The sequence below is a fragment of the Ixodes scapularis genome, unplaced genomic scaffold (genome assembly GCF_016920785.2).
Source record: "Ixodes scapularis isolate PalLabHiFi unplaced genomic scaffold, ASM1692078v2 PGA_scaffold11__112_contigs__length_91849675, whole genome shotgun sequence".
In the NCBI taxonomy this organism is placed as follows: domain Eukaryota; kingdom Metazoa; phylum Arthropoda; class Arachnida; order Ixodida; family Ixodidae; genus Ixodes; species Ixodes scapularis.
Window position 1 is genome coordinate 71,877,584 of NW_024609837.1, and position 144,179 is coordinate 72,021,762.

At 45.4% G+C, this 144,179-nt stretch overlaps 2 pseudogenes; one reads left to right on the forward strand and one right to left on the reverse strand.

The window, feature by feature from the left end:
- The first annotated feature begins 14,710 nt into the window (after positions 1–14,710).
- Positions 14,711–105,994, forward strand: LOC120838923 (annotated as a pseudogene).
- Positions 105,995–106,805: 811 nt separating this feature from the next.
- Positions 106,806–107,558, reverse strand: LOC115328735 (annotated as a pseudogene).
- Between the last annotated feature and the right edge of the window lie 36,621 nt (positions 107,559–144,179).

Sequence of the window (144,179 nt, forward strand, 5' to 3'; positions counted from 1 at the left end):
ACTGTACAAGCAGCAGGTTTGTTTCTTGTACGTTTTTCCAATAGGGTATAGCTCTGCAGTTAATGGGATTGCAGCATTAGTCAATAAGAACGCAGAACAACCAATCATGGTGCAGGGAGAGTTAATTAGCATAAGCCAAGCCCGCACACCCCCTAGCGTTTCGTAAGTTGTCAGTGACTACATATATAGAAGACAAGGCCTTCCCTCCTCTAACGTCGTTGCAAGTGGAATAAAAGAAAGCCGTTTACAACTCCCTGTAACACCGAATTAGAGCGCAGCTCTTGGGGAGGAGGAGGGAAGGGTACCGAGGTTCACGTGGTCTCGGGTGGGGGGTCAAGTGACCTCGGGGGGGGGGGGGTGGTCACGTGGCCTTGGTGGGTTCACATGACCCCCTCCCCAAGGTCACGTGGGGGTCACGTGACCTTGGTGGGTTCACATGACCCCCTCCCCAAGGTCACGTGGGGGTCACGTGACCTCGGGGGGTCACGTGACCCCAAGAGAAATGTTTCCACTAGATTTAGCGGAGACATTTTTTCCGCTAGATTTAGCGGGGAAATTTTTCCGCTAGATTTGGCGGGGGAATTTTTCCGCTAAACTTAGCGGGAAAATTTTTCCGCCAAATTTAGTGGGGAAATTTTTCCGCTAGATTTAGCGGGGAAATTTCTGCGCTAGATTTAGCGGGGGAATTTTTCCGCCAAATTTAGCGGAGAAATTATTCCGCGAGATTTAGCGGGGAAATTTTTCCGCTAGATTTAGCGGGGAAATTTTTTCGCTAGATTTAGCGGGGAAATTTTCCCGTCAGATTTAGCGGGAAACGTTTTCCGCTAGATTTAGCGGGGAAATTTATCCATAATGCACCGCGCAGTTACGCCGACGGCGACGCCGACGCCGCTCAAGCCGGAAGCGGCCGCCTAAGAGCTGCGCTCTAAAAAATCTTCATTATAGGTTAAAGACCCCCGCAAATGGAGTATTGCAGCAGTCCGTGTGTTTCAGATGGTATTGCTTCGTCTCGCTTCAAGCAACCAGCGTTGTACGTTGTCCAAACTGAATCTGCTTTGGACTACCCGACCATACACTCTAAAAATGCCCGTGCGTCTGCTTTCCCGCACAACACTTGGAGAGCCACTCACCGCAACTTACGGAGACAGCTCAGCGAATGACGATTCCGAAACATATGTTTAGACCAAAAAAACGCAGTCTGAGTTGTTACATTAAGCAATGCAAGTGTGACGTTTTGCATTGCTTAATGTCACAACTCAGATTGCGTTTTTTGGTCTAAACATATGTTTCGGCATCTTCATTCGCTGAGCTACCTCCGTAAGTTGCGGTGATTGGCTCTCCAAGTGTTGTGCGGGAAAGCTGACGCAAGGGCATTTTTTAGAGTGTACGTTTTGCGGTAAGCATGATTGGAGACATGTGCTTTTTGTAGTGACTTGGTGACTTTTAAGCGCAGAAAAACAAAGGTTGGTAACAAAGACAAATACGGAGACAAGTGTTATACAACATCGAATGACTAACTCTTCAATAATTCGAAAACATTATTTGTGATTGTTTTGTTGTTTGATTCATTCGAGTTTGATGTTCATTATGATTGCTGATAAGCTGCACCTGATCCACGCCAGATATTGAAGGTATGCCCTAAACAGGCGGATTCGGAAAACGGGCTTCAACATCTGCAGGCATCACAAGTGCAGGCAAGGCCCCAGTCCCCTTTTCACAACAGTGTCACAAGTATCGAGGATAAATATCTATCAAACCTTCCTCAATTTTATTGAGTCCAAGGGCATCTCCTTGAGGATTGAAGCTCTGTCATATTGAGGAAACATGGTGGCGATAGCCATAAAACAGGTTCAACAGTCAGGCAACTTTTTGGGCGTTCGTTTTGTTTCCGATGACCGCGTCACATTGCTGGAACAGCGGCGCAACATTAAAGAAAGCGACAGTGCTAGATTTATGAAAGGTTTCGGTAACCAAAACAAGCCACAAATGGTGTTGGGCAAAAAGAGTTGCCGGGTTCACTAGCTGGGCGAATTGTGTTCTAGAACACGACAACAATGCGGGATCGCTACTGTGCCCCTCAAGAACGTACCCAAATAGACGTCCGACAAATGTCGTTTAAGGACCTGTTTATACAGACACCACAGCCCTATCTCAGCGCTATTAGGAAGTGCGGGATGTAACGTTGCTGGTAAAGCTAACGAGCTAACATGGCGGCAGCCCCATTCAGCTGCGCCATGTTGTGCAATTTTGACCTCTAGACAACGGACCGTACGAAATCCTGAGGCCTTTACGCAAAACTAAGCCATTAGAGAGTTTTAGGGAACCGTTTTTGCACATCCGATACGGTACGATGGGCTCTCCGGTACGAACTGCGCATGCGCTTGTCTTCTGCGATCTTACGGTATTGCGCTGGTGGAACCGTAAGGCACGACCGGCACGACCAATGGCCGACCAATGGCCGACATTGGGCCGACATGGACAGCCTCGCTTGGTTACCAAAACGGCTATTTCGCTGGCGGAGAGAGCGTGCCGTGGCTCCAACCATGAATAAAATAAATCGTGGCAGTGCCTGGCAGGAGCGCCATGTGTGACAGCAAGTCCATAAAGTCTGAGTCAGCAACTAAGAAAAAGAATAATAAAGAAAACGCAATAGGACTTTTTCAATAGAAATAAATTGGTATTTAGCGTAACTAAAAGTTATCTGCTCGGTAGCTCAGTGGAATGGAGCGCCGATTTCTTGAGCTCGTAGAGTAGCGGTACTGAAGAGTTCGAGTCCTGCTTGCCCACACACTTCTTTTCTTTTTTTTGCATATTATAGGTGTTTTTGTTTTTTTATATACAAACATTGAATGTGCATTTCGATCACTTATCACCCGTTTTTTACAGCTGCTGCTATGACTGAGGATTATCTGTAGTTTCAACACAGTGAGCAACAGCCTTCTGCATCAAGGCCCTGGATACTTTTTAGTTTAAAAATGTTGCATGAATTAAAATTTCTGTACAAATGCTATTCACATATATCCTATAAAACTAGCCCTTTGAATATTGGGTGATAGTTTTAATAAGTGCACAGCAGTAAAGTTACAGGTTTTCCTTTATATTTTCTTCGTGGTCGTACCGTACACGGCGCAACGATCGGTACGCGGGCGTACGACCGTGATCGTCTGCTCTTTGTACCGTAAGAGAGCAACATGAGCGCCGCATCTACCTCCGTCCCTCCGTCTCCTCCTCGCAAGCTGTTTACAGCAGAAGACATCTTTCTACTTCGGGAGGTGCTAGGCGCTACTCCTTTTTCACTCCAGCCCTTGGGAATGACGCAGCGTTGAATAAGAACTCGTTGCGAGGAGCGAAGGAGCGGATTGACCTCTTCGTAAATAGAGATTTGAGACGTACTGAAAGATACGTAATTCCAAAAATATACACACTGAATGAAAAAAAAAAACAAAAAAAAAAAACAGAAGTCATTACATTCCTTTCTTATTTAACGAACTCCCAGAGTTCCTTATGAATATAGAATCCACTAGGGTACTAAAAATGAAACTAAGGAATTGGTGTCATGCATCTGAGCTGTAGATATCGTAGCCTAACCGTTGGAGATATTTCGAACTTTTATTTCATGGTTGCGTGAGTAGATTTGGCTATAAACACCTATATTTCATTCTCTAAAGTGTTCCTTTTTGTATTTATTTGTGCTTCTAATTTTGTGTTCCTTTCATTTTTTTTTGTGTGCTGCAAAGTGTTTTTTTTTTTTTTTTGTAACAACATGTATTCTAGTTGGTCGCCTGGCCCCACATACAAGCAGAATGCTGCTTTTGTGGGCCAGCTCTTTATTTTGTATAACTTGATCTGAAAATAAAAATTGAATTAAATTGAAAATTGAATTGAAAATGAAATTGAATTAACTTTGTACAAGAAAAATGACCGCATCAACTTGAGAAAGTGTGTATATTTTGGGTATTTTTGTATTTTCTTCGAGATTTAATATTTCTAGCTTTATTTGTCCATAGCTTTCTTAATACTCGATCTTGCTTTGGGCCTCGAGGGAAAGAGACAGGATCACTAGCAGACGACTTCGAATGTTGATGATAAGCGCGCGAAAGCGTGTTGTTGTGCTAAATCGAGTTTCCTTTCGGCAGCGTTTCAGCATATCAGGACGTGGTTGGTGTAAACATCATATTTAGTTGTTGTAATACACCAAAGCTTGCCCGCTGAGAACGCATGATTTATTAGAAAACAAGCTACCATGTACGGTCGAGGCATTATTTTATTCCCCAAGTATATAAATCTGGTAAACTGAAAAAAAAAATACGCTGGCACATCATTTGTGGTATCCGCACATCATTCCTGGTATCACAACCTTCTTGTTTACTCAAAAGCTACGCCAAGTTGAACGTCCTATGCCTTGCCGCCAACAAGCGCCTTCTCTTAGTGTATCGGTGCTCGGTGGCACCCAAAAGAAATGCGACTGACTCCGTGTCACGGCAAACCAAAAAGAATGTTTATTCCCTCGTGCCCTGCACAAGTCACGGGCCCCACGGCACGCGCGTGCGTGCCTCGCTTATAGGAAGCGGGAAGTTCAGAAAAGGCTCACGCCACACCTAGTGCGCAGACAGTCGTACAAAATCACTTTTTCTAAATTGTTTTCGCTGAATATAGCCAACTCCAAATCATGGTCAAAAAGATAGAGCACCATTGTTGTCGGAAAGCTCGTCTGCTTCTTTGGCAGACGAACATTCTAGAACTTAGCTGTGCTAGGGGCGACACGCCGTGGTTCGCCAGGATTTATATTACGGAACCGCATTCATTCCAGTAAAAAAACGAAAAGAACTATAAGTAGGTATACTATATTTTTGGTTCTCTATATATTTAGGGTGCGATTTTTATTTACTTGAGTTTCTGCGATTTGTACAAACACACGCAAATTTGTCTTTTCTCGATGAGGCGGATGCAGGTTTCCGTTGCCAGGGGGCGCGACCTGTACCGATCGTCTGCTATCGTCTGCAAATATGGTTCCCCCAAAGCCGTTTCAGGGCACATGATCGGTCCACACGCCCGATCCAAGGTATCGATCGTTTTTGTTTATCGATCGTATTTTGTTCCGGTTCCCTAAAACTCTCTAATATTTGTATTGCGATCACTGTAAAAAAAACTCGATAAACTGTTTTTTAATACTGTAACCCACAGAGAGCAGTGTCTCGCTGCGATCAAAACTTAAAATACAGCACCGCGGCTGACGGCATCTAGCGGAGGCATTGCGAAGCTGCCCAAGGTTTTGTCGTGTATATTTTGGTCTTAAAACAAACGAGACATAACTTCTATCGTTGGTACTGTTATTAAAGATCAATAATCATTATTTGTGCGCAGTACGTTGTTAAAATCTAGACGTAAAACGATAAGATCACGCGTCTAGTGGTCAAAAATGTACAATATGGCGGCGGCCAGTTGGGGTCACTTTCAGCTGCTAGTCTATCGCTCTAAGGCCCTCTACGTCGTTGGGTAAAGCGCTTATTTTACGCAGTGAGTGCTGGATCAGTGTGAAGTTACGTTCAAGTCAGCGCTGCATTCGTTCCGTTTTGATTCAGTGCTGCTATGTATGTTTGAACAAGCCTTAAATGGGTCGTAAAACATTTTTCGGAAATTGTGAGCTACATGTATTCTTGGAATCCTTGTCCTTCATTACATAATCCACGTTAATATTTATCGTCCGGATTAATTTACTAGCAAAATAAAGATAATTTAAGTTTTTCGTGGAGCTTACCTCCGAGTTCTACAAACACGTAGCGATAAGTAACCAGTGAAGAATTTTTGTTGTCTGCGCAAGATGGCGACGTAGACCGCACTCAAAGCGTTAGCTTTGAGTGCGGTCTACTAGAGCTAGAGCGTTAGATACCGCTACAATGGCGGCGCCATAATGACGTCACGCACACAAGTTAAGGGGTTTGTTTTCCAAATCTTACCCAAATAAATCCAAGGAACTCCGGTGGGTCGTGTCACGTGACAACACAGATTGAAAAACGCTGGACGCGGGTAAGTGTTATAAACACCAAGGTATAAAAACCTGTACCCTGTAGTAAGATCGAGTACATTTTGGAACACGGCTCTATGACATCTGACGTCTAGTATTTTGCTCAAATAACTGTTAGATGGCCGAACTCCCTGAGCTGCGCCGTCGCCTCTTACAACGCAGTCGGTATCTGGGTTTCGAGCCGCACGCCGACAGCCCGTTACGTCAAACGAGAGACCGTTCGTTGTCCGAAAACGAGAGGAGTGGCGACGACATCGACGGCGAAGGAGCAGCTTGTGAGGGCTCTCGACTTCGTTGCGCAAGCTCAACAGCGAAAGAAGAGGAAGCAAGCGGACCAGTGGAACACAGAATGTCTTGGATAGACAGGGCGCTCAGGCTGCTCGGTTGCAATCTCGACCGGAATCTGGGAGACTTCAGGGCCCGTTTTCGCGAAAACCGCCACCCGGCCAACAGTGGCACCAACCCCTGGAGCCCCACCATAGTGATGCTGGGGGACAGCTGGGCTCCCTGCGACACCAGAAGTATGGCCGGCTTGTCTGCAAGCCGGGCAAGCAGGGACCCTCGCCAGGCGATCAAGACCGACCTGCCAGAAGTCAGCAGCCCATGGCGGCCTCATGAAGACCACCGTCACGAAGACCGGTTCTAAGCCCAAGACCTTTTCAACCGCAAAATCCACCCCTCCCCTTCGTCCATTAGCTGAATTTGAACCATCATTGCAATTTTTTTTTTTAAATTCATCTGTTTAAATTCATTTTTTTTAAATTCATCTGTTTAAATTCATCATTTCATCATCGTTGGACGCGGGGCCGCTGACCTTCACGGTATGGGCTAGTTGACTTTCTGCGGCTCCGTGGCTCTCGTTAGCCGAAATAAATAAATAAATAAATAAATGTCTCCCTGACTACTTGTCTGTCTGTCTGATTGTCTGTCTGTCTGTGTGTCTATCTGTCTGACTGGCTTTGATTGGAAGGGTAGTGGGTAGACCTTAATTAGGTCTACCCACTATCCCTTGAGGTCTTGAGGTCCACCCATTATTTTTTTCAATCAGCCAATAAGAGCCTGGCGTTCTGACGTCATCGCAACCCTGGGCAAGAAGCAGACAAACTTGCGCTCCGCACAGCGTTGCTAACTCGGTTGTTTGTGAACGCGTCCGACATCAGCTCTGACAGGTTTGTTGCTCTAATTTTTTTACAAAAGACAACAACAACAACTTCGCATTGAAATGTAACAGAGTATATTTGAACTGCTCAGTGCACATTCGGTGAAAGGTTGAGCTTTTTATGTGCAGGCACCGATTTTTCCGGCTCGTTTTACAGCGTCAGATTCGTTTGTGCCAGCCTATATAGTGTTTCATTTTTATTATAACCTATAAAAAGTGGGTGACAGTTCGGCGAGTTCTGTCTTCACAATGTATTTATCAGGCTCAGGAGCCATTATATGAGGGGAGAATCGTCATACTGTTGACAATGACAACTAACTAAAATCTTTAATTCACTTTTTCATTACTGGTTTCAGTGGTCACGTTCAAATTGGAATATTGACGGCAATTGCGTTTAGAGGTCAAACCAATTTAAAGATTTTGCGAAAAGGTAATGGCTTTTGAGATACTAATGAACCAAATGTCGCGTTTGTTTGCCAGATTTGAAAATTGGGACCAAAAAGAGCGCATCGAGTCCTGTCTACAATGACGCGTGAGAGAGTGACATAGTTGTTTAAATCTCGTCGTCACTCGTGTCATCGGTGCGCCCACATAGGACGAGTTGCCAAGATATTAAAGACATGGTTAATACGACTACGTCACTCTTTGAAGCTTCAATGAGTGCAGGGCTTGCGACGTTCTTGAACGCAATTTTTTCAATCAAGCAAAAAAAAAGAAAAGAAAATTACAGAAATTATTTGGTTATTATAAAAATAACCTCTTGGAAACTGTTTCAATTGGTCTGCTTCTGATTGTAATTGCCAGCAATCTGAAACTGCAACATGACCCCTAAAACCAATATATTAAAAGCGAATAAAGAAAGCTTCGTTAGGTAGTCAACTGACGATGACAATTATTCTCTGATCACATTTCCAATGACTCTGATAAATACGAGTACTTGGTTAAGACAGAGCTCGTCCAACTACTAACGCTCCTAAGAAGAGAAAATACTGTTCAAATTAAAATTAAGCCCCCAGTATGAAGAGTATAATCAAAACGTTTTCACCCTCCGTCGCATTGGCGCTGCCATCTTGAAATTACGTGACACGGCCGTTATAAGGTGGCCTAAACTCGTCACTTCGCTCTCCTCTCCGTGGCATGGCGAAGCCGCTGTATTCGTTTTTCTCATCGCGTTTTTTTGCTTACCCTGCAAAGCGTAGTTTTTTGCTTATATTTTTGTACCCAACTGCATTCCACTATTATGTGCATAACTTCTGCAGTGAATTTTTAACTCCGTTCTATTATTATGTGCATAACCTCTGCAGTTAATTTTACGACATGTTTTCACTATGCTCACCATCGGCGGGCCGGATACATGTGAGGAGGTTAGGAGGGGCACACAATGAATCAGTCCTGAGCAGATTGAGTATGAAGGTGACTAGGAGAGCACATAGGGGATCAAAGGTCAGTTACTTATGACAAGTGAGGTTTGCTCAGAAATAATCGTCAGATGAAGGCACTATATGTGCTCTCTGAAAGCATCGTGCTTTGCCTTTATTAAAAAAAAAAAAAAAAAAAAAAAAACAGGACATATGAGGTAGGCGACGAGTGTCTAACTTCTATTTTTTTATCTGATGCTCGAAATAATGGTAACCTTAACATCGCGTGATGAGTTTGTTTATATTAGTACACCCAGATGGCGTTAGACGTTCTTCGTGTTGTGCGACAGAAATGTTCGCTGGATGGATATAATTGTAAATTCGAAGAAACTGCAATTACTGTTTGGTCACATGTCTACAATTATTCAGGTGCTTGAAATAATTTCCTCGGATATCAAAATTTAATTAAAGTAATTATTTGAGCACGCAAGTTGGGGCTTGCCGGGCCAAAAAGACTGTCGCACACGAATTGAAAGCACCTGGGGCCTGACTTAACGCCAAGAAAAAAAGTTTGTATTAAAATCACCGGAGTGCAGCGTTGTTGTCGATGCCGAATAAACATCTACTTTCAGTGCATGGTTGGTGATGCCAAAATGTACAAAGCGCACCAGTCCAAGTAAATAACAAGTTGTCAACACAAGTCCGTGAAGTGATGCCTAGCATTCGTTGGAGATTACTTCTCTTGCGCCATTTTACTTCATTCGAAAATTTTCACAGAAGATAAATGTCGGACTTCATTTGACGGGCCTGCCACTTATCTTCTCGACCACGCAGCAAGCAAAAGGGGCGTATAACAAATAATTTACTTCCTACTTGGCGAGCATTGTGAAATTATGTTAATGAGTACTTTACAAGGGCCGAGAGGATGGCCGATTTCCTCCTCGTCATAGGATGGACATTGACATATTTATTGAGTACTTTATTTCTTTAAAAAAATCAAGGCGACATCATATCACTTCTTTTTTAGATTATCAGTGTCATTATGGAAGTTTCGAGCCTGCTAAATTTTTAAAAATTTGGTGTCCGCGAAAATGAAACATTGAGCAGCAGTAAACTTGCGAGTTCATCTGCTTTTAGCAATTCAGCACATTGTTTATACAGGTTGTAGACCTGCTTTTCCACTATGACCGAAATTAACGACGAACATGACCAGATCCATCATGGGGTGTTTGTAAAAGGTTCTGAATTTTCACTGGAAAACACCACGTAGTCCTCGGAGTAGCTTAGTAGCATTGTTCCTTTGGTTGTGTGGTGCAACTGACATATTTGTATCAGACAATTAAGAAAAAAAAAAAAAAAAGACGCAACGAAATAACAAAGGGGAGACGAAAAACGTAAAAAAATCAGAGATAGAAGAAATCTACAGAGACATATACTGCTGGACTACCAACTATGGCCCTTAAGCCTCTTTCTCTTCTTGGACCTATCTGCTTCTTCATTTCTTCTTATCCGGAGAGCTCCATTCAATCCTATACAAACCAAGTCTGAAATTAAATTAAATGAAATCTCTTGTCTCCCAAGTTGGAAAGCTGGCCTTATCCTATCCACAAATTAGCTCTACTCAAGCCCGTAACACCAACACAGCCGCGAGCGCGCTGAAACCGAAAGCAACAAAATTGAAGCCATCCAATGGCGGCTGGTAGGTCAGCGCCTCCTACCCAGAGGTCAGGTAACTACCGAGATAAAAAAAAAGTCTACACACAGAGTGAGAAAAAAAGCATTCTGGGAATATTGAGTTTTTACGTAGGATAGAGGAGTCTGGAACTTTTATATTCTCATCCATTTTTTGTTTTTTTTTAAGAAAATAAACTGGAACACATTTCGACATCTCGGATACCTCAGTGGTTCGTACAAATCAAAATAACCGTTTACCCTAAAAAAAAACAACAACAAAAAAAAAAAAAAAAAAAAGAAACAACCAGGTATTGCCAAAATTGCGAAATTTCAAGGGCTCTGGGAGGCCTTGCCAAAGCTGGGAGGATATAGAAGAATGACGTCAAAGCTTTTGCGAGGTCGCCGACTTAACTTTTATCTAGGGTGGAAGAATATACCGAGACGGCTTTCTTGTCGATGGCAGAACCTACCACGGGAATTGCGGTTGTCTATGTGTTCATGTTACTCAACTTTTACGGGGTAGTAAATTCTGACAGGAAGACCATCGTAAATTATGTCGGCTGTTGTTTCGGTGCTGCCGGCCATTTGTAGCGCAAATGGCCGGCAGAGTTGGTTTTGAACCTTTGAGCGTTATGCTTGTCACAAAAATGCACGAACATCAAAATTTAGCGGTAAAGTGTTTCCGCTAAATTTTGCGGCAACATATTGTGTGTTGCTCCGCCCTTACGTACATATGCTTATGTGTTCGTGTCCGAAAGTGCAAACAACTAAAAACAAAACTGAAAAACAGAAGAAAAAACACGTCTTCCACAATTATGACTTTATCCGTAGATTTAAAGGGGTACTCCGCTGATTTTTTGAGCTACCAAGTCTGGCTATATTTTTGAAATCACCGGCCTTTACTCCTTCCGGTATGATACCTAGTATCGCGAAATTCAGAAGAGTGATTGTGAAATCGGCAAATAAAAATAATGCCAAAACCAACATTTAAATGTTCCCGCGCTTTTCAGTGCCATGACGTTAGGGGAAGGCAGGCTTGTAGGTCGAGCGTGCAGTCTTAAAATTAACTATGCCGAGCATTTGTTTCTTGCTGCTGCGCGGGTGCTCGAGCGAGCTTTCAAGGGTTTCCTCTGCCACCATGAAACTGCTTGTAATCGATTGAGAACAAAGTCTACAGTTCGAAGAGTGAACCCTTGCCTTGCGGTGATGCCACTTTTTTATTGTTGCGAGTGCAGACTCAGTTTGAAGAACACGGTGAATGCAAAAATTCTAAATTTAGTAATTTCGCGTAATATTTTATCTTTGCCCAAAATTTGGATTTTTATTTTAGTGACATTTCTTGGTGTGTTTTGCAAATCTTGAGGTAAGTGGGGGACTATAAAGAAAACGTCGGAATAACCAGCGCTGGGAATAGACCTTACCTCGCTGATGCAGCTCTGACTTTGTGCTGTAGCAGTGATACAACTCTGATAAAGCGCGGTGCCAGTGCTAAGTTACGTTCAAGTCAATGCTGCGTGACGCATCAGCGTTGTTTTATGACTCGACGTTGCGTTGTATATGTGTAAACCGACCTTTAAGGTGTTCACATTTTTTCCTGTTCTTGCGGTGTGTAAACAAGGACTTTCCGATCGAATTTACTAGCCTCTCGAGTCTTAAAACACAAGAAAAAATATATTCGACAGTTCGAATAACGCCGAATAAGGTTTCTGCTCTAAACGACACCATCACATTTTCGATTCTTCAGCATCGCGTCGAGTTGCGGGCCGCCTAGATAGCAACCGTCGCTGAAGCTAGGACGTACGCGCGAAGTTGAGGCTTCAGAGGGTCAGCGGTGGTTGCTATGACTACGCTGCTTGCCGACGAGACGCGTCACCGTTTTTTTCAGAAATCGGTTGTTTTACGTGACAGATTTTTTAGCCAATATGGGCAACGCGAATTTTACATTATTAACGAATATTAATTTGCATTTTTTTAGCCAATGTTGGCTATCCCCACTTCCTCAATATTCTACGGATTGGTAAACTTACTCTAGTCAATATTGGCTACACCACCTTTCCTAGTATTGTCCTATATTTCTTCCCCACTTCTAGCCTATATTAGCAGCATAAACCTCCGCAATATTTTCCTCTATTAATCACATTCTCCTAGTCAATATTGGGCATTCATCACTGCCTTATAGACACCAATATTAGGTAATTGTTTTTATCATCCTGCCAACAATATCAGTTAGTTTCATAGCTTCATGACTGACATCAATTGTTGGCTACACTCTTTTTTGTACTACAATAGTTAACTACCAATTTACATTGCTTTCTTTGAGTATATTTTGTTGCTAATGTTATTCCTATTTAAAGCTGAGCAGAGGTACCCCAAAAGTATTCGAGAATGCAAATTCTGAGATACATGTGTTTTAAGGTCTAAATACACATACCAAGATACTTTTGTCTTTTATGCAACGGGATATCCTTGAGATACTTCTGCGAAAACGGCGAAAAAGTATTCCCGAATACAGATACAGATATTTACAAAAATACTTTTTTTCCAAATGGTGCTACGTGGGGAGGATGTAGTTCGTGGCGAATGTGAATGGCCATTTTGTTTTTGTGTAGTCACATATTTTCATTTATTCATGAAAATAGGCCACTAGAACAAAGAAAGAAAAAAAAAAGCTGTGCTCCTAATTTCACTACACTTCAATCTTTAAAATGCATTTATGCACTTCCCCTTACGTCGAACTCTTCATCTATCATTAATGTCGCTAAAAACACACGTCAGCCAAGTTGAACCACCGAGCTACTGAACGGAAAAAAACTGCGTGCCATGTTTGACAAGAGGCGTCTGCACAAAATGAACCCTGTTTTGCCGTGAGGGCGGATCTCAAATTATAATCTTCTGTGTCACCCATTGTGCGGGAAGATTGGACAACAGAATCGTACCTTTTCCCCACTCAACACCTTTACAGCGTTCGCTCTGCTAAACTGGAAAGAATGGAGGGCTTTGAAGTGGAGCTTATTTTGTCATTCTTGCAAGTAACCTTTTTAAAATCACAGTTTTTTTTTAATGCTGGCGACTGTGATGAATCATGTTAAAGGGCGGGTTTATATTATAAATTCTGAAGCACCTTGCACCAAATAAATGATTTTATCTTTTATATTTATCGTAAAAACTGCAACAAATATTACGAGATACTTAAGTCTGGCAAAGTAGCGCGAGACAAACGATACATTATAAATGTATTTCACTACTAAGGTACAAATAAATTGTTCAAATGTATCTTGATACAATGAGACATATACTCAAAAGTGTCTCTAATTCACACGGTCAGCATATAGGTACCTTTTGCATATGCTATGCGTTGAGGATCGTGAACTCATTCGCCGCCAACCATAAAGGTCCCTTAGCTGAAGGAACCTTTACGATCGTGTGAATATTTTAATATTAATAATAATATTAATAACTTTATTTTTCAAATGAATTAGAGGCACAGAAGGGAAGAAGCCTCCAGTGGAGGCTTGACGAGCCCGAATTCCCATACGGTAACAGGCGCAGCAGCACAAAAAAAAAAGAAGAAAAAAAAAAAAAAAAAAAAAAGGAGCGCACACACCATATACATAAGAAAGACAAGAACTTCATCAGAATCATTAAAACGCTACACAGTAGACACCGGTTGTAGCCCTAAAAATAACCCTATACAGTTCAAAGCAAACAAGTAGATAATAGGTAACATACTATACGATACTATCGCGATACATTTGTATTGCGAGAGTTCCCCGCCCTGTTCCTATTTTGCTGCACTTTATATATATATATATATATATATGTATATTTCCCACTTCCTCCTGTAATGTCTCCGAGCATTCAGGATAAAATAAATAAATAAATATATTGTAACGAATGACAATTGATGAGGCGATGGTAACTGAAGGAACTAAACGCTTAATGGGACGAACTTGTGCCCAAAACAAAGAAGGAAACAGAAAGATAACAATACGCCTCGCAAGTCGGCTCATTTTCGTCTTCTGTGCATCAGAAAGGAAGCAGCGGTGACGTCAGAACGCTGAGCCCTGAGTGGCTGATCGCGACCCCCTAACTGAGCGTTGTCTGCTCAGATCTGGTTCAAGATGCAATTCGATTCTTCACTGCTAAGCGCAAATGTTCTCGCCCTTGCGACGAAGGGTGCTAAACGTACTGAACCGTACATGGCGCGAGAGAAATCAAAGCATTCTTCAGTTGTTTCACCTGTTTTATTAGCCCCGAGAAGTTTAGGTGGCGCCCTCTTACGTCCAGCCGGCGAACTAACTAACTGACGTCACCAAAGAAACGGTTGTTGAGTCTGCCGCGTCTACCGTGTTGTTGTTGTTTGGTGTGCACTTGGTCTCTTTTCTTCATGCGTTTCTAGAACGAAGTTCAAATATTTGTTTCTTGTTTTATGCGTTGAACAATCTTCGCTACCTGTACGAACGGAAATTGAGTCGAGGTGTTCCGGTTTCACTCATGGACGACGACGGACGCAGCAGTGATCGCGTGTCGGGTAAGCAAGCTCGCTCTTCGTTCTCCGCTTCGCGCGGTACGCAGTCTGAAAATGCTTGGTGTAGTGCAGTTTTGTAGCGGCTGTAAGCCACGCGAGTAACCGGCGCTTTTTCGATTGTTCTTTTGCAGTCGCGCTGCCGGTGAGCAGTATTGATCGATACATTGACAAGGCGTGCGAGACCAGTCGCTGCCTCAACGAGGCCGAAGATGTGTACTACGCAGGCCACGTTGTCGAGTGCGCGGTATCAACGATCCTCGGGAGCCGTGATACATTCCTGGCGTTCGTCCTGCAGACCACTGCAATCGCTGGTGCCCCGCACGAAGTAAAAATCACCATCTGCAGGTCGGAGGTGGACCAAGCCAGCTGTTCGTGCAAGGCGGGGTATGCTCCGTTTAGAGCCGTGCCGTAGTGATGCAAAACTATCGATAAATTGAGTATTGATACTATCGATAGTTTTTCTAAAACTATCAATAGTGTCTCAGAACTATCGATAGTCGACTATCGATAGTACTATCGATAGTTTTTCGATAGTCGACTATTGATAGCACTATCGATAGTTTTTAGATAGTCGACTATCGATAGTACTATCGATAGTTTTTCGATAGTCGACTATCGATAGTACAATCGATAGTTTTTCGAGAGTTGACTATCAATAGTACAATCGATAGTTTTTCGATAGTCGACTATCGATAGTACTATCGATAGTTTTTCGATAGTCGACTATCGATAGTACTATCGATAATTTTTCGATAGTCGACTATCGATAGTACTATCGATAATTTTTCGATAGTCGACTATCGATAGTTTTTCGATAGTCGACTATCGATAGTTTTTCAATAGTCGACCATCGATAGTTTTTCGATAGTCGACTATCGATAGTTTTTACTATACTGGCGGCTAACGATACTATCGATGGTGCTATCAATAGTCTTGCACCACTATAGTCCGTTACAACTCAAGAAGGTAGAGCGAAGGTAAGACGGGCCAGGGAGGAGGAAGCAGACGGAACGCTAAAGAGAGAAGGAGGTTTCCCCATCTCTTCTCCAGCGTTCCGTCTGCTTCGTCCTCCCCGGCACGCCTTACCCTCGCCCCACCGCTCGCCTCCCCCTTCTCCCCTCCTCGCCCAAACTCCCGTCTTCGTCATCACTGAAAGCTGAACGAAAGTTGCGAAGGTAAGTGCCTGGCCTAATTGGTGTCCTATTTGAAAAAAAATAAATAAATGAAGCGATAAAAAGAGAAGAAGGAGCGTCGCAAACTACTAGTGTCGCAAAACTATCGATAGTAAATAGTCGACAGTACCATCAATAGGTTTACGATAGTCGACTATCGATAGTTTTCTAATATTTGATTAACGATAGTTTTCCGATAGTCGACTATCGATAGTTTTTCAATAGTCGACCATCGATAGTTTTTCGATAGTCGACTATCGATAGTTTTTACTATACTGGCGGCTAACGATACTATCGATGGTGCTATCAATAGTCTTGCACCACTATAGTCCGTTACAACTCAAGAAGGTAGAGCGAAGGTAAGACGGGCCAGGGAGGAGGAAGCAGACGGAACGCTAAAGAGAGAAGGAGGTTTCCCCATCTCTTCTCCAGCGTTCCGTCTGCTTCGTCCTCCCCGGCCCGCCTTACCCTCGCCCCACCGCTCGCCTCCCCCTTCTCCCCTCCTCGCCCAAACTCCCGTCTTCGTCATCACTGAGAGCTGAACGAAAGTTGCGAAGGTAAGTGCCTGGCCTAATTGGTGTCCTATTTGAAAAAAACAAATAAATGAAGCGATAAAAAGAGAAGAAGGAGCGTCGCAAACTACTAGTGTCGCAAAACTATCGATAGTAAATAGTCGACAGTACCATCAATAGGTTTACGATAGTCGACTATCGATAGTTTTCTAATATTTGATTAACGATAGTTTTCCGATAGTCGACTATCGATAGTTTTTCAATAGTCGACCATCGATAGTTTTTCGATAGTCGACTATCGATAGTTTTTACTATACTGGCGGCTAACGATACTATCGATGGTGCTATCAATAGTCTTGCACCACTATAGTCCGTTACAACTCAAGAAGGTAGAGCGAAGGTAAGACGGGCCAGGGAGGAGGAAGCAGACGGAACGCTAAAGAGAGAAGGAGGTTTCCCCATCTCTTCTCCAGCGTTCCGTCTGCTTCGTCCTCCCCGGCACGCCTTACCCTCGCCCTACCGCTCGCCTCCCCCTTCTCCCCTCCTCGCCCAAACTCCCGTCTTCGTCATCACTGAGAGCTGAACGAAAGTTGGGATGGTAAGTGCCTGGCCTAATTGGTGTCCTATTTGAAAAAAAATAAATAAATGAAGCGATAAAAAGAGAAGAAGGAGCGTCGCAAACTACTAGTGTCGCAAAACTATCGATAGTAAATAGTCGACAGTACCATCAATAGGTTTACGATAGTCGACTATCGATAGTTTTCTAATATTTGATTAACGATAGTTTTCCGATAGTCGACTATCGATAGTTTTTCAATAGTCGACCATCGATAGTTTTCTAATATTTGATTAACGATAGTTTTCCGATAGTCGACTATCGATAGTTTTCTAATATTTGATTAACGATAGTTTTCCGATAGTCGACTATAGATAGTTTTTCAATAGTCGACCATCGATAGTTTTTCGATAGTCGACTATCGATAGTTTTTACTATACTGGCGGCTAACGATACTATCGATGGTGCTATCAATAGTCTTGCACCACTATAGTCCGTTACAACTCAAGAAGGTAGAGCGAAGGTAAGACGGGCCAGGGAGGAGGAAGCAGACGGAACGCTAAAGAGAGAAGGAGGTTTCGCCATCTCTTCTCCAGCGTTCCGTCTGCTTCGTCCTCCCCGGCACGCCTTACCCTCGCCCTACCGCTCGCCTCCCCCTTCTCCCCTCCTCGCCCAAACTCCCGTCTTCGTCATCACTGAAAGCTGAACGAAAGTTGGGAAGGTAAGTGCCTGGCCTAATTGGTGTCCTATTTGAAAAAAAAAAAAATAAATGAAGCGATAAAAAGAGAAGAAGGAGCGTCGCAAACTACTAATGTCGCAAAACTATCGATAGTAAATAGTCGACAGTACCATCAATAGGTTTACGATAGTCGACTATCGATAGTTTTCTAATATTTGATTAACGATAGTTTTCCGATAGTCGACTATCGATAGTTTTTCAATAGTCGACCATCGATAGTTTTTCGATAGTCGACTATCGATAGTTTTTACTATACTGGCGGCTAACGATACTATCGATGGTGCTATCAATAGTCTTGCACCACTATAGTCCGTTACAACTCAAGAAGGTAGAGTGAAGGTAAGACGGGCCAGGGAGGAGGAAGCAGACGGAACGCTAAAGAGAGAAGGAGGTTTCCCCATCTCTTCTCCAGCGTTCCGTCTGCTTCGTCCTCCCCGGCACGCCTTACCCTCGCCCTACCGCTCGCCTCCCCCTTCTCCCCTCCTCGCCCAAACTCCCGTCTTCGTCATCACTGAGAGCTGAACGAAAGTTGGGAAGGTAAGTGCCTGGCCTAATTGGTGTCCTATTTGAAAAAAAAAATAAATAAATGAAGCGATAAAAAGAGAAGAAGGAGCGTCGCAAACTACTAGTGTCGCAAAACTATCGATAGTAAATAGTCGACAGTACCATCAATAGGTTTACGATAGTCGACTATCGATAGTTTTCTAATATTTGATTAACGATAGTTTTCCGATAGTCGACTATCGATAGTTTTTCAATAGTCGACCATCGATAGTTTTTCGATAGTCGACTATCGATAGTTTTTACTATACTGGCGGCTAACGATACTATCGATGGTGCTATCAATAGTCTTGCACCACTATAGTCCGTTACAACTCAAGAAGGTAGAGTGAAGGTAAGACGGGCCAGGGAGGAGGAAGCAGACGGAACGCTAAAGAGAGAAGGAGGTTTCCCCATCTCTTCTCCAGCGTTCCGTCTGCTTCGTCCTCCCCGGCCCGCCTTACCCTCGCCCTACCGCTCGCCTCCCCCTTCTCCCCTCCTCGCCCAAACTCCCGTCTTCGTCATCACTGAAAGCTGAACGAAAGTTGGGAAGGTAAGTGCCTGGCCTAATTGGTGTCCTATTTGAAAAAAAAAAAAATAAATGAAGCGATAAAAAGAGAAGAAGGAGCGTCGCAAACTACTAATGTCGCAAAACTATCGATAGTAAATAGTCGACAGTACCATCAATAGGTTTACGATAGTCGACTATCGATAGTTTTCTAATATTTGATTAACGATAGTTTTCCGATAGTCGACTATCGATAGTTTTTCAATAGTCGACCATCGATAGTTTTTCGATAGTCGACTATCGATAGTTTTTACTATACTGGCGGCTAACGATACTATCGATGGTGCTATCAATAGTCTTGCACCACTATAGTCCGTTACAACTCAAGAAGGTAGAGTGAAGGTAAGACGGGCCAGGGAGGAGGAAGCAGACGGAACGCTAAAGAGAGAAGGAGGTTTCCCCATCTCTTCTCCAGCGTTCCGTCTGCTTCGTCCTCCCCGGCACGCCTTACCCTCGCCCTACCGCTCGCCTCTCCCTTCTCCCCTCCTCGCCCAAACTCCCGTCTTCGTCATCACTGAGAGCTGAACGAAAGTTGGGAAGGTAAGTGCCTGGCCTAATTGGTGTCCTATTTGAAAAAAAAAATAAATAAATGAAGCGATAAAAAGAGAAGAAGGAGCGTCGCAAACTACTAGTGTCGCAAAACAATCGATAGTAAATAGTCGACAGTACCATCAATAGGTTTACGATAGTCGACTATCGATAGTTTTCTAATATTTGATTAACGATAGTTTTCCGATAGTCGACTATCGATAGTTTTTCAATAGTCGACCATCGATAGTTTTTCGATAGTCGACTATCGATAGTTTTTACTATACTGGCGGCTAACGATACTATCGATGGTGCTATCAATAGTCTTGCACCACTATAGTCCGTTACAACTCAAGAAGGTAGAGCGAAGGTAAGACGGGCCAGGGAGGAGGAAGCAGACGGAACGCTAAAGAGAGAAGGAGGTTTCCCCATCTCTTCTCCAGCGTTCCGTCTGCTTCGTCCTCCCCGGCCCGCCTTACCCTCGCCCTACCGCTCGCCTCCCCCTTCTCCCCTCCTCGCCCAAACTCCCGTCTTCGTCATCACTGAGAGCTGAACGAAAGTTGGGAAGGTAAGTGCCTGGCCTAATTGGTGTCCTATTTGAAAAAAAAAATAAATAAATGAAGCGATAAAAAGAGAAGAAGGAGCGTCGCAAACTACTAGTGTCGCAAAACTATCGATAGTAAATAGTCGACAGTACCATCAATAGGTTTACGATAGTCGACTATCGATAGTTTTCTAATATTTGATTAACGATAGTTTTCCGATAGTCGACTATCGATAGTTTTTCAATAGTCGACCATCGATAGTTTTTCGATAGTCGACTATCGATAGTTTTTACTTAACTGGCGGCTAACGATACTATCGATGGTGCTATCAATAGTCTTGCACCACTATAGTCCGTTACAACTCAAGAAGGTAGAGCGAAGGTAAGACGGGCCAGGGAGGAGGAAGCAGACGGAACGCTAAAGAGAGAAGGAGGTTTCGCCATCTCTTCTCCAGCGTTCCGTCTGCTTCGTCCTCCCCGGCCCGCCTTACCCTCGCCCTACCGCTCGCCTCCCCCTTCTCCCCTCCTCGCCCAAACTCCCGTCTTCGTCATCACTGAGAGCTGAACGAAAGTTGCGAAGGTAAGTGCCTGGCCTAATTGGTGTCCTATTTGAAAAAAAAAAAAAATAAATGAAGCGATAAAAAGAGAAGAAGGAGCGTCGCAAACTACTAGTGTCGCAAAACTATCGATAGTAAATAGTCGACAGTACCATCAATAGGTTTACGATAGTCGACTATCGATAGTTTTCTAATATTTGATTAACGATAGTTTTCCGATAGTCGACTATCGATAGTTTTTACTATACTGGCGGCTAACGATACTATCGATGGTGCTATCAATAGTCTTGCACCACTATAGTCCGTTACAACTCAAGAAGGTAGAGCGAAGGTAAGACGGGCCAGGGAGGAGGAAGCAGACGGAACGCTAAAGAGAGAAGGAGGTTTCCCCATCTCTTCTCCAGCGTTCCGTCTGCTTCGTCCTCCCCGGCACGCCTTACCCTCGCCCTACCGCTCGCCTCCCCCTTCTCCCCTCCTCGCCCAAACTCCCGTCTTCGTCATCACTGAGAGCTGAACGAAAGTTGGGAAGGTAAGTGCCTGGCCTAATTGGTGTCCTATTTGAAAAAAAAAAATAAATGAAGCGATAAAAAGAGAAGAAGGAGCGTCGCAAACTACTAGTGTCGCAAAACTATCGATAGTAAATAGTCGACAGTACCATCAATAGGTTTACGATAGTCGACTATCGATAGTTTTCTAATATTTGATTAACGATAGTTTTCCGATAGTCGACTATCGATAGTTTTTACTATACTGGCGGCTAACGATACTATCGATGGTGCTATCAATAGTCTTGCACCACTATAGTCCGTTACAACTCAAGAAGGTAGAGCGAAGGTAAGACGGGCCAGGGAGGAGGAAGCAGACGGAACGCTAAAGAGAGAAGGAGGTTTCCCCATCTCTTCTCCAGCGTTCCGTCTGCTTCGTCCTCCCCGGCACGCCTTACCCTCGCCCTACCGCTCGCCTGCCCCTTCTCCCCTCCTCGCCCAAACTCCCGTCTTCGTCATCACTGAGAGCTGAACGAAAGTTGCGAAGGTAAGTGCCTGGCCTAATTGGTGTCCTATTTGAAAAAAAAAAAAAAATAAATGAAGCGATAAAAAGAGAAGAAGGAGCGTCGCAAACTACTAGTGTCACAAAACTATCGATAGTAAATAGTCCACAGTACCATCAATAGGTTTACGATAGTCGACTATCGATAGTTTTCTAATATTTGATTAACGATAGTTTTCCGATAGTCGACTATCGATAGCTTTTACTATACTGGCGGCTAACGATACTATCGATGGTGCTATCAATAGTCTTGCACCACTATACTCCGTTACAACTCAAGAAGGTAGAGCGAAGGTAAGACGGGCCAGGGAGGAGGAAGCAGACGGAACGCTAAAGAGAGAAGGAGGTTTCCCCATCTCTTCTCCAGCGTTCCGTCTGCTTCGTCCTCCCCGGCACGCCTTACCCTCGCCCTACCGCTCGCCTCCCCCTTCTCCCCTCCTCGCCCAAACTCCCGTCTTCGTCATCACTGAGAGCTGAACGAAAGTTGCGAAGGTAAGTGCCTGGCCTAATTGGTGTCCTATTTGAAAAAAAAAAAAATAAATGAAGCGATAAAAAGAGAAGAAGGAGCGTCGCAAACTACTAGTGTCGCAAAACTATCGATAGTAAATAGTCGACAGTACCATCAATAGGTTTACGATAGTCGACTATCGATAGTTTTTCAATAGTCGACCATCGATAGTTTTTCGATAGTCGACTATCGATAGTTTTTACTATACTGGCGGCTAACGATACTATCGATGGTGCTATCAATAGTCTTGCACCACTATAGTCCGTTACAACTCAAGAAGGTAGTGCGAAGGTAAGACGGGCCAGGGAGGAGGAAGCAGACGGAACGCTAAAGAGAGAAGGAGGTTTCCCCATCTCTTCTCCAGCGTTCCGTCTGCTTCGTCCTCCCCGGCACGCCTTACCCTCGCCCTACCGCTCGCCTCCCCCTTCTCCCCTCCTCGCCCAAACTCCCGTCTTCGTCATCACTGAGAGCTGAACGAAAGTTGCGAAGGTAAGTGCCTGGCCTAATTGGTGTCCTATTTGAAAAAAAAAAAAAAATAAATGAAGCGATAAAAAGAGAAGAAGGAGCGTCGCAAACTACTAGTGTCGCAAAACTATCGATAGTAAATAGTCCACAGTACCATCAATAGGTTTACGATAGTCGACTATCGATAGTTTTCTAATATTTGATTAACGATAGTTTTCCGATAGTCGACTATCGATAGTTTTTACTATACTGGCGGCTAACGATACTATCGATGGTGCTATCAATAGTCTTGCACCACTATAGTCCGTTACAACTCAAGAAGGTAGAGCGAAGGTAAGACGGGCCAGGGAGGAGGAAGCAGACGGAACGCTAAAGAGAGAAGGAGGTTTCCCCATCTCTTCTCCAGCGTTCCGTCTGCTTCGTCCTCCCCGGCACGCCTTACCCTCGCCCTACCGCTCGCCTCCCCCTTCTCCCCTCCTCGCCCAAACTCCCGTCTTCGTCATCACTGAGAGCTGAACGAAAGTTGCGAAGGTAAGTGCCTGGCCTAATTGGTGTCCTATTTGAAAAAAAAAAAATAAATGAAGCGATAAAAAGAGAAGAAGGAGCGTCGCAAACTACTAGTGTCGCAAAACTATCGATAGTAAATAGTCGACAGTACCATCAATAGGTTTACGATAGTCGACTATCGATAGTTTTTCAATAGTCGACCATCGATAGTTTTTCGATAGTCGACTATCGATAGTTTTTACTATACTGGCGGCTAACGATACTATCGATGGTGCTATCAATAGTCTTGCACCACTATAGTCCGTTACAACTCAAGAAGGTAGTGCGAAGGTAAGACGGGCCAGGGAGGAGGAAGCAGACGGAACGCTAAAGAGAGAAGGAGGTTTCCCCATCTCTTCTCCAGCGTTCCGTCTGCTTCGTCCTCCCCGGCACGCCTTACCCTCGCCCTACCGCTCGCCTCCCCCTTCTCCCCTCCTCGCCCAAACTCCCGTCTTCGTCATCACTGAGAGCTGAACGAAAGTTGCGAAGGTAAGTGCCTGGCCTAATTGGTGTCCTATTTGAAAAAAAAAAAAAATAAATGAAGCGATAAAAAGAGAAGAAGGAGCGTCGCAAACTACTAGTGTCGCAAAACTATCGATAGTAAATAGTCGACAGTACCATCAATAGGTTTACGATAGTCGACTATCGATAGTTTTTCAATAGTCGACCATCGATAGTTTTTCGATAGTCGACTATCGATAGTTTTTACTATACTGGCGGCTAACGATACTATCGATGGTGCTATCAATAGTCTTGCACCACTATAGTCCGTTACAACTCAAGAAGGTAGAGCGAAGGTAAGACGGGCCAGGGAGGAGGAAGCAGACGGAACGCTAAAGAGAGAAGGAGGTTTCCCCATCTCTTCTCCAGCGTTCCGTCTGCTTCGTCCTCCCCGGCACGCCTTACCCTCGCCCTACCGCTCGCCTCCCCCTTCTCCCCTCCTCGCCCAAACTCCCGTCTTCGTCATCACTGAGAGCTGAACGAAAGTTGGGATGGTAAGTGCCTGGCCTAATTGGTGTCCTATTTGAAAAAAAAAAATAAATAAATGAAGCGATAAAAAGAGAAGAAGGAGCGTCGCAAACTACTAGTGTCGCAAAACTATCGATAGTAAATAGTCGACAGTACCATCAATAGGTTTACGATAGTCGACTATCGATAGTTTTTCAATAGTCGACCATCGATAGTTTTTCGATAGTCGACTATCGATAGTTTTTACTATACTGGCGGCTAACGATACTATCGATGGTGCTATCAATAGTCTTGCACCACTATAGTCCGTTACAACTCAAGAAGGTAGAGCGAAGGTAAGACGGGCCAGGGAGGAGGAAGCAGACGGAACGCTAAAGAGAGAAGGAGGTTTCCCCATCTCTTCTCCAGCGTTCCGTCTGCTTCGTCCTCCCCGGCACGCCTTACCCTCGCCCCACCGCTCGCCTCCCCCTTCTCCCCTCCTCGCCCAAACTCCCGTCTTCGTCATCACTGAGAGCTGAACGAAAGTTGGGATGGTAAGTGCCTGGCCTAATTGGTGTCCTATTTGAAAAAAAAAAAAATAAATAAATGAAGCGATAAAAAGAGAAGAAGGAGCGTCGCAAACTACTAGTGTCGCAAAACTATCGATAGTAAATAGTCGACAGTACCATCAATAGGTTTACGATAGTCGACTATCGATAGTTTTTCAATAGTCGACCATCGATAGTTTTTCGATAGTCGACTATCGATAGTTTTTACTATACTGGCGGCTAACGATACTATCGATGGTGCTATCAATAGTCTTGCACCACTATAGTCCGTTACAACTCAAGAAGGTAGAGCGAAGGTAAGACGGGCCAGGGAGGAGGAAGCAGACGGAACGCTAAAGAGAGAAGGAGGTTTCCCCATCTCTTCTCCAGCGTTCCGTCTGCTTCGTCCTCCCCGGCACGCCTTACCCTCGCCCCACCGCTCGCCTCCCCCTTCTCCCCTCCTCGCCCAAACTCCCGTCTTCGTCATCACTGAAAGCTGAACGAAAGTTGGGATGGTAAGTGCCTGGCCTAATTGGTGTCCTATTTGAAAAAAAAAAAATAAATAAATGAAGCGATAAAAAGAGAAGAAGGAGCGTCGCAAACTACTAGTGTCGCAAAACTATCGATAGTAAATAGTCGACAGTACCATCAATAGGTTTACGATAGTCGACTATCGATAGTTTTTCAATAGTCGACCATCGATAGTTTTTCGATAGTCGACTATCGATAGTTTTTACTATACTGGCGGCTAACGATACTATCGATGGTGCTATCAATAGTCTTGCACCACTATAGTCCGTTACAACTCAAGAAGGTAGAGCGAAGGTAAGACGGGCCAGGGAGGAGGAAGCAGACGGAACGCTAAAGAGAGAAGGAGGTTTCCCCATCTCTTCTCCAGCGTTCCGTCTGCTTCGTCCTCCCCGGCACGCCTTACCCTCGCCCTACCGCTCGCCTCCCCCTTCTCCCCTCCTCGCCCAAACTCCCGTCTTCGTCATCACTGAAAGCTGAACGAAAGTTGGGATGGTAAGTGCCTGGCCTAATTGGTGTCCTATTAAAAAAAAAAAAATAAATAAATGAAGCGATAAAAAGAGAAGAAGGAGCGTCGCAAACTACTAGTGTCGCAAAACTATCGATAGTAAATAGTCGACAGTACCATCAATAGGTTTACGATAGTCGACTATCGATAGTTTTTCAATAGTCGACCATCGATAGTTTTTCGATAGTCGACTATCGATAGTTTTTACTATACTGGCGGCTAACGATACTATCGATGGTGCTATCAATAGTCTTGCACCACTATAGTCCGTTACAACTCAAGAAGGTAGAGCGAAGGTAAGACGGGCCAGGGAGGAGGAAGCAGACGGAACGCTAAAGAGAGAAGGAGGTTTCCCCATCTCTTCTCCAGCGTTCCGTCTGCTTCGTCCTCCCCGGCACGCCTTACCCTCGCCCCACCGCTCGCCTCCCCCTTCTCCCCTCCTCGCCCAAACTCCCGTCTTCGTCATCACTGAGAGCTGAACGAAAGTTGGGATGGTAAGTGCCTGGCCTAATTGGTGTCCTATTTAAAAAAAAAAATAAATAAATGAAGCGATAAAAAGAGAAGAAGGAGCGTCGCAAACTACTAGTGTCGCAAAACTATCGATAGTAAATAGTCGACAGTACCATCAATAGGTTTACGATAGTCGACTATCGATAGTTTTTCAATAGTCGACCATCGATAGTTTTTCGATAGTCGACTATCGATAGTTTTTACTATACTGGCGGCTAACGATACTATCGATGGTGCTATCAATAGTCTTGCACCACTATAGTCCGTTACAACTCAAGAAGGTAGTGCGAAGGTAAGACGGGCCAGGGAGGAGGAAGCAGACGGAACGCTAAAGAGAGAAGGAGGTTTCCCCATCTCTTCTCCAGCGTTCCGTCTGCTTCGTCCTCCCCGGCACGCCTTACCCTCGCCCTACCGCTCGCCTCCCCCTTCTCCCCTCCTCGCCCAAACTCCCGTCTTCGTCATCACTGAGAGCTGAACGAAAGTTGCGAAGGTAAGTGCCTGGCCTAATTGGTGTCCTATTTGAAAAAAAAAAAAAAATAAATGAAGCGATAAAAAGAGAAGAAGGAGCGTCGCAAACTACTAGTGTCGCAAAACTATCGATAGTAAATAGTCCACAGTACCATCAATAGGTTTACGATAGTCGACTATCGATAGTTTTCTAATATTTGATTAACGATAGTTTTCCGATAGTCGACTATCGATAGTTTTTACTATACTGGCGGCTAACGATACTATCGATGGTGCTATCAATAGTCTTGCACCACTATAGTCCGTTACAACTCAAGAAGGTAGAGCGAAGGTAAGACGGGCCAGGGAGGAGGAAGCAGACGGAACGCTAAAGAGAGAAGGAGGTTTCCCCATCTCTTCTCCAGCGTTCCGTCTGCTTCGTCCTCCCCGGCACGCCTTACCCTCGCCCTACCGCTCGCCTCCCCCTTCTCCCCTCCTCGCCCAAACTCCCGTCTTCGTCATCACTGAGAGCTGAACGAAAGTTGCGAAGGTAAGTGCCTGGCCTAATTGGTGTCCTATTTGAAAAAAAAAAAAATAAATGAAGCGATAAAAAGAGAAGAAGGAGCGTCGCAAACTACTAGTGTCGCAAAACTATCGATAGTAAATAGTCGACAGTACCATCAATAGGTTTACGATAGTCGACTATCGATAGTTTTTCAATAGTCGACCATCGATAGTTTTTCGATAGTCGACTATCGATAGTTTTTACTATACTGGCGGCTAACGATACTATCGATGGTGCTATCAATAGTCTTGCACCACTATAGTCCGTTACAACTCAAGAAGGTAGAGCGAAGGTAAGACGGGCCAGGGAGGAGGAAGCAGACGGAACGCTAAAGAGAGAAGGAGGTTTCCCCATCTCTTCTCCAGCGTTCCGTCTGCTTCGTCCTCCCCGGCACGCCTTACCCTCGCCCCACCGCTCGCCTCCCCCTTCTCCCCTCCTCGCCCAAACTCCCGTCTTCGTCATCACTGAGAGCTGAACGAAAGTTGGGATGGTAAGTGCCTGGCCTAATTGGTGTCCTATTTGAAAAAAAAAAAAAATAAATGAAGCGATAAAAAGAGAAGAAGGAGCGTCGCAAACTACTAGTGTCGCAAAACTATCGATAGTAAATAGTCGACAGTACCATCAATAGGTTTACGATAGTCGACTATCGATAGTTTTTCAATAGTCGACCATCGATAGTTTTTCGATAGTCGACTATCGATAGTTTTTACTATACTGGCGGCTAACGATACTATCGATGGTGCTATCAATAGTCTTGCACCACTATAGTCCGTTACAACTCAAGAAGGTAGAGCGAAGGTAAGACGGGCCAGGGAGGAGGAAGCAGACGGAACGCTAAAGAGAGAAGGAGGTTTCCCCATCTCTTCTCCAGCGTTCCGTCTGCTTCGTCCTCCCCGGCACGCCTTACCCTCGCCCCACCGCTCGCCTCCCCCTTCTCCCCTCCTCGCCCAAACTCCCGTCTTCGTCATCACTGAGAGCTGAACGAAAGTTGCGAAGGTAAGTGCCTGGCCTAATTGGTGTCCTATTTGAAAAAAAAAAAAAATAAATGAAGCGATAAAAAGAGAAGAAGGAGCGTCGCAAACTACTAGTGTCGCAAAACTATCGATAGTAAATAGTCGACAGTACCATCAATAGGTTTACGATAGTCGACTATCGATAGTTTTTCAATAGTCGACCATCGATAGTTTTTCGATAGTCGACTATCGATAGTTTTTACTATACTGGCGGCTAACGATACTATCGATGGTGCTATCAATAGTCTTGCACCACTATAGTCCGTTACAACTCAAGAAGGTAGAGCGAAGGTAAGACGGGCCAGGGAGGAGGAAGCAGACGGAACGCTAAAGAGAGAAGGAGGTTTCCCCATCTCTTCTCCAGCGTTCCGTCTGCTTCGTCCTCCCCGGCACGCCTTACCCTCGCCCCACCGCTCGCCTCCCCCTTCTCCCCTCCTCGCCCAAACTCCCGTCTTCGTCATCACTGAAAGCTGAACGAAAGTTGGGATGGTAAGTGCCTGGCCTAATTGGTGTCCTATTTGAAAAAAAAAAATAAATAAATGAAGCGATAAAAAGAGAAGAAGGAGCGTCGCAAACTACTAGTGTCGCAAAACTATCGATAGTAAATAGTCGACAGTACCATCAATAGGTTTACGATAGTCGACTATCGATAGTTTTTCAATAGTCGACCATCGATAGTTTTTCGATAGTCGACTATCGATAGTTTTTACTATACTGGCGGCTAACGATACTATCGATGGTGCTATCAATAGTCTTGCACCACTATAGTCCGTTACAACTCAAGAAGGTAGAGCGAAGGTAAGACGGGCCAGGGAGGAGGAAGCAGACGGAACGCTAAAGAGAGAAGGAGGTTTCCCCATCTCTTCTCCAGCGTTCCGTCTGCTTCGTCCTCCCCGGCACGCCTTACCCTCGCCCCACCGCTCGCCTCCCCCTTCTCCCCTCCTCGCCCAAACTCCCGTCTTCGTCATCACTGAGAGCTGAACGAAAGTTGGGATGGTAAGTGCCTGGCCTAATTGGTGTCCTATTTAAAAAAAAAAAATAAATAAATGAAGCGATAAAAAGAGAAGAAGGAGCGTCGCAAACTACTAGTGTCGCAAAACTATCGATAGTAAATAGTCGACAGTACCATCAATAGGTTTACGATAGTCGACTATCGATAGTTTTTCAATAGTCGACCATCGATAGTTTTTCGATAGTCGACTATCGATAGTTTTTACTATACTGGCGGCTAACGATACTATCGATGGTGCTATCAATAGTCTTGCACCACTATACTCCGTTACAACTCAAGAAGGTAGAGCGAAGGTAAGACGGGCCAGGGAGGAGGAAGCAGACGGAACGCTAAAGAGAGAAGGAGGTTTCCCCATCTCTTCTCCAGCGTTCCGTCTGCTTCGTCCTCCCCGGCACGCCTTACCCTCGCCCTACCGCTCGCCTCCCCCTTCTCCCCTCCTCGCCCAAACTCCCGTCTTCGTCATCACTGAGAGCTGAACGAAAGTTGCGAAGGTAAGTGCCTGGCCTAATTGGTGTCCTATTTGAAAAAAAAAAATAAATGAAGCGATAAAAAGAGAAGAAGGAGCGTCGCAAACTACTAGTGTCGCAAAACTATCGATAGTAAATAGTCGACAGTACCATCAATAGGTTTACGATAGTCGACTATCGATAGTTTTTCAATAGTCGACCATCGATAGTTTTTCGATAGTCGACTATCGATAGTTTTTACTATACTGGCGGCTAACGATACTATCGATGGTGCTATCAATAGTCTTGCACCACTATACTCCGTTACAACTCAAGAAGGTAGAGCGAAGGTAAGACGGGCCAGGGAGGAGGAAGCAGACGGAACGCTAAAGAGAGAAGGAGGTTTCCCCATCTCTTCTCCAGCGTTCCGTCTGCTTCGTCCTCCCCGGCACGCCTTACCCTCGCCCTACCGCTCGCCTCCCCCTTCTCCCCTCCTCGCCCAAACTCCCGTCTTCGTCATCACTGAAAGCTGAACGAAAGTTGGGATGGTAAGTGCCTGGCCTAATTGGTGTCCTATTTGAAAAAAAAAAAAAAAATAAATGAAGCGATAAAAAGAGAAGAAGGAGCGTCGCAAACTACTAGTGTCGCAAAACTATCGATAGTAAATAGTCGACAGTACCATCAATAGGTTTACGATAGTCGACTATCGATAGTTTTTCAATAGTCGACCATCGATAGTTTTTCGATAGTCGACTATCGATAGTTTTTACTATACTGGCGGCTAACGATACTATCGATGGTGCTATCAATAGTCTTGCACCACTATACTCCGTTACAACTCAAGAAGGTAGAGCGAAGGTAAGACGGGCCAGGGAGGAGGAAGCAGACGGAACGCTAAAGAGAGAAGGAGGTTTCCCCATCTCTTCTCCAGCGTTCCGTCTGCTTCGTCCTCCCCGGCACGCCTTACCCTCGCCCTACCGCTCGCCTCCCCCTTCTCCCCTCCTCGCCCAAACTCCCGTCTTCGTCATCACTGAAAGCTGAACGAAAGTTGGGAAGGTAAGTGCCTGGCCTAATTGGTGTCCTATTTGAAAAAAAAAAAAAAATAAATGAAGCGATAAAAAGAGAAGAAGGAGCGTCGCAAACTACTAGTGTCGCAAAACTATCGATAGTAAATAGTCGACAGTACCATCAATAGGTTTACGATAGTCGACTATCGATAGTTTTCTAATATTTGATTAACGATAGTTTTCCGATAGTCGACTATCGATAGTTTTTACTATACTGGCGGCTAACGATACTATCGATGGTGCTATCAATAGTCTTGCACCACTATACTCCGTTACAACTCAAGAAGGTAGAGCGAAGGTAAGACGGGCCAGGGAGGAGGAAGCAGACGGAACGCTAAAGAGAGAAGGAGGTTTCCCCATCTCTTCTCCAGCGTTCCGTCTGCTTCGTCCTCCCCGGCACGCCTTACCCTCGCCCTACCGCTCGCCTCCCCCTTCTCCCCTCCTCGCCCAAACTCCCATCTTCGTCATCACTGAAAGCTGAACGAAAGTTGGGAAGGTAAGTGCCTGGCCTAATTGGTGTCCTATTTGAAAAAAAAAAAAATAAATGAAGCGATAAAAAGAGAAGAAGGAGCGTCGCAAACTACTAGTGTCGCAAAACTATCGATAGTAAATAGTCGACAGTACCATCAATAGGTTTACGATAGTCGACTATCGATAGTTTTCTAATATTTGATTAACGATAGTTTTCCGATAGTCGACTATCGATAGTTTTTACTATACTGGCGGCTAACGATACTATCGATGGTGCTATCAATAGTCTTGCACCACTATACTCCGTTACAACTCAAGAAGGTAGAGCGAAGGTAAGACGGGCCAGGGAGGAGGAAGCAGACGGAACGCTAAAGAGAGAAGGAGGTTTCCCCATCTCTTCTCCAGCGTTCCGTCTGCTTCGTCCTCCCCGGCACGCCTTACCCTCGCCCTACCGCTCGCCTCCCCCTTCTCCCCTCCTCGCCCAAACTCCCGTCTTCGTCATCACTGAGAGCTGAACGAAAGTTGCGAAGGTAAGTGCCTGGCCTAATTGGTGTCCTATTTGAAAAAAAATAAATAAATGAAGCGATAAAAAGAGAAGAAGGAGCGTCGCAAACTACTAGTGTCGCAAAACTATCGATAGTAAATAGTCGACAGTACCATCAATAGGTTTACGATAGTCGACTATCGATAGTTTTTCAATAGTCGACCATCGATAGTTTTTCGATAGTCGACTATCGATAGTTTTTACTATACTGGCGGATAACGATACTATCGATGGTGCTATCAATAGTCTTGCACCACTATACTCCGTTACAACTCAAGAAGGTAGAGCGAAGGTAAGACGGGCCAGGGAGGAGGAAGCAGACGGAACGCTAAAGAGAGAAGGAGGTTTCCCCATCTCTTCTCCAGCGTTCCGTCTGCTTCGTCCTCCCCGGCACGCCTTACCCTCGCCCTACCGCTCGCCTCCCCCTTCTCCCCTCCTCGCCCAAACTCCCGTCTTCGTCATCACTGAAAGCTGAACGAAAGTTGGGATGGTAAGTGCCTGGCCTAATTGGTGTCCTATTTGAAAAAAAAAAAAAAAAAATAAATGAAGCGATAAAAAGAGAAGAAGGAGCGTCGCAAACTACTAGTGTCGCAAAACTATCGATAGTAAATAGTCGACAGTACCATCAATAGGTTTACGATAGTCGACTATCGATAGTTTTTCAATAGTCGACCATCGATAGTTTTTCGATAGTCGACTATCGATAGTTTTTACTATACTGGCGGCTAACGATACTATCGATGGTGCTATCAATAGTCTTGCACCACTATACTCCGTTACAACTCAAGAAGGTAGAGCGAAGGTAAGACGGGCCAGGGAGGAGGAAGCAGACGGAACGCTAAAGAGAGAAGGAGGTTTCCCCATCTCTTCTCCAGCGTTCCGTCTGCTTCGTCCTCCCCGGCACGCCTTACCCTCGCCCTACCGCTCGCCTCCCCCTTCTCCCCTCCTCGCCCAAACTCCCGTCTTCGTCATCACTGAAAGCTGAACGAAAGTTGGGAAGGTAAGTGCCTGGCCTAATTGGTGTCCTATTTGAAAAAAAAAAAAAAATAAATGAAGCGATAAAAAGAGAAGAAGGAGCGTCGCAAACTACTAGTGTCGCAAAACTATCGATAGTAAATAGTCGACAGTACCATCAATAGGTTTACGATAGTCGACTATCGATAGTTTTCTAATATTTGATTAACGATAGTTTTCCGATAGTCGACTATCGATAGTTTTTACTATACTGGCGGCTAACGATACTATCGATGGTGCTATCAATAGTCTTGCACCACTATACTCCGTTACAACTCAAGAAGGTAGAGCGAAGGTAAGACGGGCCAGGGAGGAGGAAGCAGACGGAACGCTAAAGAGAGAAGGAGGTTTCCCCATCTCTTCTCCAGCGTTCCGTCTGCTTCGTCCTCCCCGGCTCGCCTTACCCTCGCCCTACCGCTCGCCTCCCCCTTCTCCCCTCCTCGCCCAAACTCCCATCTTCGTCATCACTGAAAGCTGAACGAAAGTTGGGAAGGTAAGTGCCTGGCCTAATTGGTGTCCTATTTGAAAAAAAAAATAAATAAATGAAGCGATAAAAAGAGAAGAAGGAGCGTCGCAAACTACTAGTGTCGCAAAACTATCGATAGTAAATAGTCGACAGTACCATCAATAGGTTTACGATAGTCGACTATCGATAGTTTTTCAATAGTCGACCATCGATAGTTTTTCGATAGTCGACTATCGATAGTTTTTACTATACTGGCGGCTAACGATACTATCGATGGTGCTATCAATAGTCTTGCACCACTATACTCCGTTACAACTCAAGAAGGTAGAGCGAAGGTAAGACGGGCCAGGGAGGAGGAAGCAGACGGAACGCTAAAGAGAGAAGGAGGTTTCCCCATCTCTTCTCCAGCGTTCCGTCTGCTTCGTCCTCCCCGGCACGCCTTACCCTCGCCCTACCGCTCGCCTCCCCCTTCTCCCCTCCTCGCCCAAACTCCCGTCTTCGTCATCACTGAGAGCTGAACGAAAGTTGCGAAGGTAAGTGCCTGGCCTAATTGGTGTCCTATTTGAAAAAAAAAAAAATAAATGAAGCGATAAAAAGAGAAGAAGGAGCGTCGCAAACTACTAGTGTCGCAAAACTATCGATAGTAAATAGTCGACAGTACCATCAATAGGTTTACGATAGTCGACTATCGATAGTTTTTCAATAGTCGACCATCGATAGTTTTTCGATAGTCGACTATCGATAGTTTTTACTATACTGGCGGCTAACGATACTATCGATGGTGCTATCAATAGTCTTGCACCACTATACTCCGTTACAACTCAAGAAGGTAGAGCGAAGGTAAGACGGGCCAGGGAGGAGGAAGCAGACGGAACGCTAAAGAGAGAAGGAGGTTTCCCCATCTCTTCTCCAGCGTTCCGTCTGCTTCGTCCTCCCCGGCACGCCTTACCCTCGCCCTACCGCTCGCCTCCCCCTTCTCCCCTCCTCGCCCAAACTCCCGTCTTCGTCATCACTGAAAGCTGAACGAAAGTTGGGATGGTAAGTGCCTGGCCTAATTGGTGTCCTACTTGAAAAAAAAAAATAAATAAATAAATGAAGCGATAAAAAGAGAAGAAGGAGCGTCGCAAACTACTAGTGTCGCAAAACTATCGATAGTAAATAGTCGACAGTACCATCAATAGGTTTACGATAGTCGACTATCGATAGTTTTTCAATAGTCGACCATCGATAGTTTTTCGATAGTCGACTATCGATAGTTTTTACTATACTGGCGGCTAACGATACTATCGATGGTGCTATCAATAGTCTTGCACCACTATACTCCGTTACAACTCAAGAAGGTAGAGCGAAGGTAAGACGGGCCAGGGAGGAGGAAGCAGACGGAACGCTAAAGAGAGAAGGAGGTTTCCCCATCTCTTCTCCAGCGTTCCGTCTGCTTCGTCCTCCCCGGCACGCCTTACCCTCGCCCTACCGCTCGCCTCCCCCTTCTCCCCTCCTCGCCCAAACTCCCGTCTTCGTCATCACTGAAAGCTGAACGAAAGTTGGGAAGGTAAGTGCCTGGCCTAATTGGTGTCCTATTTGAAAAAAAAAAAAAAAAATAAATGAAGCGATAAAAAGAGAAGAAGGAGCGTCGCAAACTACTAGTGTCGCAAAACTATCGATAGTAAATTGTCGACAGTACCATCAATAGGTTTACGATAGTCGACTATCGATAGTTTTCTAATATTTGATTAACGATAGTTTTCCGATAGTCGACTATCGATAGTTTTTACTATACTGGCGGCTAACGATACTATCGATGGTGCTATCAATAGTCTTGCACCACTATACTCCGTTACAACTCAAGAAGGTAGAGCGAAGGTAAGACGGGCCAGGGAGGAGGAAGCAGACGGAACGCTAAAGAGAGAAGGAGGTTTCCCCATCTCTTCTCCAGCGTTCCGTCTGCTTCGTCCTCCCCGGCACGCCTTACCCTCGCCCTACCGCTCGCCTCCCCCTTCTCCCCGTCTCGCCCAAACTCCCATCTTCGTCATCACTGAAAGCTGAACGAAAGTTGGGAAGGTAAGTGCCTGACCTAATTGGTGTCCTATTTGAAAAAAAAAATAAATAAATGAAGCGATAAAAAGAGAAGAAGGAGCGTCGCAAACTACTAGTGTCGCAAAACTATCGATAGTAAATAGTCGACAGTACCATCAATAGGTTTACGATAGTCGACTATCGATAGTTTTCTAATATTTGATTAACGATAGTTTTCCGATAGTCGACTATCGATAGTTTTTACTATACTGGCGGCTAACGATACTATCGATGGTGCTATCAATAGTCTTGCACCACTATACTCCGTTACAACTCAAGAAGGTAGAGCGAAGGTAAGACGGGCCAGGGAGGAGGAAGCAGACGGGACGCTAAAGAGAGAAGGAGGTTTCCCCATCTCTTCTCCAGCGTTCCGTCTGCTTCGTCCTCCCCGGCACGCCTTACCCTCGCCCTACCGCTCGCCTCCCCCTTCTCCCCTCCTCGCCCAAACTCCCATCTTCGTCATCACTGAAAGCTGAACGAAAGTTGGGAAGGTAAGTGCCTGGCCTAATTGGTGTCCTATTTGAAAAAAAAAAAAAAAAATAAATGAAGCGATAAAAAGAGAAGAAGGAGCGTCGCAAACTACTAGTGTCGCAAAACTATCGATAGTAAATTGTCGACAGTACCATCAATAGGTTTACGATAGTCGACTATCGATAGTTTTCTAATATTTGATTAACGATAGTTTTCCGATAGTCGACTATCGATAGTTTTTACTATACTGGCGGCTAACGATACTATCGATGGTGCTATCAATAGTCTTGCACCACTATACTCCGTTACAACTCAAGAAGGTAGAGCGAAGGTAAGACGGGCCAGGGAGGAGGAAGCAGACGGAACGCTAAAGAGAGAAGGAGGTTTCCCCATCTCTTCTCCAGCGTTCCGTCTGCTTCGTCCTCCCCGGCACGCCTTACCCTCGCCCTACCGCTCGCCTCCCCCTTCTCCCCTCCTCGCCCAAACTCCCATCTTCGTCATCACTGAAAGCTGAACGAAAGTTGGGAAGGTAAGTGCCTGGCCTAATTGGTGTCCTATTTGAAAAAAAAAAAAAAAAAATAAATGAAGCGATAAAAAGAGAAGAAGGAGCGTCGCAAACTACTAGTGTCGCAAAACTATCGATAGTAAATAGTCGACAGTACCATCAATAGGTTTACGATAGTCGACTATCGATAGTTTTCTAATATTTGATTAACGATAGTTTTCCGATAGTCGACTATCGATAGTTTTTACTATACTGGCGGCTAACGATACTATCGATGGTGCTATCAATAGTCTTGCACCACTATAGTCCGTTACAACTCAAGAAGGTAGAGCGAAGGTAAGACGGGCCAGGGAGGAGGAAGCAGACGGAACGCTAAAGAGAGAAGGAGGTTTCCCCATCTCTTCTCCAGCGTTCCGTCTGCTTCGTCCTCCCCGGCACGCCTTACCCTCGCCCTACCGCTCGCCTCCCCCTTCTCCCCTCCTCGCCCAAACTCCTATCTTCGTCATCACTGAAAGCTGAACGAAAGTTGGGAAGGTAAGTGCCTGGCCTAATTGGTGTCCTATTTGAAAAAAAAAAAAAAAAAATAAATGAAGCGATAAAAAGAGAAGAAGGAGCGTCGCAAACTACTAGTGTCGCAAAACTATCGATAGTAAATAGTCGACAGTACCATCAATAGGTTTACGATAGTCGACTATCGATAGTTTTCTAATATTTGATTAACGATAGTTTTCCGATAGTCGACTATCGATAGTTTTTACTATACTGGCGGCTAACGATACTATCGATGGTGCTATCAATAGTCTTGCACCACTATACTCCGTTACAACTCAAGAAGGTAGAGCGAAGGTAAGACGGGCCAGGGAGGAGGAAGCAGACGGAACGCTAAAGAGAGAAGGAGGTTTCCCCATCTCTTCTCCAGCGTTCCGTCTGCTTCGTCCTCCCCGGCACGCCTTACCCTCGCCCTACCGCTCGCCTCCCCCTTCTCCCCTCCTCGCCCAAACTCCCATCTTCGTCATCACTGAAAGCTGAACGAAAGTTGGGAAGGTAAGTGCCTGGCCTAATTGGTGTCCTATTTGAAAAAAAAAAAAAAAATAAATGAAGCGATAAAAAGAGAAGAAGGAGCGTCGCAAACTACTAGTGTCGCAAAACTATCGATAGTAAATAGTCGACAGTACCATCAATAGGTTTACGATAGTCGACTATCGATAGTTTTCTAATATTTGATTAACGATAGTTTTCCGATAGTCGACTATCGATAGTTTTTACTATACTGGCGGCTAACGATACTATCGATGGTGCTATCAATAGTCTTGCACCACTATAGTCCGTTACAACTCAAGAAGGTAGAGCGAAGGTAAGACGGGCCAGGGAGGAGGAAGCAGACGGAACGCTAAAGAGAGAAGGAGGTTTCCCCATCTCTTCTCCAGCGTTCCGTCTGCTTCGTCCTCCCCGGCACGCCTTACCCTCGCCCTACCGCACGCCTCCCCCTTCTCCCCTCCTCGCCCAAACTCCCGTCTTCGTCATCACTGAAAGCTGAACGAAAGTTGGGATGGTAAGTGCCTGGCCTAATTGGTGTCCTATTTGAAAAAAAAAAAAAAAATAAATGAAGCGATAAAAAGAGAAGAAGGAGCGTCGCAAACTACTAGTGTCGCAAAACTATCGATAGTAAATAGTCGACAGTACCATCAATAGGTTTACGATAGTCGACTATCGATAGTTTTCTAATATTTGATTAACGATAGTTTTCCGATAGTCGACTATCGATAGTTTTTACTATACTGGCGGCTAACGATACTATCGATGGTGCTATCAATAGTCTTGCACCACTATAGTCCGTTACAACTCAAGAAGGTAGAGCGAAGGTAAGACGGGCCAGGGAGGAGGAAGCAGACGGAACGCTAAAGAGAGAAGGAGGTTTCCCCATCTCTTCTCCAGCGTTCCGTCTGCTTCGTCCTCCCCGGCACGCCTTACCCTCGCCCTACCGCTCGCCTCCCCCTTCTCCCCTCCTCGCCCAAACTCCCGTCTTCGTCATCACTGAAAGCTGAACGAAAGTTGGGATGGTAAGTGCCTGGCCTAATTGGTGTCCTATTTGAAAAAAAAAAATAAATAAATGAAGCGATAAAAAGAGAAGAAGGAGCGTCGCAAACTACTAGTGTCGCAAAACTATCGATAGTAAATAGTCGACAGTAGCATCAATAGGTTTACGATAGTCGACTATCGATAGTTTTTCAATAGTCGACCATCGATAGTTTTTCGATAGTCGACTATCGATAGTTTTTACTATACTGGCGGCTAACGATACTATCGATGGTGCTATCAATAGTCTTGCACCACTATAGTCCGTTACAACTCAAGAAGGTAGAGCGAAGGTAAGACGGGCCAGGGAGGAGGAAGCAGACGGAACGCTAAAGAGAGAAGGAGGTTTCGCCATCTCTTCTCCAGCGTTCCGTCTGCTTCGTCCTCCCCGGCACGCCTTACCCTCGCCCTACCGCTCGCCTCCCCCTTCTCCCCTCCTCGCCCAAACTCCCGTCTTCGTCATCACTGAGAGCTGAACGAAAGTTGGGATGGTAAGTGCCTGGCCTAATTGGTGTCCTATTTGAAAAAAAAAAATAAATGAAGCGATAAAAAGAGAAGAAGGAGCGTCGCAAACTACTAGTGTCGCAAAACTATCGATAGTAAATAGTCGACAGTACCATCAATAGGTTTACGATAGTCGACTATCGATAGTTTTCTAATATTTGATTAACGATAGTTTTCCGATAGTCGACTATCGATAGTTTTTCAATAGTCGACCATCGATAGTTTTTCGATAGTCGACTATCGATAGTTTTTACTATACTGGCGGCTAACGATACTATCGATGGTGCTATCAATAGTCTTGCACCACTATAGTCCGTTACAACTCAAGAAGGTAGAGCGAAGGTAAGACGGGCCAGGGAGGAGGAAGCAGACGGAACGCTAAAGAGAGAAGGAGGTTTCGCCATCTCTTCTCCAGCGTTCCGTCTGCTTCGTCCTCCCCGGCACGCCTTACCCTCGCCCTACCGCTCGCCTCCCCCTTCTCCCCTCCTCGCCCAAACTCCCGTCTTCGTCATCACTGAAAGCTGAACGAAAGTTGGGATGGTAAGTGCCTGGCCTAATTGGTGTCCTATTTGAAAAAAAAAAAAAAATAAATGAAGCGATAAAAAGAGAAGAAGGAGCGTCGCAAACTACTAGTGTCGCAAAACTATCGATAGTAAATAGTCGACAGTACCATCAATAGGTTTACGATAGTCGACTATCGATAGTTTTCTAATATTTGATTAACGATAGTTTTCCGATAGTCGACTATCGATAGTTTTTCAATAGTCGACCATCGATAGTTTTTCGATAGTCGACTATCGATAGTTTTTACTATACTGGCGGCTAACGATACTATCGATGGTGCTATCAATAGTCTTGCACCACTATAGTCCGTTACAACTCAAGAAGGTAGAGCGAAGGTAAGACGGGCCAGGGAGGAGGAAGCAGACGGAACGCTAAAGAGAGAAGGAGGTTTCCCCATCTCTTCTCCAGCGTTCCGTCTGCTTCGTCCTCCCCGGCACGCCTTACCCTCGCCCTACCGCTCGCCTCCCCCTTCTCCCCTCCTCGCCCAAACTCCCGTCTTCGTCATCACTGAAAGCTGAACGAAAGTTGGGATGGTAAGTGCCTGGCCTAATTGGTGTCCTATTTGAAAAAAAAAAAAATAAATGAAGCGATAAAAAGAGAAGAAGGAGCGTCGCAAACTACTAGTGTCGCAAAACTATCGATAGTAAATAGTCGACAGTACCATCAATAGGTTTACGATAGTCGACTATCGATAGTTTTCTAATATTTGATTAACGATAGTTTTCCGATAGTCGACTATCGATAGTTTTTCAATAGTCGACCATCGATAGTTTTTCGATAGTCGACTATCGATAGTTTTTACTATACTGGCGGCTAACGATACTATCGATGGTGCTATCAATAGTCTTGCACCACTATAGTCCGTTACAACTCAAGAAGGTAGAGCGAAGGTAAGACGGGCCAGGGAGGAGGAAGCAGACGGAACGCTAAAGAGAGAAGGAGGTTTCGCCATCTCTTCTCCAGCGTTCCGTCTGCTTCGTCCTCCCCGGCACGCCTTACCCTCGCCCTACCGCTCGCCTCCCCCTTCTCCCCTCCTCGCCCAAACTCCCGTCTTCGTCATCACTGAGAGCTGAACGAAAGTTGGGATGGTAAGTGCCTGGCCTAATTGGTGTCCTATTTGAAAAAAAAAAAATAAATGAAGCGATAAAAAGAGAAGAAGGAGCGTCGCAAACTACTAGTGTCGCAAAACTATCGATAGTAAATAGTCGACAGTACCATCAATAGGTTTACGATAGTCGACTATCGATAGTTTTCTAATATTTGATTAACGATAGTTTTCCGATAGTCGACTATCGATAGTTTTTCAATAGTCGACCATCGATAGTTTTTCGATAGTCGACTATCGATAGTTTTTACTATACTGGCGGCTAACGATACTATCGATGGTGCTATCAATAGTCTTGCACCACTATAGTCCGTTACAACTCAAGAAGGTAGAGCGAAGGTAAGACGGGCCAGGGAGGAGGAAGCAGACGGAACGCTAAAGAGAGAAGGAGGTTTCCTCATCTCTTCTCCAGCGTTCCGTCTGCTTCGTCCTCCCCGGCACGCCTTACCCTCGCCCTACCGCTCGCCTCCCCCTTCTCCCCTCCTCGCCCAAACTCCCGTCTTCGTCATCACTGAGAGCTGAACGAAAGTTGGGATGGTAAGTGCCTGGCCTAATTGGTGTCCTATTTGAAAAAAATAAATAAATGAAGCGATAAAAAGAGAAGAAGGAGCGTCGCAAACTACTAGTGTCGCAAAACTATCGATAGTAAATAGTCGACAGTACCATCAATAGGTTTACGATAGTCGACTATCGATAGTTTTCTAATATTTGATTAACGATAGTTTTCCGATAGTCGACTATCGATAGTTTTTCAATAGTCGACCATCGATAGTTTTTCGATAGTCGACTATCGATAGTTTTTACTATACTGGCGGCTAACGATACTATCGATGGTGCTATCAATAGTCTTGCACCACTATAGTCCGTTACAACTCAAGAAGGTAGAGCGAAGGTAAGACGGGCCAGGGAGGAGGAAGCAGACGGAACGCTAAAGAGAGAAGGAGGTTTCGCCATCTCTTCTCCAGCGTTCCGTCTGCTTCGTCCTCCCCGGCACGCCTTACCCTCGCCCTACCGCTCGCCTCCCCCTTCTCCCCTCCTCGCCCAAACTCCCGTCTTCGTCATCACTGAGAGCTGAACGAAAGTTGGGATGGTAAGTGCCTGGCCTAATTGGTGTCCTATTTGAAAAAAAAAAAATAAATGAAGCGATAAAAAGAGAAGAAGGAGCGTCGCAAACTACTAGTGTCGCAAAACTATCGATAGTAAATAGTCGACAGTACCATCAATAGGTTTACGATAGTCGACTATCGATAGTTTTCTAATATTTGATTAACGATAGTTTTCCGATAGTCGACTATCGATAGTTTTTCAATAGTCGACCATCGATAGTTTTTCGATAGTCGACTATCGATAGTTTTTACTATACTGGCGGCTAACGATACTATCGATGGTGCTATCAATAGTCTTGCACCACTATAGTCCGTTACAACTCAAGAAGGTTGAGCGAAGGTAAGACGGGCCAGGGAGGAGGAAGCAGACGGAACGCTAAAGAGAGAAGGAGGTTTCCCCATCTCTTCTCCAGCGTTCCGTCTGCTTCGTCCTCCCCGGCACGCCTTACCCTCGCCCCACCGCTCGCCTCCCCCTTCTCCCCTCCTCGCCCAAACTCCCGTCTTCGTCATCACTGAGAGCTGAACGAAAGTTGGGATGGTAAGTGCCTGGCCTAATTGGTGTCCTATTTGAAAAAAAATAAATAAATGAAGCGATAAAAAGAGAAGAAGGAGCGTCGCAAACTACTAGTGTCGCAAAACTATCGATAGTAAATAGTCGACAGTACCATCAATAGGTTTACGATAGTCGACTATCGATAGTTTTCTAATATTTGATTAACGATAGTTTTCCGATAGTCGACTATCGATAGTTTTTCAATAGTCGACCATCGATAGTTTTTCGATAGTCGACTATCGATAGTTTTTACTATACTGGCGGCTAACGATACTATCGATGGTGCTATCAATAGTCTTGCACCACTATAGTCCGTTACAACTCAAGAAGGTAGAGCGAAGGTAAGACGGGCCAGGGAGGAGGAAGCAGACGGAACGCTAAAGAGAGAAGGAGGTTTCCCCGTCTCTTCTCCAGCGTTCCGTCTGCTTCGTCCTCCCCGGCACGCCTTACCCTCGCCCTACCGCTCGCCTCCCCCTTCTCCCCTCCTCGCCCAAACTCCCGTCTTCGTCATCACTGAGAGCTGAACGAAAGTTGGGATGGTAAGTGCCTGGCCTAATTGGTGTCCTATTTGAAAAAAAAAATAAATGAAGCGATAAAAAGAGAAGAAGGAGCGTCGCAAACTACTAGTGTCGCAAAACTATCGATAGTAAATAGTCGACAGTACCATCAATAGGTTTACGATAGTCGACTATCGATAGTTTTCTAATATTTGATTAACGATAGTTTTTCGATAGTCGACTATCGATAGTTTTTACTATACTGGCGGCTAACGATACTATCGATGGTGCTATCAATAGTCTTGCACCACTATAGTCCGTTACAACTCAAGAAGGTAGAGCGAAGGTAAGACGGGCCAGGGAGGAGGAAGCAGACGGAACGCTAAAGAGAGAAGGAGGTTTCGCCATCTCTTCTCCAGCGTTCCGTCTGCTTCGTCCTCCCCGGCACGCCTTACCCTCGCCCTACCGCTCGCCTCCCCCTTCTCCCCTCCTCGCCCAAACTCCCATCTTCGTCATCACTGAGAGCTGAACGAAAGTTGGGAAGGTAAGTGCCTGGCCTAATTGGTGTCCTATTTGAAAAAAAAAAAAATAAATGAAGCGATAAAAAGAGAAGATGGAGCGTCGCAAACTACTAGTGTCGCAAAACTATCGATAGTAAATAGTCGACAGTACCATCAATAGGTTTACGATAGTCGACTATCGATAGTTTTCTAATATTTGATTAACGATAGTTTTCCGATAGTCGACTATCGATAGTTTTTCAATAGTCGACCATCGATAGTTTTTCGATAGTCGACTATCGATAGTTTTTACTATACTGGCGGCTAACGATACTATCGATGGTGCTATCAATAGTCTTGCACCACTATAGTCCGTTACAACTCAAGAAGGTAGAGCGAAGGTAAGACGGGCCAGGGAGGAGGAAGCAGACGGAACGCTAAAGAGAGAAGGAGGTTTCGCCATCTCTTCTCCAGCGTTCCGTCTGCTTCGTCCTCCCCGGCACGCCTTACCCTCGCCCTACCGCTCGCCTCCCCCTTCTCCCCTCCTCGCCCAAACTCCCGTCTTCGTCATCACTGAAAGCTGAACGAAAGTTGGGATGGTAAGTGCCTGGCCTAATTGGTGTCCTATTTGAAAAAAAAATAAATAAATGAAGCGATAAAAAGAGAAGAAGGAGCGTCGCAAACTACTAGTGTCGCAAAACTATCGATAGTAAATAGTCGACAGTACCATCAATAGGTTTACGATAGTCGACTATCGATAGTTTTCTAATATTTGATTAACGATAGTTTTCCGATAGTCGACTATCGATAGTTTTTACTATACTGGCGGCTAACGATACTATCGATGGTGCTATCAATAGTCTTGCACCACTATAGTCCGTTACAACTCAAGAAGGTAGAGCGAAGGTAAGACGGGCCAGGGAGGAGGAAGCAGACGGAACGCTAAAGAGAGAAGGAGGTTTCCCCATCTCTTCTCCAGCGTTCCGTCTGCTTCGTCCTCCCCGGCACGCCTTACCCTCGCCCTACCGCTCGCCTGCCCCTTCTCCCCTCCTCGCCCGAACTCCCGTCTTCGTCATCACTGAAAGCTGAACGAAAGTTGGGATGGTAAGTGCCTGGCCTAATTGGTGTCCTATTTGAAAAAAAATAAATAAATGAAGCGATAAAAAGAGAAGAAGGAGCGTCGCAAACTACTAGTGTCGCAAAACTATCGATAGTAAATAGTCGACAGTACCATCAATAGGTTTACGATAGTCGACTATCGATAGTTTTCTAATATTTGATTAACGATAGTTTTCCGATAGTCGACTATCGATAGTTTTTCAATAGTCGACCATCGATAGTTTTTCGATAGTCGACTATCGATAGTTTTTACTATACTGGCGGCTAACGATACTATCGATGGTGCTATCAATAGTCTTGCACCACTATAGTCCGTTACAACTCAAGAAGGTAGAGCGAAGGTAAGACGGGCCAGGGAGGAGGAAGCAGACGGAACGCTAAAGAGAGAAGGAGGTTTCCCCATCTCTTCTCCAGCGTTCCGTCTGCTTCGTCCTCCCCGGCACGCCTTACCCTCGCCCTACCGCTCGCCTCCCCCTTCTCCTCTCCTCGCCCAAACTCCCGTCTTCGTCATCACTGAGAGCTGAACGAAAGTTGGGATGGTAAGTGCCTGGCCTAATTGGTGTCCTATTTGAAAAAAAAATAAATAAATGAAGCGATAAAAAGAGAAGAAGGAGCGTCGCAAACTACTAGTGTCGCAAAACTATCGATAGTAAATAGTCGACAGTACCATCAATAGGTTTACGATAGTCGACTATCGATAGTTTTCTAATATTTGATTAACGATAGTTTTCCGATAGTCGACTATCGATAGTTTTTACTATACTGGCGGCTAACGATACTATCGATGGTGCTATCAATAGTCTTGCACCACTATAGTCCGTTACAACTCAAGAAGGTAGAGCGAAGGTAAGACGGGCCAGGGAGGAGGAAGCAGACGGAACGCTAAAGAGAGAAGGAGGTTTCCCCATCTCTTCTCCAGCGTTCCGTCTGCTTCGTCCTCCCCGGCACGCCTTACCCTCGCCCCACCGCTCGCCTCCCCCTTCTCCCCTCCTCGCCCAAACTCCCGTCTTCGTCATCACTGAAAGCTGAACGAAAGTTGGGATGGTAAGTGCCTGGCCTAATTGGTGTCCTATTTGAAAAAAAATAAATAAATGAAGCGATAAAAAGAGAAGAAGGAGCGTCGCAAACTACTAGTGTCGCAAAACTATCGATAGTAAATAGTCGACAGTACCATCAATAGGTTTACGATAGTCGACTATCGATAGTTTTCTAATATTTGATTAACGATAGTTTTCCGATAGTCGACTATCGATAGTTTTTACTATACTGGCGGCTAACGATACTATCGATGGTGCTATCAATAGTCTTGCACCACTATAGTCCGTTACAACTCAAGAAGGTAGAGCGAAGGTAAGACGGGCCAGGGAGGAGGAAGCAGACGGAACGCTAAAGAGAGAAGGAGGTTTCCCCATCTCTTCTCCAGCGTTCCGTCTGCTTCGTCCTCCCCGGCACGCCTTACCCTCGCCCCACCGCTCGCCTGCCCCTTCTCCCCTCCTCGCCCGAACTCCCGTCTTCGTCATCACTGAAAGCTGAACGAAAGTTGGGATGGTAAGTGCCTGGCCTAATTGGTGTCCTATTTGAAAAAAAATAAATAAATGAAGCGATAAAAAGAGAAGAAGGAGCGTCGCAAACTACTAGTGTCGCAAAACTATCGATAGTAAATAGTCGACAGTACCATCAATAGGTTTACGATAGTCGACTATCGATAGTTTTCTAATATTTGATTAACGATAGTTTTCCGATAGTCGACTATCGATAGTTTTTCAATAGTCGACCATCGATAGTTTTTCGATAGTCGACTATCGATAGTTTTTACTATACTGGCGGCTAACGATACTATCGATGGTGCTATCAATAGTCTTGCACCACTATAGTCCGTTACAACTCAAGAAGGTAGAGCGAAGGTAAGACGGGCCAGGGAGGAGGAAGCAGACGGAACGCTAAAGAGAGAAGGAGGTTTCCCCATCTCTTCTCCAGCGTTCCGTCTGCTTCGTCCTCCCCGGCACGCCTTACCCTCGCCCTACCGCTCGCCTCCCCCTTCTCCCCTCCTCGCCCAAACTCCCGTCTTCGTCATCACTGAGAGCTGAACGAAAGTTGGGATGGTAAGTGCCTGGCCTAATTGGTGTCCTATTTGAAAAAAAAAAATAAATAAATGAAGCGATAAAAAGAGAAGAAGGAGCGTCGCAAACTACTAGTGTCGCAAAACTATCGATAGTAAATAGTCGACAGTACCATCAATAGGTTTACGATAGTCGACTATCGATAGTTTTCTAATATTTGATTAACGATAGTTTTCCGATAGTCGACTATCGATAGTTTTTACTATACTGGCGGCTAACGATACTATCGATGGTGCTATCAATAGTCTTGCACCACTATAGTCCATTACAACTCAAGAAGGTAGAGCGAAGGTAAGACGGGCCAGGGAGGAGGAAGCAGACGGAACGCTAAAGAGAGAAGGAGGTTTCCCCATCTCTTCTCCAGCGTTCCGTCTGCTTCGTCCTCCCCGGCACGCCTTACCCTCGCCCCACCGCTCGCCTCCCCCTTCTCCCCTCCTCGCCCAAACTCCCGTCTTCGTCATCACTGAAAGCTGAACGAAAGTTGGGATGGTAAGTGCCTAGCCTAATTGGTGTCCTATTTGAAAAAAAAAAAAAATAAATGAAGCGATAAAAAGAGAAGAAGGAGCGTCGCAAACTGCTAGTGTCGCAAAACTATCGATAGTAAATAGTCGACAGTACCATCAATAGGTTTACGATAGTCGACTATCGATAGTTTTCTAATATTTGATTAACGATAGTTTTCCGATAGTCGACTATCGATAGTTTTTACTATACTGGCGGCTAACGATACTATCGATGGTGCTATCAATAGTCTTGCACCACTATAGTCCGTTACAACTCAAGAAGGTAGAGCGAAGGTAAGACGGGCCAGGGAGGAGGAAGCAGACGGAACGCTAAAGAGAGAAGAAGGTTTCCCCATCTCTTCTCCAGCGTTCCGTCTGCTTCGTCCTCCCCGGCACGCCTTACCCTCGCCCTACCGCTCGCCTCCCCCTTCTCCCCTCCTCGCCCAAACTCCCGTCTTCGTCATCACTGAAAGCTGAACGAAAGTTGGGATGGTAAGTGCCTGGCCTAATTGGTGTCCTATTTGAAAAAAAAAAAAATAAATGAAGCGATAAAAAGAGAAGAAGGAGCGTCGCAAACTACTAGTGTCGCAAAACTATCGATAGTAAATAGTCGACAGTACCATCAATAGGTTTACGATAGTCGACTATCGATAGTTTTCTAATATTTGATTAACGATAGTTTTCCGATAGTCGACTATCGATAGTTTTTACTATACTGGCGGCTAACGATACTATCGATGGTGCTATCAATAGTCTTGCACCACTATAGTCCGTTACAACTCAAGAAGGTAGAGCGAAGGTAAGACGGGCCAGGGAGGAGGAAGCAGACGGAACGCTAAAGAGAGAAGGAGGTTTCCCCATCTCTTCTCCAGCGTTCCGTCTGCTTCGTCCTCCCCGGCACGCCTTACCCTCGCCCTACCGCTCGCCTCCCCCTTCTCCCCTCCTCGCCCAAACTCCCGTCTTCGTCATCACTGAAAGCTGAACGAAAGTTGGGATGGTAAGTGCCTGGCCTAATTGGTGTCCTATTTGAAAAAAAAAAAATAAATAAATGAAGCGATAAAAAGAGAAGAAGGAGCGTCGCAAACTACTAGTGTCGCAAAACTATCGATAGTAAATAGTCGACAGTACCATCAATAGGTTTACGATAGTCGACTATCGATAGTTTTCTAATATTTGATTAACGATAGTTTTCCGATAGTCGACTATCGATAGTTTTTACTATACTGGCGGCTAACGATACTATCGATGGTGCTATCAATAGTCTTGCACCACTATAGTCCGTTACAACTCAAGAAGGTAGAGCGAAGGTAAGACGGGCCAGGGAGGAGGAAGCAGACGGAACGCTAAAGAGAGAAGGAGGTTTCCCCATCTCTTCTCCAGCGTTCCGTCTGCTTCGTCCTCCCCGGCACGCCTTACCCTCGCCCCACCGCTCGCCTCCCCCTTCTCCCCTCCTCGCCCAAACTCCCGTCTTCGTCATCACTGAGAGCTGAACGAAAGTTGGGATGGTAAGTGCCTGGCCTAATTGGTGTCCTATTTGAAAAAAAAAAATAAATAAATGAAGCGATAAAAAGAGAAGAAGGAGCGTCGCAAACTACTAGTGTCGCAAAACTATCGATAGTAAATAGTCGACAGTACCATCAATAGGTTTACGATAGTCGACTATCGATAGTTTTCTAATATTTGATTAACGATAGTTTTCCGATAGTCGACTATCGATAGTTTTTACTATACTGGCGGCTAACGATACTATCGATGGTGCTATCAATAGTCTTGCACCACTATAGTCCGTTACAACTCAAGAAGGTAGAGCGAAGGTAAGACGGGCCAGGGAGGAGGAAGCAGACGGAACGCTAAAGAGAGAAGGAGGTTTCCCCATCTCTTCTCCAGCGTTCCGTCTGCTTCGTCCTCCCCGGCACGCCTTACCCTCGCCCTACCGCTCGCCTCCCCCTTCTCCCCTCCTCGCCCAAACTCCCGTCTTCGTCATCACTGAGAGCTGAACGAAAGTTGGGATGGTAAGTGCCTGGCCTAATTGGTGTCCTATTTGAAAAAAAAAAATAAATAAATGAAGCGATAAAAAGAGAAGAAGGAGCGTCGCAAACTACTAGTGTCGCAAAACTATCGATAGTAAATAGTCGACAGTACCATCAATAGGTTTACGATAGTCGACTATCGATAGTTTTCTAATATTTGATTAACGATAGTTTTCCGATAGTCGACTATCGATAGTTTTTACTATACTGGCGGCTAACGATACTATCGATGGTGCTATCAATAGTCTTGCACCACTATAGTCCGTTACAACTCAAGAAGGTAGAGCGAAGGTAAGACGGGCCAGGGAGGAGGAAGCAGACGGAACGCTAAAGAGAGAAGAAGGTTTCCCCATCTCTTCTCCAGCGTTCCGTCTGCTTCGTCCTCCCCGGCACGCCTTACCCTCGCCCTACCGCTCGCCTCCCCCTTCTCCCCTCCTCGCCCAAACTCCCGTCTTCGTCAGCACTGAAAGCTGAACGAAAGTTGGGATGGTAAGTGCCTGGCCTAATTGGTGTCCTATTTGAAAAAAAAAATAAATAAATGAAGCGATAAAAAGAGAAGAAGGAGCGTCGCAAACTACTAGTGTCGCAAAACTATCGATAGTAAATAGTCGACAGTACCATCAATAGGTTTACGATAGTCGACTATCGATAGTTTTCTAATATTTGATTAACGATAGTTTTACGATAGTCGACTATCGATAGTTTTTACTATACTGGCGGCTAACGATACTATCGATGGTGCTATCAATAGTCTTGCACCACTATAGTCCGTTACAACTCAAGAAGGTAGAGCGAAGGTAAGACGGGCCAGGGAGGAGGAAGCAGACGGAACGCTAAAGAGAGAAGGAGGTTTCCCCATCTCTTCTCCAGCGTTCCGTCTGCTTCGTCCTCCCCGGCACGCCTTACCCTCGCCCTACCGCTCGCCTCCCCCTTCTCCCCTCCTCGCCCAAACTCCCGTCTTCGTCATCACTGAAAGCTGAACGAAAGTTGGGATGGTAAGTGCCTGGCCTAATTGGTGTCCTATTTGAAAAAAAAAAATAAATAAATGAAGCGATAAAAAGAGAAGAAGGAGCGTCGCAAACTACTAGTGTCGCAAAACTATCGATAGTAAATAGTCGACAGTACCATCAATAGGTTTACGATAGTCGACTATCGATAGTTTTCTAATATTTGATTAACGATAGTTTTCCGATAGTCGACTATCGATAGTTTTTACTATACTGGCGGCTAACGATACTATCGATGGTGCTATCAATAGTCTTGCACCACTATAGTCCGTTACAACTCAAGAAGGTAGAGCGAAGGTAAGACGGGCCAGGGAGGAGGAAGCAGACGGAACGCTAAAGAGAGAAGGAGGTTTCCCCATCTCTTCTCCAGCGTTCCGTCTGCTTCGTCCTCCCCGGCACGCCTTACCCTCGCCCTACCGCTCGCCTCCCCCTTCTCCCCTCCTCGCCCAAACTCCCGTCTTCGTCAGCACTGAAAGCTGAACGAAAGTTGGGATGGTAAGTGCCTGGCCTAATTGGTGTCTTATTTGAAAAAAAAATAAATAAATGAAGCGATAAAAAGAGAAGAAGGAGCGTCGCAAACTACTAGTGTCGCAAAACTATCGATAGTAAATAGTCGACAGTACCATCAATAGGTTTACGATAGTCGACTATCGATAGTTTTCTAATATTTGATTAACGATAGTTTTACGATAGTCGACTATCGATAGTTTTTACTATACTGGCGGCTAACGATACTATCGATGGTGCTATCAATAGTCTTGCACCACTATAGTCCGTTACAACTCAAGAAGGTAGAGCGAAGGTAAGACGGGCCAGGGAGGAGGAAGCAGACGGAACGCTAAAGAGAGAAGGAGGTTTCCCCATCTCTTCTCCAGCGTTCCGTCTGCTTCGTCCTCCCCGGCACGCCTTACCCTCGCCCTACCGCTCGCCTGCCCCTTCTCCCCTCCTCGCCCAAACTCCCGTCTTCGTCATCACTGAAAGCTGAACGAAAGTTGGGATGGTAAGTGCCTGGCCTAATTGGTGTCCTATTTGAAAAAAAAAATAAATAAATGAAGCGATAAAAAGAGAAGAAGGAGCGTCGCAAACTACTAGTGTCGCAAAACTATCGATAGTAAATAGTCGACAGTACCATCAATAGGTTTACGATAGTCGACTATCGATAGTTTTCTAATATTTGATTAACGATAGTTTTCCGATAGTCGACTATCGATAGTTTTTACTATACTGGCGGCTAACGATACTATCGATGGTGCTATCAATAGTCTTGCACCACTATAGTCCGTTACAACTCAAGAAGGTAGAGCGAAGGTAAGACGGGCCAGGGAGGAGGAAGCAGACGGAACGCTAAAGAGAGAAGAAGGTTTCCCCATCTCTTCTCCAGCGTTCCGTCTGCTTCGTCCTCCCCGGCACGCCTTACCCTCGCCCTACCGCTCGCCTCCCCCTTCTCCCCTCCTCGCCCAAACTCCCGTCTTCGTCAGCACTGAAAGCTGAACGAAAGTTGGGATGGTAAGTGCCTGGCCTAATTGGTGTCCTATTTGAAAAAAAAAATAAATAAATGAAGCGATAAAAAGAGAAGAAGGAGCGTCGCAAACTACTAGTGTCGCAAAACTATCGATAGTAAATAGTCGACAGTACCATCAATAGGTTTACGATAGTCGACTATCGTTAGTTTTCTAATATTTGATTAACGATAGTTTTCCGATAGTCGACTATCGATAGTTTTTACTATACTGGCGGCTAACGATACTATCGATGGTGCTATCAATAGTCTTGCACCACTATAGTCCGTTACAACTCAAGAAGGTAGAGCGAAGGTAAGACGGGCCAGGGAGGAGGAAGCAGACGGAACGCTAAAGAGAGAAGGAGGTTTCCCCATCTCTTCTCCAGCGTTCCGTCTGCTTCGTCCTCCCCGGCACGCCTTACCCTCGCCCTACCGCTCGCCTCCCCCTTCTCCCCTCCTCGCCCAAACTCCCGTCTTCGTCATCACTGAAAGCTGAACAAAAGTTGGGATGGTAAGTGCCTGGCCTAATTGGTGTCCTATTTGAAAAAAAAAAATAAATAAATGAAGCGATAAAAAGAGAAGAAGGAGCGTCGCAAACTACTAGTGTCGCAAAACTATCGATAGTAAATAGTCGACAGTACCATCAATAGGTTTACGATAGTCGACTATCGATAGTTTTCTAATATTTGATTAACGATAGTTTTCCGATAGTCGACTATCGATAGTTTTTACTATACTGGCGGCTAACGATACTATCGATGGTGCTATCAATAGTCTTGCACCACTATAGTCCGTTACAACTCAAGAAGGTAGAGCGAAGGTAAGACGGGCCAGGGAGGAGGAAGCAGACGGAACGCTAAAGAGAGAAGGAGGTTTCCCCATCTCTTCTCCAGCGTTCCGTCTGCTTCGTCCTCCCCGGCACGCCTTACCCTCGCCCTACCGCTCGCCTCCCCCTTCTCCCCTCCTCGCCCAAACTCCCGTCTTCGTCATCACTGAAAGCTGAACGAAAGTTGGGATGGTAAGTGCCTGGCCTAATTGGTGTCCTATTTGAAAAAAAAAATAAATAAATGAAGCGATAAAAAGAGAAGAAGGAGCGTCGCAAACTACTAGTGTCGCAAAACTATCGATAGTAAATAGTCGACAGTACCATCAATAGGTTTACGATAGTCGACTATCGTTAGTTTTCTAATATTTGATTAACGATAGTTTTCCGATAGTCGACTATCGATAGTTTTTACTATACTGGCGGCTAACGATACTATCGATGGTGCTATCAATAGTCTTGCACCACTATAGTCCGTTACAACTCAAGAAGGTAGAGCGAAGGTAAGACGGGCCAGGGAGGAGGAAGCAGACGGAACGCTAAAGAGAGAAGGAGGTTTCCCCATCTCTTCTCCAGCGTTCCGTCTGCTTCGTCCTCCCCGGCACGCCTTACCCTCGCCCTACCGCTCGCCTCCCCCTTCTCCCCTCCTCGCCCAAACTCCCGTCTTCGTCATCACTGAAAGCTGAACGAAAGTTGGGATGGTAAGTGCCTGGCCTAATTGGTGTCCTATTTGAAAAAAAAAATAAATAAATGAAGCGATAAAAAGAGAAGAAGGAGCGTCGCAAACTACTAGTGTCGCAAAACTATCGATAGTAAATAGTCGACAGTACCATCAATAGGTTTACGATAGTCGACTATCGTTAGTTTTCTAATATTTGATTAACGATAGTTTTCCGATAGTCGACTATCGATAGTTTTTACTATACTGGCGGCTAACGATACTATCGATGGTGCTATCAATAGTCTTGCACCACTATAGTCCGTTACAACTCAAGAAGGTAGAGCGAAGGTAAGACGGGCCAGGGAGGAGGAAGCAGACGGAACGCTAAAGAGAGAAGGAGGTTTCCCCATCTCTTCTCCAGCGTTCCGTCTGCTTCGTCCTCCCCGGCACGCCTTACCCTCGCCCTACCGCTCGCCTCCCCCTTCTCCCCTCCTCGCCCAAACTCCCGTCTTCGTCATCACTGAAAGCTGAACAAAAGTTGGGATGGTAAGTGCCTGGCCTAATTGGTGTCCTATTTGAAAAAAAAAAAAAATAAATGAAGCGATAAAAAGAGAAGAAGGAGCGTCGCAAACTACTAGTGTCGCAAAACTATCGATAGTAAATAGTCGACAGTACCATCAATAGGTTTACGATAGTCGACTATCGATAGTTTTCTAATATTTGATTAACGATAGTTTTCCGATAGTCGACTATCGATAGTTTTTACTATACTGGCGGCTAACGATACTATCGATGGTGCTATCAATAGTCTTGCACCACTATAGTCCGTTACAACTCAAGAAGGTAGAGCGAAGGTAAGACGGGCCAGGGAGGAGGAAGCAGACGGAACGCTAAAGAGAGAAGGAGGTTTCCCCATCTCTTCTCCAGCGTTCCGTCTGCTTCGTCCTCCCCGGCACGCCTTACCCTCGCCCTACCGCTCGCCTCCCCCTTCTCCCCTCCTCGCCCAAACTCCCGTCTTCGTCATCACTGAGAGCTGAACGAAAGTTGGGATGGTAAGTGCCTGGCCTAATTGGTGTCCTATTTGAAAAAAAAATAAATAAATGAAGCGATAAAAAGAGAAGAAGGAGCGTCGCAAACTACTAGTGTCGCAAAACTATCGATAGTAAATAGTCGACAGTACCATCAATAGGTTTACGATAGTCGACTATCGTTAGTTTTCTAATATTTGATTAACGATAGTTTTCCGATAGTCGACTATCGATAGTTTTTACTATACTGGCGGCTAACGATACTATCGATGGTGCTATCAATAGTCTTGCACCACTATACTCCGTTACAACTCAAGAAGGTAGAGCGAAGGTAAGACGGGCCAGGGAGGAGGAAGCAGACGGAACGCTAAAGAGAGAAGGAGGTTTCCCCATCTCTTCTCCAGCGTTCCGTCTGCTTCGTCCTCCCCGGCACGCCTTACCCTCGCCCTACCGCTCGCCTCCCCCTTCTCCCCTCCTCGCCCAAACTCCCGTCTTCGTCATCACTGAGAGCTGAACGAAAGTTGGGATGGTAAGTGCCTGGCCTAATTGGTGTCCTATTTGAAAAAAAAATAAATAAATGAAGCGATAAAAAGAGAAGAAGGAGCGTCGCAAACTACTAGTGTCGCAAAACTATCGATAGTAAATAGTCGACAGTACCATCAATAGGTTTACGATAGTCGACTATCGATAGTTTTCTAATATTTGATTAACGATAGTTTTCCGATAGTCGACTATCGATAGTTTTTACTATACTGGCGGCTAACGATACTATCGATGGTGCTATCAATAGTCTTGCACCACTATAGTCCGTTACAACTCAAGAAGGTAGAGCGAAGGTAAGACGGGCCAGGGAGGAGGAAGCAGACGGAACGCTAAAGAGAGAAGGAGGTTTCCCCATCTCTTCTCCAGCGTTCCGTCTGCTTCGTCCTCCCCGGCACGCCTTACCCTCGCCCTACCGCTCGCCTCCCCCTTCTCCCCTCCTCGCCCAAACTCCCGTCTTCGTCATCACTGAGAGCTGAACGAAAGTTGGGATGGTAAGTGCCTGGCCTAATTGGTGTCCTATTTGAAAAAAAAATAAATAAATGAAGCGATAAAAAGAGAAGAAGGAGCGTCGCAAACTACTAGTGTCGCAAAACTATCGATAGTAAATAGTCGACAGTACCATCAATAGGTTTACGATAGTCGACTATCGTTAGTTTTCTAATATTTGATTAACGATAGTTTTCCGATAGTCGACTATCGATAGTTTTTACTATACTGGCGGCTAACGATACTATCGATGGTGCTATCAATAGTCTTGCACCACTATAGTCCGTTACAACTCAAGAAGGTAGAGCGAAGGTAAGACGGGCCAGGGAGGAGGAAGCAGACGGAACGCTAAAGAGAGAAGGAGGTTTCCCCATCTCTTCTCCAGCGTTCCGTCTGCTTCGTCCTCCCCGGCACGCCTTACCCTCGCCCTACCGCTCGCCTCCCCCTTCTCCCCTCCTCGCCCAAACTCCCGTCTTCGTCATCACTGAGAGCTGAACGAAAGTTGGGATGGTAAGTGCCTGGCCTAATTGGTGTCCTATTTGAAAAAAAAATAAATAAATGAAGCGATAAAAAGAGAAGAAGGAGCGTCGCAAACTACTAGTGTCGCAAAACTATCGATAGTAAATAGTCGACAGTACCATCAATAGGTTTACGATAGTCGACTATCGATAGTTTTCTAATATTTGATTAACGATAGTTTTCCGATAGTCGACTATCGATAGTTTTTACTATACTGGCGGCTAACGATACTATCGATGGTGCTATCAATAGTCTTGCACCACTATAGTCCGTTACATCTCAAGAAGGTAGAGCGAAGGTAAGACGGGCCAGGGAGGAGGAAGCAGACGGAACGCTAAAGAGAGAAGGAGGTTTCCCCATCTCTTCTCCAGCGTTCCGTCTGCTTCGTCCTCCCCGGCACGCCTTACCCTCGCCCTACCGCTCGCCTCCCCCTTCTCCCCTCCTCGCCCAAACTCCCGTCTTCGTCATCACTGAGAGCTGAACGAAAGTTGGGAAGGTAAGTGCCTGGCCTAATTGGTGTCCTATTTGAAAAAAAAATAAATAAATGAAGCGATAAAAAGAGAAGAAGGAGGGTCGCAAACTACTAGTGTCGCAAAACTATCGATAGTAAATAGTCGACAGTACCATCAATAGGTTTACGATAGTCGACTATCGATAGTTTTCTAATATTTGATTAACGATAGTTTTCCGATAGTCGACTATCGATAGTTTTTACTATACTGGCGGCTAACGATACTATCGATGGTGCTATCAATAGTCTTGCACCACTATAGTCCGTTACAACTCAAGAAGGTAGAGCGAAGGTAAGACGGGCCAGGGAGGAGGAAGCAGACGGAACGCTAAAGAGAGAAGGAGGTTTCCCCATCTCTTCTCCAGCGTTCCGTCTGCTTCGTCCTCCCCGGCACGCCTTACCCTCGCCCTACCGCTCGCCTCCCCCTTCTCCCCTCCTCGCCCAAACTCCCGTCTTCGTCATCACTGAGAGCTGAACGAAAGTTGGGAAGGTAAGTGCCTGGCCTAATTGGTGTCCTATTTGAAAAAAAAATAAATAAATGAAGCGATAAAAAGAGAAGAAGGAGCGTCGCAAACTACTAGTGTCGCAAAACTATCGATAGTAAATAGTCGACAGTACCATCAATAGGTTTACGATAGTCGACTATCGATAGTTTTCTAATATTTGATTAACGATAGTTTTCCGATAGTCGACTATCGATAGTTTTTACTATACTGGCGGCTAACGATACTATCGATGGTGCTATCAATAGTCTTGCACCACTATAGTCCGTTACAACTCAAGAAGGTAGAGCGAAGGTAAGACGGGCCAGGGAGGAGGAAGCAGACGGAACGCTAAAGAGAGAAGGAGGTTTCCCCATCTCTTCTCCAGCGTTCCGTCTGCTTCGTCCTCCCCGGCACGCCTTACCCTCGCCCTACCGCTCGCCTCCCCCTTCTCCCCTCCTCGCCCAAACTCCCGTCTTCGTCATCACTGAAAGCTGAACGAAAGTTGGGAAGGTAAGTGCCTGGCCTAATTGGTGTCCTATTTGAAAAAAAAATAAATAAATGAAGCGATAAAAAGAGAAGAAGGAGCGTCGCAAACTACTAGTGTCGCAAAACTATCGATAGTAAATAGTCGACAGTACCATCAATAGGTTTACGATAGTCGACTATCGATAGTTTTCTAATATTTGATTAACGATAGTTTTCCGATAGTCGACTATCGATAGTTTTTACTATACTGGCGGCTAACGATACTATCGATGGTGCTATCAATAGTCTTGCACCACTATAGTCCGTTACAACTCAAGAAGGTAGAGCGAAGGTAAGACGGGCCAGGGAGGAGGAAGCAGACGGAACGCTAAAGAGAGAAGGAGGTTTCCCCATCTCTTCTCCAGCGTTCCGTCTGCTTCGTCCTCCCCGGCACGCCTTACCCTCGCCCTACCGCTCGCCTCCCCCTTCTCCCCTCCTCGCCCAAACTCCCGTCTTCGTCATCACTGAAAGCTGAACGAAAGTTGGGATGGTAAGTGCCTGGCCTAATTGGTGTCCTATTTGAAAAAAAGAATAAATAAATGAAGCGATAAAAAGAGAAGAAGGAGCGTCGCAAACTACTAGTGTCGCAAAACTATCGATAGTAAATAGTCGACAGTACCATCAATAGGTTTACGATAGTCGACTATCGATAGTTTTCTAATATTTGATTAACGATAGTTTTCCGATAGTCGACTATCGATAGTTTTTACTATACTGGCGGCTAACGATACTATCGATGGTGCTATCAATAGTCTTGCACCACTATAGTCCGTTACAACTCAAGAAGGTAGAGCGAAGGTAAGACGGGCCAGGGAGGAGGAAGCAGACGGAACGCTAAAGAGAGAAGGAGGTTTCCCCATCTCTTCTCCAGCGTTCCGTCTGCTTCGTCCTCCCCGGCACGCCTTACCCTCGCCCTTCCGCTCGCCTCCCCCTTCTCCCCTCCTCGCCCAAACTCCCGTCTTCGTCAGCACTGAAAGCTGAACGAAAGTTGGGATGGTAAGTGCCTGGCCTAATTGGTGTCTTATTTGAAAAAAAAATAAATAAATGAAGCGATAAAAAGAGAAGAAGGAGCGTCGCAAACTACTAGTGTCGCAAAACTATCGATAGTAAATAGTCGACAGTACCATCAATAGGTTTACGATAGTCGACTATCGATAGTTTTCTAATATTTGATTAACGATAGTTTTACGATAGTCGACTATCGATAGTTTTTACTATACTGGCGGCTAACGATACTATCGATGGTGCTATCAATAGTCTTGCACCACTATAGTCCGTTACATCTCAAGAAGGTAGAGCGAAGGTAAGACGGGCCAGGGAGGAGGAAGCAGACGGAACGCTAAAGAGAGAAGGAGGTTTCCCCATCTCTTCTCCAGCGTTCCGTCTGCTTCGTCCTCCCCGGCACGCCTTACCCTCGCCCTACCGCTCGCCTGCCCCTTCTCCCCTCCTCGCCCAAACTCCCGTCTTCGTCATCACTGAAAGCTGAACGAAAGTTGGGATGGTAAGTGCCTGGCCTAATTGGTGTCCTATTTGAAAAAAAAATAAATAAATGAAGCGATAAAAAGAGAAGAAGGAGCGTCGCAAACTACTAGTGTCGCAAAACTATCGATAGTAAATAGTCGACAGTACCATCAATAGGTTTACGATAGTCGACTATCGATAGTTTTTCAATAGTCGACCATCGATAGTTTTTCGATAGTCGACAATCGATAGTTTTTACTATACTGGCGGCTAACGATACTATCGATGGTGCTATCAATAGTCTTGCACCACTATAGTCCGTTACAACTCAAGAAGGTAGAGCGAAGGTAAGACGGGCCAGGGAGGAGGAAGCAGACGGAACGCTAAAGAGAGAAGGAGGTTTCCCCATCTCTTCTCCAGCGTTCCGTCTGCTTCGTCCTCCCCGGCACGCCTTACCCTCGCCCTACCGCTCGCCTCCCCCTTCTCCCCTCCTCGCCCAAACTCCCGTCTTCGTCATCACTGAAAGCTGAACGAAAGTTGGGATGGTAAGTGCCTGGCCTAATTGGTGTCCTATTTGAAAAAAAAATAAATAAATGAAGCGATAAAAAGAGAAGAAGGAGCGTCGCAAACTACTAGTGTCGCAAAACTATCGATAGTAAATAGTCGACAGTACCATCAATAGGTTTACGATAGTCGACTATCGTTAGTTTTCTAATATTTGATTAACGATAGTTTTCCGATAGTCGACTATCGATAGTTTTTACTATACTGGCGGCTAACGATACTATCGATGGTGCTATCAATAGTCTTGCACCACTATAGTCCGTTACAACTCAAGAAGGTAGAGCGAAGGTAAGACGGGCCAGGGAGGAGGAAGCAGACGGAACGCTAAAGAGAGAAGGAGGTTTCCCCATCTCTTCTCCAGCGTTCCGTCTGCTTCGTCCTCCCCGGCACGCCTTACCCTCGCCCTACCGCTCGCCTCCCCCTTCTCCCCTCCTCGCCCAAACTCCCGTCTTCGTCATCACTGAAAGCTGAACAAAAGTTGGGATGGTAAGTGCCTGGCCTAATTGGTGTCCTATTTGAAAAAAAAAATAAATAAATGAAGCGATAAAAAGAGAAGAAGGAGCGTCGCAAACTACTAGTGTCGCAAAACTATCGATAGTAAATAGTCGACAGTACCATCAATAGGTTTACGATAGTCGACTATCGATAGTTTTCTAATATTTGATTAACGATAGTTTTCCGATAGTCGACTATCGATAGTTTTTACTATACTGGCGGCTAACGATACTATCGATGGTGCTATCAATAGTCTTGCACCACTATAGTCCGTTACAACTCAAGAAGGTAGAGCGAAGGTAAGACGGGCCAGGGAGGAGGAAGCAGACGGAACGCTAAAGAGAGAAGGAGGTTTCCCCATCTCTTCTCCAGCGTTCCGTCTGCTTCGTCCTCCCCGGCACGCCTTACCCTCGCCCTTCCGCTCGCCTCCCCCTTCTCCCCTCCTCGCCCAAACTCCCGTCTTCGTCAGCACTGAAAGCTGAACGAAAGTTGGGATGGTAAGTGCCTGGCCTAATTGGTGTCTTATTTGAAAAAAAAATAAATAAATGAAGCGATAAAAAGAGAAGAAGGAGCGTCGCAAACTACTAGTGTCGCAAAACTATCGATAGTAAATAGTCGACAGTACCATCAATAGGTTTACGATAGTCGACTATCGATAGTTTTCTAATATTTGATTAACGATAGTTTTACGATAGTCGACTATCGATAGTTTTTACTATACTGGCGGCTAACGATACTATCGATGGTGCTATCAATAGTCTTGCACCACTATAGTCCGTTACATCTCAAGAAGGTAGAGCGAAGGTAAGACGGGCCAGGGAGGAGGAAGCAGACGGAACGCTAAAGAGAGAAGGAGGTTTCCCCATCTCTTCTCCAGCGTTCCGTCTGCTTCGTCCTCCCCGGCACGCCTTACCCTCGCCCTACCGCTCGCCTGCCCCTTCTCCCCTCCTCGCCCAAACTCCCGTCTTCGTCATCACTGAAAGCTGAACGAAAGTTGGGATGGTAAGTGCCTGGCCTAATTGGTGTCCTATTTGAAAAAAAAATAAATAAATGAAGCGATAAAAAGAGAAGAAGGAGCGTCGCAAACTACTAGTGTCGCAAAACTATCGATAGTAAATAGTCGACAGTACCATCAATAGGTTTACGATAGTCGACTATCGATAGTTTTTCAATAGTCGACCATCGATAGTTTTTCGATAGTCGACAATCGATAGTTTTTACTATACTGGCGGCTAACGATACTATCGATGGTGCTATCAATAGTCTTGCACCACTATAGTCCGTTACAACTCAAGAAGGTAGAGCGAAGGTAAGACGGGCCAGGGAGGAGGAAGCAGACGGAACGCTAAAGAGAGAAGGAGGTTTCCCCATCTCTTCTCCAGCGTTCCGTCTGCTTCGTCCTCCCCGGCACGCCTTACCCTCGCCCTACCGCTCGCCTCCCCCTTCTCCCCTCCTCGCCCAAACTCCCGTCTTCGTCATCACTGAAAGCTGAACGAAAGTTGGGATGGTAAGTGCCTGGCCTAATTGGTGTCCTATTTGAAAAAAAAATAAATAAATGAAGCGATAAAAAGAGAAGAAGGAGCGTCGCAAACTACTAGTGTCGCAAAACTATCGATAGTAAATAGTCGACAGTACCATCAATAGGTTTACGATAGTCGACTATCGTTAGTTTTCTAATATTTGATTAACGATAGTTTTCCGATAGTCGACTATCGATAGTTTTTACTATACTGGCGGCTAACGATACTATCGATGGTGCTATCAATAGTCTTGCACCACTATAGTCCGTTACAACTCAAGAAGGTAGAGCGAAGGTAAGACGGGCCAGGGAGGAGGAAGCAGACGGAACGCTAAAGAGAGAAGGAGGTTTCCCCATCTCTTCTCCAGCGTTCCGTCTGCTTCGTCCTCCCCGGCACGCCTTACCCTCGCCCTACCGCTCGCCTCCCCCTTCTCCCCTCCTCGCCCAAACTCCCGTCTTCGTCATCACTGAAAGCTGAACAAAAGTTGGGATGGTAAGTGCCTGGCCTAATTGGTGTCCTATTTGAAAAAAAAAATAAATAAATGAAGCGATAAAAAGAGAAGAAGGAGCGTCGCAAACTACTAGTGTCGCAAAACTATCGATAGTAAATAGTCGACAGTACCATCAATAGGTTTACGATAGTCGACTATCGATAGTTTTCTAATATTTGATTAACGATAGTTTTCCGATAGTCGACTATCGATAGTTTTTACTATACTGGCGGCTAACGATACTATCGATGGTGCTATCAATAGTCTTGCACCACTATAGTCCGTTACAACTCAAGAAGGTAGAGCGAAGGTAAGACGGGCCAGGGAGGAGGAAGCAGACGGAACGCTAAAGAGAGAAGGAGGTTTCCCCATCTCTTCTCCAGCGTTCCGTCTGCTTCGTCCTCCCCGGCACGCCTTACCCTCGCCCTACCGCTCGCCTCCCCCTTCTCCCCTCCTCGCCCAAACTCCCGTCTTCGTCATCACTGAAAGCTGAACAAAAGTTGGGATGGTAAGTGCCTGGCCTAATTGGTGTCCTATTTGAAAAAAAAAAATAAATAAATGAAGCGATAAAAAGAGAAGAAGGAGCGTCGCAAACTACTAGTGTCGCAAAACTATCGATAGTAAATAGTCGACAGTACCATCAATAGGTTTACGATAGTCGACTATCGATAGTTTTCTAATATTTGATTAACGATAGTTTTCCGATAGTCGACTATCGATAGTTTTTACTATACTGGCGGCTAACGATACTATCGATGGTGCTATCAATAGTCTTGCACCACTATAGTCCGTTACAACTCAAGAAGGTAGAGCGAAGGTAAGACGGGCCAGGGAGGAGGAAGCAGACGGAACGCTAAAGAGAGAAGGAGGTTTCCCCATCTCTTCTCCAGCGTTCCGTCTGCTTCGTCCTCCCCGGCACGCCTTACCCTCGCCCTACCGCTCGCCTCCCCCTTCTCCCCTCCTCGCCCAAACTCCCGTCTTCGTCATCACTGAGAGCTGAACGAAAGTTGGGATGGTAAGTGCCTGGCCTAATTGGTGTCCTATTTGAAAAAAAAATAAATAAATGAAGCGATAAAAAGAGAAGAAGGAGCGTCGCAAACTACTAGTGTCGCAAAACTATCGATAGTAAATAGTCGACAGTACCATCAATAGGTTTACGATAGTCGACTATCGTTAGTTTTCTAATATTTGATTAACGATAGTTTTCCGATAGTCGACTATCGATAGTTTTTACTATACTGGCGGCTAACGATACTATCGATGGTGCTATCAATAGTCTTGCACCACTATACTCCGTTACAACTCAAGAAGGTAGAGCGAAGGTAAGACGGGCCAGGGAGGAGGAAGCAGACGGAACGCTAAAGAGAGAAGGAGGTTTCCCCATCTCTTCTCCAGCGTTCCGTCTGCTTCGTCCTCCCCGGCACGCCTTACCCTCGCCCTACCGCTCGCCTCCCCCTTCTCCCCTCCTCGCCCAAACTCCCGTCTTCGTCATCACTGAGAGCTGAACGAAAGTTGGGATGGTAAGTGCCTGGCCTAATTGGTGTCCTATTTGAAAAAAAAATAAATAAATGAAGCGATAAAAAGAGAAGAAGGAGCGTCGCAAACTACTAGTGTCGCAAAACTATCGATAGTAAATAGTCGACAGTACCATCAATAGGTTTACGATAGTCGACTATCGATAGTTTTCTAATATTTGATTAACGATAGTTTTCCGATAGTCGACTATCGATAGTTTTTACTATACTGGCGGCTAACGATACTATCGATGGTGCTATCAATAGTCTTGCACCACTATAGTCCGTTACAACTCAAGAAGGTAGAGCGAAGGTAAGACGGGCCAGGGAGGAGGAAGCAGACGGAACGCTAAAGAGAGAAGGAGGTTTCCCCATCTCTTCTCCAGCGTTCCGTCTGCTTCGTCCTCCCCGGCACGCCTTACCCTCGCCCTACCGCTCGCCTCCCCCTTCTCCCCTCCTCGCCCAAACTCCCGTCTTCGTCATCACTGAGAGCTGAACGAAAGTTGGGATGGTAAGTGCCTGGCCTAATTGGTGTCCTATTTGAAAAAAAAATAAATAAATGAAGCGATAAAAAGAGAAGAAGGAGCGTCGCAAACTACTAGTGTCGCAAAACTATCGATAGTAAATAGTCGACAGTACCATCAATAGGTTTACGATAGTCGACTATCGTTAGTTTTCTAATATTTGATTAACGATAGTTTTCCGATAGTCGACTATCGATAGTTTTTACTATACTGGCGGCTAACGATACTATCGATGGTGCTATCAATAGTCTTGCACCACTATAGTCCGTTACAACTCAAGAAGGTAGAGCGAAGGTAAGACGGGCCAGGGAGGAGGAAGCAGACGGAACGCTAAAGAGAGAAGGAGGTTTCCCCATCTCTTCTCCAGCGTTCCGTCTGCTTCGTCCTCCCCGGCACGCCTTACCCTCGCCCTACCGCTCGCCTCCCCCTTCTCCCCTCCTCGCCCAAACTCCCGTCTTCGTCATCACTGAGAGCTGAACGAAAGTTGGGATGGTAAGTGCCTGGCCTAATTGGTGTCCTATTTGAAAAAAAAATAAATAAATGAAGCGATAAAAAGAGAAGAAGGAGCGTCGCAAACTACTAGTGTCGCAAAACTATCGATAGTAAATAGTCGACAGTACCATCAATAGGTTTACGATAGTCGACTATCGATAGTTTTCTAATATTTGATTAACGATAGTTTTCCGATAGTCGACTATCGATAGTTTTTACTATACTGGCGGCTAACGATACTATCGATGGTGCTATCAATAGTCTTGCACCACTATAGTCCGTTACATCTCAAGAAGGTAGAGCGAAGGTAAGACGGGCCAGGGAGGAGGAAGCAGACGGAACGCTAAAGAGAGAAGGAGGTTTCCCCATCTCTTCTCCAGCGTTCCGTCTGCTTCGTCCTCCCCGGCACGCCTTACCCTCGCCCTACCGCTCGCCTCCCCCTTCTCCCCTCCTCGCCCAAACTCCCGTCTTCGTCATCACTGAGAGCTGAACGAAAGTTGGGAAGGTAAGTGCCTGGCCTAATTGGTGTCCTATTTGAAAAAAAAATAAATAAATGAAGCGATAAAAAGAGAAGAAGGAGGGTCGCAAACTACTAGTGTCGCAAAACTATCGATAGTAAATAGTCGACAGTACCATCAATAGGTTTACGATAGTCGACTATCGATAGTTTTCTAATATTTGATTAACGATAGTTTTCCGATAGTCGACTATCGATAGTTTTTACTATACTGGCGGCTAACGATACTATCGATGGTGCTATCAATAGTCTTGCACCACTATAGTCCGTTACAACTCAAGAAGGTAGAGCGAAGGTAAGACGGGCCAGGGAGGAGGAAGCAGACGGAACGCTAAAGAGAGAAGGAGGTTTCCCCATCTCTTCTCCAGCGTTCCGTCTGCTTCGTCCTCCCCGGCACGCCTTACCCTCGCCCTACCGCTCGCCTCCCCCTTCTCCCCTCCTCGCCCAAACTCCCGTCTTCGTCATCACTGAGAGCTGAACGAAAGTTGGGAAGGTAAGTGCCTGGCCTAATTGGTGTCCTATTTGAAAAAAAAATAAATAAATGAAGCGATAAAAAGAGAAGAAGGAGCGTCGCAAACTACTAGTGTCGCAAAACTATCGATAGTAAATAGTCGACAGTACCATCAATAGGTTTACGATAGTCGACTATCGATTGTTTTCTAATATTTGATTAACGATAGTTTTCCGATAGTCGACTATCGATAGTTTTTACTATACTGGCGGCTAACGATACTATCGATGGTGCTATCAATAGTCTTGCACCACTATAGTCCGTTACAACTCAAGAAGGTAGAGCGAAGGTAAGACGGGCCAGGGAGGAGGAAGCAGACGGAACGCTAAAGAGAGAAGGAGGTTTCCCCATCTCTTCTCCAGCGTTCCGTCTGCTTCGTCCTCCCCGGCACGCCTTACCCTCGCCCTACCGCTCGCCTCCCCCTTCTCCCCTCCTCGCCCAAACTCCCGTCTTCGTCATCACTGAAAGCTGAACGAAAGTTGGGAAGGTAAGTGCCTGGCCTAATTGGTGTCCTATTTGAAAAAAAAATAAATAAATGAAGCGATAAAAAGAGAAGAAGGAGCGTCGCAAACTACTAGTGTCGCAAAACTATCGATAGTAAATAGTCGACAGTACCATCAATAGGTTTACGATAGTCGACTATCGATAGTTTTCTAATATTTGATTAACGATAGTTTTCCGATAGTCGACTATCGATAGTTTTTACTATACTGGCGGCTAACGATACTATCGATGGTGCTATCAATAGTCTTGCACCACTATAGTCCGTTACAACTCAAGAAGGTAGAGCGAAGGTAAGACGGGCCAGGGAGGAGGAAGCAGACGGAACGCTAAAGAGAGAAGGAGGTTTCCCCATCTCTTCTCCAGCGTTCCGTCTGCTTCGTCCTCCCCGGCACGCCTTACCCTCGCCCTACCGCTCGCCTCCCCCTTCTCCCCTCCTCGCCCAAACTCCCGTCTTCGTCATCACTGAAAGCTGAACGAAAGTTGGGATGGTAAGTGCCTGGCCTAATTGGTGTCCTATTTGAAAAAAAGAATAAATAAATGAAGCGATAAAAAGAGAAGAAGGAGCGTCGCAAACTACTAGTGTCGCAAAACTATCGATAGTAAATAGTCGACAGTACCATCAATAGGTTTACGATAGTCGACTATCGATAGTTTTCTAATATTTGATTAACGATAGTTTTCCGATAGTCGACTATCGATAGTTTTTACTATACTGGCGGCTAACGATACTATCGATGGTGCTATCAATAGTCTTGCACCACTATAGTCCGTTACAACTCAAGAAGGTAGAGCGAAGGTAAGACGGGCCAGGGAGGAGGAAGCAGACGGAACGCTAAAGAGAGAAGGAGGTTTCCCCATCTCTTCTCCAGCGTTCCGTCTGCTTCGTCCTCCCCGGCACGCCTTACCCTCGCCCTTCCGCTCGCCTCCCCCTTCTCCCCTCCTCGCCCAAACTCCCGTCTTCGTCAGCACTGAAAGCTGAACGAAAGTTGGGATGGTAAGTGCCTGGCCTAATTGGTGTCTTATTTGAAAAAAAAATAAATAAATGAAGCGATAAAAAGAGAAGAAGGAGCGTCGCAAACTACTAGTGTCGCAAAACTATCGATAGTAAATAGTCGACAGTACCATCAATAGGTTTACGATAGTCGACTATCGATAGTTTTCTAATATTTGATTAACGATAGTTTTACGATAGTCGACTATCGATAGTTTTTACTATACTGGCGGCTAACGATACTATCGATGGTGCTATCAATAGTCTTGCACCACTATAGTCCGTTACATCTCAAGAAGGTAGAGCGAAGGTAAGACGGGCCAGGGAGGAGGAAGCAGACGGAACGCTAAAGAGAGAAGGAGGTTTCCCCATCTCTTCTCCAGCGTTCCGTCTGCTTCGTCCTCCCCGGCACGCCTTACCCTCGCCCTACCGCTCGCCTGCCCCTTCTCCCCTCCTCGCCCAAACTCCCGTCTTCGTCATCACTGAAAGCTGAACGAAAGTTGGGATGGTAAGTGCCTGGCCTAATTGGTGTCCTATTTGAAAAAAAAATAAATAAATGAAGCGATAAAAAGAGAAGAAGGAGCGTCGCAAACTACTAGTGTCGCAAAACTATCGATAGTAAATAGTCGACAGTACCATCAATAGGTTTACGATAGTCGACTATCGATAGTTTTTCAATAGTCGACCATCGATAGTTTTTCGATAGTCGACAATCGATAGTTTTTACTATACTGGCGGCTAACGATACTATCGATGGTGCTATCAATAGTCTTGCACCACTATAGTCCGTTACAACTCAAGAAGGTAGAGCGAAGGTAAGACGGGCCAGGGAGGAGGAAGCAGACGGAACGCTAAAGAGAGAAGGAGGTTTCCCCATCTCTTCTCCAGCGTTCCGTCTGCTTCGTCCTCCCCGGCACGCCTTACCCTCGCCCTACCGCTCGCCTCCCCCTTCTCCCCTCCTCGCCCAAACTCCCGTCTTCGTCATCACTGAAAGCTGAACGAAAGTTGGGATGGTAAGTGCCTGGCCTAATTGGTGTCCTATTTGAAAAAAAAATAAATAAATGAAGCGATAAAAAGAGAAGAAGGAGCGTCGCAAACTACTAGTGTCGCAAAACTATCGATAGTAAATAGTCGACAGTACCATCAATAGGTTTACGATAGTCGACTATCGTTAGTTTTCTAATATTTGATTAACGATAGTTTTCCGATAGTCGACTATCGATAGTTTTTACTATACTGGCGGCTAACGATACTATCGATGGTGCTATCAATAGTCTTGCACCACTATAGTCCGTTACAACTCAAGAAGGTAGAGCGAAGGTAAGACGGGCCAGGGAGGAGGAAGCAGACGGAACGCTAAAGAGAGAAGGAGGTTTCCCCATCTCTTCTCCAGCGTTCCGTCTGCTTCGTCCTCCCCGGCACGCCTTACCCTCGCCCTACCGCTCGCCTCCCCCTTCTCCCCTCCTCGCCCAAACTCCCGTCTTCGTCATCACTGAAAGCTGAACAAAAGTTGGGATGGTAAGTGCCTGGCCTAATTGGTGTCCTATTTGAAAAAAAAAATAAATAAATGAAGCGATAAAAAGAGAAGAAGGAGCGTCGCAAACTACTAGTGTCGCAAAACTATCGATAGTAAATAGTCGACAGTACCATCAATAGGTTTACGATAGTCGACTATCGATAGTTTTCTAATATTTGATTAACGATAGTTTTCCGATAGTCGACTATCGATAGTTTTTACTATACTGGCGGCTAACGATACTATCGATGGTGCTATCAATAGTCTTGCACCACTATAGTCCGTTACAACTCAAGAAGGTAGAGCGAAGGTAAGACGGGCCAGGGAGGAGGAAGCAGACGGAACGCTAAAGAGAGAAGGAGGTTTCCCCATCTCTTCTCCAGCGTTCCGTCTGCTTCGTCCTCCCCGGCACGCCTTACCCTCGCCCTTCCGCTCGCCTCCCCCTTCTCCCCTCCTCGCCCAAACTCCCGTCTTCGTCAGCACTGAAAGCTGAACGAAAGTTGGGATGGTAAGTGCCTGGCCTAATTGGTGTCTTATTTGAAAAAAAAATAAATAAATGAAGCGATAAAAAGAGAAGAAGGAGCGTCGCAAACTACTAGTGTCGCAAAACTATCGATAGTAAATAGTCGACAGTACCATCAATAGGTTTACGATAGTCGACTATCGATAGTTTTCTAATATTTGATTAACGATAGTTTTACGATAGTCGACTATCGATAGTTTTTACTATACTGGCGGCTAACGATACTATCGATGGTGCTATCAATAGTCTTGCACCACTATAGTCCGTTACATCTCAAGAAGGTAGAGCGAAGGTAAGACGGGCCAGGGAGGAGGAAGCAGACGGAACGCTAAAGAGAGAAGGAGGTTTCCCCATCTCTTCTCCAGCGTTCCGTCTGCTTCGTCCTCCCCGGCACGCCTTACCCTCGCCCTACCGCTCGCCTGCCCCTTCTCCCCTCCTCGCCCAAACTCCCGTCTTCGTCATCACTGAAAGCTGAACGAAAGTTGGGATGGTAAGTGCCTGGCCTAATTGGTGTCCTATTTGAAAAAAAAATAAATAAATGAAGCGATAAAAAGAGAAGAAGGAGCGTCGCAAACTACTAGTGTCGCAAAACTATCGATAGTAAATAGTCGACAGTACCATCAATAGGTTTACGATAGTCGACTATCGATAGTTTTTCAATAGTCGACCATCGATAGTTTTTCGATAGTCGACAATCGATAGTTTTTACTATACTGGCGGCTAACGATACTATCGATGGTGCTATCAATAGTCTTGCACCACTATAGTCCGTTACAACTCAAGAAGGTAGAGCGAAGGTAAGACGGGCCAGGGAGGAGGAAGCAGACGGAACGCTAAAGAGAGAAGGAGGTTTCCCCATCTCTTCTCCAGCGTTCCGTCTGCTTCGTCCTCCCCGGCACGCCTTACCCTCGCCCTACCGCTCGCCTCCCCCTTCTCCCCTCCTCGCCCAAACTCCCGTCTTCGTCATCACTGAAAGCTGAACGAAAGTTGGGATGGTAAGTGCCTGGCCTAATTGGTGTCCTATTTGAAAAAAAAATAAATAAATGAAGCGATAAAAAGAGAAGAAGGAGCGTCGCAAACTACTAGTGTCGCAAAACTATCGATAGTAAATAGTCGACAGTACCATCAATAGGTTTACGATAGTCGACTATCGTTAGTTTTCTAATATTTGATTAACGATAGTTTTCCGATAGTCGACTATCGATAGTTTTTACTATACTGGCGGCTAACGATACTATCGATGGTGCTATCAATAGTCTTGCACCACTATAGTCCGTTACAACTCAAGAAGGTAGAGCGAAGGTAAGACGGGCCAGGGAGGAGGAAGCAGACGGAACGCTAAAGAGAGAAGGAGGTTTCCCCATCTCTTCTCCAGCGTTCCGTCTGCTTCGTCCTCCCCGGCACGCCTTACCCTCGCCCTACCGCTCGCCTCCCCCTTCTCCCCTCCTCGCCCAAACTCCCGTCTTCGTCATCACTGAAAGCTGAACAAAAGTTGGGATGGTAAGTGCCTGGCCTAATTGGTGTCCTATTTGAAAAAAAAAATAAATAAATGAAGCGATAAAAAGAGAAGAAGGAGCGTCGCAAACTACTAGTGTCGCAAAACTATCGATAGTAAATAGTCGACAGTACCATCAATAGGTTTACGATAGTCGACTATCGATAGTTTTCTAATATTTGATTAACGATAGTTTTCCGATAGTCGACTATCGATAGTTTTTACTATACTGGCGGCTAACGATACTATCGATGGTGCTATCAATAGTCTTGCACCACTATAGTCCGTTACAACTCAAGAAGGTAGAGCGAAGGTAAGACGGGCCAGGGAGGAGGAAGCAGACGGAACGCTAAAGAGAGAAGGAGGTTTCCCCATCTCTTCTCCAGCGTTCCGTCTGCTTCGTCCTCCCCGGCACGCCTTACCCTCGCCCTACCGCTCGCCTCCCCCTTCTCCCCTCCTCGCCCAAACTCCCGTCTTCGTCATCACTGAAAGCTGAACGAAAGTTGGGATGGTAAGTGCCTGGCCTAATTGGTGTCCTATTTGAAAAAAAAAATAAATAAATGAAGCGATAAAAAGAGAAGAAGGAGCGTCGCAAACTACTAGTGTCGCAAAACTATCGATAGTAAATAGTCGACAGTACCATCAATAGGTTTACGATAGTCGACTATCGTTAGTTTTCTAATATTTGATTAACGATAGTTTTCCGATAGTCGACTATCGATAGTTTTTACTATACAGGCGGCTAACGATACTATCGATGGTGCTATCAATAGTCTTGCACCACTATAGTCCGTTACAACTCAAGAAGGTAGAGCGAAGGTAAGACGGGCCAGGGAGGATTAAGCAGACGGAACGCTAAAGAGAGAAGGAGGTTTCCCCATCTCTTCTCCAGCGTTCCGTCTGCTTCGTCCTCCCCGGCACGCCTTACCCTCGCCCTACCGCTCGCCTCCCCCTTCTCCCCTCCTCGCCCAAACTCCCGTCTTCGTCATCACTGAAAGCTGAACGAAAGTTGGGATGGTAAGTGCCTGGCCTAATTGGTGTCCTATTTGAAAAAAAAAATAAATAAATGAAGCGATAAAAAGAGAAGAAGGAGCGTCGCAAACTACTAGTGTCGCAAAACTATCGATAGTAAATAGTCGACAGTACCATCAATAGGTTTACGATAGTCGACTATCGTTAGTTTTCTAATATTTGATTAACGATAGTTTTCCGATAGTCGACTATCGATAGTTTTTACTATACTGGCGGCTAACGATACTATCGATGGTGCTATCAATAGTCTTGCACCACTATAGTCCGTTACAACTCAAGAAGGTAGAGCGAAGGTAAGACGGGCCAGGGAGGAGGAAGCAGACGGAACGCTAAAGAGAGAAGGAGGTTTCCCCATCTCTTCTCCAGCGTTCCGTCTGCTTCGTCCTCCCCGGCACGCCTTACCCTCGCCCTACCGCTCGCCTCCCCCTTCTCCCCTCCTCGCCCAAACTCCCGTCTTCGTCATCACTGAAAGCTGAACAAAAGTTGGGATGGTAAGTGCCTGGCCTAATTGGTGTCCTATTTGAAAAAAAAAATAAATAAATGAAGCGATAAAAAGAGAAGAAGGAGCGTCGCAAACTACTAGTGTCGCAAAACTATCGATAGTAAATAGTCGACAGTACCATCAATAGGTTTACGATAGTCGACTATCGATAGTTTTCTAATATTTGATTAACGATAGTTTTCCGATAGTCGACTATCGATAGTTTTTACTATACTGGCGGCTAACGATACTATCGATGGTGCTATCAATAGTCTTGCACCACTATAGTCCGTTACAACTCAAGAAGGTAGAGCGAAGGTAAGACGGGCCAGGGAGGAGGAAGCAGACGGAACGCTAAAGAGAGAAGGAGGTTTCCCCATCTCTTCTCCAGCGTTCCGTCTGCTTCGTCCTCCCCGGCACGCCTTACCCTCGCCCTACCGCTCGCCTCCCCCTTCTCCCCTCCTCGCCCAAACTCCCGTCTTCGTCATCACTGAGAGCTGAACGAAAGTTGGGATGGTAAGTGCCTGGCCTAATTGGTGTCCTATTTGAAAAAAAAATAAATAAATGAAGCGATAAAAAGAGAAGAAGGAGCGTCGCAAACTACTAGTGTCGCAAAACTATCGATAGTAAATAGTCGACAGTACCATCAATAGGTTTACGATAGTCGACTATCGTTAGTTTTCTAATATTTGATTAACGATAGTTTTCCGATAGTCGACTATCGATAGTTTTTACTATACTGGCGGCTAACGATACTATCGATGGTGCTATCAATAGTCTTGCACCACTATACTCCGTTACAACTCAAGAAGGTAGAGCGAAGGTAAGACGGGCCAGGGAGGAGGAAGCAGACGGAACGCTAAAGAGAGAAGGAGGTTTCCCCATCTCTTCTCCAGCGTTCCGTCTGCTTCGTCCTCCCCGGCACGCCTTACCCTCGCCCTACCGCTCGCCTCCCCCTTCTCCCCTCCTCGCCCAAACTCCCGTCTTCGTCATCACTGAGAGCTGAACGAAAGTTGGGATGGTAAGTGCCTGGCCTAATTGGTGTCCTATTTGAAAAAAAAATAAATAAATGAAGCGATAAAAAGAGAAGAAGGAGCGTCGCAAACTACTAGTGTCGCAAAACTATCGATAGTAAATAGTCGACAGTACCATCAATAGGTTTACGATAGTCGACTATCGATAGTTTTCTAATATTTGATTAACGATAGTTTTCCGATAGTCGACTATCGATAGTTTTTACTATACTGGCGGCTAACGATACTATCGATGGTGCTATCAATAGTCTTGCACCACTATAGTCCGTTACAACTCAAGAAGGTAGAGCGAAGGTAAGACGGGCCAGGGAGGAGGAAGCAGACGGAACGCTAAAGAGAGAAGGAGGTTTCGCCATCTCTTCTCCAGCGTTCCGTCTGCTTCGTCCTCCCCGGCACGCCTTACCCTCGCCCTACCGCTCGCCTCCCCCTTCTCCCCTCCTCGCCCAAACTCCCGTCTTCGTCATCACTGAAAGCTGAACGAAAGTTGGGATGGTAAGTGCCTGGCCTAATTGGTGTCCTATTTGAAAAAAAAATAAATAAATGAAGCGATAAAAAGAGAAGAAGGAGCGTCGCAAACTACTAGTGTCGCAAAACTATCGATAGTAAATAGTCGACAGTACCATCAATAGGTTTACGATAGTCGACTATCGATAGTTTTCTAATATTTGATTAACGATAGTTTTCCGATAGTCGACTATCGATAGTTTTTACTATACTGGCGGCTAACGATACTATCGATGGTGCTATCAATAGTCTTGCACCACTATAGTCCGTTACATCTCAAGAAGGTAGAGCGAAGGTAAGACGGGCCAGGGAGGAGGAAGCAGACGGAACGCTAAAGAGAGAAGGAGGTTTCCCCATCTCTTCTCCAGCGTTCCGTCTGCTTCGTCCTCCCCGGCACGCCTTACCCTCGCCCTACCGCTCGCCTCCCCCTTCTCCCCTCCTCGCCCAAACTCCCGTCTTCGTCATCACTGAGAGCTGAACGAAAGTTGGGAAGGTAAGTGCCTGGCCTAATTGGTGTCCTATTTGAAAAAAAAATAAATAAATGAAGCGATAAAAAGAGAAGAAGGAGCGTCGCAAACTACTAGTGTCGCAAAACTATCGATAGTAAATAGTCGACAGTACCATCAATAGGTTTACGAAAGTCGACTATCGATAGTTTTCTAATATTTGATTAACGATAGTTTTCCGATAGTCGACTATCGATAGTTTTTACTATACTGGCGGCTAACGATACTATCGATGGTGCTATCAATAGTCTTGCACCACTATAGTCCGTTACAACTCAAGAAGGTAGAGCGAAGGTAAGACGGGCCAGGGAGGAGGAAGCAGACGGAACGCTAAAGAGAGAAGGAGGTTTCCCCATCTCTTCTCCAGCGTTCCGTCTGCTTCGTCCTCCCCGGCACGCCTTACCCTCGCCCTACCGCTCGCCTCCCCCTTCTCCCCTCCTCGCCCAAACTCCCGTCTTCGTCATCACTGAGAGCTGAACGAAAGTTGGGATGGTAAGTGCCTGGCCTAATTGGTGTCCTATTTGAAAAAAAAATAAATAAATGAAGCGATAAAAAGAGAAGAAGGAGCGTCGCAAACTACTAGTGTCGCAAAACTATCGATAGTAAATAGTCGACAGTACCATCAATAGGTTTAAGATAGTCGACTATCTATAGTTTTCTAATATTTGATTAACGATAGTTTTCCGATAGTCGACTATCGATAGTTTTTACTATACTGGCGGCTAACGATACTATCGATGGTGCTATCAATAGTCTTGCACCACTATAGTCCGTTACAACTCAAGAAGGTAGAGCGAAGGTAAGACGGGCCAGGGAGGAGGAAGCAGACGGAACGCTAAAGAGAGAAGGAGGTTTCCCCATCTCTTCTCCAGCGTTCCGTCTGCTTCGTCCTCCCCGGCACGCCTTACCCTCGCCCTACCGCTCGCCTCCCCCTTCTCCCCTCCTCGCCCAAACTCCCGTCTTCGTCATCACTGAGAGCTGAACGAAAGTTGGGAAGGTAAGTGCCTGGCCTAATTGGTGTCCTATTTGAAAAAAAAAATAAATAAATGAAGCGATAAAAAGAGAAGAAGGAGCGTCGCAAACTACTAGTGTCGCAAAACTATCGATAGTAAATAGTCGACAGTACCATCAATAGGTTTACGATAGTCGACTATCGATAGTTTTCTAATATTTGATTAACGATAGTTTTCCGATAGTCGACTATCGATAGTTTTTACTATACTGGCGGCTAACGATACTATCGATGGTGCTATCAATAGTCTTGCACCACTATAGTCCGTTACAACTCAAGAAGGTAGAGCGAAGGTAAGACGGGCCAGGGAGGAGGAAGCAGACGGAACGCTAAAGAGAGAAGGAGGTTTCCCCATCTCTTCTCCAGCGTTCCGTCTGCTTCGTCCTCCCCGGCACGCCTTACCCTCGCCCCACCGCTCGCCTCCCCCTTCTCCCCTCCTCGCCCAAACTCCCGTCTTCGTCATCACTGAGAGCTGAACGAAAGTTGGGAAGGTAAGTGCCTGGCCTAATTGGTGTCCTATTTGAAAAAAAAATAAATAAATGAAGCGATAAAAAGAGAAGAAGGAGCGTCGCAAACTACTAGTGTCGCAAAACTATCGATAGTAAATAGTCGACAGTACCATCAATAGGTTTACGATAGTCGACTATCGATAGTTTTCTAATATTTGATTAACGATAGTTTTCCGATAGTCGACTATCGATAGTTTTTACTATACTGGCGGCTAACGATACTATCGATGGTGCTATCAATAGTCTTGCACCACTATAGTCCGTTACAACTCAAGAAGGTAGAGCGAAGGTAAGACGGGCCAGGGAGGAGGAAGCAGACGGAACGCTAAAGAGAGAAGGAGGTTTCCCCATCTCTTCTCCAGCGTTCCGTCTGCTTCGTCCTCCCCGGCACGCCTTACCCTCGCCCTACCGCTCGCCTCCCCCTTCTCCCCTCCTCGCCCAAACTCCCGTCTTCGTCATCACTGAGAGCTGAACGAAAGTTGGGAAGGTAAGTGCCTGGCCTAATTGGTGTCCTATTTGAAAAAAAAATAAATAAATGAAGCGATAAAAAGAGAAGAAGGAGCGTCGCAAACTACTAGTGTCGCAAAACTATCGATAGTAAATAGTCGACAGTACCATCAATAGGTTTACGATAGTCGACTATCGATAGTTTTCTAATATTTGATTAACGATAGTTTTCCGATAGTCGACTATCGATAGTTTTTACTATACTGGCGGCTAACGATACTATCGATGGTGCTATCAATAGTCTTGCACCACTATAGTCCGTTACAACTCAAGAAGGTAGAGCGAAGGTAAGACGGGCCAGGGAGGAGGAAGCAGACGGAACGCTAAAGAGAGAAGGAGGTTTCCCCATCTCTTCTCCAGCGTTCCGTCTGCTTCGTCCTCCCCGGCACGCCTTACCCTCGCCCTACCGCTCGCCTCCCCCTTCTCCCCTCCTCGCCCAAACTCCCGTCTTCGTCATCACTGAAAGCTGAACGAAAGTTGGGAAGGTAAGTGCCTGGCCTAATTGGTGTCCTATTTGAAAAAAAAATAAATAAATGAAGCGATAAAAAGAGAAGAAGGAGCGTCGCAAACTACTAGTGTCGCAAAACTATCGATAGTAAATAGTCGACAGTACCATCAATAGGTTTACGATAGTCGACTATCGATAGTTTTCTAATATTTGATTAACGATAGTTTTCCGATAGTCGACTATCGATAGTTTTTACTATACTGGCGGCTAACGATACTATCGATGGTGCTATCAATAGTCTTGCACCACTATAGTCCGTTACAACTCAAGAAGGTAGAGCGAAGGTAAGACGGGCCAGGGAGGAGGAAGCAGACGGAACGCTAAAGAGAGAAGGAGGTTTCCCCATCTCTTCTCCAGCGTTCCGTCTGCTTCGTCCTCCCCGGCACGCCTTACCCTCGCCCTACCGCTCGCCTCCCCCTTCTCCCCTCCTCGCCCAAACTCCCGTCTTCGTCATCACTGAAAGCTGAACGAAAGTTGGGATGGTAAGTGCCTGGCCTAATTGATGTCCTATTTGAAAAAAAAAAAATAAATAAATGAAGCGATAAAAAGAGAAGAAGGAGCGTCGCAAACTACTAGTGTCGCAAAACTATCGATAGTAAATAGTCGACAGTACCATCAATAGGTTTACGATAGTCGACTATCGATAGTTTTCTAATATTTGATTAACGATAGTTTTCCGATAGTCGACTATCGATAGTTTTTACTATACTGGCGGCTAACGATACTATCGATGGTGCTATCAATAGTCTTGCACCACTATAGTCCGTTACAACTCAAGAAGGTAGAGCGAAGGTAAGACGGGCCAGGGAGGAGGAAGCAGACGGAACGCTAAAGAGAGAAGGAGGTTTCCCCATCTCTTCTCCAGCGTTCCGTCTGCTTCGTCCTCCCCGGCACGCCTTACCCTCGCCCTACCGCTCGCCTCCCCCTTCTCCCCTCCTCGCCCAAACTCCCGTCTTCGTCATCACTGAAAGCTGAACGAAAGTTGGGAAGGTAAGTGCCTGGCCTAATTGGTGTCCTATTTGAAAAAAAAATAAATAAATGAAGCGATAAAAAGAGAAGAAGGAGCGTCGCAAACTACTAGTGTCGCAAAACTATCGATAGTAAATAGTCGACAGTACCATCAATAGGTTTACGATAGTCGACTATCGATAGTTTTCTAATATTTGATTAACGATAGTTTTCCGATAGTCGACTATCGATAGTTTTTACTATACTGGCGGCTAACGATACTATCGATGGTGCTATCAATAGTCTTGCACCACTATAGTCCGTTACAACTCAAGAAGGTAGAGCGAAGGTAAGACGGGCCAGGGAGGAGGAAGCAGACGGAACGCTAAAGAGAGAAGGAGGTTTCCCCATCTCTTCTCCAGCGTTCCGTCTGCTTCGTCCTCCCCGGCACGCCTTACCCTCGCCCTACCGCTCGCCTCCCCCTTCTCCCCTCCTCGCCCAAACTCCCGTCTTCGTCATCACTGAAAGCTGAACGAAAGTTGGGATGGTAAGTGCCTGGCCTAATTGGTGTCCTATTTGAAAAAAAAATAAATAAATGAAGCGATAAAAAGAGAAGAAGGAGCGTCGCAAACTACTAGTGTCGCAAAACTATCGATAGTAAATAGTCGACAGTACCATCAATAGGTTTACGATAGTCGACTATCGATAGTTTTCTAATATTTGATTAACGATAGTTTTCCGATAGTCGACTATCGATAGTTTTTACTATACTGGCGGCTAACGATACTATCGATGGTGCTATCAATAGTCTTGCACCACTATAGTCCGTTACAACTCAAGAAGGTAGAGCGAAGGTAAGACGGGCCAGGGAGGAGGAAGCAGACGGAACGCTAAAGAGAGAAGGAGGTTTCCCCATCTCTTCTCCAGCGTTCCGTCTGCTTCGTCCTCCCCGGCACGCCTTACCCTCGCCCTACCGCTCGCCTGCCCCTTCTCCCCTCCTCGCCCAAACTCCCGTCTTCGTCATCACTGAGAGCTGAACGAAAGTTGGGAAGGTAAGTGCCTGGCCTAATTGGTGTCCTATTTGAAAAAAAAAATAAATAAATGAAGCGATAAAAAGAGAAGAAGGAGCGTCGCAAACTACTAGTGTCGCAAAACTATCGATAGTAAATAGTCGACAGTACCATCAATAGGTTTACGATAGTCGACTATCGATAGTTTTCTAATATTTGATTAACGATAGTTTTCCGATAGTCGACTATCGATAGTTTTTACTATACTGGCGGCTAACGATACTATCGATGGAGCTATCAATAGTCTTGCACCACTATAGTCCGTTACAACTCAAGAAGGTAGAGCGAAGGTAAGACGGGCCAGGGAGGAGGAAGCAGACGGAACGCTAAAGAGAGAAGGAGGTTTCCCCATCTCTTCTCCAGCGTTCCGTCTGCTTCGTCCTCCCCGGCACGCCTTACCCTCGCCCTACCGCTCGCCTGCCCCTTCTCCCCTCCTCGCCCAAACTCCCGTCTTCGTCATCACTGAAAGCTGAACGAAAGTTGGGAAGGTAAGTGCCTGGCCTAATTGGTGTCCTATTTGAAAAAAAAAATAAATAAATGAAGCGATAAAAAGAGAAGAAGGAGCGTCGCAAACTACTAGTGTCGCAAAACTATCGATAGTAAATAGTCGACAGTACCATCAATAGGTTTACGATAGTCGACTATCGATAGTTTTCTAATATTTGATTAACGATAGTTTTCCGATAGTCGACTATCGATAGTTTTTACTATACTGGCGGCTAACGATACTATCGATGGAGCTATCAATAGTCTTGCACCACTATAGTCCGTTACAACTCAAGAAGGTAGAGCGAAGGTAAGACGGGCCAGGGAGGAGGAAGCAGACGGAACGCTAAAGAGAGAAGGAGGTTTCCCCATCTCTTCTCCAGCGTTCCGTCTGCTTCGTCCTCCCCGGCACGCCTTACCCTCGCTCTACCGCTCGCCTCCCCCTTCTCCCCTCCTCGCCCAAACTCCCGTCTTCGTCATCACTGAAAGCTGAACGAAAGTTGGGAAGGTAAGTGCCTGGCCTAATTGGTGTCCTATTTGAAAAAAAAAATAAATAAATGAAGCGATAAAAAGAGAAGAAGGAGCGTCGCAAACTACTAGTGTCGCAAAACTATCGATAGTAAATAGTCGACAGTACCATCAATAGGTTTACGATAGTCGACTATCGATAGTTTTCTAATATTTGATTAACGATAGTTTTCCGATAGTCGACTATCGATAGTTTTTACTATACTGGCGGCTAACGATACTATCGATGGTGCTATCAATAGTCTTGCACCACTATAGTCCGTTACAACTCAAGAAGGTAGAGCGAAGGTAAGACGGGCCAGGGAGGAGGAAGCAGACGGAACGCTAAAGAGAGAAGGAGGTTTCCCCATCTCTTCTCCAGCGTTCCGTCTGCTTCGTCCTCCCCGGCACGCCTTACCCTCGCCCTACCGCTCGCCTCCCCCTTCTCCCCTCCTCGCCCAAACTCCCGTCTTCGTCATCACTGAAAGCTGAACGAAAGTTGGGATGGTAAGTGCCTGGCCTAATTGGTGTCCTATTTGAAAAAAAAAATAAATAAATGAAGCGATAAAAAGAGAAGAAGGAGCGTCGCAAACTACTAGTGTCGCAAAACTATCGATAGTAAATAGTCGACAGTACCATCAATAGGTTTACGATAGTCGACTATCGATAGTTTTCTAATATTTGATTAACGATAGTTTTCCGATAGTCGAGTATCGATAGTTTTTACTATACTGGCGGCTAACGATACTATCGATGGTGCTATCAATAGTCTTGCACCACTATAGTCCGTTACAACTCAAGAAGGTAGAGCGAAGGTAAGACGGGCCAGGGAGGAGGAAGCAGACGGAACGCTAAAGAGAGAAGGAGGTTTCGCCATCTCTTCTCCAGCGTTCCGTCTGCTTCGTCCTCCCCGGCACGCCTTACCCTCGCCCTACCGCTCGCCTCCCCCTTCTCCCCTCCTCGCCCAAACTCCCGTCTTCGTCATCACTGAAAGCTGAACGAAAGTTGGGATGGTAAGTGCCTGGCCTAATTGGTGTCCTATTTGAAAAAAAAAATAAATAAATGAAGCGATAAAAAGAGAAGAAGGAGCGTCGCAAACTACTAGTGTCGCAAAACTATCGATAGTAAATAGTCGACAGTACCATCAATAGGTTTACGATAGTCGACTATCGATAGTTTTCTAATATTTGATTAACGATAGTTTTCCGATAGTCGACTATCGATAGTTTTTACAATACTGGCGGCTAACGATACTATCGATGGTGCTATCAATAGTCTTGCACCACTATAGTCCGTTACAACTCAAGAAGGTAGAGCGAAGGTAAGACGGGCCAGGGAGGAGGAAGCAGACGGAACGCTAAAGAGAGAAGGAGGTTTCCCCATCTCTTCTCCAGCGTTCCGTCTGCTTCGTCCTCCCCGGCACGCCTTACCCTCGCCCTACCGCTCGCCTCCCCCTTCTCCCCTCCTCGCCCAAACTCCCGTCTTCGTCATCACTGAAAGCTGAACGAAAGTTGGGATGGTAAGTGCCTGGCCTAATTGGTGTCCTATTTGAAAAAAAAATAAATAAATGAAGCGATAAAAAGAGAAGAAGGAGCGTCGCAAACTACTAGTGTCGCAAAACTATCGATAGTAAATAGTCGACAGTACCATCAATAGGTTTACGATAGTCGACTATCGATAGTTTTCTAATATTTGATTAACGATAGTTTTCCGATAGTCGACTATCGATAGTTTTTACTATACTCGCGGCTAACGATACTATCGATGGTGCTATCAATAGTCTTGCACCACTATAGTCCGTTACAACTCAAGAAGGTAGAGCGAAGGTAAGACGGGCCAGGGAGGAGGAAGCAGACGGAACGCTAAAGAGAGAAGGAGGTTTCCCCATCTCTTCTCCAGCGTTCCGTCTGCTTCGTCCTCCCCGGCACGCCTTACCCTCGCCCTACCGCTCGCCTCCCCCTTCTCCCCTCCTCGCCCAAACTCCCGTCTTCGTCATCACTGAAAGCTGAACGAAAGTTGGGATGGTAAGTGCCTGGCCTAATTGGTGTCCTATTTGAAAAAAAAAATAAATAAATGAAGCGATAAAAAGAGAAGAAGGAGCGTCGCAAACTACTAGTGTCGCAAAACTATCGATAGTAAATAGTCGACAGTACCATCAATAGGTTTACGATAGTCGACTATCGATAGTTTTCTAATATTTGATTAACGATAGTTTTCCGATAGTCGACTATCGATAGTTTTTACTATACTGGCGGCTAACGATACTATCGATGGTGCTATCAATAGTCTTGCACCACTATAGTCCGTTACAACTCAAGAAGGTAGAGCGAAGGTAAGACGGGCCAGGGAGGAGGAAGCAGACGGAACGCTAAAGAGAGAAGGAGGTTTCGCCATCTCTTCTCCAGCGTTCCGTCTGCTTCGTCCTCCCCGGCACGCCTTACCCTCGCCCTACCGCTCGCCTCCCCCTTCTCCCCTCCTCGCCCAAACTCCCGTCTTCGTCATCACTGAAAGCTGAACGAAAGTTGGGATGGTAAGTGCCTGGCCTAATTGGTGTCCTATTTGAAAAAAAAAATAAATAAATGAAGCGATAAAAAGAGAAGAAGGAGCGTCGCAAACTACTAGTGTCGCAAAACTATCGATAGTAAATAGTCGACAGTACCATCAATAGGTTTACGATAGTCGACTATCGATAGTTTTCTAATATTTGATTAACGATAGTTTTCCGATAGTCGACTATCGATAGTTTTTACTATACTGGCGGCTAACGATACTATCGATGGTGCTATCAATAGTCTTGCACCACTATAGTCCGTTACAACTCAAGAAGGTAGAGCGAAGGTAAGACGGGCCAGGGAGGAGGAAGCAGACGGAACGCTAAAGAGAGAAGGAGGTTTCCCCATCTCTTCTCCAGCGTTCCGTCTGCTTCGTCCTCCCCGGCACGCCTTACCCTCGCCCTACCGCTCGCCTGCCCCTTCTCCCCTCCTCGCCCAAACTCCCGTCTTCGTCATCACTGAGAGCTGAACGAAAGTTGGGAAGGTAAGTGCCTGGCCTAATTGGTGTCCTATTTGAAAAAAAAAAAAATAAATGAAGCGATAAAAAGAGAAGAAGGAGCGTCGCAAACTACTAGTGTCGCAAAACTATCGATAGTAAATAGTCGACAGTACCATCAATAGGTTTACGATAGTCGACTATCGATAGTTTTCTAATATTTGATTAACGATAGTTTTCCGATAGTCGACTATCGATAGTTTTTACTATACTGGCGGCTAACGATACTATCGATGGTGCTATCAATAGTCTTGCACCACTATAGTCCGTTACAACTCAAGAAGGTAGAGCGAAGGTAAGACGGGCCAGGGAGGAGGAAGCAGACGGAACGCTAAAGAGAGAAGGAGGTTTCCCCATCTCTTCTCCAGCGTTCCGTCTGCTTCGTCCTCCCCGGCACGCCTTACCCTCGCCCTACCGCTCGCCTCCCCCTTCTCCCCTCCTCGCCCAAACTCCCGTCTTCGTCATCACTGAGAGCTGAACGAAAGTTGGGAAGGTAAGTGCCTGGCCTAATTGGTGTCCTATTTGAAAAAAAAATAAATAAATGAAGCGATAAAAAGAGAAGAAGGAGCGTCGCAAACTACTAGTGTCGCAAAACTATCGATAGTAAATAGTCGACAGTACCATCAATAGGTTTACGATAGTCGACTATCGATAGTTTTCTAATATTTGATTAACGATAGTTTTCCGATAGTCGACTATCGATAGTTTTTACTATACTGGCGGCTAACGATACTATCGATGGTGCTATCAATAGTCTTGCACCACTATAGTCCGTTACAACTCAAGAAGGTAGAGCGAAGGTAAGACGGGCCAGGGAGGAGGAAGCAGACGGAACGCTAAAGAGAGAAGGAGGTTTCCCCATCTCTTCTCCAGCGTTCCGTCTGCTTCGTCCTCCCCGGCACGCCTTACCCTCGCCCTACCGCTCGCCTGCCCCTTCTCCCCTCCTCGCCCAAACTCCCGTCTTCGTCATCACTGAGAGCTGAACGAAAGTTGGGATGGTAAGTGCCTGGCCTAATTGGTGTCCTATTTGAAAAAAAAATAAATAAATGAAGCGATAAAAAGAGAAGAAGGAGCGTCGCAAACTACTAGTGTCGCAAAACTATCGATAGTAAATAGTCGACAGTACCATCAATAGGTTTACGATAGTCGACTATCGATAGTTTTCTAATATTTGATTAACGATAGTTTTCCGATAGTCGACTATCGATAGTTTTTCAATAGTCGACCATCGATAGTTTTTCGATAGTCGACTATCGATAGTTTTTACTATACTGGCGGCTAACGATACTATCGATGGTGCTATCAATAGTCTTGCACCACTATAGTCCGTTACAACTCAAGAAGGTAGAGCGAAGGTAAGACGGGCCAGGGAGGAGGAAGCAGACGGAACGCTAAAGAGAGAAGGAGGTTTCCCCATCTCTTCTCCAGCGTTCCGTCTGCTTCGTCCTCCCCGGCACGCCTTACCCTCGCCCTACCGCTCGCCTCCCCCTTCTCCCCTCCTCGCCCAAACTCCCGTCTTCGTCATCACTGAAAGCTGAACGAAAGTTGGGATGGTAAGTGCCTGGCCTAATTGGTGTCCTATTTGAAAAAAAAAATAAATAAATGAAGCGATAAAAAGAGAAGAAGGAGCGTCGCAAACTACTAGTGTCGCAAAACTATCGATAGTAAATAGTCGACAGTACCATCAATAGGTTTACGATAGTCGACTATCGATAGTTTTCTAATATTTGATTAACGATAGTTTTCCGATAGTCGAGTATCGATAGTTTTTACTATACTGGCGGCTAACGATACTATCGATGGTGCTATCAATAGTCTTGCACCACTATAGTCCGTTACAACTCAAGAAGGTAGAGCGAAGGTAAGACGGGCCAGGGAGGAGGAAGCAGACGGAACGCTAAAGAGAGAAGGAGGTTTCGCCATCTCTTCTCCAGCGTTCCGTCTGCTTCGTCCTCCCCGGCACGCCTTACCCTCGCCCTACCGCTCGCCTCCCCCTTCTCCCCTCCTCGCCCAAACTCCCGTCTTCGTCATCACTGAAAGCTGAACGAAAGTTGGGATGGTAAGTGCCTGGCCTAATTGGTGTCCTATTTGAAAAAAAAAATAAATAAATGAAGCGATAAAAAGAGAAGAAGGAGCGTCGCAAACTACTAGTGTCGCAAAACTATCGATAGTAAATAGTCGACAGTACCATCAATAGGTTTACGATAGTCGACTATCGATAGTTTTCTAATATTTGATTAACGATAGTTTTCCGATAGTCGACTATCGATAGTTTTTACAATACTGGCGGCTAACGATACTATCGATGGTGCTATCAATAGTCTTGCACCACTATAGTCCGTTACAACTCAAGAAGGTAGAGCGAAGGTAAGACGGGCCAGGGAGGAGGAAGCAGACGGAACGCTAAAGAGAGAAGGAGGTTTCCCCATCTCTTCTCCAGCGTTCCGTCTGCTTCGTCCTCCCCGGCACGCCTTACCCTCGCCCTACCGCTCGCCTCCCCCTTCTCCCCTCCTCGCCCAAACTCCCGTCTTCGTCATCACTGAAAGCTGAACGAAAGTTGGGATGGTAAGTGCCTGGCCTAATTGGTGTCCTATTTGAAAAAAAAATAAATAAATGAAGCGATAAAAAGAGAAGAAGGAGCGTCGCAAACTACTAGTGTCGCAAAACTATCGATAGTAAATAGTCGACAGTACCATCAATAGGTTTACGATAGTCGACTATCGATAGTTTTCTAATATTTGATTAACGATAGTTTTCCGATAGTCGACTATCGATAGTTTTTACTATACTCGCGGCTAACGATACTATCGATGGTGCTATCAATAGTCTTGCACCACTATAGTCCGTTACAACTCAAGAAGGTAGAGCGAAGGTAAGACGGGCCAGGGAGGAGGAAGCAGACGGAACGCTAAAGAGAGAAGGAGGTTTCCCCATCTCTTCTCCAGCGTTCCGTCTGCTTCGTCCTCCCCGGCACGCCTTACCCTCGCCCTACCGCTCGCCTCCCCCTTCTCCCCTCCTCGCCCAAACTCCCGTCTTCGTCATCACTGAAAGCTGAACGAAAGTTGGGATGGTAAGTGCCTGGCCTAATTGGTGTCCTATTTGAAAAAAAAAATAAATAAATGAAGCGATAAAAAGAGAAGAAGGAGCGTCGCAAACTACTAGTGTCGCAAAACTATCGATAGTAAATAGTCGACAGTACCATCAATAGGTTTACGATAGTCGACTATCGATAGTTTTCTAATATTTGATTAACGATAGTTTTCCGATAGTCGACTATCGATAGTTTTTACTATACTGGCGGCTAACGATACTATCGATGGTGCTATCAATAGTCTTGCACCACTATAGTCCGTTACAACTCAAGAAGGTAGAGCGAAGGTAAGACGGGCCAGGGAGGAGGAAGCAGACGGAACGCTAAAGAGAGAAGGAGGTTTCGCCATCTCTTCTCCAGCGTTCCGTCTGCTTCGTCCTCCCCGGCACGCCTTACCCTCGCCCTACCGCTCGCCTCCCCCTTCTCCCCTCCTCGCCCAAACTCCCGTCTTCGTCATCACTGAAAGCTGAACGAAAGTTGGGATGGTAAGTGCCTGGCCTAATTGGTGTCCTATTTGAAAAAAAAAATAAATAAATGAAGCGATAAAAAGAGAAGAAGGAGCGTCGCAAACTACTAGTGTCGCAAAACTATCGATAGTAAATAGTCGACAGTACCATCAATAGGTTTACGATAGTCGACTATCGATAGTTTTCTAATATTTGATTAACGATAGTTTTCCGATAGTCGACTATCGATAGTTTTTACTATACTGGCGGCTAACGATACTATCGATGGTGCTATCAATAGTCTTGCACCACTATAGTCCGTTACAACTCAAGAAGGTAGAGCGAAGGTAAGACGGGCCAGGGAGGAGGAAGCAGACGGAACGCTAAAGAGAGAAGGAGGTTTCCCCATCTCTTCTCCAGCGTTCCGTCTGCTTCGTCCTCCCCGGCACGCCTTACCCTCGCCCTACCGCTCGCCTGCCCCTTCTCCCCTCCTCGCCCAAACTCCCGTCTTCGTCATCACTGAGAGCTGAACGAAAGTTGGGAAGGTAAGTGCCTGGCCTAATTGGTGTCCTATTTGAAAAAAAAAAAAATAAATGAAGCGATAAAAAGAGAAGAAGGAGCGTCGCAAACTACTAGTGTCGCAAAACTATCGATAGTAAATAGTCGACAGTACCATCAATAGGTTTACGATAGTCGACTATCGATAGTTTTCTAATATTTGATTAACGATAGTTTTCCGATAGTCGACTATCGATAGTTTTTACTATACTGGCGGCTAACGATACTATCGATGGTGCTATCAATAGTCTTGCACCACTATAGTCCGTTACAACTCAAGAAGGTAGAGCGAAGGTAAGACGGGCCAGGGAGGAGGAAGCAGACGGAACGCTAAAGAGAGAAGGAGGTTTCCCCATCTCTTCTCCAGCGTTCCGTCTGCTTCGTCCTCCCCGGCACGCCTTACCCTCGCCCTACCGCTCGCCTCCCCCTTCTCCCCTCCTCGCCCAAACTCCCGTCTTCGTCATCACTGAGAGCTGAACGAAAGTTGGGAAGGTAAGTGCCTGGCCTAATTGGTGTCCTATTTGAAAAAAAAATAAATAAATGAAGCGATAAAAAGAGAAGAAGGAGCGTCGCAAACTACTAGTGTCGCAAAACTATCGATAGTAAATAGTCGACAGTACCATCAATAGGTTTACGATAGTCGACTATCGATAGTTTTCTAATATTTGATTAACGATAGTTTTCCGATAGTCGACTATCGATAGTTTTTACTATACTGGCGGCTAACGATACTATCGATGGTGCTATCAATAGTCTTGCACCACTATAGTCCGTTACAACTCAAGAAGGTAGAGCGAAGGTAAGACGGGCCAGGGAGGAGGAAGCAGACGGAACGCTAAAGAGAGAAGGAGGTTTCCCCATCTCTTCTCCAGCGTTCCGTCTGCTTCGTCCTCCCCGGCACGCCTTACCCTCGCCCTACCGCTCGCCTGCCCCTTCTCCCCTCCTCGCCCAAACTCCCGTCTTCGTCATCACTGAGAGCTGAACGAAAGTTGGGATGGTAAGTGCCTGGCCTAATTGGTGTCCTATTTGAAAAAAAAATAAATAAATGAAGCGATAAAAAGAGAAGAAGGAGCGTCGCAAACTACTAGTGTCGCAAAACTATCGATAGTAAATAGTCGACAGTACCATCAATAGGTTTACGATAGTCGACTATCGATAGTTTTCTAATATTTGATTAACGATAGTTTTCCGATAGTCGACTATCGATAGTTTTTCAATAGTCGACCATCGATAGTTTTTCGATAGTCGACTATCGATAGTTTTTACTATACTGGCGGCTAACGATACTATCGATGGTGCTATCAATAGTCTTGCACCACTATAGTCCGTTACAACTCAAGAAGGTAGAGCGAAGGTAAGACGGGCCAGGGAGGAGGAAGCAGACGGAACGCTAAAGAGAGAAGGAGGTTTCCCCATCTCTTCTCCAGCGTTCCGTCTGCTTCGTCCTCCCCGGCACGCCTTACCCTCGCCCTACCGCTCGCCTCCCCCTTCTCCCCTCCTCGCCCAAACTCCCGTCTTCGTCATCACTGAAAGCTGAACGAAAGTTGGGATGGTAAGTGCCTGGCCTAATTGGTGTCCTATTTGAAAAAAAAAATAAATAAATGAAGCGATAAAAAGAGAAGAAGGAGCGTCGCAAACTACTAGTGTCGCAAAACTATCGATAGTAAATAGTCGACAGTACCATCAATAGGTTTACGATAGTCGACTATCGATAGTTTTCTAATATTTGATTAACGATAGTTTTCCGATAGTCGACTATCGATAGTTTTTACTATACTGGCGGCTAACGATACTATCGATGGTGCTATCAATAGTCTTGCACCACTATAGTCCGTTACAACTCAAGAAGGTAGAGCGAAGGTAAGACGGGCCAGGGAGGAGGAAGCAGACGGAACGCTAAAGAGAGAAGGAGGTTTCCCCATCTCTTCTCCAGCGTTCCGTCTGCTTCGTCCTCCCCGGCACGCCTTACCCTCGCCCTACCGCTCGCCTGCCCCTTCTCCCCTCCTCGCCCAAACTCCCGTCTTCGTCATCACTGAGAGCTGAACGAAAGTTGGGATGGTAAGTGCCTGGCCTAATTGGTGTCCTATTTGAAAAAAAAATAAATAAATGAAGCGATAAAAAGAGAAGAAGGAGCGTCGCAAACTACTAGTGTCGCAAAACTATCGATAGTAAATAGTCGACAGTACCATCAATAGGTTTACGATAGTCGACTATCGATAGTTTTCTAATATTTGATTAACGATAGTTTTCCGATAGTCGACTATCGATAGTTTTTCAATAGTCGACCATCGATAGTTTTTCGATAGTCGACTATCGATAGTTTTTACTATACTGGCGGCTAACGATACTATCGATGGTGCTATCAATAGTCTTGCACCACTATAGTCCGTTACAACTCAAGAAGGTAGAGCGAAGGTAAGACGGGCCAGGGAGGAGGAAGCAGACGGAACGCTAAAGAGAGAAGGAGGTTTCCCCATCTCTTCTCCAGCGTTCCGTCTGCTTCGTCCTCCCCGGCACGCCTTACCCTCGCCCTACCGCTCGCCTCCCCCTTCTCCCCTCCTCGCCCAAACTCCCGTCTTCGTCATCACTGAAAGCTGAACGAAAGTTGGGATGGTAAGTGCCTGGCCTAATTGGTGTCCTATTTGAAAAAAAAAATAAATAAATGAAGCGATAAAAAGAGAAGAAGGAGCGTCGCAAACTACTAGTGTCGCAAAACTATCGATAGTAAATAGTCGACAGTACCATCAATAGGTTTACGATAGTCGACTATCGATAGTTTTCTAATATTTGATTAACGATAGTTTTCCGATAGTCGACTATCGATAGTTTTTACTATACTGGCGGCTAACGATACTATCGATGGTGCTATCAATAGTCTTGCACCACTATAGTCCGTTACAACTCAAGAAGGTAGAGCGAAGGTAAGACGGGCCAGGGAGGAGGAAGCAGACGGAACGCTAAAGAGAGAAGGAGGTTTCCCCATCTCTTCTCCAGCGTTCCGTCTGCTTCGTCCTCCCCGGCACGCCTTACCCTCGCCCTACCGCTCGCCTGCCCCTTCTCCCCTCCTCGCCCAAACTCCCGTCTTCGTCATCACTGAGAGCTGAACGAAAGTTGGGAAGGTAAGTGCCTGGCCTAATTGGTGTCCTATTTGAAAAAAAAAAAAATAAATGAAGCGATAAAAAGAGAAGAAGGAGCGTCGCAAACTACTAGTGTCGCAAAACTATCGATAGTAAATAGTCGACAGTACCATCAATAGGTTTACGATAGTCGACTATCGATAGTTTTCTAATATTTGATTAACGATAGTTTTCCGATAGTCGACTATCGATAGTTTTTACTATACTGGCGGCTAACGATACTATCGATGGTGCTATCAATAGTCTTGCACCACTATAGTCCGTTACAACTCAAGAAGGTAGAGCGAAGGTAAGACGGGCCAGGGAGGAGGAAGCAGACGGAACGCTAAAGAGAGAAGGAGGTTTCCCCATCTCTTCTCCAGCGTTCCGTCTGCTTCGTCCTCCCCGGCACGCCTTACCCTCGCCCTACCGCTCGCCTCCCCCTTCTCCCCTCCTCGCCCAAACTCCCGTCTTCGTCATCACTGAGAGCTGAACGAAAGTTGGGAAGGTAAGTGCCTGGCCTAATTGGTGTCCTATTTGAAAAAAAAATAAATAAATGAAGCGATAAAAAGAGAAGAAGGAGCGTCGCAAACTACTAGTGTCGCAAAACTATCGATAGTAAATAGTCGACAGTACCATCAATAGGTTTACGATAGTCGACTATCGATAGTTTTCTAATATTTGATTAACGATAGTTTTCCGATAGTCGACTATCGATAGTTTTTACTATACTGGCGGCTAACGATACTATCGATGGTGCTATCAATAGTCTTGCACCACTATAGTCCGTTACAACTCAAGAAGGTAGAGCGAAGGTAAGACGGGCCAGGGAGGAGGAAGCAGACGGAACGCTAAAGAGAGAAGGAGGTTTCCCCATCTCTTCTCCAGCGTTCCGTCTGCTTCGTCCTCCCCGGCACGCCTTACCCTCGCCCTACCGCTCGCCTGCCCCTTCTCCCCTCCTCGCCCAAACTCCCGTCTTCGTCATCACTGAGAGCTGAACGAAAGTTGGGATGGTAAGTGCCTGGCCTAATTGGTGTCCTATTTGAAAAAAAAATAAATAAATGAAGCGATAAAAAGAGAAGAAGGAGCGTCGCAAACTACTAGTGTCGCAAAACTATCGATAGTAAATAGTCGACAGTACCATCAATAGGTTTACGATAGTCGACTATCGATAGTTTTCTAATATTTGATTAACGATAGTTTTCCGATAGTCGACTATCGATAGTTTTTCAATAGTCGACCATCGATAGTTTTTCGATAGTCGACTATCGATAGTTTTTACTATACTGGCGGCTAACGATACTATCGATGGTGCTATCAATAGTCTTGCACCACTATAGTCCGTTACAACTCAAGAAGGTAGAGCGAAGGTAAGACGGGCCAGGGAGGAGGAAGCAGACGGAACGCTAAAGAGAGAAGGAGGTTTCGCCATCTCTTCTCCAGCGTTCCGTCTGCTTCGTCCTCTCCGGCACGCCTTACCCTCGCCCTACCGCTCGCCTCCCCCTTCTCCCCTCCTCGCCCAAACTCCCGTCTTCGTCATCACTGAAAGCTGAACGAAAGTTGGGATGGTAAGTGCCTGGCCTAATTGGTGTCCTATTTGAAAAAAAAAAAATAAATGAAGCGATAAAAAGAGAAGAAGGAGCGTCGCAAACTACTAGTGTCGCAAAACTATCGATAGTAAATAGTCGACAGTACCATCAATAGGTTTACGATAGTCGACTATCGATAGTTTTCTAATATTTGATTAACGATAGTTTTCCGATAGTCGACTATCGATAGTTTTTCAATAGTCGACCATCGATAGTTTTTCGATAGTCGACTATCGATAGTTTTTACTATACTGGCGGCTAACGATACTATCGATGGTGCTATCAATAGTCTTGCACCACTATAGTCCGTTACAACTCAAGAAGGTAGAGCGAAGGTAAGACGGGCCAGGGAGGAGGAAGCAGACGGAACGCTAAAGAGAGAAGGAGGTTTCCCCATCTCTTCTCCAGCGTTCCGTCTGCTTCGTCCTCCCCGGCACGCCTTACCCTCGCCCTACCGCTCGCCTCCCCCTTCTCCCCTCCTCGCCCAAACTCCCGTCTTCGTCATCACTGAGAGCTGAACGAAAGTTGGGATGGTAAGTGCCTGGCCTAATTGGTGTCCTATTTGAAAAAAAAAAAATAAATGAAGCGATAAAAAGAGAAGAAGGAGCGTCGCAAACTACTAGTGTCGCAAAACTATCGATAGTAAATAGTCGACAGTACCATCAATAGGTTTACGATAGTCGACTATCGATAGTTTTCTAATATTTGATTAACGATAGTTTTCCGATAGTCGACTATCGATAGTTTTTCAATAGTCGACCATCGATAGTTTTTCGATAGTCGACTATCGATAGTTTTTACTATACTGGCGGCTAACGATACTATCGATGGTGCTATCAATAGTCTTGCACCACTATAGTCCGTTACAACTCAAGAAGGTAGAGCGAAGGTAAGACGGGCCAGGGAGGAGGAAGCAGACGGAACGCTAAAGAGAGAAGGAGGTTTCGCCATCTCTTCTCCAGCGTTCCGTCTGCTTCGTCCTCTCCGGCACGCCTTACCCTCGCCCTACCGCTCGCCTGCCCCTTCTCCCCTCCTCGCCCAAACTCCCGTCTTCGTCATCACTGAGAGCTGAACGAAAGTTGGGATGGTAAGTGCCTGGCCTAATTGGTGTCCTATTTGAAAAAAAAAAAAAAAAATGAAGCGATAAAAAGAGAAGAAGGAGCGTCGCAAACTACTAGTGTCGCAAAACTATCGATAGTAAATAGTCGACAGTACCATCAATAGGTTTACGATAGTCGACTATCGATAGTTTTCTAATATTTGATTAACGATAGTTTTCCGATAGTCGACTATCGATAGTTTTTACTATACTGGCGGCTAACGATACTATCGATGGTGCTATCAATAGTCTTGCACCACTATAGTCCGTTACAACTCAAGAAGGTAGAGCGAAGGTAAGACGGGCCAGGGAGGAGGAAGCAGACGGAACGCTAAAGAGAGAAGGAGGTTTCCCCATCTCTTCTCCAGCGTTCCGTCTGCTTCGTCCTCCCCGGCACGCCTTACCCTCGCCCTACCGCTCGCCTCCCCCTTCTCCCCTCCTCGCCCAAACTCCCGTCTTCGTCATCACTGAAAGCTGAACGAAAGTTGGGATGGTAAGTGCCTGGCCTAATTGGTGTCCTATTTGAAAAAAAAAAATAAATGAAGCGATAAAAAGAGAAGAAGGAGCGTCGCAAACTACTAGTGTCGCAAAACTATCGATAGTAAATAGTCGACAGTACCATCAATAGGTTTACGATAGTCGACTATCGATAGTTTTCTAATATTTGATTAACGATAGTTTTCCGATAGTCGACTATCGATAGTTTTTCAATAGTCGACCATCGATAGTTTTTCGATAGTCGACTATCGATAGTTTTTACTATACTGGCGGCTAACGATACTATCGATGGTGCTATCAATAGTCTTGCACCACTATAGTCCGTTACAACTCAAGAAGGTAGAGCGAAGGTAAGACGGGCCAGGGAGGAGGAAGCAGACGGAACGCTAAAGAGAGAAGGAGGTTTCGCCATCTCTTCTCCAGCGTTCCGTCTGCTTCGTCCTCTCCGGCACGCCTTACCCTCGCCCTACCGCTCGCCTGCCCCTTCTCCCCTCCTCGCCCAAACTCCCGTCTTCGTCATCACTGAGAGCTGAACGAAAGTTGGGATGGTAAGTGCCTGGCCTAATTGGTGTCCTATTTGAAAAAAAAAAAATAAATGAAGCGATAAAAAGAGAAGAAGGAGCGTCGCAAACTACTAGTGTCGCAAAACTATCGATAGTAAATAGTCGACAGTACCATCAATAGGTTTACGATAGTCGACTATCGATAGTTTTCTAATATTTGATTAACGATAGTTTTCCGATAGTCGACTATCGATAGTTTTTCAATAGTCGACCATCGATAGTTTTTCGATAGTCGACTATCGATAGTTTTTACTATACTGGCGGCTAACGATACTATCGATGGTGCTATCAATAGTCTTGCACCACTATAGTCCGTTACAACTCAAGAAGGTAGAGCGAAGGTAAGACGGGCCAGGGAGGAGGAAGCAGACGGAACGCTAAAGAGAGAAGGAGGTTTCCCCATCTCTTCTCCAGCGTTCCGTCTGCTTCGTCCTCCCCGGCACGCCTTACCCTCGCCCTACCGCTCGCCTCCCCCTTCTCCCCTCCTCGCCCAAACTCCCGTCTTCGTCATCACTGAAAGCTGAACGAAAGTTGGGATGGTAAGTGCCTGGCCTAATTGGTGTCCTATTTGAAAAAAAATAAATAAATGAAGCGATAAAAAGAGAAGAAGGAGCGTCGCAAACTACTAGTGTCGCAAAACTATCGATAGTAAATAGTCGACAGTACCATCAATAGGTTTACGATAGTCAACTATCGATAGTTTTCTAATATTTGATTAACGATAGTTTTCCGATAGTCGACTATCGATAGTTTTTACTATAGTGGCGGCTAACGATACTATCGATGGTGCTATCAATAGTCTTGCACCACTATAGTCCGTTACAACTCAAGAAGGTAGAGCGAAGGTAAGACGGGCCAGGGAGGAGGAAGCAGACGGAACGCTAAAGAGAGAAGGAGGTTTCCCCATCTCTTCTCCAGCGTTCCGTCTGCTTCGTCCTCCCCGGCACGCCTTACCCTCGCCCTACCGCTCGCCTCCCCCTTCTCCCCTCCTCGCCCAAACTCCCGTCTTCGTCATCACTGAAAGCTGAACGAAAGTTGGGATGGTAAGTGCCTGGCCTAATTGGTGTCCTATTTGAAAAAAAAATAAATAAATGAAGCGATAAAAAGAGAAGAAGGAGCGTCGCAAACTACTAGTGTCGCAAAACTATCGATAGTAAATAGTCGACAGTACCATCAATAGGTTTACGATAGTCGACTATCGATAGTTTTCTAATATTTGATTAACGATAGTTTTCCGATAGTCGACTATCGATAGTTTTTACTATACTGGCGGCTAACGATACTATCGATGGTGCTATCAATAGTCTTGCACCACTATAGTCCGTTACAACTCAAGAAGGTAGAGCGAAGGTAAGACGGGCCAGGGAGGAGGAAGCAGACGGAACGCTAAAGAGAGAAGGAGGTTTCCCCATCTCTTCTCCAGCGTTCCGTCTGCTTCGTCCTCCCCGGCACGCCTTACCCTCGCCCCACCGCTCGCCTCCCCCTTCTCCCCTCCTCGCCCAAACTCCCGTCTTCGTCATCACTGAGAGCTGAACGAAAGTTGGGATGGTAAGTGCCTGGCCTAATTGGTGTCCTATTTGAAAAAAAAAAAAATAAATGAAGCGATAAAAAGAGAAGAAGGAGCGTCGCAAACTACTAGTGTCGCAAAACTATCGATAGTAAATAGTCGACAGTACCATCAATAGGTTTACGATAGTCGACTATCGATAGTTTTCTAATATTTGATTAACGATAGTTTTCCGATAGTCGACTATCGATAGTTTTTACTATACTGGCGGCTAACGATACTATCGATGGTGCTATCAATAGTCTTGCACCACTATAGTCCGTTACAACTCAAAAAGGCAGAGCGAAGGTAAGACGGGCCAGGGAGGAGGAAGCAGACGGAACGCTAAAGAGAGAAGGAGGTTTCCCCATCTCTTCTCCAGCGTTCCGTCTGCTTCGTCCTCCCCGGCACGCCTTACCCTCGCCCTACCGCTCGCCTCCCCCTTCTCCCCTCCTCGCCCAAACTCCCGTCTTCGTCATCACTGAAAGCTGAACGAAAGTTGGGAAGGTAAGTGCCTGGCCTAATTGGTGTCCTATTTGAAAAAAAAAAAATAAATGAAGCGATAAAAAGAGAAGAAGGAGCGTCGCAAACTACTAGTGTCGCAAAACTATCGATAGTAAATAGTCGACAGTACCATCAATAGGTTTACGATAGTCGACTATCGATAGTTTTCTAATATTTGATTAACGATAGTTTTCCGATAGTCGACAATCGATAGTTTTTACTATACTGGCGGCTAACGATACTATCGATGGTGCTATCAATAGTCTTGCACCACTATAGTCCGTTACAACTCAAGAAGGTAGAGCGAAGGTAAGACGAGCCAGGGAGGAGGAAGCAGACGGAACGCTAAAGAGAGAAGGAGGTTTCCCCATCTCTTCTCCAGCGTTCCGTCTGCTTCGTCCTCCCCGGCACGCCTTACCCTCGCCCTACCGCTCGCCTGCCCCTTCTCCCCTCCTCGCCCAAACTCCCGTCTTCGTCATCACTGAGAGCTGAACGAAAGTTGGGATGGTAAGTGCCTGGCCTAATTGGTGTCCTATTTGAAAAAAAATAAATAAATAAATGAAGCGATAAAAAAGTGAAAGCCGTTTACAAATCCCTGTAACGCCGAATTGGAGCGCAGCTCTTGAGGAGGAGGAGTGAAGGGTACTGAGGGGAGGGTAGACCCCTCCTCCTCCCCTCATTCTTTAATATGCTCCGGGGGGGGCGGTCACGTGACCTCGGGGGGGGGGGGGGGGGGTGTCACGTGACTTCGGGGAGGGGGTCACGTGACCTCAGAGGGGTCATGTGACCTCAGAGGGGTCACGTGACCTCAGAGGGGTCACGTGACCTGGGGGTCACGTGGGGGGCACCTTGGGGTCACGTGACCTTGAGATGACCTTGGGAGGGGTCACGTGACCTTGGGGAGGAGACCACGTGACCTCGGGGGTCACGTGACCTCAGAGGGGTCACGTGACGGGGGTCACGTGACCTTCAAAGGGTCACGTGGGGTCTTGGGGTCACGTGACCTTGAGATGACCTTGGGAGGGGTCACGTGACCTGGAGGGGTCACGTGACCTTGGGGGTCACGTGACCTTGGGATGACCTTGGTTACGCCGACGGCGACGCCGACGGCGACGGCGACGGCGACGGCGACGCCGCTCAAGCCGGGAACGGGCCCCTAAGAGCTGCGCTCTAAAAGAGAAGAAGGAGCGTCGCAAACTACTAGTGTCGCAAAACTATCGATAGTAAATAGTCGACAGTACCATCAATAGGTTTACGATAGTCGACTATCGATAGTTTTCTAATATTTGATTAACGATAGTTTTCCGATAGTCGACTATCGATAGTTTTTCAATAGTCGACCATCGATAGTTTTTCGATAGTCGACTATCGATAGTACTATCGATAGTTTTTCGATAGTCGACTATTGATAGTACTATCGATAGTTTTTCGATAGTCGACTATTGATAGTACTATCGATAGTTTTCCGATAATTGACTATCGAAAAATACTATCGATAGTTTTTCGATAGTCGACTATCGATAGTACTATCGATAGTTTTTTTCACTATCAATAGTCAGATTTCTGGCGACTATCGATACTATCGATAGTTTTTCGATAGTCGACTATCGATAGTACTATCGATAGTTTTTTTCACTATCGATAGTCAGATTTCTGGCGACTATCGATAGTACTATCGATAGTTTTTCGATAGTCGACTATCGATAGTACTATCGATAGTTTTTTCACTATCGATAGTCAGATTTCTGGCGACTATCGATACTATCGATTGTACTATCGATAGTTTTTCGATAGTCGACTATCGATAGTACTATCGATAGTTTTTTCACTATCGATAGTCAGATTTCTGGCGACTATCGATACTATCGATAGTACTATCGATAGTTTTTCGATAGTCGACTATCGATAGTACTATCGATAGTTCTTTCACTATCGATAGTCAGATTTCTGGCGACTATCGATACTATCGATAGTACAATCGATAGTTTTTCGATAGTCGACTATCGATAGTACTATCGATAGTTTTTTCACTATCGATAGTCAGATTTCTGGCGACTATCGATACTATCGATAGTACTATCGATAGTTTTTCGATAGTCGACTATCGATAGTTTTTTCATTATCGATAGTCAGATTTCTGGCGACTATCGATACTATCGATAGTTTTTCGATAGTCAACTATCGATAGTACTATCGATAGTTTTTTCACTATCGATAGCCAGATTTCTGGCGACTATCGATACTATCGATAGTACTATCGATAGTTTTTCGATAGTCGACTATCGATAGTACTATCGATATTTTTTTTCACTATCGATAGTCAGATTTCTGGCGACTATTGATACTATCGATAGTTTTTCGATAGTCGACTATCGATAGTACTATCGATAATTTTTTCACTATCGATAGTCAGATTTCTGGCGACTATCGATACTATCGATAGTACTATCGATAGTTTTTCGATAGTCGACTATCGATAGTACTATCGATAGTTTTTTTCACTATCGATAGTCAGATTTCTGGCGACTATCGATAGTTTTTTAATAGTCGACTATCGATAGTACTATCGATAGTTTTTTTCACTATCGATAGTCAGATTTCTGGCGACTATCGATACTATCAATAGTTTTTCGATAGTCGACTATCGATAGTACTATCGATAGTTTTTTTCACAATCGATAGTCAGATTTCTGGCGACTATCGATACTATCGATAGTACTATCGATAGTTTTTCGATAGTCGACTATCGATAGTACTATCGATAGTTTTTTCACTATCGATAGTCAGATTTCTGGCGACTATCGATACTATCGATAGTTTTTCGATAGTCGACTATCGATAGTACTATCGATAGTTTTTTTTCACTATCGATAGTCAGATTTCTGGCGACTATCGATACTATCGATAGTACTATCGATAGTTTTTCGATAGTCGACTATCGATAGTACTATCGATAGTTTTTCGATAGTCGACTATCGATAGTACTATCGATAGTTTTTCGATAGTCGACTATCGATAGTACTATCGATAGTTTTTTTCACTATCGATAGTCAGATTTCTGGTGATTATCGATACTATCGATAGTACTATCGATAGTTTTTTGATAGTCGACTATCGATAGTACTATCGATAGTACTATCGATAGTTTTTCGATAGTCGACTGTCGATAGTACTATCGATAGTTTTTGTCACTATCGATAGTCAGATTTCTGGCGACTATCGATACTATCGATAGTACTATCGATAGTTTTTCGATAGTCGACTATCGATAGTACATCGATAGTTTTTTTCACTATCGATAGTCAGATTTCTGGCGACTATCGATACTATCGATAGTACTATCGATAGTTTTTCGATAGTCGACTATCGATAGTACTATCGTAAGTTTTTTTCACTATCGATAGTCAGATTTCTGGCGACTATCGATACTATCGATAGTACTATCGATAGTTTTGCACCACTACTGTGCCGAGTTGTTAGCTACGAGCTCAACTTTTTGCTTGGTTATGAAATCATCGCAGGGAAGTTGTTTGCGTGCGGTTCGCACACATCGAGCAACGGACTGAGTATGCTCGTCGCTTCGCCTGGTCGCGTCACCCGAACCATCGCTCACATGCGGTTTATAGAGCCAGCTTTCTCGGGCGAAAAAGTTCAAGCCGCCGATAGTGCGGTCCATTTGATGGGTCGTGTAAACAGGCGTTTCTTCGCTCGTGCGCCCGAACAATTTCGGCGTCTCTAGGTTGCGCTGATTGCGTCGATAAATCAGACGCTGAAAATTTTTCGTTCGTGCAACAGAAAAATTTCGGCAAGATTAGACCACGCTAATTGCCACAATAGATCTGCCTAACCACTTCCGTAGTTGTAGCAGCTTGTGATACAGTGGAAAATTGGGTTGTCACATATTTTAAAGTTCACTTTTTAGACGTGCCTTCTGTTATTGTCTTACAGCAACTTCAAATGCGAGCACAGCATAGCAGTCTTGCTGCACATCAATGCAGTAAGAGAGTTCGACCAACTCTCATCAACTGACCAGCCCCAGAAATGGGGCAAAGCCCAGAAGGAGCGAGTCATGGAGAAGTATTAGCCACAGAAGATGGTTGACCTTCCCTGTGCAAACAAGGTATGATAATAAGTTAATAAGTTGATGATAATAAGTTTGGCAATTTCTCACTTTCAAATGAGCAAGTGTTTCATGACCCGGCAGTTGGCATGGGTCGCAACAGGAAGTTTAGACGTCGGTTATCCCACGGGGCGTAGGCCCAGAAGACGCGGGGGACAAAGACGAACACTGAGGTGAACTGGATAATAAACACATTCATTTACAAAAATATTAATTAGATAGAACAAAGCACACAAGAAGAACGCTACACAGGAGTTTAATCGGAGGGCAGATAATACGGCATTACTAACGGGTACAGAGGCTTTACTAGTAAAGGGCAAGATACAAACTTGCAATCAAATGATGGAGACAGTACTGCACGATGGAGCAGTCCAGCATGACGCGGCTTGCGAGGTGGAGCCGATGTTCCTCAGACTTTCCTCGTTGTGGTGCGGTGCTGCTCCACGTACGGCAAGTGGAGTTGTGAGTTGGGGGGACGTCACACTGGGGCAGTCAAGCAGGGGAAGAAATCGCGGGGCTGGCGCAGGAAGATTAGCCACTCTGTGTCGAAACTGAGTCCTCACTGCTGCGGTGCGACATCCGGAGCCGAAAGGTCTAGCGGCTAGTTGCCGCTAGTTCTCCTAGGCGACTCATTGGACGCCACGTCGCTCTGTAGCAGTACGGCAGAGGAAGAACTCGCAGGGCTGGCACACAGAGATCAGTCACTCGGTGCCGAGATTGAGTCCCCTTCAGTGCCGTAATGCCCGCGGGGCAGCGTCTGGAGTCGAAAGGTCTGATGACTGCTGGCTACCAGTTCTCCACATTGACTGGCGCGCCGTTGAACACAAAGTGGTGTGCACAGCTCGTTGAAACCCAACATCACCAAAATAAAGCCTGCGCGTTCCCTCCATTTCAACACAACCATCACACCAGTCCACAAGCATCACAAAAACACACCTAACAGCTTCAAACCATTCCTGGATTCGGAGGATTAGGTCTTGGTAACCCGATGTCAGACAGCCGGAGCTTCTAGCGGAAAACCTCGCACTTCAAGGACCAAGGGGCCAAAGAAGGGTCACAAATGTGCCCTCTCCGAAGGTGAGACATAGGCCCCCGCAATAACGACCCCGCCGACTACCGCCTTAGAAACCATTCAGAGAATCGCCGTGTCGCACTAACCGTTGCCTGGCTCTCTCTTTGAAGTTCAGGTATGTTTTTTTGCGGCGATGTATCTTGATGAACGAGTGGTTTGGGTACACCAACAATGACACCGATTGTTTCACTGAATCTTCGCGGCACAATTGCAATTTTATTCCTTACAGATATTGGCCCACTGCTCTAGCTAATCATTTTTCCGGTTGTTTCAGGTTTCATGCACTAAAAGCACCTTCTTAACTTTGTTTTGATACGTCCAAGCGAAGCATTTGCAGATTTTAGCTTTAATATGACAGAATATCAAATGACAGTGTCAAGGTCACCGCATAACTCTTGTCAAACGTATATAAGAGTGCTGCCAGTCTGTGAAGCAGGCATGTAGCCAGGTGAAGTCGGCGGGGGGGGGGGGGGGGTGCGGCGCGGCGCCCCCTCCCCTTGAAATCTTCCATTCTGCTGGGACCTCCTCTCCCCCCTCCCCCTCATACAGCATTTTGTCATGGGCGCCCCCCCCCCCCCCCCTCCCCCGAAGCAAAATCCTGTCTATGTGCCTGCTGTGGAGAAATCAATCGATATTGTAACCTTTAGAGTGCCTTCATGTGCGCTTCGCATAGAGTGATGCCAACTGGCTGTTTCCCTTTCCCACACCCTCTTCCTCCGCCATTTTGTTTGTCTCATTGTTTCCCCGTGCGCCGGAAAGTGGCCTTTGTGTCCATCGGTAATCCCATCCGAGGGGGAAAATGCTAATCCTCCCTCCGTAGGTTCCACAACGCTGCTCCGAACTTCAGAGATAAGGTGCTTGTTTCCGGGAGGGTTATAAGCCCCACGGATTATCGCCGAGGAACAAAATGGCTGCTGGTTTGTCGGTAAATGGTATTACAAAGGGTGGCATCACCCTAGTAAAGCGCACATGAAGGCTCCCTAGTAACCTCTATTCGGAATGCGCATCCTGATCTTTGACATCGGTTTGTACTGTTTTTAAGGTAACTTTGAAGGAGACTCCGCAGTTGCAAAGGAACATCCTCGAGAGACTCCTGAAGAATGTTCCTCATCGATCTGCAGCGAAAACGCACTCAGAAACGGCAATGGAAACACGTATGCACATGCACATAGCTGATCTCCAGTACAGTAGTACACCGTATAGTAATAGTTTGCAATACAACTATTTCAGTTGCACTACAAAAAATTTCAGGCAGTCAAAATGAATCATCGGTCCTTTGAATGGGTCATTTTGGATGCCCTTCGTTGGTTTAGCATGTAACCCCCCCAAGTTTACCTTTCAACCATGCTTAACTGGAGGCATGGCAGTTTAATGTGTCAATACAGCACAGCTTGCTGGTACTGCAAATTCTTGTGTTATGATTCTAATGCTGATTCCTTTCAGTTTGCGTGCATATGGCTCTTATTTCGGTGTACACTCATGTCAACCGCTTCTCTGGGAGGTGCAGTAGTTGCTGGTCTTAAATGCTTCTGCCGCAGCGAAGCCACTAGGCACCATACTTGAATGGCAGGTTACTTTTTTGCTGTCTAAAGGTCGACATAGCTGAATTTGACATGCTTAATTTGAATATGGTTTTGATGCTCAAACACATTGTACTCATCAGAGCAGGCTTTGAGCAGCAAAAGGCAGCACTAACTGGGAGTACCTTAACTGTATTAGGAATGGAATTGAATCAAAGTAACAATGCTGGCAGGTGGGTTTATAACTATGAAAAAAAAACTTACACGACACTCAAAGATGCAGACACCAGAAAATAGGAGCAGACAGGACGAGTGCTTGTCCTATTAGCAACGTGGTTAGCTGCCATACTAATTGTCTCAGACTCGTGTTACAAGATGGAAAGCTGTAGTTTATCCATCCCTAGGCATCTCACACATGTTGCTTAGACGTGTGACATGTTGCCTAAACTTTGTTGCACGCGCCAAAAAGGAAGACAAGCAAAACCTCGCAAGGCGATTGGCTAATTTGTCTATGTTGCCATGCAAATCGCCATTTCAGACCATTCAAATCTTCGAAGCCTTGCGTATCGACCCATGTGTATGCAATCACAGATCTCTTACAGTTTTATTGTTCTTCTTGCGTATTTCAAAACAGTAAAATTATTTTTCATTGCCCCCAGGCACCGACACAGCATGTTGTAGTGCTGCGAAGATGTACGCTTGTTTAGCTGGTGTGTGGATAGCAAAATCTCGGTATACGAGAAACGTCTCCATAAAGCTACCCGTCATTAACAAATTTAGATTTGCTCACCAGGAACAGAGGGGTCAAATAGAAATTGCTCACTTCACGAACGATAATGACGACCATACGAGGATCTTGGTGCTACTTTCCCAGGATCCAGTGACTTTAGCTTTACCAACCCAAAGCATGAAAGTGACAGAGGCATAGTCTTGCTCGAGAAAGCTTCAGCGTAGAAGTGACAACGATCTGGGTTCGCGGAGGGCCATTTGGAGATGCCTTCACGCACTCCGCTCTCGTGCACAGCACTTAAAGTACATCACAGCCACAAAAAAGGCCTTGCTCGGTGAAAGGCTGATTGGACGTGCAAGAATTATCATAGCCTGCTAGACAAGTTTTGACGGAAGCATCTTGACACAAACCCGGAGGATCACTGGAACCTGCGTCACGTCAGCAGGGCAAATTTTCTGCAGCTCCTTTCACACGTGGAACAAAGAATCGTGCAAGGAAATGAACCAGCAGACTCAATAACACAACGATGCGCCATTTTTATTTTAATAATCTGAAAACAAGAAAGCATCGTACCGTTACCAGAATGAACGCTTTTCAAGTTAGTCTCCCGCCAAAAATCTGCGAGTGAAAAGGTGCTTGACCTTATCTGTCCGTGGATAAGGCGCAGATCACACGAATTGGTGACGTGGCAGTCACGTGGTACACGGTCCGTGGACGATAATTGCGGTTCGGTTCGTTGTGTGAATGGGCAATTACCAAACTATTTACACTGCATAAAAAGAAGGGCCAGAACTTATTCTCAGGTTTGAACCACTCTTACCAGCGAACATTGTTGCGTGGTAATCCTCAGTATTGAGGGGACAAGTATTTTTAGTAGCATATTCCAGCAACACCTCACTGCACACATACAAAGAGAGACAGATAACATAGCAGGGTCCTTGAAGGGCTGTGTGACAGAAAGTTACTTGATTGTCGGAATTGAAGTCTACAAAGCTAGTGGTTGGGCAACGACCATTCGCAAAATAAGAAGAGCAAGTCGTCTGCCTCTCGCGGCAAGAGTAGAGGAGACGTCAATGCGGCGCCATGCTCCGATTTGAAGATGCTCATTTGGGGAAACGTTGCTCTGTCGTGTGCTAGTCGTAGCAGTTACTGCCCTGCCTGAGCTGTCAGGAATCCTCGATTATGTGTGAACTCTGACTCAACCTCTGTCGAACGGGAGAGGAAATACCGCGAAGGTTATGTTGGTGCAACCACCGGGTGGCTACTGCTCCTTAAGCATCCTCACTAGGGATTCCAAGATAGGTCTTTGGCTCAGTAGTGGCGACGAAACTGAAAGTGGAGCAGGCCACGGCAGGTCTCTCGCTTGGCAAGTATGTTGTCCCTCCTTTGCTTTCAGCTGCATCAGTTATGTGAATCTCCTCACATTCAATGATTTGTTCAAAGAGAAGCAGGGAAAGACTGATTACCGTATATGTGGTGGCTAGAAATGATGGGACTTTGCGACCGGTGCCACTCGGGTGCATAGATCAAAGCTGGGCCTACTACTTGGTCGCTGCTCGTACATGCTGCACACCTTTACACCACATGTAAACATTCGAGCATGCTGTTTTAACGAGGGCCTTTTAGCTACGAGAGAAATGTGAGTGAACAGGCGGCGACCAAGTAGTAGCCCTAGCTTTGATCTGCACACACTAGTGGCACCAATGGGGCTTTTTCACATACCGACGGCACCAGGCGGTGGCTGCGCGAACTAAAAATCAAGGAAGTGACCTACCTATGCTACCAATCGATAATGGGAGCTACGCTACCAGTTTTTTCGCTTTCTGAACTGTGGCGTGTGCCCAATGCGACTTTAAAGAAGGGCATCCGTGGCGTCCACCTAAACGTCGTGTTTTTCTTTCCATCCACTTTCTTTTTTTGTGTAACACAAGTGTTATATATGCTGCAATTACCTGTTCTACTTGCTGATCCACAGCTTCCTTCTGAATTTCCTCGATTTTTCGTGCCGACTTCCGCCGCTTGGTGTCGGGCGCTCGCGCGTGCGCAGAACGCTTCTCGGAAAAGGTCCATTGCACAGTCGCATCGCTTCCAGCCACCACATCTGCAGTCATCAGTCTCTTGCCGCTTCTCTTTTAACAGACTATGTGACGTTATGAGCTCCATGAAGCCAATGCAGCTAGAAATAAAGGGGGAAAAACTCACCCGCTGAGCAAGAGACCTGCTGTGGTTTGCTCAGCTTTCGGTGTCGTCGCCACCACTGCGCCGAAGGCCTGTCTTGGAACCTCCAGCGGAGGCGCGTAAAGGGTAGTAGCCACCCTGTGGTTGCACTAACGTAATCTTCGAAGTATTCTCTCTCCCGTTCAACAACGTTTGAATCCCAGCTCACAGAATCAGTGGATGTGCTCAGCATAGCATAAAGCCTTAGTTTGTTTCTCATTAATATGCATATTGCTTCTGGTTTGCGCAATATTTTGAAGTAGGTCATGTTTTATTGCTAACATTACTGTGTTGTTGTGCAGCCGTGGAAGCTACCTGGGACCTGGACACTTCCCCAAAGCCTGCTTCCAGGGATCTAACCCTTCTGCGTCCTTTGGATGAGCTGAGGGAACTCGGTGGGAACCGCAACGTTGGGCTACCGCTGGAGGAGGTGCTTCGGCACCTACAGGAGAGCAACAGTAGAAAAGACATTGAGGACGTAGAGAGGGCAACGCGGGATCAGGCAAAATCCAGCCTCTGAATGTGCCACAGAGTGGGTATGATAACTGCGTCCGTCGCATACAGCGTGTATACGCGTGTGAAAACACTCAGAACTAGGATGGGTCCGCATGACCCGAGACCCCCGTCAAGAAAGATCCTAAGGCAAACGAATGTCCGAACGGCTGCAATGCGTCGGGGCAGTGATCTAGAAGGCCCCGGGAAGAAGTGCTATGAGGAGAAGCACTCTCAGCATGAGGACTTGGTTGTGAGAGGGGGCGGGTTGTTTGTCATGGAGGGACGGCCCTACATTGGCGCAAGTCCAGAGGGACTGGTAGAGTGCAAGTGTTGCGCCAACCGAGTGCTCGAAGTAAAATGGCCAGAGATAATGAAAAAGTTTTTGAAAGAGAAGAGAAGGGCACGGTCAACACTCTTGTAAAGCTGAAGCGCACGAGCCCACACTTTTCCCAAGTGCAGGTGCAGATGGGGTTGACAGGAGTAAAGCATGGAGACCTGTTTGTCTACATCAGTGACGAAGAGTATGAATGCATTTCTGCAGACTTTGATGAAGAATTCTTCAGGGATGTAGTCGAGAGGTCCACATATATTTTTGAGATGTATGTGCTGCCACAGATGGTTTGCGTGGTCTAAGGGGAATTTTCTCACTTTAACTCATTCTTTAGAGTTAATACAAAAAGGAGCCATGCAATGATTTTTTTTCATCTGTTAAATACTGTAAACGACGTAATTTTCGCGAATCTCCTACAATTTGCAAAAAATAGGTCCCACGAATAATTCCGGTAAAATGTAATTACAGTGAAATCTATTGAGATCCCACCTTGTCGCAAAAATTAGAACCTGCGAATTATTCCAAAACTTTGGCTTTGACCTAAATTGCGAAATATTGAGCCCGCAAGAAATCAGTCGGTAACAGTACTTATTAGGATTAATTGTTAATGTTTGTGACCTAAAAAGAAGATGTGGATTTTTATCATTTTTAAAATATGCTAATATTTAGAGCAAAGCTAAGCCAGTTTTTGCAGATACTCTCACATTGAAAAGCCATGGACATCATAATCATATTGTTTATTAAGAAAAAAATGCAGCAACAACTTGGGGACAGGAATTATTCTTGGTAAGATAACATTGCACGGTCTTGCTAAGACATTTTGGAGCAATAAGTTTGTTTAATGTGTATAGCTTGAACAAAGTTGAAATTTTTGTTCACTAGCATTTCAGAACTAATCTTTGTGTTTGTTATTTGTAATCTGTTTCATTTTCCCCCTCATTGCCATCTTACAGTGTCATTAAAAACAAACATAAAACAGCAAATGCTTTTTTTCTAATTACAGCGGCCAAAAATGCTACAAATGGAAGTTACAATGATTGAAAAGAAACACACACATAGCGCGCAACGGCTGTGTATCTAAACCTGTGTGGCACTCGTGCATCAACAACAGCTCTACTGGAACAAAGATTTGTTCTCGCTAAATAATGGCTTCGATAGGTTCACCATGCCAGAGATCACAGTGAAGGTCTTGTCAATATACGGAAGAAGATCCAGATCAAACCGATGTCGTAGAATTCGGAAGAGCTTCGTTCTTTGAATTGCCCTTTCTACTTGTACTCGAGCACTGGCAATCGACTGTTTAGCCCTAGCTTCCTCTGCAGTGAGCTGCTTCTCCATTAGGAATGGAGGCCTTATCATCTTTACATTTTTTTCCCGGCACAGCTCATTAATCAGAAATCCTTTGTCAACTATGACACTGTCAATGTGTGGAGTGCATTTGTCAAGGATCTGCGACTCCTTTGTTATGAACGTGTCAGATGCTTTTCCGCCATACGCTGGGCTAACATAACTAATTAAGCCACCCGGCGTTTCACTCACCAGGACCTCGGCCGTGTACGTCCGTTTGTAATGACTGTACGTCAGCAACCTTGACACGAGGTCTTTGGGCCGCTCAATTTAAATTTCTGTACAGTCGAATACCATCCTGGTTTCTTTGTACTGCAAGAAATATGTGGTCAGACAGCTTACCACAGCTTCTTTTTCGGGCCAGAAAACGGCATGCTCTAGGATGCTTGCGAGAACTACTATGGATTCTTTAAACATGTTGGACGTTGTAGTCCGGTGAATACCAAATAGCACTCCCAGCAGGGAAAATGTAATGTTATGGTAAAGCTTCATGAACGTGAGCATCACAACATCGTCGTCACCTAAGCAGAAGCTACGGGATGACCAAAGAGTGCGGGCTTCTGTATATAGTTCCGTAATAATGTAAAACAACTCAAATGAGCAAATTCCAGAGAGCACGAGCAACCCGTTTTTATCCACTACTTTGGAGATTGTGATCAGCTGGTTATCACGGTGGAAGGGACTACTGGTGCTGTCAACTTGCACCCCAGTTTCCTGTCGGAACTTGTCAAGCTCTGCACTGACCACTGCAAACAAAAGAATACGAATTCCGAGTGTAAATCTCAATTAAATCATTCATACAAATGAAAATAAATCATTCCAATGATATACTTCCTACCTTCACAAATTGGGACGTGGTTTTCGAGACCCATGTCGGGGATCGGTGAGGCGTTGGCACTTGTTGCAGTCGAGACTTCAACCAATGGTTCAGGCGTGGGTAGCATCTGAATCACTGATAGCGGAAAAGAAAGAAATTGTGGTGACATACGCAGTTGCATGCCAGTAGATTTACATCACTCAAGCAATGCTATGATAGGCTCAAGCAAAGTTAGAAGTTGCGCGTTTTAACTTTTTTTATGGTATCCCCACTTTCTAAACATATACGCGTTAGAAAAGCTGTTTTTTGAGCAGCACACTAAACAGATTTCTCTGCTACAAATAGAGAGCCACAGGTAACTTGTGTGAATGCCCACGTACTGCTTGAAGCAAACAATGGAAACAAGATATCCTAATTACTTTAAGGATACTAATTACTTTAAGGTTCAACCCAACTTCTTTCAGCTTTGTGCCAAGTCCTTTGAGTTCTGCTTTTGTGTAAAGAGTGTTTTCACTTTCCTTTTGGTTCGTGGGGGCAGCGAAACACTATACAAACACAAACTTCTGTGGAATAAAAATCAGCTGTGTTTGAGTCTGTGTTGTGCTGTCCTTCGTCTTTTCCGTTGTCTCGGGGGTGTTGTCTTAAATTATGTTAAACCTTCCCCAGCTCGTTTGCACCCCAACTTTTTGTTTGTTTACTTCGTTGTGTCTCTACCTGCTCATTATATCTGTCTACACTGCTTCCAGTTGACTTTTGCTGGATTTAGATAGTGCTTCACTGGAATCCTTTGGTGATATTGGGGGCTCATTAATATCGGCCCTTGCCTGACGCAGAACAAAACCAATGTCAGGTAGCGTGTCAGGCACATTACTTTTTTTTCTCGAAGATTTAATTTTTACGGGCAATAAAACATTGATTTTAAGAGAAAAAACGAAGTGGCAAAGCCTAAACAGAAAAAGTTCGTACGTAAACTGTCACCCTCCATGGGTTCCACGCCTTGTGCTGCTGCTCCAGAGACATCTTCCACTAGACAGCTGTCACCGTTCTCCGTGTTTTCCTGTGTTATCAGGGAATCCAACTGTATGGAGATGGAAGGCTGTGGAAGCTGGTGAGGATGTGCAGCATTGTGTCTTTCACCTGAAAAGAACAATTTGAATGTGCACTGGCTTAATAAATAAGACTGGAAAAAGGGCAGTGCACTAAAGCAAAATGTTGACTAAGTATTTGGAGTGAAATTGCTCTGCACCTACACAGAACTCGGGGGAATTCGACTGTTTTCTGGTTGCCATAAAATTGTTTTCAGTCGTTGCATTTTTTTCAGAAATAAAGTTTGCTTATGTCTGCTAACTGGGTCACAGTTCATTCGTGATGCAGCTGCATTTGCGTAGACTTTCTCTGTCACGTAGGCCCTTGGGCATTTGAAAATATAATTCTGGAACGAAGGGTTCTGAAGAATCTGCGAGCGAGCGAGTGCGTGCCGCGCGGCGCGCGGGAGTCGGTATCGCGAGCTGACTCGCCGCTGGCCTAAAGGCGGTAGACGTAAATGCTACCTGGAATGCCAGTGAGACATGGATCTAATATTTTTACGCTATTTTTTGTAACTAGGGGCAGAGTTCGAAACACTTACGCCGCCGTTTCGCCGACCCCTCACACGGTCGCATTCTGTCGTGTGGACGCACGGGGAGAATCGCCGATGGAATCGCCTCCGCCTATAATTTCCTGCACTTGTGACCTCTTTATAAAAGACAAATAAACAAATACCTTCATGCTGTGTACGAAGACGTGTCGGTATCGATCTTACCTAGTACCTTATACACGGGGTAGACGAAATCCTCCTCTTGGAAGTGTTTGCTGCACACAAGGGCATACTTTAACGCTGGCTTTCCCATTTTTAACTTAATCAGCCACGCTTTCTTCAATCTCGACGGCTTCGGATACCGGTGAAAGCTGATACCTGGTTCTTTTCTGGATTTGCATTGTGGCACCGAACAGAATGCCACCATAGCTGAGACCGTGCGAGCGTGGACTAAACCGTAGACAGGTACGACTCAGGTCGCCGCTGTCGCCGCTGTCGCCGCGTTCCTTTCCCTACGTCCCAATACACTTCATCCAATCAGGGCGCGGCGACCGCAGCGCCGCTCGCGCTCGTTCACAGCGCTAATACCGGGCATCAAAGGGTTCAAGCACGTCGACACGGCTCTTGCCCAGTCCCCTCCACCTTTCCTCCCACAAGACATAGCCAGTCCTCGTGGCTCTCCGTTCGAGGGGTGTGCCAGGCAAGCGCGTCGCTATGAGTAAACTCAGGGCCGTAGCGGCACGAGAACAGCCGAGGGCACAGGACCCCGACTATGACCCACGAGGGACAGTGCGTAGGAGGCTTTCACGGATCTCCTAAAGCCCATTGGATACATTAATTCTCCTCAAAGCAGAGCACCTAGGGCAAATATCTTTAAGTACATCCACAAAGAGAAAATACTCTAAAGCACATCTTTCAACAACGCATCAGCTGTCGCTGTGAAACGCCAGCACTTTGTATTGTCGTTCGCAATTTGTAACACTTATTATAATATTTTCTTTCACGATGAACATGGGGCACATAAAGTGTCACCAGCCACGATAGTTGACTCAAATATTTAAAATAGGTTAATGTTAGTACGAACCAGACACAAAAAGCAGCTTCGCTCTGGCGAATGTTGTTGACACTCACCCTCCATTTAGGTTATAGCTAGGCTTCCGCGGTTTTTTCTTGTAAATACTGAAAAATACATAAAATACCCCAGGAGGGTTTCTTTCCGGGAGCGGGGAAAACCGAAAAACCGCAAATTATAACTGTCCTTATATAAAGAAACCCCCGGTGTTTCGGGAAAGGTATCTGCAGAGTTGTTTTTCTGACCCTGAACAAAACCGGGACTATCTGTCCTTGAGATTTTGTTTTAGCGGAGGGGGGCGGGGGGGGAGGGGAGGGGGCGGAACACATATTTTGCCCTGGGCACACGTCTTCTCCTGTTGTCAACGCCGGGATGACGTCAATACCGGGGTGCGAGGTAGCGTTCGCTATTCATCCCCACAAGATCACGGCACGTCCTTAAATTTAGACATCTGGGCTAGCTTTCTAGAAACAATGTCTCAGCTGAGACTGCGTGAAAGAAAGCACAGCCAAAGCCAGCACACGAGCTGAGCGGGACTCAAATCGCGTCTCAAGGCGCTCGCGCGCCCCAGCCTTTGCAGCGCTTTCTTTCACCCAGTCTCAGCTGAGACGCTCTTCTAGCAAGCCGGCCCTAATCCCCAACCTGTAGCGCTACACGTGGGCGGAGACTGGTCGTTTGGCGACGCGTAGTTTAGCCTTGTGAGAGAAAGACACAAATTCATTTCATCCAATCTCTCGGTACATGTTCAGAATGCAGTCATTGTGAGAGTTCGGTTGTGCTATGCAAGAGCAATAAAACAAAGGCTGAAATGAATAGGAATATTTTTAATTAAAGAAATAAAAAATATTTGATTTAAATACGATTATTGGGATTTAAGTGAACGCAGCTAGAAAATAATCATTCTTTATCAATACATGTGTTTCTTAACATGGCAAATTCAGTGATCAATTTGTACCATTACGGATACCAATGCGGGACAAATAATTACAGTACATTGAAGGCAGTTTAAGTAACCTTTTTTAACGTATATCCAACGTATTTAACGTATTTAACGTATGAAACAAAAGATTGCATGATTTTCTTTAGTCAGATAAAATTTTTATTTGCTTTTCTTTCACGTTCCAATTTGCTTGCAAGAAGACATTGGTTCTCTAGTTGTTTTGTTTTCATTCTTACGCTCTCGGATTGGCTTGCATGGGACGTTACGTAGTTGACAAAGGAAATGGAAGGTAGAAATAAAGTTCAATGCTCCGATTGGCTCAGAAGGAAACTGGTTCCGCTCGTCTTCACCCTACATAAATCTTTCTCGCTTGATGATCGCTTTATTTTAGTACAAGACACATGCAAATAGAAAGCATCAAATTGAAGGCAAACATGAAATAAAAACAAATTTCCGGAGCATTTTTTGTGAAATAGTTGCTTTAAACCATTATAGTATAACTGGATCTGATTTAAATCTCGTGTTAAATCACGATTTAAATCATTGTGATTTTTACTTTACCCTGAACAGGGCAGGATATTGTTTTTACCGGATCGAGAAAGAGAAAGGACTCTACTTCGATAAGCACTAACAGCTGTTACATAAAATCGAAGTCATTTTTTGTAATCTAATTGTGACTAAGTGGTTTTCTTCTTATCTTTTCCGTAGAGAGCAATATGTGCAGATAGGACAGAAATGATCTAGTCTTTCCCCGGTTTCGTCAGGAGTGCCACAGGTAAGTGTTTTGGGTCCCGTTTTATTTTTGATTTTTATAAACGATTTGCCCAATGATATTACTCCATATCTAGAAGACTCTTCGCAGACGACTGCGTGATATACAGTAAGAAAAACACACCGGAAGATCAGGTGGAGTTAAACAATAACTGGTGTAAAATGTGGCAGATGGTGTTAAACCTGAAAACACATATTTTTATGAAAATAACTAGAAAGAAAAATGTTTTCAATTATGACCATAGCATAAATAATCAACAACTTTCTAGAGTCGTGGTATATAAGTATCTAGGTTTGAGATTTACCTCTGACCTACGATGGAATAGATACACTGACAACGTGTGCGTCAAGACTAATAGAAAACTATGGAGCCTCAGACAAAACCTCTCTAGTGCTACACCAGAAATAAAAGCTATTTCATACAAGACCCTCATAAGACATATTATTGAGCATGCAAAATCGTGCGGGACCCACATACCGAGACAAATTGTGCTAAACTGGACAAAATTGAGCGACTAGCCTCCAGATTAATATTTAACAAATATAGCCGTGCTTATTCTCCCACTGAACTATGTGAACTCGCAAAGTTCCCAACTTTTGAATCTAAAACAAAATAAGACCGTATACAAAAATTTTCCAGATTATTCCTAATCAAGTAAAAATATATTATTCAGACTACTTCGCAATTCGCTCCAATCAATCGTCAAGGCACCGCCACACTATGTACATTCCAAGTACGTATGTACGAAATTACTGTTTTCAATTCAGTTTTTTCCCTAGAGCCATAAACGAATGGAACATGCTACCAAATGCCACTGTTTCACCAGCATCACTAAGTTATTTTTTTTTTAATTTTGAAACAACGGTTTTATGTGCTACTTATTACATTTAATATATTTAGCTACACTTAGCATTATGTAAACTTCTGGAGATGTGCTTCTTTGATTCTTCCTGATATTTGAGTGATCTACATTTAGAGTGTAATTTATTTATGCTTATTTTTGTTTCTTGTTCTGTATTATATTATATTGCATTTGTTGTTAAGGGGAAGTTCTTATCTTGTACCAGAGACTTGTATGTGTTTATTATGTATTTTTATTTCACCCTGTGAGAGCCCTATATGGGCTGACAGCATTAATAAATGAATAAATGAATGAATGAAACAAGCCGCCTTTGTGTGTCCGTGCGGGGAGACGGGGGTTATAACCAAAAGAAATGGCATGACAATACCTCACAGAAATAAAAACACCGTTAATCCGGTAAACTAACTTGACGATGTTGAAGTCAAAACGCCTTCTGTATGAGCAAACGGAAATGATGAAATATGCATAAGATAACTATTTTATGTAGTTAATGAAAGAATGCAGGCGAGCTGGTTAAGGACGGCAATTTTTAACGCTGGAGAGCGAGTAAACAGAATGATAGGACAATGCGCATCGTGTTATCTTGTCTTCCTCTTTCCCCACTCTCCAGAATGAAAGAGGTCAATATTTGATCGATTTACAAACCATGACACGCACAAAAGCAGTTTTCTTTAAGTGCGCAGCTCTTAGGCGCCCGTTTCCGGCTTGAGCGGCGTCGGCGTAACCAAGGTCATCCCAAGGTCACGTGACCCCCCAAGGTCACGTGGCCCCTCCCAAGGTCACCCGAAGGTCACGTAACTCCCCAAGGTAGACTCTTGGGGACTTGTAGACTCTTACAAATATCTGGGCGTGATACTTAGCTCCGATCTTTCCTGGAACCTGCATGTAAATTACATGATTAATAACGCTAACCGCATGCTTGGTTATCTTAAACGTAACTTTTTCCTGGCCCCTTCTTCGTTAAAGCTATTTCTTTATAAGACATTAGTACGCTCAAAGTTTGAATATGCAGCCTCCATCTGGATCCCGGTACTACCTACTTTACTGACTCAATCGAATCCGTTCAGAATAAATCCGCACGTTTTATCTTGGCTTATTATAACCGGACGGCAAGCGTGACATCAATGAAGGTCATTTTACTTCTACCCAGCCTCGCACATCACCGCAGAATTACTAGCATTTGTCTTTTTCACAAAATATTCCACCACAACTCGGTTCTTAGAAATCAGCTATTCACCCCACCATCATTCCTTTCAGCTGGCCTTAATCACCAGCACAAAGCAGGCGTTCCATCTTGCCGCTACAATAAATATTTTAACTAATTTATTCCGAGAGTCACAAAAGAATGGAATCAGTTACCTTCATCACTTGCATCAATTGTTGATTGTGCTCTGTTATCACACCCAGATATTTGTAAGTCTACAAGTTCTAATGGTGTGCTATTAAGATTACAAGTAGCAGTAAAGGTAGCTCTATGGGTTATGCGCATTAGTTTACATTTTTTATCTTGAGTTCCATTGACCAAAGCTCGCACCATAGAAAGATAGAATCCAAATCATGCTGCAATTGTTGGGAATCGTAGTCACCAGATATTATTCGGTAGACAGCGCAGTCGTCGGCAAATAATCTTATCGAGGAAGAGACAACACTGGGCGGATCGGTAATTTAAATTAGAAAAAGTAACAGACCTAGGACTGACCCTTGTGGTACTCCAGAAGAGACAGTTGTGGGGGCAGAGTTAACACCATTGTAGGTTAGAAATTGCGAACGATCCGCTAAGAATGCTACCAGCTAATGAAATACATCCGGGTCGATGCTAAGTTTGCTTTATTTCGGAGTAGAAGTTTATGTGATACCTTATCGAATGTTTTCAATAAATCAAGAAAAATGCAGTCCACCGGGATCCCTTGTCGAGAGCTACATGAAAATCATTAGTAATGCAGAGTAGCTGTGTTTCACAAGAAAACATTTTTCTAAACCCATGTTGAGCTGAGGAGAAGAATGAGTTAGATTCAAGAAAATTGACGAGTTGCGTGTATATATGATGTGCTCAAAGACTTTATACGGAGTGCTAGTTTGTGAGATAGCCCTGTAATTGAAGGGGGAGTGCTTGTCACCAGCCCTGTGCAGAGGAATAACTTTCCCAGTTTTCCAGTCATAAGATAAAAATCCGGTGTCGAGTGACTGCTGAAACATCTTCGCAAGTATAAGAGAGGAGTACTGATTAGTTGCTTTGAGGAATTCAGAGCTGATTTTATCTGTGTCTGTAGCTGAAGATAACTTAAGGTCATTTATAATTTTTGAAACGCCATCGCGATTAATGATGACATGATCCATGAATGAGAGAGTGTTTACACGATACGTCGGATCAGTGTTGCTAAAAGGGTTGGAGAAAGACCTAATGAACACTTCGTTAAAAATGAGGCACAATGAGATTCGTCAATCTGAGCGTTGTCTGCTGTTTTAAGTGAAATCAGAGATGGCCTATCGCGACAGCTCATAACATTCCAAAATTGCCGAGGATTATTTTGGAGCATAAATGGTAAGACGTGGTTAAAAAGCTAATCGCATTCTTATAACGTTCAGCAGCACCATCGTATTTCTGCCAGCGAACTGGACAGAGTGTGCCTTTTGCGGCTCTGAATAGGCGTTTCTTTGAACTCTGTTGAACCAAGGTGCACTAGCATTAACAATTATAGTTTTAAAAGGAATGTACTTTTGACTAAGTGTGCTAATCATTTGTTTAAAGAGTGTCCAGTTGGTCTGAACAGAGCGCTCTGACAACCGTCGACCGCTCCGTGCTATCAGCGCGATGACGCGGTTTCCGTGACGCCTCGCTTTCTTATCGCGATATGAAGGTGAACGCCGGACCGTCCACCGCTCCGTGCTATCAGCGCCATGACGTGGCTGCCACGGCAGCCGCGTCATGGCGCTGATAGCACGGGGCGCTCGACGGCTTGGCGTTCACCTTCATATCACACACGACTGTACACGAGACGCAGATAGGTTTGACGTGTTCTCTTGGCGAATAAAAGCCGAAAATAATCCCCTAACCAGGGTAGCGAGAAGCACTTTCAATAATTTTGTTAGAGTTAAATGGACTAACTCTTCATTATTGAAAATTTAGTACGCGTGATGTTTCGATTATGACCGAATGTGCCGCTCGAACTCTATTTCGCATGGTCGGAGTCTGACCGCTCGGACGGCGATTTTCCGGCCCTCGGCGCCTGGCGTACGGACCACATCGATCGTTCCCCTAAATTTTGATTTCGCTTGACTATAATCGCAAAACACGTGTGCCATATTTTCAGCCGCCGAAAGTTACTCTGGCGCACCTTCTAATTTTGTATCTCCCAAACACCGCCAGGGTATTTATTATTCGCGGCTTCTGGCTGGTCACATTTGAATCTGTGAAGAAGCCCTGGAACGCACCCAGCCCGCTCTCAGCCAATGACACTTCCGTATTTGCCTCCTATACTTCGAAATGAATGACTAAAACAAGGTGGAAAGTTGGGCGAGTTGGTTGATGGTCATATTGAATGGGTTAAAACAGCACAAAAAAGACGAAGGACCAGTAAAAGGAAACACACAAACACAGTTGTAAGTCAGCGCTGTGTCTGTGTGTTTCCTTTTACTGGTCCTTCGTCTTTTTTGCGCTGTTTTAACCCATTCAATATGAATGACTAAACTCTGTCGATATACAACTCTGGTGTGGGCAAAAGCGGGCTTGTGAGGTGACGTGACATCTGCCAGAAAGAGACCAAGCGATGGTAGCTGGTTTTCTTCAGTTGGCGTTTCCGCCTGTACTTCGGATGCGTACTGTCGCGGCAACTACAGAAGCAGAAACAGAGACACGGGTTTCCCCGGGAATTAAAACCAGGGGGGGGAGGGGGACGGGGGGCATTGAGAATAGAGTAGGCGTTGCGAATTAATTAAGGGGGTACTTTCAGAAAAACACGGGGGGGGGGGGGGGGGGGTGTAGGTAAGTCACTGAATGAAAACAAACGAGCTTTCGAAAGTGTAGAGCGTCTGTGAGCGCTTATCGGCACTGGTGGTGCCATCTCTGAATAGCTTCAACAGACAAACGAGATCGTTGTTCGATTTCTTTTCGACAGCTGTCGCTCCGCGCTCCGGTATTGTAAAAATATTTGGTACCTTCATACCGTCTCTGCTCTGCTCCCAGGTCTTTGGTAGTGTCATGATACTGTAACTCGTTAATTTTCTGGCACCTTTCAAACGTAACTCGATACATTTTAGAGCGCAGATCTTAGGCGTCCGTTTCCGGCTTGAGCGGAGTCGCCGTCGCCGACGGCGTCGTCGTCAGCGTAATTTTGCGTTGCATTGTGGGAATTTTCCCATAAAGACATCACACGTGACGTGACGTGTGTCGTGACGAGGTTTAAGAATGACGTCTAGAGGGTCACGAGGGAGAAGGAGGAGAAGGAGGAGGAAGGAATTTTTTCCGCTAAATTTAGCGGGAAAAGTTCTCGCTAAAGTTACCGGAAAAAGTTCTCGCTAAATTTAGCGGAAAAATTTCCCCGCTAAATTTAGCTGGGACGTTGTTCCGCTAAATTTAGCGGAGACTCGTCCACTCCGTACCCTCCCCCCCTTCTCCTCAGGAGCTGCGCTCTAATTAGGCATTACAGAGAGTGGTAGACGTCTCTCATTTTTTTAAAGTAACTCTAACGATAACTTAAATACTTTCTTTTTTAAACTACTAAAACGTATATGCAAAGATACAGATACTTTCCGCTGTTACGAGAGAATGTACTAAAACACGCGGGATTCGGTTTGATCGAGTAGCAAGACCTGGCGGGTCCTGCCTCGGCCAATCGACCAGCGCTCAGCGCCTCCCGAGAAAAACAAATATAGCCGAAGAACGGTTTCGGGACCAAACAGCACGGGCGTCCAGGCTGGGTGGCGGCTAAGCTGAGCGCAAGACTCGATGGCTCGCCTACTCTCGTTCGGATCGTCTGGCGGGTCGTGTTTCCTTTTTCTTCCAGAGAGCAACCTCACTAGCTGCACCATCGAGTGACGGTCGCTCGCTTATAAAAGCCCTCCCTGACCCCAAAACCTTCAGTCCCTTGAGTCACCGCGTATAGAACAAAGGGTGATAAGGAAAGGGGAAACGGGAAACCCAGAACGGAGAAGAAAAACAGCCTCTCGCGCAATCTAGTAAATTCTATCTACACTACACCTGTATGTAGCCAGCGCCACCAGTGAACGGCCCGCGCAATAAACGTTTATTACCGTAATGTCACTTTCTTCTAAAAAAAACGTTTGATGTCCTCGCTTAGTGTCTATTCCTGCAATAAATAAAATCGACCTTGCGAAATCTGGCATGCACCCTGCGTGGCCTTGCGTCGGCTAAAGTTGAAACTTGGGCGAGTTGGTATGACATACTTCGAAAAAGGCAAATAGCAAAAACAAAAAAAAAAAAAACAAAAAAAAAAAAAACAAAAAAAAAAACCACGGATCTGTTGAAGGTAGACACAGAGAGCGTCCTGTCTGTGTTTACCTTCATCCGGTCCGTCGTTTTTTGCGCTGTTTTCATCTTCTAAAGCCTTGCATCCGGTTTGTCACTCAGTCACTGCTGCTTTTTGGTGTGATCTTCTACACTGCTGGGAAGTGCCCAGCGTGAAAAGTCTCCTCTCCTCGCTCTCGTCATCATTTTCGCACTCACTTTCACGGTTCTCTAGTCCCTGCGCTGGCGGGTTGCTTTTTGTCGTTGGCCCGGGTTCCGCCGCTGGCCTGGCCTTGGTGGCCGCTCCATCGTCTCCTTGGGGAACCTCGTCGTCTGGTGTCTTTCCGGTGATGTACGGCTTGAGTCGCTCCGCGTTGACGACGTCTCGGTTGCCCCGTTCGGTTTGCAGTTCCCAGTCGTTTGTCGAGGTTCGCCTCACTATTTGGAACGGTCCGTTGTAGGGGTGGAGGAACTTGGTCGTCTTCCCACGTTTAGAGGTGGGCATCAGGATATCAACCAGGTCACCTGGGGAAAAACTGTGGGTCCGCCGCTTCGTGCCGTAGAGTTCTTTGCTGCTCTTCTTGGTTTCGAGCTTTGACTCCGTGACGAGTTTCTCGGCCTTGTCCCAGCGTGTGGGGATGTCTTCATTTGGTGTCACTTGTATACTTCGTTTCAGCTTCGGTCCGAGCGCGGTCGATGTTATGACCCGAAGGGCCAATCAAACACCGCAAAAAGCACAGCGTCATGGCGTGCTCGCTGGGCTTAATAAGACTAGCCGGCGGAGGAGCACGCACAGAGAGACGGCGAATAGCGGCTGGTCCTATCAATTGCAGAGAGCACGCCATGACGTTGTGCCTCTTTCGCTGTTTGATTGGCCCTTCGGCTCATAAAATCGGCCGTGCTTGGACCGAAGCTGAAACGAAGTATCGTTCATGAGCTCGGAGCCCAAGCATGGCGTTGGTGGGCAGTGTCGGCTCCCTTTCGTGAAAGAGGAAAAACGGAGAGTCCCCGGATGTCTCGTGCACCAAAAAATTGTAGGCAAAGACGACGTATTGGAAAAGCTGGTCCGAGTCTCGATGGTGAGTGGAAACATACTGCTGGACATCGTTGCCAGGATTCGTTTGAATCTTTCGCAGAGGCAATTGGTTTGCGGGTCGTACGCGGGGGTACGGGATTCGTTAGTGCTCGTCAAACGGAATCTTTGCTTCCATAATTTCGGCTCTGAAATGTTGTCATCTGTCCATGATGGCTCGTTCCGGTGCCCCGTGCCTGAGGACCATTGAGCCCGTAAAGGCCTTTGTTCCGCAGGCCGCTGTTGCCTCAGGTGTTTCCACCGCCTCCACCAATTTGGTATAGTAGTCGACCATTACCCCCACAATGTACTTGTTCCCACCCTGGGACTTTGTCAGCGGGCCCATGAAGTACATTCCGATCTGGTGGAATGGACGCAATATTAATTCAAGTAAATGCAGTTCTCCTGCCTGTCTCGGGTTATGAGTGTTCTTTACCTAACAATAAGGGGAATGACTGCACTTAATGTGTGATCTCGGCGAACATTTTTGGCCAGAAATAGCGTTGCCAGAGTTTCTTCAACGTCCGTCTCACCCCGTAATGCCCTGCTCTGGTGTCGTCGTGGCACGCGGTAAGAACCTCGCGCCGCAGGGTCCTTGGTACTGCGAGCGCCATCCGATTGCTCAGGAAAGCCCTTGACTCTTCAATACAGGACGCCGTCCACGAGGGAGAAGGGCCTTACCGTTCTCTTCATTCTTTTTTTCCACTGGTTGCTCGGTTCTCTCTAGATGCTCGATGATAGGCTTCAAAAAAAAAAAAAAAGATCTTCAATTTGCAGTTTTTTATGTCTTCCTTAGATACCAGTTGGAGCGGCAGCTCTCCTTCGCCATCAGGTGTAGGATCGTGAGGAAGCCGTGAAGGTGCATCCGCGTTCATGCTTTTGCTCCCTGGTCGGTGCCTCAAGGTCAGGTTGAATTCCTCTAGCATCAAACTCCAGCGGATCAGTGGTAAAGTCTGGTTCTTCACTCTCATTAGCCACATGTGACTGGGCTGATCTGTGGTGATCGTTATCGACGTGCCCAATATATTCGTCGGAACTGCTTCGTGGCGTATACAATGGCCAAACATTCTTGCTCGGTCGTGCTGCAGTTCAACTCCGCTTTGTTTAGGTGTCAAGTGGCGTACCTCACGACGAAATCTTCTTCGCTATTTTTTTGAACAAGCACAATGCCGATCACGTAGCCGCAGGCGTCGATGTGGAGCTTGCTGGATAGGTCAGGATCGAATAATCAAAAAACTGGGTCGCTGGTCAGCCTATTTTTGAGTGCATCGAAGGAAAACTTGATGTTTATTTCTGTGGGGCTGTTGAGAGCCCGATCAATGCATGCGATGTCCTTGACAAACCTTCGGTAGTAGCAGAAGAGACCCAGGAAGCTCCACACCTGTTTGCAGTATGTTGGGGCCTTCGTGTCCTGGACGGCGCGGATGTTTTCTGGATCGGGACAGTTGTTCTGGCCGTCAATTATCTAGCCAAGATATTCATTACGGTTGAATGCAATGCGGCACTTGCTTGGCTGGTATTGGAGTCACGCGTTGTCACGGGATTGAAATATTTATCGTAGGTCCCGCAGATGGTCCTCCGCCGTTCGGGTAAACACAATAATGTCGTCCACAAAGGCCAGGCAAATCCTTCACAGCTGATTCGATAGCACCTTGTTAATGGTGCTCTGGAACTTTGCAGGGGTATTACGTAAGCCGAATGGTACCACATTGAACTCGTAGAGTCCCGACCCAGTGGCAAATGCAGACTTTTCCTTGTCCTGCTCCATGATGGGGACCTGCCAGTAACCCGAGGCCAAGTTCAACGAGATGAGCAACTTGGACCCCTGAATCTTGTTCATGATGTCGCTCATACAGGGCAAGGGGTTTATGTCTTTCTTGGTGACGGAGTTCGCCTTGCGGAAGTCGTCGTTGAATCTCCATGATCCATCGCACTTCCGTACCATCTCCTCTGGTGATGACCATGCGCTGGCCGAAGTTCGGATAACGCTTTTGGTTAACATTTTCGCAACTTGGTTCTCTATAATTCTCTCCTCGTATGGGTGGTTGAGGTAGGGGCTTTGGTGGACCGGTGTAGATTTCGTGCTCAGCGGCATTTGTAAGCACCATGGGAAAACATTTAGTGGATAAGATATGACTGTATTCTCTCACGAAGTCTTGAAATCGCAGCTTTTCTTCAGAGGGCAGCTCGTCACCCAACTGGATGTCGGTAGTGAAGTCAATGGCGCCACTCGAGAGGATCGTGCTCAGTGCTGTTCTGATGACTGTAGTCGCTCTTCCGCTGGCCCTTCCCCTTGGAACACTCAGGGCCAGGTTGGGATTGGCCACGCGGACTTATCCCACCCGGTTTTCAACTCGTGTCTACGTTAGGGCTAAACTGGGGTAACATGACTGCCTGTGTTGAGTGAGGGGTTCCACCAAGTAGACACCGCAAGCAGCTATCCGCACCGGGGTGAGGGCCTCAGTTTTCGGAGGCAGATGGAGCTCGTCCAGGCACTGTCCACTAAGGGTGTTGGGGGAGTCCGTGCGGTGACCATCCTCGAGGTGTAGCGCCAGCCGGTGTCTTTGGAGTAAGATCACTTTCTTCGGGAAGTCTAGAACCATCTTGGCTGCTTGGCAGAATGACAGCCCACACAGCAGCTCGTGCGTGAAGCCTGGGAGTACCCCAGACGTTGTCTTCGCACTCATTTTTGGTTCGTGCGAATGTAGTTTGTATTTCCCCACATAAGTTCACCAGCTACCCCTTCACTGCAGGGAGGCGAAGTCAAGACGGACGGATAGTCCTAACCAGCCTTGTGGCCAAGGATTCCGAGATTACATTCACCACAGCTCCAGTGTCTAGGATCACATGGGCCACTTGTCTCTCTACCATGGATGGAAGCCTTAATGAGCTGCGTCTGGTGGAAGGTCGCGAAAACCGAGCCTCCTTGTTGTCCGACGTGTAGGGCTCCAGGTACCAAGCCTAAGGGTTTCCCGGCTGAACCAGAACAGGAGCTTGAGGTGCTAGGGATTCCGGACACTGGCGGATGATGTGCCCAGCTCGATTGCAGCGGAAGTAGATGACTTGCCCTTCTTCCTTCCGCGAGTCTTGTGGTAGGAATGGTCGGCAGCCTTATTTGCCAGGTCGATCCACGGCACCTGTCAGGGCACGCAATGTTTCCTTCATTGTCTTGAGAACTGCTGCCGCGCCTCGGTCAGGAACGTCGTGACAGGGGGCGCAGCGCACCTCTGTCGTGTGGCCCAGGGTCCCAGTGCCACCAGGTGCTGATCGTAGGTTGTGACCGGGCACCAGGACCGGGTTATCGGTGTGGAGACCCGGCAGTGGATGCGTCGGTATGGTCATGAGAGCATGTCGTGCCATGGCCCCGACGTTGTGTCAGGCGCTGGAGATGCTGCAGAAATTCCTGGGTTTTGCGAGGGTTGGAGATCCATCATCTCGGGTTGTGGTCCCCGTAGCAGGTAGCGGAGTTTTTTTTCGTCTGGAATCCCCGCGTTTATTCGGGTGCACAGTTGCAGGATGCTGCAGCGTCTTTCGCGGTTGTTGCTTCTCCTGCAGTGCGATGTATGTCCATTCCTGAACGTGGTCTCCCAAAGCGCCTTCTGTCAGTCGACCCAGGTCTCGGCGTCTGTTTTCGCAGGGCCGTCACGTACCACCGCCTAGCGACGTCGTCGAGGGCTAACAAAAAATTGACCGCCTTTTGCGCGTCGGCACATGCAAGTTATCCGCCAAAACACCCATAGAGATTGAGCCAGTCCTCTAAGTCTTGATATGCTTTCCCTCGAAAGACCGGAGTCGCCGTGAACGGCCGTAGCGGCATTACATTAGGACGAATCTGTTCATTGGGCATCGCGGCAGTTCATATTTCGCCTTGAATGACGCGGCTCCTTAATGTTTATTTTTTTTTTTTTTAATACGTTCATAGGTTACTTGTTTGCAGAAATTTCCTTCTCGCACAACGCCAATAAAAACTTGAAACGTTCGTCGAGGCTCCTTTCCTTTAATTCGCCTTCGAAACGCATACGATAGGAATACCCTAACTTATCTTGGAACGTCTTTCTCCGTTCCCCGCGCGACCACTTGTCATCTCGCCTTTCGTGTACACCATCGCGGAAATCGACGTATACTGAGCTCCACACCTCCAGCACTTGTTACGATGGAATACGCTAAAAGACGCGGGTGTCGGCTTGATCGAGGAGCAAAGCCTGGCGTGTCCTTCCTCGGCGAAGCGTCACGCGATCAGCATCTCACAAGAAAAACAGATATAGCCGAAGAATGAATTCGGGACCAAACAGCACGGGCGTCCAGTGCGGGCAGCGGCTACGCGGGGCGTAAGACTCACTGGATCGACTACTCTCGTTCGAATCGTCTGAGAAATAGGGAACATCGCGCAGGCGAGTTGGTTCATGACCCAAGTCATGAACTAACTCGCCTGCATCGCCACCTTAATTCGAATCGTATGACCGGTCGTGCTTGCACTTTCTTCCAGAGAACTAGCTCACTAGCTGCCCCCTCGAGTGACGGGCGCTCGCTTATAAGAGCTCTCCTGACCCAAAGACCTTCATTCACTTGGGTCACCGCGTACGGGACAAAATGTAATAGGGGGAAGGAAAACGGGAAACACAGGTAAAACGGAGAAAAGGAACAGCCTTTTGCGCCATCTAAAAAATGCTACCTACACTACACCTGTGCGCCGCCAGTGCCACCTGTGAATGGACTGTGAAACTAACACTGATAACCGTAACACCGTAACACCTCGTTTCGAGAACACTACTACGGGTTCGACCAAGTGCGGATGTTTGGCCCCACATTAAACGCGAAAAAATAAAACATGAGCTCAAAACCTTTTTTGTCGGAGCAAAGTGCCGGCGCAGAGAGCAGACATTTTTCAACTTCTATTTTTCTTTTTTCATCGCGCTGAAAAGCAAATTTAGCATATGCTTTATTTTAACCTCTTCGTGCGTGAATCTCTTCCTCCGGTCTTCACCCTTTCCGGCCTCATCGAACACCACCACCCCTTCAGCCAAGCGACAGAGCTATCTTACGAAACCAGGTGACGCGTAGACACCTTATAAAAAACTGTTTAGCGCCGAACGAGAGCCTCTGTCGTCGGTGCCGCAGCAGTCGCGCCGATAGCCATCTTTGCGAAAGCGAGTCACCGCCAGTAGACACTGTCTGACCGCGGCCGCAGACGATGTTTCTACTGGTCAACTTGGTCTTTCTCAGGGGCCGTGAGCCCGTGATCCACGGCCGAGTCTTTTGCTCTGCGTTGAACAGAAAAAAATTAAAAGAAAAATGGAACAGATTCCGAGACTACTTTTGTTTTTGTTGTCTCCCTTCTTTGCTTTGTTTGATACTAACGTTCTTTTCCACTTTATTCAGTTTCAAATGTTTTAGCCTTCTGCTGCCCTCCCTTTCATTGTAATGGACCCGTCTTTTCCTCGGCATTTCCCTCTCCTGTAAGCTGAGAAAGGGGAATAAGAGAGCTCTTAAGAGAAAGGGAGATTAAAATTTATAACCAAGAAGGAAAATCGCTCAAACGAGAGGATTTCATGAGTTATAAAAGGCAGGTGTTACCTTAGCCCGGCTATTAACTGCACTTTTACCTTGCGGAATATAGTGGCAATACGTTCACTGCTCGCTGCCAACACTGCAAATTCGTACACGCAGCCGGGAGGTCCTCCTCCTCCAACCTTCGCAAGCCCCTCGGGGTTAGTTTCGATTTCCATATATGGACACTGACCCTAGGCATGGACGTTCGCGGGGGGTGCAAGGGGCGGTTTTCCCTCTGCCCTTTTTCTTGTTTTCAACCTTCTGCCGGTGGAGTACCTCTCTAATTAAGAGGCGGGATGTGTTGAGCATCAAAAGGCGGGAAGTTAAGTGATATGATAACTTCGAAAAGCATTTGCTGCTGCGTTACAACATTAACTAAATAATTGAGTATTTAATCCACCTTGTTGCAAACAATTATATTTAAAGACCGAATGGCGATTTCCTGCACGGACGTAGCTGAGTCGGTGGGGGGTGCAACATTAATTCTGGAAGTGATGTATGCGTCGATGGATCCGTTTCGCCTGCTCCCAACTCGGCTACGTCCACGCGCGTGGACGCATCCTTTGGCGAAAGAGAAATACGAAATTAAAGAAGGCACTTAAGACTGCTTACTTGTAGGAATGCTTCATTCGTACACGCAGCGCATTCCTACAAACAGCGCGCCATGCCTTCGTATTGCACACGGCACTCCGGCGGTGACATCACGTACCCCCACTGCGCAGGCGCGGCGAACCCCGCTGGTCCTACGCCTTCCGTGACGATGCATTTGCGTTACTGTGCTTTTCTTTGAGTTTTATTTTTCTGAGGCGCGTCCGCTTTGACATTGAGCGCTCCACCGACTTCCGTGACAAAGCATCTGCTTTGCTGTGTTTTAGGCGCATGGAAGTTGAACCGCGGTTTAGTTGCTACAGACGGTTACAGACAACGCTACCTTCGCTCCTTGGGACAGTTGATACTTTCGCAATAATAAAGTGCGACGATAATAGTGTATATCTCAAAAAGTGAAGTAAAGATTTCTGAGTTTCAAACAAATATAGATCGTAATCATTGCGTTTTCTCATCAGTGTCGTCATAGTTAAATAAAAAAAGAAGAAAGTATCTTGAAAGTAGCTAAGTTACTATGACGAAGTAACTGTGACTCTAACGCGTTACTTTTATTTTTAAGTAACTGTAACTTAAATAAATTTTTGGCAAACTATCTGCAACTGTACTAATTACTCTTTAAAAGTAACTTACACAGGATTGCTTTCTACCACCCGACCTCGCGCGCTCTGGAAAGAGCGCTCGAGAGCGCGCAAAAAGAACCACGCGAATTCGCCATCATGGCCGCAGCGGTTCAAGAACAAAAGAGGGCGCAGGACCCCGACTATTGCCCACGAGAAGCAGCGCCTAGGATTCCCTCCCGTATTTTCGAAGGCCCATTGCATACATATATTATACTCCAAGCAAAGCACCGAAAGCAAGTATCATTAAGCACATCTACTAAGAGCAAATATTCTAAAGCACATCTTTCAACAACGCATCAGCTGCCACTGTCAAACCCATAACAATTTTACAGCCAAGCCTGTTATGTCCTAGGATCTGGAAAAAAATACGACCATGGATGTTAGCAAAAAAAAAAAAAAAAAAAAAAAGCAACTCTTGTTTAAAAGGCGTTTCTTCGTTCCAATTGGTCGTGGCAAGTATAAAAAAAAAGGGGGGGGGGGCAACCAGACTTGTACACGTTACTGAAAAAAAGTAACCGATTACAATTACAATTACTACAGTCAAAAAAGTAACCGATTACCGTTACTGATTACTGCCTCCCAGAAGTAATTGAACAATTACTGCAAAGTAATTGATTACTTTTCACGTTACTTTCACGTTACTTTTTATTGCGATGACAGAAATACACAAATACACAGTAAAATATTGCGTACACAATTTTGTTTGGTTGTTGTTTCCTTTTTTGTTTTCAGACCCGGACCTTGTCGTGTAGCTGACGCGTCGACCTAAGGAACAAAGCCCACTAAAAAGTCAATAGCGAGTTCCCGCTTCCCGTCGACTTTATCAGCAATCTGCACCGAGATCCGGGACTCCCCAGCCAAGGCTGGTGGCGCGCTTGTAGAAGAGCGTGGCGTAAAAGAAAAAAGGATTTGCCGACTAATCCTAGTTTTATTTTTTTTAGATGTTAAAAAAATGTCAATCATTTTTGCTCCATGGCTGAGTGACTATGCTGATTTTTGTGAGAAAAAAAAATTGTGGAATGAAAAATGTAATTGGTAATTGTGTAATTGATTTTGTAATTGATTACAAAAAAAAAGTAATTGAATTACTCCGAGCGTTACAGCTTGACAAATGTAATTGAAGCGTTACAAAATTACACTTAACTGTAATTGATTACAAGTAATCAATTACTTGTAACGCGTTACGTACAAGTCTGGGGGCAACCCGCGTGAGTCAGCCTTCCTTGGAATTATTAGATAGTGAGATCCTGATCCCTTGTTATCATCTACGGTCACCGGCGTTGTGACGAGGCTAAGCGCAGGACACGCCGAACTAACCCTCTTTCCTTTCGCTTACGCGATTGCCGATAAATATACTTGGGCTCAATTGGAAACAACGAAGTCGTGTAAGTACATGTCTTCATAGCAATCATATGTAAATCATATAGAAGTCGTATAGTTTCCGTAAAGTTGTCGTAAGGTTGTCGTAAAGATAACAGCTTCGCCGGTCCTCCATTTTTACGTGAAGTTGATGGGCTCTACAATTTTCGTCATCAGCTGAAATTTCTAACACTCTAGCGTTTTTTTTACGATTAGCATGGTGTTCATAAAGTTACATCAGCTGCGATTGTTGACCAAAATTAGCACAAACCAAATACAAAAAAGCAGCTTCGCCCTGGCGAATGTTGCTGACAATCCCCCTCTATTTAGGTTATCTGTGGTTTTGGTAAATACCGGTAATGACGATAAATAACCCCAGAGGAGTTTTCTTCGCAATCGGAGGAACCAAAAAACTTTAAATTGGGCCTACTCTAAATAGGGAAATCACCAGTTCTGGGGAAAGGTATCTGCAGCGTTGTTTTTGTCACCCTAAACACAACCCGTACTATCTCTCCTCAAAGGTGTACTGAAGCGGTTTCCGGGATCGTCATTTAATGGCGGTAACACGATCTACGAGCAAAAGGCATACCAAACATCTCAAATTTACACTCGTGCGTGGTATATTTTCTTGTTAAAAGATTCTCAAATGTCGCGAAAACGCCCTTTCTCAGGAAAAAAGCACCACGTGAAGCGCTCAACAAATCGCGAGCGCGCGGACGGATCAGCGCTGCGGTGCAGGATCCCAAATAGTCCTAGGTGGCCGCTGCCTCGGACCAACTACGTATCCACAGCTTGTGTGCGCGTCCACCTGATGGACATTCACAATCTGACGACGCTAGAATCAGAAATCCTGCGGCCGGACAAGGATTTTTATATTCCAGAGTCGGCGACCGCAACGCATTCCATCGCAAAATGACGTTGAAACCGCGTAGACTTGCGGAGCGTATTTTCATTTCCTGGTCGATAGAAATGAAGCGATCGGTGTGCGCGGTACTTCCATATCTTGTGGTCATGCTTCGAAGCTGCGATTTGGGGCAGTTGTTAGCAGCTACAAAAGCAAGAAAATTACTGGAATAACAGTGCATACTAGCATTTATTTTCTCCGAAATAATACACAAATGTCGCAAAACCCCCCCCAAAAATAATGAGTCATTCCACTCTGGGAAGGTCGATGACCAGCGAAGCTGTTTAGCACACGACACAGACGTGACACAGAATTTTGAACAAAGGTACCAACACATTTATTATCTTGATCGGTGGTCATCGTGACGAAAAGTACGCACACATGTGTCGAGGAATATCTCCGTCCCGAGGAGCCGGAAAAAACTGGACACGCCTGACGGGACCGCCACCCGGCGGAAGGAAAGGCAACTAGGTACGCAAGCGCCTGGAACGGCGACTAAGAGAGGGTGGTGCGCCTGCTTCCTCCTTTCTCCCCCTCTTCCCCTGCCGCTGAAGTGGTTCATGGGTGATGTGACACAAACTCGTGGCGCCATTTTCTCGCTAAATTTAGCAGGGAAACTGAATTGGTGTTGAGGTCACGTGACGTAAAATTCCCCGCTAAATTTTGCGGGAAACTTTCCGCGCCAAATTTATGGATAGAGTCCTGTGGGTTTTGTCGCGTGCGGCAAGAGGAATGACGTCACGACTTCGTGTCACGTGACGTCTATTTGCCCGCTAAATTTAGCGGGGAAACTGCATTGGTATTGAGGTCACGTGACGTCAGTTTCCCCGCTAAATTTAGCGGGAAAACTTCCCCACCAAATTTAGCGGGAAAATTTCCCCGCTCGGTTCAGCGGTGACATTGACGTCACGTGACACGAAGTCGTGACGTCACGTGCCGTCACGAAGCCGTTATGTCATTTCTGTTTCCGCATACGAAAAATCTACGGGACCGTAACCATAAACAGCTTCGCTGTAAAAATTAGAACATCGCTTCCGTCGAAGCTGGCGGCTTGGCAGATTCGCCGGAGTCGTGTCAAATCGACTTCGGTGAATCCGCCGGGATACTTTGATGGAACCGATGCACTCGATATTCCACAGCGACCCCTTTCTGTTTGATGACCAGTGTGATATCATCATAGCTAGCCTATCACGCTGACTAAGGAAACTAGCGCGGAAAACAACCTAGGATACCTGAATTACGCAATGTGTCGCATTCGAAATTCTAGCGCATTTTACGGAGCCCGTACAAACAATACCGGATTCAGTCGCATATTCATCGCCCTGAGGAACCCCAGACTAAAATTTCTGGCCGGCTAAATAGCAGAGGTTTCGCTGGATTCGCCGTTCGCTTAGATTTGACGGCGGTTGTTTTTTTGATCGGGAACGGCCTTCGGCGCGTCTTGGAGCTTCCAGGTTTTGCAGGCATAACGTGCATGTGAGTCCGGCGCGTTAGTTCTACGAAGCGTCCCGGATGTAGCGCATCCTCAGAGCAGTCCAAGTCCAAGCACACATTCACGCAGTCAATCGCTCGAACGTTAAATATGCACACAGGAACACGATAACAGCACAGGACACACGGCGAGAAGGCAGGCTAAGATCGCAGATATGAGCGTCTCACACACTCCGACTGGCCCCAACCGCCCCGACATCCACATTTCCGAATGGGGCGCTCGCAAGAAGGCTTTTGGAGAGCCCCCGTCGTCGGTGTGCGGCGTGTGTGGTTTGGCTTCCCCTCGTGAGCTACGCCGCTTTGCCGACCCGCGCTGGGCTACAGTGCGCTACGTCGCGTTGCGAATGAGGCTGGAGTGAAGACTCCCCCTCGCAGCCAGCGTCGGCCAACGCGATCGGGCGCGTGCACTCGTCGACGTTTCGACGCGCGACGCCGATGAGTGAAGCGCGATGAAGACGAACCGGGAAGGCCCGCCGCGGCTAGATGGCGCAAGCTACCGCCCCTTATAAAGAATACGATCGATATTCATCGATCCATTCATCTATGCGACGGAGTCGGGCGGACACATAACTCTGGGTATGGCGAAAAGTGAGGAAAAATATAGTTCGCTGGTTTCGAAGTGAAATTTTAGTAATACGCCGTTTTCGCCCTTAACATTTTGCGTCTTTGTCAAAATGCAATACAAACGAGCTCAAAACCAGGTATTATAATAATGACCATAACCTTCATTGGTCAAGAAAAAAAAATGGAACTCGAGGGAAAATTGTTCGCATGTTTATCATTGCCGTGAGCACAGTAGGCAATACTGTAATATTGAACTATATATACATGTTATCTGACACCTTTTGGGCAACATAACACCAAATGTTTTTTTCCAAAAACACTTCAGTGCATTTTTGTGATTTTTTTTTTTCTGAAAAGAGGGCCGGGGGGGGGGGGGGGGGGCAGTGGTGTAGGTCCCCACGAGATAACGGCATGCTCTTGAATTTAGATATCTGTTCCCCAACAGCTACGCTACAATTGGGTGGAGACTGGAATTTCGACAATGCGTAGTTTACCATTGCGTGAGTAAAACAGATATATTTTACCGAAACTCTACGTACATATTAAGAATGCAGTCATTGCGAGAGCGCTGTAGTTGAACGCAAAGAGTAATAAGGCGAGGATGGAAAAAAATCCTGAATTGGCTTTAATTGAATAAATCAGAAATGTGTGATTTAAATCATGTTTCTTTTGCTTAGATCAGATTAATATGACTTAAATCGGTGTAGCTAGAGAATAGTGATTATTGCTCACTAAATGCGTTTTTAAATCTTAGAAATTGATTGATGAATTCGTGCGATCAAAGATAATTGCGTGGATGACATAATTACTCTACATTGAAGGCAGCTTATTAATTTTTGTTTTGTTTTTAAACGTGCACCCGCCATACTAGAACAAAAAAAAATCGCTTAATTTTTTTAGTTAAGTAAAGGCTTCATTTCCTTTTCTTTTACGTCCTACTTTACTTGCAAAAAGTCTTTGCTTCTCTAGTTTTTGTTTTACTCTATCACGTTCTAATTTGTTTGTGTAGAGAGTTGACTAACGAACTGGAAAGTAGAAAAGAAGCTCAGTGCTCCGATTTGCTAAGAATGGCTATCTGCTCGTCTTCAGCCTATAATAAATTTTCCTCTCTTGATGCTTCGTTGATTTTAGTACAAAACACATGCATATAGAAAGAAAAAAAAATTATAAAGAAAAACATCAAATAAACACTATTTGCATGAACATTTTCCGTAACTGAATTTATTTAATTCATCGTAGTAAAACTGGTCTGATAAAAACTCCATTCTAATCATGATTTAAATCATCTTGATTTTGAAAAACAACACTTTTCCAAAAAGCAGGCCCAAGCCGCCTCAGTGTGTGTCTGCACGGGTAGAGGATTGGGGGGAGGGGGGGGGGTTGCATCACATTACATCACAAAAATCAAAACACCGGTAATCTTATAGACAAATTTGAGTATGCTGAAGGCAAAATGTCTTCTGTAGGAGCAAATGAAGATTATGAAATGTGTATAAAGTCACTATTTTATGAAGTTAACGCAAGGGTGTAGGCGAGCTGGTTAAGAGCGACATTTGTATTTCAGGAAAGTGAGCAAAGAAAACAACAGTACTACACGAATTGTGCTATCCTTTCCTTCTGTTTCCCCACTCTCGAGCGTTAAACAATGTCAATATTTGATTGATTTATAAAGCATACACACAACAAAGGTTTTTTTTTTTGTTCACAAGAATTTTTTTTCTAATTTCAACGCAATTTTTTTTCGGCAAACTCTTGATGTGGGACACACACACAGTCCCACATCAAAACATTACTCTAGGTTTCTCGAAATTAAGCCTAGATAAAATATGCTACTGAAAAAAAAAAAAAAAATTAGCACTTGCCAAGCTTGTATGGTATTGAATTTTTGACTCTCAACAAAAAGCGTACGTTTATTTCCTAAAAATAAGTTGTTGCATGTTGTTCAAACGCCAAATGCGATCAACTTTTTGCCAATGTAAAAAAAGAATTGAGGCCTACTTTAATTGTTTTAGGCTCAGCAGTTTGTTTTTGTTTCACAAAAAACATGCTGCTATTGTAGACTCATGTACAAACGAAGGTGCTTCAGTACAAATAATTTCATGCCTCTAAACGAAGGCGCGAAACTGAAAAGTTGGGACCAACAGAACTTTTGATCCGCTGAACGCTTTCTTAGAAACTGGAATAAACACAATCCCTTATTGATCAAACGGGAAGTGCTGGTATTTTTGTTTACTTCACATGGCGATTAGAAAGCAGTCTTTCGCTAGTGTGGTAGTGCTATTAAGCGAAACGGCGCACTTCCTCGGCATGCATCAGGCGAATCCCGAAGGGTGTGTCTGTCTGGAAAGATATTGCTGCTTCTGACGGTTTCCAAAGAACATCGTCGCAGCAAGGGTACCAACTCATCTAGATGTTGGTGTGCTGCTAGGGTTCGGGGTGGACGAAATTTTCGCCTTGGCACAATCGCTGAGAAAGGCACTGATTAGTCTTCCAATTATAAGGCGAACGCCAGGGCTTTGCCAGCAGCAACACTGCAGCAAGGAAAGCCAGGACCATCACGCACTTTTCTCGTGTTTTGCAAATCAAAAGCGCGAGACGTTTAATTCCAACTTTCAGCATTTATACGTTCTATCTTAAAAGCTTGGGGGGTCTCGAACATACCTAAACTAAGCTCATCGAAGTAGGGCCTGTGACTATATAATGATTCATATTGTGTTTGTTGCGGCACTTTCTCGATTTCCTCACTAAGCGTTTTAACTTCTTTGTAGTGCTGAAGAACACAAAATACCTTTCGACGTCCGACATCGGCTAACTCAAAGCAATGAAACAAGCGAAAATAAGGGATTGAGGTCCCCGCCACTATACTTCGTGTCACGAGTTTGGTGCAGGGCAGGGGAAGGGAACGCCAGGGGAAGAATGAAAACGCGAGCACTGGGAAGGCGGGAGGCGAGAGGCGGGAGGGGAATGGAGGACGTAGGGAGAAAGGGAGAGCACTAAAAACGTTAGAGAAGAGAGGAGAAACCTCGCCTCCTGTCTAGCTTTCCTAGTGCTTCTCCTTTTTCTCCCGGCGTTGGCTTCGCACGCAGTGCAGTCTACTCGTGACACTAAATTTAGGGTACGTGTTTTCCATCTGTGTCGTTATGGCAACGTCAGTATATCTGGCGTTGCGACGCTTCTTTGAGAGCGCAGCTCTTTGGCGCCGGTTCGCGGCTTGAGCGGCGTCGCCGTCACCGTCGGTGTAACCGCGCGATGCATTATGGGACGTTTGGCATAATGTGACGCTTCCCATCATGCGAAACACCGTCGCCTTCGGGGCGTTCTGGATAATGTAACGTTTCCCACAATGCGACAGTTACGTTTGCCATAATGCAACGCGCGTTGCATTATGGAAAACGTCACTGTCGCATTGTTGGAAAAGTCACAGTATGCGAAACGTGCCCTAATGCAACGCGCGGGCGGTGCAGGAGGAAGGGAGGAGGAGGAGGAGAGAGTAGAGAAAGGTAGGAGGAGGAGGAAAGGAGGAGAAGAGCAAGGAAGATGCCAGCTACCTATTGTAAAGACAAGTGATATCACCATTCATAAATCAGAGGGAGGAACATATGAAAACGTGGTGTACTCGTGCGGGTGTGTGCTGTACCCATCGATCTCTGTGGCACGTTAGAAGTTGGTAAATTGTGTGCCGCCAAGGTCGACACCTCTCGTCTACAGCACTCACCAAATATTTCGTGCAAGAGAAATAACTTCATACCAGTCATGCAAGAAAACATCCCATTAACCCCGAAGGGTGTGCACTCGTTGTTCTGCTGTACCATGTTGAGTGAGCACGCTCAAGACTAATGCCGAGGAAGTCCAAAACGCCGAGCAGTTTTCGATAGAGCCGAAAGCAAGTAGGATGACATCAAGAGTATCAAGGGATTCGTCAAAGTGATGGCTATAACGCTGTTTCTTTCTGCCGCCTTTATCCTGCCGTTCTGTTTCCTGGCACAGCAGAACTTAGAGTGGAGCTTCCGCATGTGAGAACTATATTTCCTTTCTTCAGACAAGCGGTGAGCGAGAATACCAATATATATATATATATATATATATGCTCAACACAATATTAGCCCTTAAAGGAGTTAGCCGAGGAGGTTGCCAAAAAAGAGATCAGTGAAACGTTTCGGGCCTGGTAGGCTCTTCGTCAGTCAGAAAGAAAAGGAGACTTCGTTCTCCTTTTCTTTCAATCAAAGAAAAAACGGACGGAAAAAAGAAGAAGTTAATTGGAAAAATGCTTACCGTTTAGCGGGTGCCTACTCAACTAAATTCTCGCTTAAAAGTTTAATATATCTCGATACCGATGCAATAAATACTATGGAAATAATTAAATATAATATTATTACTGCCGTTCTTATCATAAAACCAGTTTTTGGGACATGTGGTTGGGTATAACCCAACTATACCTGGTGTCATGTGAAGCCAATGAGAGGCCCAATGTTACGCGTTAGCTCGTGTCGCATTAAACAATGAAGCGAGAAAAAAAAAAAAAAAAAAAAGCAACAGTGCGGTACCGATTAGAAGATCTCAATTAAATGTCCATAAAAAAAGACGGCAATGATCCTTTCGAACTGTTAAGGCCCTTCGGTTCTAGAGTATTAAATCTATAGATAAATTCAGATTCTTTATTTTTTCGATCTCTGGTGGTTCGAAAGCCCCCCTGGAGTATAATAAAATTAAAATCAGAAAGTCCGTTATGTCCTGCGGAGTTTAAGTGACGGGAAACCGGTCCGGCAACGTGTTTACGTATATGACTTTTATGTAGATTCATGCGTTTTCTTATGCTTGTTTTAGTTTCTCCTATGTATTGAATTTGGCATTTTCTACATTGAATTAAATAAATAACATTTTCCGAATTACAGTCAAAGGTACCATTTATTTTCCAATTAAAGTTATTCGCTGTGCTACGAATAGAGTTAGCTATAATTATGTCCCCACATAAACTGCATTGGTTATGATTGCACTTGGTGCAACCAATCGGGACCAGGCTACGTCCGATGGAGTTTCGGGACTGTTTAAATAAATCTAATAAATTACGTGGTCTCTTGAACGCTATACCAGGGGGTCGAGGGATAACTGCCTTTAAAGCTGTGTCCATGTGTAAAATATTCATGTGTCGTCTAAGAATATTGTTTATGTTTGGAAGTTTTGATTGGTAAGGTAAGATTAGTCGTAATTCATGATTATTTCTTTTCGGCCGCTCTACTAAACACGCGTTCCGAGAGATCGTTCGACTTTTTGATATAGAATTATTTATTAGCGGTAAGGGGTATCCACGGTTAATGAAATCCTCTCCTAGTGCTCTAGCTTTTATATCAAAATCATTATCTTCTGAACATAAGCGTCTTAAGCGTAGCATTTGACTGAATGGTATACCTTTTTTGTTTTGTATTGGATGACAGCTTTTATAATGTAGAAATTGACGTCTATCTGTAGGTTTTCGATATAAGGTTGTTTTCAAACCATTTTCAGTAAGTCTTACCTTAATATCTAGAAACTCTATTTCTGTATCAGAGTATTTATATGTAAATTTAATATGTGGATTAAAATTGTTGGCAAAATTAATAAATTCAAAGAGCTTATCTTCCCCATTATTCCAAATTATAAATATGTCGTCTAGGAAACGTTTATAAAAAAGGGGTTTATGCGGGAAGGAGTTAAGTAGCCGCTCCTCTAAAGACATTATATATATATTTGCATAGGAGGGAGAGAAGCGAGATCCCATTGCTGCGCCATGTATTTGTAAATAATGCTCATTCATAAATGTGAAGTTATTAAGCTCTAAAGCTAAGTGCATAAAAATATTTAAGACGCTTTTACTAACAGTGAGGTCGTTCTCATTAACAATATTAAGAACTGCTTGAATACCTTCATCATGCGGTATATTAGTGTAAAGAGACACTACGTCCATTGTGACAAGCAACGTAGTATTAGTCCTAAAATCTATTTGGATATCATTAATCAAATTGAGAAAATGAGAGGAGTCTTTTACGTAGGACGGGGCACCGGCTGCAATACTTTTAATTTGTTCGTCAATAAAGGCGGAAATATTCTCTGTATTAGTACCTATTCCCGAAATAATTGGTCTACCTGGGTGATTTTGCTTATGTACTTTCATTAGCATATAGAACTGTCCTGGTCTCGGATTTTCCTGAATGAGATACGTAGAAATGTTTTTCTCTATTTTCTTATTATCTACTAGGTATTTTAATTGTGTTTTTATTGTCTCTCGAAACTTAAGTGTTGGATCATAATCTAGTTTTTTATAGAACTTAGTGTCGTTCAGTTGTTTAATTGCTTCCGATACATAGTCGGCTGTATTAACTATGCATATACCTCCCCCTTTGTCAGCCTGGGCTATTATGATATCTCTGTTATCCGTCAGGTTTTTTAAGCATTGCCTATCCTTATAAGTTAAATTATTATTAAGTGGTCTGTCTTTTTTATACGCTGATAAAATATCTTTCTGGACCGCCTCTATGTATTTTATGACATTAACATTTTGTTTATTTAACGGCGGAATCCAATAGGATTTGTGTTTATATAAAGGCTCTTGATAAGGAGCTCCTTTGAAAAAAACTTTACAGTGCAATTGCCGTGCAAATTCATTTAAACCTTTGTGCAAGTCCAAATCATCACTATTGTTGCGAGGAGTGGGGCAAAACTTTAATCCTTTCTTAAGAACTATCTCTTCGTGTTTAGAAATTACATAGGAAGAATAATTGAATATTTCGGACTTTTCTCCACCCAAATCTGTAGAATGTTCTGAGTTACATGGATTAGTATGCTGTGTTCTATTAATTAGGCGTGAAAAGAAGTTTTTCCATTTTTCTATTAGGGGCGAGAAAAAATCCAAGAGTACATTATCTCTAAGTGCCTTACGTCGTTTAGTATTAATTACTTCTCGCTCCTTTTTATGTATGTAATGCTGCAATTCTTTTAATATTATTAAAGGTAAACCAGGGGAAGTTTTTAAAATAATATCGATCTGAGACTCTAAAGCACGAATATTTTCCATTGACTGCTGTATTGTAATGTCCAGTAAAGACATTCTAAAATTAAAAATAGCGCTATCCCATGTCTGTACATTTACATGGGATAACTGTATGGTTGGAGCTGTATATGTGTTATAAAAACCCAACGGAATCTTTTTTTGTGTGCGGCAGTTTTGCAAAAAAAGTTTATGGGATTCAAATCGAATTAGTTTATCGAAACCAACGCGAAGATTAAAAAAGGGTTGGAGAAAAGCCTGTGGGAGTCAATGTGAATCCGACGAACGTCGGCGTTTACATTGAGGAGCGCGTCGAAAACGACCCGCTAAGGGATTTCTATTACGTGCGGAGCCATCCCTCACACTTTGCCGTGAAAGCTGCGGGAATGACTCCGGCAACGATAATAGAACAGAATCTGAAGGCGTGCCGAATGAAGGAGGAACAACCCCTGAAACCTGCCCATAAGCTTAAGACGCTTATGTTCAGAAGATAATGATTTTGATATAAAAGCTAGAGCACTAGGAGAGGATTTTATTAACCGTGGATACCCCTTACCGCTAATAAATAATTCTATATCAAAAAGTCGAACGATCTCTCGGAACGCGTGTTTAGTAGAGCGGCCGAAAAGAAATAATCATGAATTACGACTAATCTTACCTTACCAATCAAAACTTCCAAACATAAACAATATTCTTAGACGACACATGAATATTTTACACATGGACACAGCTTTAAAGGCAGTTATCCCTCGACCCCCTGGTATAGCGTTCAAGAGACCACGTAATTTATTAGATTTATTTAAACAGTCCCGAAACTCCATCGGACGTAGCCTGGTCCCGATTGGTTGCACCAAGTGCAATCATAACCAATGCAGTTTATGTGGGGACATAATTATAGCTAACTCTATTCGTAGCACAGCGAATAACTTTAATTGGAAAATAAATGGTACCTTTGACTGTAATTCGGAAAATGTTATTTATTTAATTCAATGTAGAAAATGCCAAATTCAATACATAGGAGAAACTAAAACAAGCATAAGAAAACGCATGAATCTACATAAAAGTCATATACGTAAACACGTTGCCGGACCGGTTTCCCGTCACTTAAACTCCGCAGGACATAACGGACTTTCTGATTTTAATTTTATTATACTCCAGGGGGGCTTTCGAACCACCAGAGATCGAAAAAATAAAGAATCTGAATTTATCTATAGATTTAATACTCTAGAACCGAAGGGCCTTAACAGTTCGAAAGGATCATTGCCGTCTTTTTTTATGGACATTTAATTGAGATCTTCTAATCGGTACCGCACTGTTGCTTTTTTTTCTCGCTTCATTGTTTAATGCGACACGAGCTAACGCGTAACATTGGGCCTCTCATTGGCTTCACATGACACCAGGTATAGTTGGGTTATACCCAACCACATGTCCCAAAAACTGGTTTTATGATAAGAACGGCAGTAATAATATTATATTTAATTATTTCCATAGTATTTATTGCATCGGTATCGAGATATATTAAACTTTTAAGCGAGAATTTAGTTGAGTAGGCACCCGCTAAACGGTAAGCATTTTTCCAATTAACTTCTTCTTTTTTCCGTCCGTTTTTTCTTTGATTGAAAGAAAAGGAGAACGAAGTCTCCTTTTCTTTCTGACTGACGAAGAGCCTACCAGGCCCGAAACGTTTCACTGATCTCTTTTTTGGCAACCTCCTCGGCTAACTCCTTTAAGGGCTAATATTGTGTTGAGCATATTTCTCTCGAGTGCCGTCTTTTGTTCCCAGGTGCTGTTTATATATATATATATATATATCTTTCTCGGATTGCTTAGCAAGGTATATTCAAAATCGAAATACATCAAGAGAGGAGGAGCAGAAAAGGAAGGGAGCCGGAGGAACAGGGGAGGAGGGGAGAAGCAAGGGAGGAGGAGAGAAAGAGGAGAGGGTACGGATGAGGAGGAGGGGCATATCCTCCTCTCTATACCCTCCCCTCCTCCTCCTTAAGAGCTGCGCTCTAATTCGGCATTACAGGGAGTTGTAAACGTCTTTTATATTTTTATTTCTTGCTTTATTTATTTATTTTGTAACGCGTGAAACGGCGTCTCTAGGGACATGCTCATAGCGTCTATCCTATCTTAACTTTGATCTTTGCTAAGGCGCCGTTCAAATTATTGCCATTTATTTGTATTTTCCTCGTTATCAGGTTTCGCATTAGAGCGCAGAATCGCGTAAACCGTGTCGTGTGCTCTTTGCTTTGGTAGGTGATCTTTGGGTCTCGCTATGATCCTTCCCAGAGCGGACATCAGCTTGTGGACTACCAGAATTCTTTCTTTTCTTAGTACCAGCTCCAGCGTTCCACTGGTCCCATTTACGCAGGGGACGTTGATGCGCGGTACTCGACCTCTTGTGGACTTCACAACCTCGCCACTCCGGGCGCTATACAGTAACCTATACCGGACTTTGGCTCCTCTCGTTGAAGACACCTCAGCTCATGTAAAAAAATGCCGGCCACTTCATTGAGCGTGCCTCACAAATGCACCTAAACGACGATAACACCCTGATGTCTTTCGACGTGGTGTCCCTCTTCAAAAGTGTCCAGATTCCTCTTGCAGTTTCGCAGCCCGCGAAGTCCTGGAAAAAGACAGCATATTGAGGACAAGAAGCAGCCTCAGTGTGTAGGAGCTGTGCCCTCTGCTTGCTAGAGTTCTGTCTAGCCAGCGCATACTTCATATTCAAAGGGGAGCTTTACAGGCAGGTCAGTGGCACTTCAATGGTTGCGGCTAACTCAGTCACGATGGCGAACCTCACTAGGAAAACAATCGAACAGAGAGTACAGCGGCTTTTCTGCCCCCCGTAACCTACTTCGGTTTTGAGGGCCAAATAAAGAGAGGAAAAGAAAGGAAAGTAATTGCAAACGAAGGAAAATTTAATAAATAAACATACAGTATATAAGCGTTTAAACACATAAATGAATGGTCGAGTAGGCATTAAAACCCTCAAGGAGGATAAATACATATACGCTTAAATTTAAATTCAATATTTAGCTAATCACGACGTTATACCACACTTGTGCCCAAGAAAACTCCACAGGCATAAATCAAAGCGCAAGGGAGCTTTGACACATATGCACAGTGCAGAAGACTGAAGAGAATGATAAAACAAATGCTAGCAATGTACAATAACTGAGAGGGTGGACACTAAGCGCAAGAGCAGGGGACTAAGATTGGTAATGCTGGTAATGATGACATTTTTCAATTAATAATAAGGTGAGAGGATGCATGATGTAATACAGTTCTTGTTTTTTTTGGTATATTAGTTTGCGCATTTGGAGCGCGTTGATGTACCATTTCTTTATACGGACTTCTCTTTGCGGCACTCGAAGCGGGTTTGGTGGAAGCGGGCTGCGGGACGGGCTTCATTAAAAAGAGCGCTGCCAGCCATGGGCCGATAGGAAGACTCCCGCGGGCCAGATCGAGCCCGCGGGCCGGGGCTTTGAGACCCCTGCCCTAGATCATCGCATCGACTTCGCGAACGCGTACGTGATTGACACAGAGCCAGAGATGCAAAATATGCGAATAAGACTGTTAAGGGGTATCCACACGAAGGAGAACTCCGCGGACGGATGTCGTGACGTCAACAACCCGGGAAACTCCGCCCCCGACTCCGCCGCGTGCACCTGCAGAGCTTTCGTGCTGGCAGCACGAAGCCTCCGCCACGGAGGAGAACGGGAGAACGGCGCCGCGAGGCGTCAGAAAGGGATGACGTATGTCTCACGTGATGCGCGCTCCGCGGAGGAAAGGAGCGGATTTCTCCTTCGTGTGGATACCCCATTATTAGAATAATGGCAAATCCAGCACACACCGGGAAACCTAAACATGTCCCTAGGTGCCGTGCCCTCTATCTAAGCACTTGGCCTCCATGACCTGAGTAGAAAGTTGAATAGATGACCTTCTACATATATAAGAAATACGATTTTAAAAGTTTTTCCTCATTTTTGAACTTTGAATTTTTAAGACGACGAGGGTTTTAGTAGCTGCTGCTGGTCCGCGTGCTTCTAGCCACCCATGAAGAATAAACCAAGCTGGTATAGGAGCGTGGGGTTCTCTTTCATATTTTATCAGAGATATGGTTTGGACTTGAAAACAATGCTTAATTGAAAAGTGACCAGAGTACACTCGAGGGCTTAGGAAAACACTCCGAAATCTGAAATCTCAAAACCCGTGTAAGGATGCCATAATTTTTTGCCGGCGTGGGAAGCACTTTGGTGCTAAGTGAAGAGAACTGGGCGCAAAGAGTTATGAAGAAACAGTCAGGATCGTGTCTGTAGGCTGTTGTTCCAGCTTACCTTGAATCGCACTAGATCGACCCACCTAGACAGCAGGGCTGGAGTGTTGAGTTTGGCGTCACGTAAAAGAGACCAAGAGAGGGCAGGGATTCGTCCCGAGTGTTGCCTCAGCGTTTGGCTAGATCTCGTGTTCAGTCCGTGAGCCGAATACTGACGCCACAGTCGTGCCCAGACTATGCCCCATGTTCAGATTGTGTAGCTGACGCCATAAAAAGAGAACTATGTATGTAGTATGCATGTAGTCTTTATTTCAGACAAAAAGAAGTCTGGAAGGCTGGGTTAAAAGAAGACAAACTTGTTTTCTGACGGGAGTCAGTCCCTAGTGTTTACAGCACCCAGCAGAAAACAAAACAAAGCACTGAAATTAATTATATTTCCAACGGGCATACTTAAAGATATAACTGAATGCAATTCAAAATTTGGTATACGATCTGCAGATCATGAAATACTTAAAGTATATGTTACAACGTTATCTGCGAATATCTGAAAGGAACCGTTGTATTGCAGTGTTTGAGCTACGCTAGGGTGTGCATTCAGTGTGTCTGAAATGAGATGTGCAAGTTGCTGAAAGCCATATTGTGTACGAACTTTGCATTTTACATAATGAACACGCTATGTGGAAGCTGTTCATTATATACCTCGTTTCACTTTCAATCCGAGAGCCGCGAACGCTACAATCAATCAGTGCTAAAAATGCAATGTCACGGCATTCGTTGTCCTTGCTACCAGCGGCTAAACTAGTCAGGCACAGAAAAAAGTGCAGTATTGCGGCGCGTTTACTGTGTGTGTTTGATTTAGTGGGTCATTGCAAAGGTAGAAAGGCAACGATCACTAGGACAGCGCCCTTTTGGCGCTGCGCCCTACATCATTTCGAGGGGGGGAAGTGTCCCTACATAACAGCTGTCGCATCAAGTGCTCCAATATACGATTTTTGGCTCATCAGAACGCGACGAAAGAAAAACATTGAAAATGGCAACATAAAGTCCTCGCAGTGAACGCGCGATGGCGAGACAGACAAGCGGGGTTCATAGTTGGTTTAACTCGGGGTAAAGCAGAACAACCTGGGCTCGTTTGGAAGGTAAACCAACTAACGAGGCGCGCGAAGAGAAGACGGACTTCCGTGCCCTATAACGAGCTTGGAGTTTACTGTCTCCGTCGAAGCCCTGTGTGCCTTCTTGTTCCCGTTGATCTTACTGTGTCCTGCAATACATGCATGTAGAGGTCGGTGACTCACGCTTGAAGCTCGGTCGCGACCTTCTTCATTGTTTTGGTCGTCCATCCTTTAGACCTGCTGCTCCTGGTCGAGAAGATTCTGACTACGAAGTTGGAAGTCCGCAAAAATTCTGATTACGCTTGCTCTCAATGGGTTGCTCTGAATGTCTTTGCGTACTAAGCTTGGTTTCTAGGACCAACGTATACCTTAGGGTAACACATCGACCGGCTTTATTGTTCTTCTAGAGTCCTTGCGAAGCTTCGTCAGCGTCTACTCCGGTCTTTTCTGCGTCGGCGTGGTGTATCTTTTCGACTGTTGAGTTTTCTTGCACGCTGCATGCAGTCCGGTCCCACTGGTTCGGTTCCCTGGTTCAAGTGCTTTGGAGAGTGACCGATGATTCGTGACTGCCTCGTCTTGCTACGGTGGGAGGTGCACTTTGAACGGCCTTTAGATGTCTGGTTCGCTCCAGTTCCTGGAATTGTGTGATGTTCTGTGTTTAGACCACAAGTGGCTGTATGCACAGTTCGTCAAGCATTTAAAACAAATTGTTTCAGTTAAAAGGGTTTTTTGATGAGTGAAAGGGCTTGTATAGATTCCGCCTTGATTTTCGAAGTGTTTCCTTTAGGGCTGCATATCAAAAACGCCCTAACAAGATGATAGTTATAATATTTTCACAAGGCCGAAGACAGAGCTGGAAAGGCACAGGAATAATGGCTTCTTATATATTTGTAATTATATTGCAGGCTTAAGTTACCACAACACCTTTTTAATTTTATATATGTGTATGCCAAGTTGTGTGGGGCTTCGAATATTTAAATGCCTACCGAAAATCTAGTATCGTGGCCCTCTTAGGCACAGCGTTCAGTCGACGATAGTCCAGGCAGAGACTTAGGG